Consider the following 140,073-nt stretch of genomic DNA (forward strand, 5'->3'; position numbering starts at 1 on the left):
AAAAGTCCTGCTTTTCATCTGGCCACACAATGCAGATGGAGAAGATAGACCTCAGGAATCATTCCACCTAAGAGACTGAGGGCCCTGAATGGATCTGGATAATTGTCGGTATGTGGGGACAACAGGTGGTTGCTGTTTTTCCTATGACCAAGTCCTGGGTTCTAATTCAATCCCCGCCCCCCATCCCTTTTAAAAATATACCTCATGGAGCACAAGGTAACTGATTACCTTTGTTTGGGGAAAATGCTGTTTGCTAATGAATTTTCTCCAGATACCATGGAACTGTGTGGTTCCTCTCCTGGTCTCATTGCCAGTTTAACATAGAGAAGGGATTATCAGTGTGCCTTTTATTCAAAGTCTTAGATCCCCAGGCTCCTGGCTGACTTGCACTGTTGGAACTAAGCAAAAGAGATTCCAAGAAAAGCCCACAAGGATCTTGTGTTAGTCCATTTTGTGCTGCTAGTACAGAATACCTAAGGGGGGTAATTTACATTGAAGAGAAACTTACTGTATCATGGTTCTAGAGTCTGCAAATTCCAAGATTGAGAGGTTGGCATCTGGCAAAGGCCTTCCCAATGTGTCATCCCATGGCAGAAGGGCAATGAGGGTTAGAAGGAGCAAGAGGTCAAATTCGCTCTCCCAGGCCCTTTTTATAGTGGCATTAATCCACTCATGAGGATGGAACCCTTGGAACCTAAACATGTCCCAACACTGTTGCATTGAGGATTGAGTTTCCAACACGTGAACTTTGGGGGACACATTCAAACCATAGCAGATCCTCTCCATTCATCCTACCTCACCTGGCACGTAATTCACTTGCAGGCTAGGTGGGGAGACAAGAGTATCCACAGCCAAGAAGCTCACAGCTTCGGGGACCTGTGGACAGAGGTGGACCAGATAGGGGATGGCAAGGAGGAGGTCAGCACAAAATGTCTGCAGGGTGAGGTAGCTTCATTCTCTGCAGTGGGGACATGAGGTAGGGATCGGGGTTCAGGCACAGGGTCTGACTGTTTTATACCAAAGCAGGACAGATAGAAGTCAGAGGTGGACAAAGACTTTTCCTGTCAGCTGTGACTCGGTCACAGAAGTGCCCAGATTGTCTTCTGGTCTGAGGACAGCAGAAGCTCAGGATACCTTGGTAGCAGGTAGACACAGGGAATGGTGTGGGATGAGGCAGAGGTTTGCTTCAGGTTCTCATCGAATTCCCCAGATCTGAAGCCAGCCCCTCTCAGGCCTGAACAGAAGCACTTCACCTGCTTATTTCTTGAAAAGCCACCCTATGCTGCTTCTTCCCACTTTTAGTTCTCAGAGGTGGCTTTCCTACTGTCCAGAAGACATAAACTTCTGTTTTCCCTGGAGTCACCTTAGCTTAAACCCCTATAATCTTGTTGAATCATCCCTATGTTTGGCTAAACCAGGCTCCTCAGACCCACGTTCCAGGGTCACACAGGTAACTTGGCTTGCTGCTTCTGGGGGTTCTGAATCCCACAATGCCCATCCACGACCTCTTCCCTGCTGCCACTAGTCTCCTGGGGTCTAGCCTCAACAGCTTCCACCAAGGACACACTGCATTGCTTAAGAGTGTATTTAAGGTGCAGCATTTGCGATGCTAGGGAGGAGCCTTCCTGACTTAATCACACAGGGGGAGTGGGGAAAGAAGTGGGTATTTGGAAGGAGGGTGAGGTGGGCTGGGAATGCCAAGAAATGGTAGTACTGTGTGGTGAATCGAAGTGGTCTTGGAATCTTCCTAGCTTTTCTTTTCTTTTTTTCTTTCTGACTTTTTATCTTATGTTGTCACCATGTTTTGTTTTCCTCATCTGCAAAATGGATTGTTGTAAGCTTGAACAGGAATCATGCATAAAGTGCTGAGCACAGTGCCTGGTACCTTGAAATCACTCAACGGAAGTTTCTTATTATTCGCCCTACACCCAAGGAGTAGTTGGGGCCCTGAAGGAAGACACCCCAATTTGCCATCCTCCCAGCCTCCAAGCTTGATAGTGCATTAGGGAGGCTGATGGGAAAATACCGTGCAGAAGGCTGAGGAGTGGGGATTCTGGGGCGGGACTCTTTGAGGTCCTAGGTGACCTCTCCGCCCAGGCACCCGCCCTTCCCGGGCCTGGGCTGCAGAGCTGCAGGAGGGGGCGGTGGCCCCGAGCTGCACCCGGCCTGCGCGTAGGCGGGCGGGCGGGGCTGCGCGTCCGGGCTCCCGGGGCGGGTAATATAGCGGCTCGCCGAGGCGCTGGTGCTCGGGGGCAGCGCGCAGCAGGCCGGCGGGCAGGCGGGCGGGCTGGCTGGCAGGCAGGACTGGGATCGAGGCCCAGAAACCGGAGCAGCAGGCACCAGGGAGGCCTGGAACGGGGCGAGCGCCATGAGCAACAAATGCGACGTGGTCGTGGTGGGGGGCGGCATCTCAGGTTAGTCGCGGCTGTGCGCGCTCCTTCCTCTTTACGCGCTCGGACAGGTGGCTGCCTGGGGGAGACGCGGGGGGCGGCCGTGGGGCAGGGGCTGACTCTGGAGTCCCCAGACTGTCCATGCACGGGCAGGGCTCTAGTGGGTCCGGAGCGCCGTGCACTGAACCCTCCTTTGGGGGCAATTTTGGTTGCGTTCCCAGACGCAGAGGCCAGAGGCTGGAAGCCTGTTGCAGCTCTGGGGCCAGACTTTGAACTTCTCCCCCAGAAGGCTGCTAGGCCTTCGCTTGCTGGAATTTTCGAAGCCAGGGAAAAGGGGTGGGGAGGTGGCACAAAGGTCAGTCATTTGCTCCAACTTGACCTGGACACTCCACACCCTCGCTTGGAGCAAGCATGCACCACATAGTATTGTTGTCCTGGCATCAGGAAAACGACCTTGACCAGAAGAGGTTGGAGCCTGGCCAATCGATTGCCAAAGACTTTCCAGGCCCTCCTGATTCTTTGAGGTTCTGTGATTGTCATGGATCTAACCTGAGGCTGCAGTGTCTTTTTGGCAAATGCCTGTTTTCCTCCTATCCCTCTCCCACCCCCACTCCACCCCACCCCACTCCTAGCGCAGGGTGGCCAAGCTGCAGCTTTGCTCTCTGGCCTAGCCCATATTTGGCAAGGATGGGGACAGACACTGCCCCCTCAGCCACAGGGGGCTGTGTACATACAAAAGGCACCGAAAAATAGAAGCCAGAAGAAGGGATGGGGGTAGTGGGGGAACTTACCCTCTGTGGAGGATCAGGCAGATCCTATGGGATAGGGTCAATGGGAATCAACGATGCTCTCAGCACAGCCTGTTTGATGGCCCCCTGGGCGTGCTTTGGCCCACCTCCTAACGCTGCCTAGTACTTGAGCGGTAATTAGGACACCTCCAGACCCGTGGATCTGGAGGTTGTCTAAGACTTGCCTTAAGGAGTTCTCAAGTGGCCTTTGGGAAGTAGGGGTTGGCCTTGCTCCCTGCCAGGAGGGCAGGGCAGAGTTGTTCTGACTCTCCTGTGGCTGGAGAAAAAAACCAAGGCATTGGATGCTTGGTGCTGACCATGGTCCCGTCCTCCTGCATCTGCTCCAGCCTTCCTCCCCTTTGGGTGGGATCTCAGGCTACCATATCTGTCTAGCAGGCTCTGGTGAGCTCGCCCATGCCAGGCCCTGTGCCTGGTGTTGCAGGTACATAGATGCATAATCACAACATGCTGAGGTTGGCCAAAGCTGTGTATAAATTCAGTTTTCTTTCAGTATTTTTGACATCTTCTCTCCTAGAGGAACTTGGACTTAAAAGCATACTTGCTTAGGTGTTTTAGAAAATATTACTAAGTGCCTCTTGATGCTGCCTTGCATAGCACCCCGTCTTACGGAAGCTGAAGTTTCTCTTTTCAGGCCCCCAAAGTCATTTTCTTACTAAAGTATGCCCAATGGGTTCAGATTTTTCTATTTTCCTTTCATGATTTGTCCCTTTCTGATTCATACTCCAAACCTCCAGGTTCAATCCCATTACTCATGTTAGACTCATCTGGAAAAGGTAGATAAGGGTTTAACTATTTTTGCAAGCAGTTTGGTGAAACCTCTGCATTCATCCTCCCAAACTCTGATCAAAACAAGGTACTGATGAGTAGATCTGACTTTTCTCAAGAACATTCCACGGAATAGCCATTGTTCTAAGAACCAAGAAAGCAGCCTTCCAAGGCCCAGTCTTACTCAATTGCTTCATCTGCTACATGGGGATAACACCAGTTAGTCACTGCTGGATTACAGGGCAAGTGAAACAATGTGAGTAAAATAGCTTTGCAGAGTCTGAAATATGGCACAAGCCCCTCAAGAGTTTTACCCATTTATTCAGACAATAGGAATTGAGGGAGGCTGTGTAGGGTATTCAAAAATGGATCATGTTGTTCTTGCCCCGGAAGACTTGTCAATTCAAGAAGGGAGATGGGATACTCAGACAATACAAGATAGAAGGTGGTGCGTGCCATGGGAGGGGTCCATTCATTGATTCATTATTCATTCATTCAATGAACATTTACTTCCTGTTCCACATTTTGTCCCCAAAGGAATAAAAGATGATTTATACAGGGCCATTTTTCCTGGGGCCCTCACAAACTGATGCGGAAGACAGTCAAGAATAATTACTACTCTGTGGCCTATGATAGGTGCTTTAATAGTGCATATAAAAAGTTCTAGGGAAGGTGATTGGAGAGAACATCAAACTCTGTCTGAGAAAATCTGAGAAGAACTCACAGAGTTGATGACATCTGAACTATGTCTTAAGCGATGAATACGAATTCACCAGGGGACTAGATGAAGAAAGCATTTTTAAACTAAAGAGCAGCTTGTATAAAACCACAAATATGTGAAAGAACATGGTAACGTGTAAGATAACTTAAGAACTTCATTGTGGAGAGTTGCCAGAGGGGTCTGGTGGGAGAGAAAGCTAGAAAAGTCAGTTGGGATGAATTATGGGGAGCCTTGTATATCAGAAACTTTTAGCTCTTTCTGTGATCAATGAATAGCGCTGATGATTTTTTATTCAGAGTGCCATGCATCAAATGGCGTGTGTCACATCTGGTGGTGATATTAGCAAAAAGAGGGATATGAAGAAGAAGGAGAGAACGTTTCGGGAAAAGATAGGACATCTAGAGTTGGAGGTTCTGGGAGGACACCCAGGGAGAGAAATCTAGCAGTTGGAACGAAATTGGGGTTACAAATGTGTACGATAGAGGTTTTAGTAGATGAAATGGCCAAAATCAAGAGTATAGTGTGTAGAATTTTCGAATTAGTAGGTGACCTATGCAACGATTTATGTTTAAAAGTCTCTGGATTTGACTCTGCATTCTAAACTTTGTTAATTATTAAACATGGGACATTCTGGCAATTCCCTGATAATTTTTAAAGCTGTCAGCAAATTTTAATCACTCCCTTTGGGATAAACAGAGGCGTACTGGGAGGATAGCTGGCTAATACATAACTTTCTTTTTTGATGTTTTAAAAGTTCCAAGGTAGTTGTAGACTAACTTTTTAGAAATGTGTATGGTGTATAAATGAGTATTCACTGAAATCTCTTTTACCCAAGGGGCAGATCATCTCCAGAGACTTGGCAGAGCAATGACATCTCCCACATGGAACTGGACAGCAATACGTTGCATCTGTCCCGCGTCTCTCAGTTTTAGTGTTTGGGTGGGTGGAACCATGGAAACTATCTTTTGCAATTCTGGAATAGCTCTTGTTCAATCCCCAAAATAAAAACTAAAAAAGGCAACTTGAAGCAGAAACAAGAAAGTTTTGGCCAGGCTTAGGAGAGGAGATTTGGTCATTTGAGGGTGGCACGCACTTGTTTGAGATCCCTGGAAGTGTTGGAACCAGACTTCCAAATTGTAACCAACACCTGGCAGGTGATCTGTGTGGCAGGGAGAGCAAGCCTGGCTGCAGGCTAGTGGTACTGGCTTTGGTGGGGAATCTCAGAGATGGCTCACAAGGGGTCGTGAGTTGAGGTGTGTGGTGGGCAGATGTGGCCCATGTGTTAATGGCAAAGCCTCTTTCTCACCTTTGGTGAAGAAAAATGGAGAACTTCCCTGGGCTCCTGTAACCCACTTGAATGTCCTAAAAAATAATAATTATGTAGATATGCCTGAAAATTTGTATATCCTAGTCAAGGAAAGAATACACAGAGGTAATACAGCAATATTAAAAGAACATAGGATTTAACTTGTAAGGTTGAGACGGGAGGATTGCTTGAGCCCAGGAGTTCGAGACCAGCCCTGGCAACATAATGAGACACGGTCTCTACACACACACACACACACACACACACACACACACACACACACACAAGGCTGGGTATAGAGGAGTGCACCTGTAGTCCCAGCTACTCTGGAGGCTGAAGTGGGAGGATGGCTTGAGTCCAGGAGTTCGAGGCTGCAGTGAGCTATGATCATGCCATTATACTCCAACGTGGGCCACAGACAAAGACTGCCTATAAAAAAAGACCGGGAGGGGGAGAATAGGCTTAGTGTCAAACACACTAGTTATGAATCTCATTTCCTATGCTTACCTATGTGGAACCTTAAAAGGTACATAACCTCCCTGTATTTCAGCTGCCTCATCTTTAAAATGAGACTCATAATGCCTTCCTGGCCGGCTTGTTTCAAAGATTGGAAAGAATGCATGTGTAGGACCATAAACAGTGATCACTTTGGCTTTGGCTTATAGGTGCCTTACTCTACCTTTTTGGAAATATATCCTTGTTTGTCTTGTAGAGTTTTTCAATCTAAGGGAGCAAAAACAGGCATTTCTATGTAATCACTTCTTTTCACCAACCAATAATTTTTCTGGATGTGCAGCATAGATAAGGTGGCAACAGGACGCCACGTATACATGTGGGCATCAGGAGAGACTTGCCTGGCTTCAGCCTCATCCTGGCTCAGCCCATTCCTTTATCCCCCTGCAAGGGGCCTGAGGAACTCAAGCTTACTTTGGGCTCTGAGACCCACTGGGCTCCGCATCAGGAGAAATTCCAGAAGTCTTAGATCTGTACTTCAGCCTCACCTCAACCTGGCTATTATTCCAATTCTGATCCGGTCTTCATTTCAGCCACTTGATTCCTGTCTTAACTACAATAGAAGATAAATGCATTAATAACAAATGATATTATTTATTTAATAATATTATTTAATAATAAATGATAAGGTAGCATATCAAGCATTGTCTACATGCTGTGCAAGGTGGTAGGAGCTTGACTAGAATGACAAAAGCTCTGTGAAGGTTAAGAATGACAAAGCCTTGTTCTTTCTGCTTGATTCTAACACCCCTGGGACACAGTGATGGGGCCAGTTGGTGGGCTTTGTGAGTAGAGCCAGTTGCCACTAGAGTCACAATTTCTAGGCCCCCATGTGTCCTCAGAAGTCACCAGGGCAGGCTTAAGGCTTGGCTTGGCCATTGACAATGGCCACAGTTTCCTTCTCCTCTGACTGGGTATTGAGGTCTAGGCTCCCTGCCATACATACAAGGGCAGTGGTGGAGCATAGGGTTTAAGAGCATGGCGTCTACCCTGGTTCCACCACTAACTAGCTGTGCCACCTTGGGCAAAATAGTTAGTTAACCTTCCCACGCCTTACTTTTCTCATTTGGAAATGGGGATAATAATGGTATCTATTTCATAAAGTGGCTGAGAGGATTAAAGGAGAAAATACATGTAGAGAGCTTGGAATGTGGCTTGGCATTTGGCAGGCACACAATAGATATTGATGATTATTGTTCGTCAGGCTGACAAAATGTCTGCTAGCAACTAGTGGTCTGAAGTGCCAGTGTGCCAGCTTCCTCACTGTCAAACTTTGGGTTGAGGAAGTGGTTTGTGGCTGTGCATGTGAATGCACTGACACACACACACACGTGTGCATGCACACTCGGGGAACATTAGCCTGTGACAGGGATTCTGCTTCCAAGCCCTGTTTTCTTGGCTTGTATATGATTTACTAACACAGATGATGTGAGAAAGTCAGCAGCTTAATTTAAACAAAAGGCTTTAACTCTAATTATTTTAATATGCATTTTAAGAGATAAATATGTCAGAAACTATAAATGCAAAACACTCCTATATGAAGAGGAAGGAAGATAACACAGCTGTTAAACAGAAGGGCATTGGAGGCCTGGGACTTGGATTCACATCCCATCTGTTCCCCTAAATGTGGAGCTTGGGCAATAGGGGTGGCAATAGTAACAGGGGTTAGTTTTTTTGTGGAGTTCAATTATGGATGATTTTCATTTTTTTCCATTTTCTGTAATTTACAGATTTTCACAACAAATATGTATTATTTCTGCAACTCATGTTTCCAGAAACACCATGCTCTCCCTCTCTAAAAAAAATTCCTCAAATTATAAATCACCATGATGGAATGTGACTGCATCTTTCATTTATATCAGTGGCTTTTCTTCTTAAAAATATTTGTGGGAATTTTTGTTATTAATAAATGTGGTTATTGGCCAGGTGTGGTGGCTCACACCTATAATCCCAGCACTTTGGGAGGCCAAGCTGGGTGGATCGCTTGAGGTCAGGAGTTTAAGACCAGCCTGAACAACATGGTGAAACACCGTCTCTACTAAAAACACAAAAATTAGCTGGGTGTGGTGGCGCACGCCTCCAGTCTCAAGCTACTTGGGAGGCTGAGGCAGGAGAATCACTTGAACCTGGGAGGTGGAGGTTACAGTGAGCTGAGATTGTGCCACTGCACTCCAGCCTGGGCGACAGAGTAAGACTCTGTCTCAAAAAATAAATAAATAAATAATAAATAAGTGTGGTTATTAATTCTTCAATTTATCCTTCTGCAGAAGATGCCCTGCTAGATATCAAAAGCTCTTTCAAAGAGCTTGTCTCTTCAATTTGTCTTGGTACTTCTTCAGCCAAGTTTCTTCAATTTTTCTTGGTACTTCAAAAGTGGGGGAGTGTTCCTGGGCTAACTCCTAGAATTCTTAATAAATGTTAACTTTGTTATTTGTACAAGTCACTGGGCAGTACTTAGTTGAGGGCACCCTGGAGTCATGCGAGATCGAATACCCTTGTAGGGTGCAAAAGTGAGCCAAATTGAGGGGCCACGTTCAGGCGTAATATGTGTGTGAAGAACTAGTGTTTTCAGCCCCACAAGAGAATGCTTTGGAAATTTGCTCAGGTTAAATGTGTACCATTATGCTTTTGCAAGAATCTCATTTGCTGGGCTTAACTTATTAGTAATGAGTCTGCATAAAAGTTTTATTTCCCCTAAGAGGAGGCCATAATGGTATAAAATTCCCTCCTGATTTTGAATATTCAAGGAACAAACTTAGAAGACCAAGCTAAAAATACTTTGCTTTAATAGAATCATTGGTGACTGAAGATGGAAGCATCTTTAGAGTTTTACCTACTAGTTAAGATTGCCTGGTTTTACATCCAAGAAAAAGCACATTTAGAGAGTGCAAAGGGCTGGCTCCAGACCTCACAGCCCCTTCTTTTGAATAAAATTACTGTCCTGGAAGAGGAGCCCTCAGTCTTAGGAGAAAATGCAAACAGAAGGGCATACTGATCAAATGGTGCTGGGTGAGAGATTAGAATCACTAGGACTTTGAATGCACTATTTCTACTTTCTGTTTTCATGCTCACAAAATGGATCCGTCTTCGGCCTCCTCCATTAACTCAGTAAATAAAGATACAGAAAGCCAAGTCCCTGTTAGCAATGTTTCCTAAGTCAGCATACATTTATTTACTGAAGGAAGGTATAGAAAAAGAGTAAGACTAAGTTCCCAGCTTCAGGAAACTTAAAATGCAGATGGAGACCCAAGACTAGCACATACATGCAATAAGGAACAATTAAAATAATGTGTAATTGAATTCTGAACTGTTGGACCCAAGGACTAAGTTAGAAGAATCATTAAAGACCCCAGGAGTTGGAGAAGGTCTCATTAAGGGAGTAGAATTTAACAGGTTCTGAAGAACAGTCCAGGTTTGGGAGGGTAGAGAAGAGAGAGGCTTTAAAGATGGGAAGAATCATTTAAATCATAGGGCCAGAGACTTCAGTTAGCAGTTGATCTTTATATTTACAGGACAGTAGAAAGTCCAGCTTGTCTAGAATAAACGGATGGGGAGACATGGGAAGGAAAGTTAGTAGGAGGGGGGCAGGATCCAAAAATGAGCGATTGAAAAACAAAGTGAAAAGTTAGGTTTTCCTGCGGTAAGAAATAGGGAGCCATTGACAGTTTATACTATAAAGATAGGGTGGATGGTCGTGTGCCTGATAACCAGGGAAGCCAAAACATGGATAGAAATTCAGGAAAAGATTGAGAGGTGATCAGCTGATTATAATGTACTGGGTTATTCTGAATGCCCAAGGGAGGTTTCAAGAGAAATGGGGATAGAAAGAAGGGGAGGATGAGTAGAAGGAGGTCTCCAAAGATGCACTTTGCTTTCTTCACTGTCTTGCAGGCAGCCTATCCAGAAAAGAAGTATCACAAACAATAATTAGTTGTAATTTAATGAAGTTGTAGGCACTCCATAAAACATTTACCACTGTTACTATTGTCACCTATATTTTATTTTTGCAAACTTCCCTCCAAAGTTTTATCATTGGGATTGAAGGACTTGACTGTTTTTACATTTTTTTCTTCTTTATAAAACTAAAAACAGAGATTTTCTTCCCAAGGGCTGTGACCCAGTTTACTAAATGATAAAACGTGTATCTCTGGCAATCTCAAACACAAAGTGAATAGTTCATCTTATTTGTTATATAAAAACTGTCGGCTGGATGAGGTGGCTTACACCTGTAATCCCAGCACTTTGGGAGGCCTAGGCTGGCGGATCGCAAGGTCAGGAGATCGAGACCATCCTGGCCAACGTGAAGAAACCCCGTCTCTACTAAAAATACAAAAATTAGCTGGGCGTGGTGGTGGGCGCCTGTAGTCCCAGCTACTCGGTAGGCTGAGGCAGGAGAATCGTTTGAATCCGGGAGGCGGAGGTTACAGTGAACCGAGATGGCACCACTGCATTCCAGCCTGGTGACAGAGAGAGACTCCGTCTCAAAAACAAACAAACAAAAACAAACAAACAAAAATGTCATTTAAACCTTTTGTTTTGTGAGAGAGGGGCACCATCAGAAAACATCTTCAGGTAGGTCTGACCTTTCAAATGTTAGTCATCTTACCAGAGTCTCCATGTAATGGCATCTTAAATGTCATATACTATCTAATTTCCACTTCATATCTGAAATTTGAGCTCTTGATCTTATGTTAGCCATCTCTTAGCTAGGCCATTTTTAATTCTATTCTCCTCTTCAACAAAATTTATCAGAATTACACAATGATGAAGATGTCCTACTAGATCCTTAGTTTTATTTGCTCTCCTTCTAGCCTAAATAATCGTCTCTTTTGCTTAACCTCTCCAACATTTTTAATGATTCTTTTAATTGAATTTGGAATCCTTACTTCGTATTTTGAAGTTGGGCTACTTTTTATTCCTGTGATCCCTGTTGTGTGTGTGTATTAAATTGTGTATTGATAATTATGTCTTTAGTTATATCTCACTTCTTTGGGTTATTTTCCAGTTTTCTACATTAAAGAAACAAGCTCATTGGAAGAGCTTTTGTCACCCAGCAAAGCATCTTTTTTCAGAAGGATAAAGTTAAGAATTAATAACCAAATTAGTTAATAACCAAAATTACTTCAAACATTTGGTAAGAAGAAAGGCCACTGATAGAAATGAAAGATGCAATCACATTCCATCTTGATGATCTACAGTTTGAGGACATTTTTTAGAGAGGTGTGAGTATCTTTTTTAATAACATGAATGCAGAAATAATATTTATTGTGAAAATCTGTAAATTATAGAAAATGGCAAAAAGAAAATGAAAATCATCCATAATTGAACTCCATAAAATATTTACCACTGTTACTATTGCCACCTATATTTTCTTTATGCAAACTTTATGTTGTATTTACTGTACTTATTTGTGTCCCCTTTAAAAATAAATACTAACATATTATGAATGTTTACCTATGTCTTAAATGTTTTTTCATGATTTTATAACATTAGTTCATATGATTGTATCACAACTTGTTGAATCAATCTCCTATTGCTGAGCATTTGTGTTTTTTTCAAACTTTCTGCTATTTTCAACAAAGCTGTTATGAACCTAAATTGTTGTACATAATTCTGATTGTTTCTTTAGGAAATTTCCAGAGATAAATGTTAGAAATCCTTTTATGGCATTTAATAATTATAACAAAATTGTCGCCCCAAGAAAATTTTACCAATTTACCTTATGATGGAATTGTAATAATGGACTTCTTAGCCATTTCAATAGGAAACCAACATTTCCTCCCCACCCAACCATTCCCCAGACAGTACAGAGATAATCAAGATTTTTCGCCAGTTTGTAGTTGTAATCTAATGAAGTTGTAGGCACTAGAAATTAAAAATATCTTCAGTTTTGTAACATTTTAGTGGTGGCAAGTAAATTTTGCTCTCTGTAACATGCAGGAAAGCTGTTTTTTGCAATTACTACCTTATGCCTACCAGTATCTACTGGGAACATATACTTTTATAGTACTTTTAAATTTATTGGGTACCATCTAGCCTGTGCTTCCAGAAGTTTGCCATCATTAATTAGATAACTGTTGTGTTTCCGGGCAGAAAAGAAAAGAAAAGAAAATAGCCCTGTAACAAACCATTTTCTATGATTAATTATTTTTACCCATCTAGATAAAACATGAGTATAGCCTTTGTCCACAGCCTATTGTAACAGCTGATCAAACAGCTGTTTCATGTTTTACATTTTAATTTCCTCTGTATTTTGCATTCAAATCCTGTGATAGAGTTTAGTTTATTTAGGAGACCCATAAGATATAGTTGACTATTTCATAATAGCCCTTTTATGCTGTGCCAGTTAGTCGAAATCAAACAGCCCTTGTTAAGCACTGATGATAAATACACATAAAGGCGTGTACTAAAAGAGTTGTCCTCGTTTCATCAAATGTATTTCCCTATGTCATTGTTTCTGCAGGGGAGAAAAAGAAATTTGTTCATTCGTTGATTCATTCAGTCATTCAATAAACCCTTATCGAGTGCCCTATTTACCAAACATTGGGCTAGGTGTGGGAATACACAGATGGGTAATACATGTGCCCATCTTTCAGGGGTACACCAAGCAGAAGGAGGCAGACATGTACAGGTGAATGTTCTGAGGGGTGGTGGGTGCTGAGAAAGACATGCTTATCTGGATCAGATGAGACAGAGAAGAGGAGGATAGCAGCTTCACCTCAAGGGCCTCAGAGGCCTTGAAGGAGGATTTGGCAATGGAATTTACTGGAGAGATAACCAGCAAATTCAAATGTTCTTCCTTGAAATATAGCTTTAAGTAGTTGGAACTTAAATCTATATTCTAATGTACATAGAGTGTTGAAATTTCACTTTCACTCTTTGTACAGTGGATGTTACAGTAGGCTGTCCCACTACCTTCAGGACCCGCTGAGAGTGTTGGCTGCTGTTGGTTCACAGCCAAGTCCCTCTCTGAAAGTCACCCTTGACTGAAGGGAGCTGACTCACCCAGGCCTTCGTACCCTCTTTCTTTGATCCAGGACAACTCTGAAGGGCCACATTAGCCTGAGAGCTCACTGTAGGACTGAATGATTTCTCTGTTGTGATTGCATCTCTCAGTTCAACTCCTTCCTTTGCCCTATCCTGCTTCCTTTCTTCATATGTGTTGAACCCTGATAAAGCTTCTATATGCAAACGCATCTCAGAGGCTGCTTACCAGGGGACCCTAAGCTAGACAGAGGATGACTGAACAGCATTTTTGCTCAGCATGTCACAAGATGTTCTAATCATGAAGCTTTAGTCAGTTGGAGGGAGAAGCAATTAAAGGGCATGACCTTTCCCATGTTCCTTTCTTTTCTTTTTCTTTGTCTCTCCTTTTTTGTTTTTTTTGAGATAAGAGTCTCACTCTGTTGCCCAGGTTGGAGTGCAATGGCGAGATCTTGGCTCACTGCAAGCTCCGCCTCCCGGGTTCATGCCATTCTCCTGCCTCAGCCTCTCCAAGTAGCTGGGACTACAGGTACCCGCCACCATGCCTGGCTAATTTTTTGTATTTTTAGTAGAGACAGGGTTTCACCATGTTAGCCAGGATGGTCTTGATCTCCTGACCTGGTGATCCGCCGCCTCAGCCTCCCAAAGTGCTGGGATTACAGGCGTGAGCCACTGCCCATGTTCTTTAATGGCCTCTACCAAGGATGCAAGAGGCCGGTAGGGCCTGGGGACGGTGCTTAGCCTCATCAGTTCTGGATAATCACTCTTTGGTGCCCTGAGAGCCCCCAAAGTAAGGGTGAAAGGTAGAGGTTGATCACTATGCTGGCCCAAACACTCTCTGGGGAATCCCATTCTCTTACCACTCTGTGTGCTGATTCAGAGCTGAAATTTAGAGCCTCCGATCTGGAAGTGCTCGAAATATGGATTCCTTCTTTTACTGGAGGAATCCGTGGCAGTACAGCCAAGAGAGAAATTATGAAACAGCCCTAATCTGTGAAGACTGGATACAGAAGCTTGGACGCTGTCCATCTATTCCAAGCCACCATTTTGGATCCAGCTCAGATTCTGGGTTCTTGGAAAAATAGTGCTGTTGGCACATGCCTCTATTCTTTCCCTTATCCTGTGACCATTTTATGCAGCTTCCTGTAGGATTTCTCACAGGGTGTTGAAAATGCTGAAAGTGATTATTAAAAAAATGGACAATGGAGTTCTTGATGGATAAGGGAGAAAGGGAAGTTGTGAGGGAGCAAGCTGGTTCATAGATTCAAATGGAGATGTTAATAGATTGGAGGTCTTTGTGTCATTAAAGAACATTTATATTAGAGCAATTTGAGCAGGTGAACTAGAAAGATAGGAAATCATGATTGCGAGGGGGTGTTCTGTAGGGTTTTGATGATCAACCGTTTGATATGTGCTACTTGGAAATAACCATTGTTTAAATGAGTTGCAACATTTTGAATCAGCATGTCCAGAGATTTAATCTTCTATGTGATTCAAAAATGATGTAAGAGTCAGAAAAATGATTTTCTTTCATCGTATTTTATATTTACTAATCTGCTATTGGTTTTACAACAGGGCAGAAGAGACGACTATCCATTTAATCTAAGTTTAGAGATTGACAGAAAAGTCCCTCTGTTTTATTGAGAAAGGCAGGAATCATACACTTTGGGGTCCTAAAGATTCTAAGCAGGTCTCTGTTAAAATTGCATGCAGGTCACTGGGGAAGCTGACCCCTCAACTGCTGATTTGCTATATGAGTGATGTATAGCAGGCTGGGGAAGGGAACCAAAGCAAGGTGCTCAAATTACAGCAATGCAAAGCATTTGGGAGACATAGGCAGGCTTTATCTCCCAGCTCATTTTCTTGAAGATGATTAGAAAAGCATAGAAAAAAGTCAGAGGGTGTACAAAATTCAGCGTTATTTAAAGTCCAGTGGGAACAGCACTTTGTTCTATTCCAAAGCAAATTATAATAGAGAGAGAGAGAGAGAGATCTTGTCCTTCCCATACCCCATCAAACTACACTTTATGCAGCTAGACCATTAGTGTTATGATACCATTAGCACTTTGAGAATTCTGTTCTCTGATTGAAAAAGAAAAAGCACATTGTTTATGGAAGGGTCTGTAAAAGGAAATTGCGGGCTAGTTTTCAACCCTGTGATTCAGCCCCATATATTTACTATCTACCCGAAATCTTTGCTGGCAACATGCCATTCTATCCCTGTCTGTCTGCTATGAAGCTATCATTTAGAAAACATTAACTGAATGCCTCGTGTGTGCTAAGTGCTAGGAATGAATAATCAGGTTCCAGTTCAACACATTTACACACACACACACACACACACACAAGAATTGATGTGAAATTACATTTTCTGTGCTTATTTATTTTTGTTGCATGCACAAAAATGTACTTTTTAAATGAAAGAAGCCTCTCGGTGCCGTGAAAGAGCTTTACCTTTGGACAAAGTTAGAATGGATGCTAAGATCACTTTGGCTTTGCTTTCCAAGTTTCCGTCCTCTGCTAGCTTTTTTAGTTTTATTCATAGGTGGTATGATATTCCTGGCCTTATAAGGGGTATAAGTAGAATATCATACGTGCCTTTTATGTTATCAGAAATTGGGCTGCACACAGGAACGGCCAGTGTCTGAAAGGAAATCACATGGTCCTAGTTGATAAAAGGCAGAACATCCAAAATATACCACCCGTGTCCTGCTTCTCTCCCCTTGTTCCTTTCTCTCTGATTTCATAGAGAATGTGTCCAAGGGGGAAATGAGTTTTCTGTAGATAAATCAGTCGGCCAGTCCACAGTATTGAGCTTCCAGTGGACAGGTCTGAGAAATGGGGAAAAATACAAAGAGGTTGAGATGACAGTAAGTAGGAAAGGTAAAAGCATTTTGCATGTAGAAGAAAAATCATTTGGGGTGTGCACTTGCTTTATTTCTGGGTTTTAGTTTGTGATCAGAAACCTAGAAGAAGCTGATGAAAATAGGAAAGCATTTCTTTTCTCCTATTGTGTTCTTTTAAAAATATATTTCGCCAAACAGATATTTTATAAAATCTGGCTTCCTTCCCCATAGATAAATTCCTTTGAAAGGTTTAAAGGTTGCTTCAGAATACATTTAAAATTAATCTTTAAAATTAAAGGCATTAGTGAATTTTAAAATTCCATTGAATATATGTTTATGTGTAAAGATGTTTGAATACTTTTTCTTAGGAAAAAAAAGGATTTTAAAAAAGAAATATTAGCACTTAGTACTTAAACCAGCTTTTAAATGATACGTCCTATACATAAGTTTTAGCATCATTTTTCAATATTTTTAAAATGCAATGAAGACCTCAATGACAGGTGAAAAATGATATCTGCAAGTGATTTTTTAAATGGGAGCTTATTCAATTTTGTAATTATAGCCGTATGTGAAGAACAAACAAAATACATGTGCAAAATATAATAACAGCAATATCTGCCTGGTATTTCTAAAGGACTTTGGTTACATATAATTCTTGTACGCATGATAAGAAAAGGAATGTTAATTTTTTCCTCAACAAATACAGCCTTCCTATAAGGTGGTCTGTACTGTATATTGGTTTGTATAATTCATACATTAAGTGAAAGGAAAGAAAGAGATGAGGAGTGGAAACACTTATCTCATACTGTTGTCTAGTTGAATATTGTTTTTTCCGTCTTTGGCATTTGAGTTTTGTAGTACAGTGCAGCATGGGGTGTTTAGAGCCTATAAACTGTTATTTAACTAATACTGTTTTCTAAAATACTTTCCATGATCTAAGAAAAGAATTTCTAGTTTCTTGTGCTATGCATTAACTGGGCATTCTAAAACGTCACTTCTCATCATTCCCATGATAGCACAATTTCCTGCTTCCCTCCTAAATCACTAGTGCTCCACCAGTCTCCTTTGCCAGCTCCCTTCCCTTGCCTGCTCCTTCTTCTCTGGCCACTAATGTTTCCGGTTTCAGGAAGTGGAACCATATTCTGGCCAGGTTTCCAGCCAAGAGTCTTGACATTTGTAGCAGACATTCCAGGGATCCCACCAAATCTCCTTGGCACTTATTTTCATACACATGAACTTAAGGCCTCTGTCTGATGCAAGTTTTTGCCTGCCGGATTTCTCTGGACACTGGAGCTCCTCTTGGCTCAAACCCAGGCAGGTGAGCAGTGGGGGTGGGACTAATGCCCCCCGAAAAGCAGCCATGAGTCTATGACTAACATGATTTGATGGATAAGTAACCCATCTTCCCCATCTCTTAGGATAGCTAAAGTGTGTTCCACACTGTCTCCCAGATTTCCCCACAGTTGCCCACAGTGGTAACTGTCTCCATGCCCCTTCTGGATCTGGTGTTCCTCACGTGGACCACTGTAGTTCCCAGAGTCTGCTCATTTGTGTCCCATCATTCGGTCTAGCCCTTCTCCAGTCCATTCTGTTTTTCTATTATGGTAAAATATACCTAACGTACAATTTACCGTATTAACTGTTTTAGGTGTACAGTTTAGTGGCATTAAGTACATTCACATGGTTGTACAACTATCACCACCATCCATCTCCAGAACTGTTGCATCTTCTCAAACAGAAACTCTGTATGCATTAAGCAATAACTCCCCATTCTCTTCTTCCCCAGCCCCTGGCAACCATCATTCTACTTTCTGTATGCATTTGACTGCTCTCAGTTCTTATATGAGTGGAATCATACAGAATGTGTCCTTTTGTGTCCGGCTTATTTCACTTAGCATAATATCCTCAAGGTTCATCCTTCTAGTTCATTCTTACAGTAAAGGAAGTACAACTTGTGAATGGGAAAAAAGCAGATTGGATATTTTTTAGTCACAAAACATATTTATTGTCAGAAGTGAAGCAAACAAAGTTGTTCAAAGACAAAGCTAAATATTTGTCGACCTTCACCTCATTCCTGCCCTCCTGAGGTGACCTGTGTTAACAGCCTGGTGTATTTCCTTTCACATGTTTCTCCTGGAAGGGCAATTTTTCTAAAATGTAAATCTCATGAGGTTTACTCTTCTGCTTCAGATCTTTCCATGGCCCTCCAATACCCCCAGGATAAAGTCTGAAATGATGGTTATGGCCCAGAAACACTGCAGACCTGAACTTGGCCTACTTCGGATGCCTTGTTTCCCGTGACTCTTCCTAGGGCTCTGTAGCTACACTGATCCACTTTGAAGTTCTCGAATAATCTGCAACCTCTGGCCTTTGTACCTGCTTCTGTCACGTGTAGTCTTCCTAGTTCTCCTCCCTCCCACCCCAGACCTAGGCAACTTTTGATCATTCTTCCAAATATATTTTAAAATTCACTTTTAAGGGTCCTTCCTCTTGTCTGAGAGACCTGTGTGAACTACCTTAGTGCCTGCAGCCAGAAAAAAAAAAAAAGCTTTTGGGCAAAGAGTCAGTCATTGTAGTTCAAGTGAACAATGGTTGTTCGTAGAAGTGAATGAGGAGGGACAATACCTGCTACAACATTTTTCATGAAAACCTCTGAATCACTTGAAAAAGCAATGATAATAATCAATCTTATTGAGTTCTAAAATTTTATCTTTATAAGATTTTTAAATAATAGCTTTGTTGAGATATTATTCACATACAATTCACCCATTTCAAATGTACAATTCAGTGGGTTTTCATAGGATCACAGGGTCTTATGATCATCACTCCAATGTAATTTTTGAACATTTTTGCCCCCCTAAAAGAAAACTCCACATCCCTTAGCAGTCATTCCTCATTCCCCATCACCACCGTCAGTCCCTCAGCTCCTTACAACCATTAATCTACTTTCCACCTCTAGATATTTGCCAATTATGAACATTTTATACAAATGGAATCAAACACTGTGTGACCTTCTGTGTCTGGCTTCTTTCATTTAGCATCATGTCTTCAAGGTTCATCCATGTTGTAGCATGTATCAATATTTCATTCCTTTTTAAGGCCAAATAATATTCTATGATATGGATATACCATAATTTGTGTATCTCTTAATTAGTTGATGGACATTTGGGTTGTTTCCACTTTTTGGTTATTATGAATAGTGCTGCTATGAACATTCTTGTACAAGTTTTTGTGTGAAGATATTTTTATATCTCTTTGGTATATACCTGGGAGCGAAACTGCTAGATCATATGGTAACTCTTTGTTTAACCTTTTGAGGATCACCCTCTTCAGATTTTAAAGTACGATCTGCAGTGATTTACTGAATGTCACATAGTGCAGGTACACCTACAAAGTCATCATTTTGTGCTGCCTCCTGGATAGAGGGTAGAGATGCCTGGATTACTGGGTTGCCTGTGTCTCTCATATGCTTTTCTGAGATGGTTGGTGCTGGGAGAGATCCTTTGGGAAAAACTCTTAGCCTGTTCAGCTTCTTTAGGTAAGATGCTGTCCTGAGGCTGACCCAGTTCTGGCTAGTTCTGACCCAGTTCCAAACGTTAAGTAGAGCATCCATGTACCATGCCAAACCATACCATTCCTTTAAAAGCTGACTCTGGGCCATCCTGAGTGTTGAAATCAAACCTAAACCTCCTCTATGAAGTTAATCCCAAAGCCCAAATAAGATATCATATTGGCAGGAATAAATCCATTCATCAAAGTTTATCCATCTATTGCTTGAGGTGATTGTTTCCTGGATTGTAGGTGTTCCTGGAAAATAATGTGAAACAAGGTAAGCTTCCAGGAATGAAATGCAAACTAAATGGAAATTAAGACACATTCATAAATGGCACAAGACCAATGAAGCTAAAACATTTATCACTAAGAAAATGATTATCCTAAACAATTATCCTAAACACTAAGCATTTGGTAAGTAATATCATATATACGTGTACAGATAATGTATGTACGTATTGTATATATATTTATATGTTTATAAAATAAACAAAATGCTTCACATGAAAACTCCAACTGAAGAAAATACATATATATTTAATGTATGTATATATGAAATGTGTTTACTTACATGAATATATTTATATATACATATATTTCGACATTATGTTTAACACGTAGTAAGTATTTTCCTTAGCCTAGAGTTACAGATAGTGCTGCCAAGTTCAGTTCCTTAACTGATGAACAATAATTACGTTGTATTCATCAGTTTAAAAAGCATAATATAAACAATGTTATTAAATTCCAAGATTTACACTGTAATCTAATAGAGATGTATTGGTGGTGTTAAAACAGCAATTAAAAGAAATAGCTCCCTAGCCTTGAAAAAATAATATGCATCTTTCTCTCCATCTCCCAATCTGATCATTAGCTTGTAATTGAAGTAAATTTCATAAAATACCAAGTAGTTGACCTTTGGGACAACATTTCTATCAATTTACTTGTATCCGTTATTTTTCTGAAATAGAGAAGGTTAGTAGCAATATCAAGGAAGGTGGACCGTGATTTATAGCGAAGTTTGCAATTATGTAACTAAGTGCTTAATTTAGGGATCTCAAAAGCACAAATTTATAAAGAAAGTTGATCAGTTGTAAAGATAATTCAGGAAATAGTCCAGTAAATGAAATTGCCCATGTGGTATCATGACTAAATAGGGGTTTTTTGACTAATTCTGGGTGAATTATAATTATTTTTATAAGTTTATTTTAAAGACCTACCAACCACTCTTAACTTTGGGTATATATTTTTTCCAACCTCTTAAAAATATATTCATTTATTTTGGCTATGTGTGTGTGTGCACACGTGTACCACACATTTATATTTGCAGTCATAGTATAGACATGATTTTGTATCTTTTCACCGGGTTTTCTAACAAGCATTTTCCTTATTATTACAGTCTTTATGAACATAATTTAAGTAACATCAAATAAGGCATACCAAAACTTACTTAACTAATACCAGACTATTGGACGTTATGTATTATGTGTGTGTGTTGTTATTATAAATGACAGTGCACTAAAGATATTCAGAAATAACTACTTTTTCCCATATTTGGTATTTTTCCTTAGGATTGACTCATAAGGTAATAATTCCTGATTTTAAAATATGGACAGTTTAATGTTTTTGACAGATACTGCCAAATTGTTTTTCTCAAGTACTTTACCAATTACTCTTCCAGCCAGGTTTGTTTTATCACACTGTTGGGATCGCTTAATAGCATCCTTTGCTTTATCAATCTTTTTGAAATTGAGAGTGAATGTGGTATTCTAACTTGGGAGGTGAAAAATGGTTATTTTTCATTTTTAATTGCTGGCAAAGTCAAATATTTTTCTTGTGTCTCTTATTCAATTATATTTTCTGGGGAGGTTATTTTTATTTCATTTTTTTGACTTGTGGTTAGAATATGGGGTGGAATCCATTCTTCTTTCTGAATAAACCAGTATTTGTTTCTGTTTCTGTTTCTGAACTGGGTAGGTAACTCATAAAAGAAATGTTTTAGCCAAGCTGTTGAGTTGCGTTCTCTGCCTTTGAGAGCCTTTATGCCCTTCCGGTGCATGTATTCAGTGAGTGTCCCAACTACTTCCAGTGTACAGATTTCACACCCAGGTGTATGGCCAATAGCCACAGGGTGAGTCCTGATACTGCAATTAAAGTGGCCTAATCCAATAAGTAGACTTCCTTGAACATATTTTCTGTGTGGTATTAGTGTATGTAAAATTTGTGATGTGATTCTACTGCTTTCACAAACCTTTAGTGAAGCTCAGTGGATTCAAAACTCACTTTTCCTAAGATGATTCCTAAATCTCTATATTTTCAGCTGAGTTAACAAATGTGAAAATAAATGTTTATTGGCTTTGAATTTGGGTCAGTTACGAGAGACAAGGAATTGGGGAAGCATGAGATAACAGATGGACATAGTAAGACATAGCACTAAGAATATACATGGAGAACCCCACAAAAATACAATACAGGGTAAAGGAAATAAAGACTCATAGAATCAGACACAAATCCAGAGGGACAAAGAAGCACAGAAGAACGTAACATCATTGCATAATTTTCTGGGTTTAGAATTTTGTCACTAAAGACATATAAAATGTTGTAATTTTGCAACTGTGGGTGTAAGGGGTGACATTGCCATTTTGAGTTGGCAAAGGATTTACTTCTTCGTTCAGGAGGAATTTGTAAAGGAGCACAGATTTCTCAGGTCTGGATTATACCTCCCTTCAACATGATGGAATTGGCCCTTCCTGTTACAGGAGGCTTTACCTTTCAACTTGGGTTGCTGACTCATTTGACAATTTTGGACTATGCCCAAAGCTTGAGAGTACAGAGAGTTTGTTCAAAGTACTAAAAAATAGACACACACACACACACGTTTCAGCTGGAGCATAATGCTAAAATACATTTAAAATGTAAGAAATTTCTGCAAGTAGCTAGTACAGCATTGAATAGGTATCTTTCTTTTCAATAATCTAACAGTGCAGGCCTAGAATTTAAATATCCCAGAGGAATTAATAATTAACAAAGCCCTTAAAATAACTCTTTAAAATTTCAGGTGCTTACATGACATTCAGCAGGGGAAGCATTTTAGTTTTCTGACAAGTGCCCAAAATGGTGTTACTGATGAAAGGAGACTGTAGACTTTAGACATGTGGCAGGTAAGTTATGGAGCTGACATTATGCTATTGATATTTGGGGGTCTGTTTTGAATCCTTGTCCAGGTGGAAAACTACCCTTCTGCACTGGTACTTTAAATTTTTTTCTTGACAAAATTTTGTATTAAATTTGTAGTTAAAGAAACATTTGGAACAGAAAATTTGGGACTAAAAATTTTAGAGGATACCTGTGATCAAACGGTCACCTTGACATTAAAATACGTTTTTGATACCTCAGATTTTGAGTAGGAGTGCATTCTGATGGACCCACTAGAGTTAGTTCTTTGCAAAATGAGTTGCTCTTTATCCTCCTGAGGTGAATTAATTGACTTGTCTGAATTCTTTCCTGCCAGCAACAAATATTTGTTGAGGATGGCTACATGCCAGATATTCTCCCGGGTGCTAGGGATAAAGCAGGAAATAACACATGCAAGATCTCTGCTTTCACAGAGCTTATTGTCTAGTTGGTGGGGGGGCAGTCACATAAAAAATTACCAAATGGACCAACAAAATAAATACTTAGCTACCTACAAAGTACTGCTAGTGATAAGTTAATTGATGAAAAGTAAAATAGGATGCAGTAATGAAGCAGAGTCAGGAAATGCCTCTTCCTTAGAGAGAACATTCAAACTGAGATCTGCGATCCTGAACATGTAACTATCAGGGAGGTGAGCATTACAGAATGTGGGAACAGTTACTGTAAATCCCCTAAGGTGGGAACAACCCTTGCATTTTCAAGGAACAGAAAGAAAAACAATGTGGCTGTAGTAGAATGAGCAAGGGGTCGTAGGAAAGACAACTAAGCAAGAGTGAGGTCATATGGGGCCCTGTAAGGTAAGTTACAGGGTAGGACTCCTGTTTGCGATGGAAGTCATTAGAAGATTTGAAATACAGAAGTGTCATGAGTTGGATTTTGTTTTGAAAGATACCCTGAGATGTGTAATTTGAAATCTTAGAAAGGCAAGAATTGAAGGAGTTGCAGACTTTTGCAGTAGTCCCAAGAAAAGGCGATATTGTCTTAGACCAAGATGGTATTAGTAAGAGTGCTGAGAAATGGTTGTATTCGGGTGACGTTGACTTGCTGATGTATTGATTGGAGGCCAGAGTGGTCAGGAAGAAAAAGAAGCAAGGACAATTCCTGGATTTTGGCCTGAACAACTGGGTGAATTGTGGTAACATTATTGAGATCGAAATGACTAGAAAGGAACTGATTTGGGAGAGGAAACTTAAAAGCTCTGTTTGGGACATGTTATGATTATTACATAGAGGAAGGCACAATTAAGTAGGCAGTTTACATATCAAGTCTGAAGTTTCAAGGCTATGGAATTGGTTGAGATCACCTGTGAATAACTGAAAAAAGAAGAGGCTCAAAAATGGAGTCCTGGGACTCTCCAACATTTAGAGGTGGGGAACAGAAGAATCCAGCAAAGGCATTTAAGAAGGAGCAATGAGTTAGAGAAGAAACCCATGAAAGCCTGTGGCTCAGAAACAAGTGAAGACAGTGAGTCAAGAGGGAAGGCATGACCAAATACTGCTAAGAGAACAAGTCATTTAAGGACAAAGGTGTGCCCACCAGATTTGGCAATATGAAAATCACTGACATCTTTGACAAGAGCAGTCTCAGTGAAATAGTAGAGATGAAAGTCTGACTGGAGTGAGTTGGGGAAATAGAGATGGGGAAATAGAGATGGGGAAATAGACGCAGTGTGTATAGATTATTATTTGAAGAAGTGCCAAGAAGGGATTCAAAGGGAAAGGGAGGTATTTGACCACAAATTTTCTGAAGATGGAAGATACCAGAACATGCTCATGTGTTCATGGTAATGATCCAGGACAGAAGAAGAAATTGATGATGCAGGAGAGAAAATATATGATTAGAACCTAATGCTAAATGACGAGTTAATGGGTGCAGGAAATCAACATGGCACATGGATACATATGTAACAAACCTGCACATTGTGCACATGTACCCTAAAACCCTAAAGTATAATAAAAAAAAAAAAAAAAGAAGATCAAAGCCCTGATAGGGATGGAATCTAAAAACTGTGTGGAGGATTGGCTTCCTTAAAGAAATAACACTTCATTTAAGTCATAGGAGATAAAACTTCACATACAGGCACAGGTGAAGGTGTGTGTATAGGTGGGTTGATTATGGAAAGATGAACAAGTTCTTTTATTTTCTCCATAAAAATGAGGCATGATCATCAGCTGAAGAGGGATGGAGGTGGGATGGTGTCATGTAGGAAGTTTAAGAAGAAAAGATACGAAGCAGCCATTTGGTACAGTGGAAAATTAAAAACTATTGCTCAAAAATATGATTCATTTAATTGTAGGATGGCATCTGTCAAATACAGTGGCCTTAATTTCAGAAAAGAGATGTTAAAGTATTCTTTCTGATGATGATTAAGCAAAAGATACTGCTCAGGTTGCTCCAGGTTTATGATAAAAATGTTATCGACAGAAAAAAAACACCTGGATTTGTTTTTGATTTGGGGCGACTGAGCAGATGTCCTAAAGTGAATGGGGAAACTAGATCTCAGCCACAGGCACCCCTGTAATAATTTGCCCAACCAGCAATAGATATTTTGTTTTTCTCTAAATCTTTGCACTAGTGGTAATTTTTGTATGCCAGTTCTTCTTCTGATACTTACTTGACCCTGACAACTGCATTCAGGGCGTCTCACTGAGATCTATCTAGAATGATTCTTTTTTAAAGTATAAATTATCTCGAAGGGATTGAACCTAATAAAGGTATAAGTAATTTCATCTGAGTTCCATTTAAGGCCTTGTCTTCACAAACATTGCCAGCTTGTTTTGGCTTTTGTTAAATCGTTTTATCAAACCACGAGCTGGGTTTTGGCCAGACATGGAAAGGTTTCAACCTATCTCCAATCTGTTGGTATGAAATAACAGGAAAAGCCTCTTTCCAAAAATAATTTGAGTGAAAAGTTAAAAATTTTGGAGCTCCCCAAAGATTCTTGTGCATTTAGATGCAAACTCTGCCTCAGTCCGCCTTCTCCTAGCCTGCCATGGTATCCTCCTTCTTATGGGTGATCCAGTAAGGGATAAAGCATTTACTGCTGTGGAAAATCCACACTAGGGAGTCCTAACACACACCCTGGGGCCTGGTTAGGGCAAATTCTCTAGAGGAGGTGACACTTGAACTGATTTTGGGGGGATGAGGTGGAATTACATGAAATCTCAGCAGAACGAAGTCGTGGAAACACTGAACAGTGCAAAGTGTGAGAAGAACCACAATGAGGGGAAAGGAGTTCAGTGTTGCCAGAGTATAGGATATGGAGCAGAAGGAAAAGAGGCTAGAGAGATTGGCAGAGGGCAGGTCTTGCTAGATATTGCAGGGTATTATGGGTAAGATGGGATACGGAACCTGAAAGACTGAAGCATGAAGCCCAGGATTTAGGTTTGAGCTCCTAGCCCAATGACTGGGCCCAAGTGATAAGGCAGAAGGAAATCTGGGAAAATGAGTAGGATTTGATCATATATTGGTTCAGGTTTGTCAATGAGCACTACAGTGTAAATATGCTTCACATACAGGAAGGAGGAATTTCCTCAGTGGGTTGACAGAAAGCCCTGTTGGGGAATAGGAAGAGCCTCCATCTTTGGAGCCATGCAGGCAGCTGACTTGAATCTGTGAGGGCTCAGGAAAATGGTGTCTGTCCTTTGCTGAAGCCACATTCCTATTAATGGAATGAGGCCTAGATGGTAGCTTAGATCAGAGGTTCTAAATTGGTAGCCCATGGACCAAATCTCTCACAAGTTGGGGCTGGCTCGCCAGTGTTTTAAAATTTGATTTTAGTGTTTTTATTCAGCTCTCCAAAGCCCTTGCTCTTGGCTATTGTTTTACACTTGCCCATCTCACACTTTACCTACTGCTCTACTCAGCTCCCTGGGACTTTTGGGTTTCCAAGTCCTAACTTAGAATGAAAAATGAAGACGAAATCTTGCCAGAACCTCAATATCTCTGACTCTGAGACAAGTCCAGGCAACGTAACTTCCAAAGGCTAGCACTCGGGAGGTGGGAGGTAGAAGCTGTTTACAGAGCAGCAAGAAATTGGGGAGGAAATTCTTTGCAGCCATATTGGCAGGGTCTTTCCTTTCTCATGTAGGCAGAGGCCAGGGTAGGATGGACCACAGGACTCCAGGAAAGTGCTTTGGGGATGTTAGCCTTGCTGCAAGATTTAATTTTGTGTGGAGATGATCACAGAATAGGTAGTTTGTGGCCAGGAGCAGTAGCTCATGCCTGTCATCCCAGCACTTTGGGAGGTTGAGATGGGCAGATCACCTGAGGTCGGGAGTTCAAGACCAGCCTGACCAGCATGAAGAAACCCCGTTTCTACTAAAAATACAAAATTAGCCGGGTGTGGTGGTGCATGCCTGTAATTCCAGCTACTTGGGAGGCTGAGACAGGAGAATGGCTTGATCCGGGAGGTAGAGGTTGCGGTGAGCTGAGATTGCACCATTGCACTCCAGCCTGGGCAACAAGAGCGAAACTCCATCTCTCTCTCTCTCTCTCTCTGTATATATATATATACATACATATATATATACATACATATATATACACATACATATATATATACACACATACACATATATATAATATGTATATATACACACATACATATATATATATATAATATATATATATATTTAAAGAATAGGTAGTTTGTGTTGAGGGGCTGAAGGAGGCTTTCTAGTCAATGGTGTTTGTGATAGGATGCTAGCGGTGTAGAAAGGCCCTAGATCCAATGCTTTTACCTTAAATGAAAAAAAAAAATCTAAATTGTAGTTAAATGGAACAAGAGAAAATAATGTGAAAGTACAGTTGACCCTTGAACAATACAGGCTTGAACTGCTTGGGTCCACTTATATGTGGATTTTCTCTGTCTCTGTCACACTTGGGGCAGCAAGACCAGCTCCTCCTCCTCTTCCTCCTCCTCAATCTACTCAACATGAAGACAACAATGATGAAGTCTTTTTGATGATCCACTTCCACTTAATGAGTGGTAAATATATTTTCTCTTCCCTATGGTTTTCTTAGTAACATTTTCTTTTCTCTAGCTTACTTTATTGCAAGAATGCAGTATATAATACATATATCATACAAAGTATGTGTTAATGGACTATCTATGTTATCAGTAAGGCTAACAGTAGGCTATCAGTAATTGAGTTTTGGGAGAGTCAAAAGTTATACATGGATTTTTGACTGTACAGGTGGTTGGTGTCCTTAACCCTTGTGTTGTTCAAGCGTCAACTATAGATATAAGCAGAAGGTAAAATCTACTATAATTGAATTTTTAAAACACTAGGATTTCAGCAGGGTCTTTTATCAGAATTAAAATAATTGAGGGGCCAGGTGTGGTGGCTCACACCTGTAATCCCAGCACTTTGGGAGGCTAAGGCAGGCAGATTGCCAGAGGTCAGGAGTTCAAGATCAGCCTGGCCAATGTGGCGAAACCCTGTCTCTACTAAAAATACAAAAATTAGCCGGTCATGGTGGCGTGTCCCTGTAATCCCAGCTACTCAGGAGGCTGAGGCAGGAGAATCCCTTAAACCCAGGAGACGCAGATTGCAGTGAGCTGAGATGGTGTCACTGCACTCCAGCCTGGGAGACAGAGCAAGACTCCATCTCCAAAGAAAAAAAAAGTTGAACGCTGCTTAAAATATCATGTAGAGTTTTGGGGTTTGTTTTGTTTTATGTTTATTTTTTATTTTTGCTTTTTCAAGGGCAAATTCCTGAATGCTGGGGGGAGCTGCTGTTTCTCCATGGTGATGGAAGACATGTTTTGTCTCCAGATTTTGGCTGCTGCCAGAGACACTGACTGTAGACTAAAGCAGGGAGAATTAGCTCCAAAGCACTGGGACAGAGGCCATCTGCTTGTGAAAGCAGCTTCTAAGAAAACACACCTGTTCCCCTATCCCTTCCTGCTCCTTCCCACAGGTCACTTGCCTTAATGGTGCTTGCCAAGAGAGCCATACCCTTTGCCTTTTTTCATTGCATTTCTTTATCTGTTTCAAATTCTGTATGCAAGGCCCATTCTAATTGAGTCAATAAAATAAAATTCTCTAGGATTCTGGTTGTTGTGTTATGACTTCCAAGAATCCTTGTTTTTGTTCTCTAACTACAGTTATGTATTGTAATACCTTTATGTTATTTCTCTATTTTAGCAGGAAGGGTGCCACTCAATCCCCAGTGACAGATGAAGAAGCAGTTGTAGCTTGTGCATTGCTGTTTCAATGATACCTTTAGCCCTGGATAATGCCCCTGGTTATGTACGTTGCTCACAGTTTCAGTGCACATACACGCATACACACACACACACACTTATATGCTAGACATTGAGTGTGAGTCTGTGCCCTCCTATGTGGGTCAAAGTCTATACACTGTTAGGATGGGACTATACAGTTTTAATATGAGTCTTTCGGGTTAGGCTTTAAGAAAACAAGAAGAATCTGCTTGGCTTGTGATTATTGAAGCCAATGTTTTTAATGCCAGAACTGATTCTTCTACCACTTTTGACTTCTGTTTGAAAATTTCTATTAAGGTCTTAAGGAAAGGATTTTCCCACACACATGTTTCTGAATAACCTATTCTGGTCAAGTTCACAGTCTTGACCTGCCACCATCTTTCATCCTACTTGGTCTGGGTGCCCAGAGACCTGGAGCATCTGAGCTGGCAGGATGGAACTTCTTGTGCCTGGGCGTGCCAAAACTTTTCCTTGACACTGAGAAAGGCAATAAGGCTCTGAAGCCAGAAAATGTCTCGGTGAGTTGAATAGTTACGTAAATGTCTTTGACGATCATTGAATTTTGAAGTAGAGTTTAATGAGACTTAAACATGGTACTCTTTAAAAATGCTACAGAATTTGTATGAAGCATAGGATTTGTATAATCTTGGCAATGGCTAATTTTTTGATGCAAAGTTCAGCAAGCTTTATTTCTCACTGAAGTTCTAGATTATTCGCATCCCCTCATTATTATTTACTGCTCTGTGTTGAATGGAGAAAGGCCTCTCCTTTATTGTGTTGCTTACAGCTCCAAAGCTGGAACTCAGATTTTATTTTATTTTACTCTAAGTTCTGGGATGCATGTGCAGAACATGCAGGTTTGTTACATAGGTATACATATGCCATGGTGGCTTGCTGCACCTATCAACCCGTCATCTAGGTTTTAAGCCTTGCATGCATTAGGTATTTGTCCTGAAGCTCTCCCTTCCATTTCCCCCACCCCCTTACAGGCCCTGGTGTGTGATGTTTCCCTCCCTGTGTCCATGTGTTCTCATTGTTCAACTTCCACTTATGAATGAGAACACGTGGTGTTTGTTTTTCTGTTCCTGTGTTAGTTTGCTGAGAATGATGGCTTCCAGCTTCATCGATGTTCCTGCAAAGGATATTAACTCATTGTTTTTATGGCTGCATAGTATTCCATGGTGTATATGTGCCATATGTTCTTTATCCAATCTATCATTGATGGGCATTTGGGTTAGAACTCAGATTATTAAGCTTTGTCACTATGAGGCTCACCCAACTGCTTACTTAACATCTGTTTGGGCTAATGCCCCATTCCCCAGTTCCAACAGGTCACTCGAAATAGTGCTGCTTCTAGGAACTCCCTTTCTGCTCTCTTACCCTCTCCTAACTTCTCAGCACTACTGACAACATAAGAAAACCCAGTCTGGAGTGGCTACCCAGGGTTTTCATCACCATGTTATCCCCAAATAAGTTGAATTAACAATGAAGGTAGTTAAGTTAGCACAGAAGATAACATTTCCCACGTATATTAGTTGGCTAGGGCTGCTGTGACAAAATTCCACACCCTGGGTGGCTTATGACAACAGAAATGTATTGTCATATGGTTCTGGAGGCTGGAAGCCCAAGATCAAAGTGTTTGCAGAGTTGGTTCCTTCTAGGGGCTGTGAGGGAGAATCTGTGCCATGCCTCTCCCTCAGTGTCTGGTGGTTTGCTGGCGATCTTTAGTGCCCCTTGGCTTATAGAGGCATCACTCTATCTCTGCCTTCATCTTTTCATGGAGTTCTCCCTATGTGCATGTCTCTGTTTCCAAAGTTCCTCCTTTTACAAGGACACCAGTGAGATTGGTTTAGGGCCCACAGTACTGACCTCATTTTAACTTGATTACCTCTGTAAATACTATATCCATATGAGGTCACATTCTGAGGTTCTAGGGGGTTGGAACTTCAACATATGAATTTTGAGGCATACTCAATTCAATTCACAACACCATGCTACCCAAATTTACTCGTCTGTCCATCCTCCAGCTCCTCAGAGGTGGAAGCACACTTTCCCTTCCTCCTTGCTCTAGATGAGGGCATTGCTCCCAGGCCTATCTTTGGTGTACCTTTGCCTGGGTGATCCTGCCAGAATGCATGGCGAGGAAAAAAAAGGGGAACTTTCCCTGTCCTTTTCCTTCTCATTTCATCATTTTCCTCTTTTTTTTTTTTTTTTTTTTAAGACGGAGTCTCGCTCTGTCGCCCAGGCTGGAGTGCGGTGGCACGATCTCGGCTCACTGCAACCTCCGCCTCCCGGGTTCATGCCATTCTCCTGCCTCAGCCTCCCGAGCAGCTGGGACCACAGGCACTTGCCACCACACCCAGCTAATTTTTTGTATTTTTAGCAGAGATGGGATTTCACATCGTGATCTGCCCGCCTCGGCCTCCCAAAGTGCTGGGATTACAGGCGTGAGCTGCCTCGACTGGCCCATCATTTTCTGCTTTTCTGTAACTTGGCTGTACCAAATGCACTTCTGACCTCCCCAGGAAGCTCCCTTTCCAAATACCTGTAGTTACCCTCTTCCTTGCCTTCATGGTGCCTCTTCTGTTAGGCTTTGTTATTTTCTAGAGGCACATCATGTTTTGGATATCAGTCTAAGGAACCCACCACCAGGTTTAGCCACATTAACCAAATTGACCAGTTGCTTTAGGTATGTTTTTGAAAAAATATAAGGAGAACTTTCTGCCCTCAAGATAGTCACTTTTGTCCCCTGTTGCCCAATAAGTTATTAAAGACTAAGAAATTATATAAATGGTATATAGTATCTTTATGGAATTATGTGATACATTAACTTGGGGCTCTGAACAAATCCAGTGGAATAGAAACCAGTTTAACTTTTTTCCAGAATTTTCTTATTATGAAATTTTTCAAAGAATTGTACAGTCAACACTCATATACCAACCAACTAGACTCCACAATTAATATTTTTGCTATATTTGCTTTATTCCAGTATATCCAACTGTTTATCCCTCTCTCCATCTATCAATCTCTCTTGATTTTTGATGCATTTCAAACTAAGTTACAGACATCATGACATTTCATCCCTAATTATCTTAGCACATCTATCCCTAAACAGCTTTGTTTAAATCAGCATTTCCTTATCGTATATGAACACAAAAAATCACATATTTTTATTCACATCTATTGATGACACCCAAATTTTAAGCTCCACAGGGCAGACTTTGGGCTAGATGCTTTGGGGTCATAAAGATACTACCTCTGTAATGAAATCTCAGTTAATGTGACATTGCCACCCTGTGTCATTTAGATTGGTCACAGACTGGAAGGGGCCTAATTTAATCACCTTATTTTATAGATGGGGAAAGTGAGTCCCAGAAAGGTGAGGACTCTTGCCTGAGGTTATGCAGCCAGGAGGTGGCCTTTTGGGCATAAAGCTTTTTCTACTGAAGGGCAAAGTCCCGCCTTCTTCTTGACCAGGTGGTGTTTTTGTTCGGTTCTGGTTCTTGCACACTGCTGACTACCTTGGTCTTTGTTTCACAGGTTCTTGTTGGGGCAGACTCACTAGGCTCCTAGAACATGGAAGCAGGGCCAGGCTTTGGCATCACTGAATGACTCCTTTGTAATTTTATTTCTTCCAATAACACTCAGATTTCTTTTCCTTGGCAACTCCCACATTTTGTCCTCTTTTTCTAGATTTCCTAATCTGTCTTCTCCTTTGTGGTGAAAGGGGATGTTTTCCTGGAGAGGTAGTCAGCGTACTCTATAGCAGACCTTTAACCCTCTTCATGACATTTGTAACACCCATCACAAAATGGGATCTAGGGAGGGGGTGACCGAAAGCAGAAATGGTAGCTCTTCAGTTTTATATTCTTCCTTAAAGATGTTTGTGATTCTAAAAATTGTGTTGGTAAACTGTAGGAGGGCTACTATCATAGTAGTGAAATATTTCATCCTCAGATCCCCATCAAAGAAATGATCATGGCATTTTAGAATAACTGAGGGAGTACAATTGCTTAAGGAAATGGATACCCCATTTACCTCGATGTGATTATTACACATTGTATGCCTGTGTCAGAATATTTCATGTGCCCCATAAATATATCCAACTACTATGTACCCATAAAAATTAAAAATAAAAAAGGAAATGATCATGGCATCATATAATTATCTTCTATACTTAAAAAAATTTTCTGGAAAAAGTGTATGTTTATTTATTCATACACACTTCCTCTAATTCCCAGAAGGATTTGAGGCAGGTAAATTAAAAGTTTAGTTTTATTTAACAGTTTTTATAATGAATAATATAGCACACAAACCCGAGAAAGACAAAGCTGTAATTTCTGGGTTTGATTCCTTTATTCATGGGAGGCTATGTTGAGATAAAGCAAAAACAAATTTTGTCTTCCACGATTACAATACATAAAAGAGAGTCAACTCCTTTCAAACAACAAAGGGTAGAGACAAAAGCTTGTTTATTAAACAGGACTCAATATGATTGCTGACATTTTAGAAAATGCAATCATTTGCATATAAACTGTGATGAAGAGACAATTTTTATGGTTTTAGACATATTCTGAAAGACCTTGGAAGGCAATCTCATTCTAGTATCTCAAAGCGGCTGCATCTGGAGAAAGGTTTCTATGGCAACTTATGAAAGCTTGATGTTTTTTATCTTTTTCAAGAGCATAAATCATCCCACGGCCTGAGGCTTCAGCAAAGGTCTCCATTATTTTACAAGCTATTGCCATTTGTTTTTATGTTATATATTTTGATTGTCTTAGAGGAAAGAGAGCAAAGGTTACCATGTTTCCTAGAAGGCTTGGAGTCTATTTTTTTTTTTTCATTTTGTGGGACAAGACGTGAATAACATCATTCTAAACATTGCTTCTCAATGATCAAAATGATGGTACACATTGCAATATTTGGTTTATGTCATGTGTTGTTTAGATTTTCCCCAAAATTGTGACTGGTGCATTCTCAGGAAGACAAGCCAGTTTGAACTTAAGGAGAAGGAACTGTTTGGCCAAAACACCTCCTAATATGTAGTTCAGTGGAGCTGCCCTGGAGAATGCTGCATTGTTCCACATGCCTGCAAATATTCCTCTAATGATACAGTCCCAAGGCTTTGGACATTGATAGACTCCAGGTGACTTTTATCAACATATTTTTTCCAAGAAAGTTAATTTAAAAATTCTGATTTCAGAACTCTGCATGTTTCAAGAATTTTGTTTTAGCAACATGGGTCTCTGTATGTTATAGGAGGCAATAAGGCTGAGGCAACACACATTAAGACAAAGAAACAGAACCAGGTTTCAGACGTACCTCTGCCATTGCTAGGTGTATGACTGTGAGCAAGCCCTTGAATCTCTTTGAACCTCCTTTTACTAATCCGAAAAATAGGAGTAACGATGCCAGATTCACGGCATTATTGTTAAGGATTGAATGCGTGTGAGTGCTGGGAACTGTGCAATGCTGTACAAATGTAAGGTGGTTATTATTGTTGGCTGGCTGTCTTTCTTTCCCTTTGAAAAAGTCAAAAGTTTATGTTACCATTTCTGGATGACCAGAGGAAATCAGTTTCAGTATGTCTTAAGTATTTTAGTTTCTTATACTGTATTTAAAATACTTATACAGACACTGATCACTACAGCCATTTATTTATTTATTGACTCAGTAATCAAATGTCATCCCTGTAGAAGGGTATTAAATAAATTCATTCAACAAACATTTAAGTGCCAACTGTGTACTAGCATTGAGGAGACAAAGAATAGACAATTAAATTCTTATTGTTCAGGAAATAAAAGTTTTCTGAGCTTCAAGGCCACAGCATAAGCTGTTCAGGTGGTGCCCTGCCCAAGGGCATTCGGCTGATGAAGTAGAAGGGGGGTGTAATGCAGTCCCCCACTCTGCCAGCCAAGCCATTTGCATGCACGTTGTGAGCTGCATTCACCTGAAGGAAGGGCATGTTTTGGAAATTTACTAGCCAGGAGTGTGTGCCTTCTTGCAATTTACACAAAGGCATGCATGAATGTGCTAGCAGTGGCCCTGATGCTTGTATGATCCGTGATGTTAAAGGGAAGATTTGCAATGTTTCACTGTGAAGTATGACGAAGGCTGCTGGCATGCTTGTTATCTGGAGTCAGATTGCCTGAATTTGAATACTGGCTCTGCTACTTGCTAGCTGTGTGACCCTTGTGCACATTACTTGGCCTCTCTATGCTTCATTTTCTACATATGCCTGCATCATAGTTATTGGGAGGATAAATAAGTTCTTAAAACACATAGAATAGCAGCTGGCACACAGTCAATGCTCAAAATGTTCGCTGTTTTCAATGATGGCTTTACTGTTCAGGGTCTCCTTGCTACTCTGTGTTGAAAAGTTCAACAATTAACATCTAAATTCTACCTACAAAAACCACTTTTCTTTTATGAATTTGATGTCAAGTTGGTGATATTTATCTCCTTACCTCAGATCTTTTTGGTGTGTGTTTGTGTTAAATAACTAGAAAGCATTCTCTTCAGAGAAATCAAAGAATTCCAGTTATTTGATGAGAAGGTGACTTGGTAGTTTTTAGAACTTTCTCATAAAACCATTGCTTTGTCAGAGTGATAGAGGTGATGAGGGATGTTTGTATATTCTTGGTTTTTATAATCCCAGCACTTTGGGAGGCCGAGGCAGGCCGGATCACCTGAGGTCAGGTGTTCGAGACCAGGCTGGCCAACATGATGGAACCCCATCTCTACAAAAAGTACAAAACTTAGCCGGGTGTGGTGGTGCTTGCGTGTAATCCCAGCTACGTGGGGAGGCTGAGGCAGGAGAATCACTTGAACTCAGGAGGCAGAGGTTGCAGTGAGCCGAGATTGCGCCACTGCACTCCAGCCTGGGTGACAGAGTGAGACTTCGTCTCAACAAAACAAAACAAAACAAAAACAAACAAAAATGACAACAACAACATTAAAAAAAAAAAGTCCCAAGAGAATGCCTATATAGTTTACCAGGATTACAATAGGGATTCTTTGAGGTATAGGGAATTTCACTGTCAATTTTGGTTAACATGATTCCCTCTGTCTCTTTTCATAACTTTAAACTGGGAAAGAGTCCTTATGTAGTATTTTCAAGACTATTAACTTTGCATTTTAATTTTTTTAAAAAGTTTTGTTAAATATCAAATTTTGATATGAAGAGTGTGAAACAGATTGACAAAGCCAAGCATGAGGCAGGTGGTGATTTTGATTTTACCCTTCCCTTTGTATTCTGGCTCCTCTAACTGCCCTTAAGACACTGTAAAGAGAGCACTTCTGTGTTACTGCCACTGTGTATTTCCCAGTCTCCTACAGCATCTAACTTGGGCCATTTTCTTGGCAAAAAACTAAAAGTGCAGAACGCTAATCATGTTGTACATCACTGATTTCTAAGTATTTAAAATAATTTGGGTGTCTACTCTTAATTGAGATTGTCATCACTTTTACGAAACCTTTTCCAAGTAAACTTCTCAGAAGAGAGATGCAATATTTTTATAATTTCATAACATTAAATATTAGTCTACCATTATTTGTGTGTGCTGTGCTATGATTATTCATCCAAGGGCCTGTCATGGGGACATAGGGACTGCTTCTGAAAGTGCCAAATTACCATTTGTTTGTGAGATTATAATTGATACTGCATGTTAAATTCAAGTGTCATTAGCTTTTTAAAAAGATGAAGTGATGATAAGCTTGCTCCGAAATTGTTTGAAAGGGTTAAATATCTAAGAGAAAAGCTGGTATTTAAGATTCTTATACTTAGTAAGATAGTAGAATGTTTTAAGACACTTTATATCAATCAGTGTATATGTAGAGTTACTGTGTTTTTAATTTTTTTTTTTTTTGTCCAAGGGTAGCAGCTAAGAGTTCAGGTTTTGGGTTGAACTCTGACTCTGCCACTTACTAATTGTGTAACCTACAGTTAAGTCACTGACTGTCTCTAAACTGCCATTTTTTCTTTTGAAAATTAGGATAATAATATTCCTCAGCATTGTGGTAAGGATCAGTTGAGCTTTTTGTGTAAAGCGCTTCACCCAGACCAAAGTGATTCATGCGTTATGATGGTGGCTGTTATTACTCTGGGTAATTTATTTTATTTTATTTTATTTTTTTAAGACAGAGTCTCACTCTGTCACCCAGGCTGGAGTGCAGTGGCATGGTCTTGGCTCACTGCAACCTCCGCCTCCCAGATTCAAGTAATTCTCCCTGCCTCAGCCTACCGAGCAGTTGGGATTACAGGTGCCCGCCACCACACCTGGGTAATTTTCGTATTTTTAGTAGAGACGGGGTTTCCCCATGTTAGCCAGACTGGTCTTGAACTCCTGACCTCAGGTGATCTGCCCGCCTCGGCCTCCCAAAGTGCTGGGATTACAGGCGTGAGCCACCGTGCCTGGCCGGTATTTTCATTTTTAACAAACAAATTGTTAATTGCATTATATCAGGAGATTATTGCACAAGTGTTTAAACAGTGGCGATTACATTGTCTAACGTTTTTAGGGCAAATGTATTTCTGCTACTGTATGACTTTTTTTTGCAATAGATTGCACTCGAAAAGTTTCATACTTCCCAGAGGATATACCATCTCTCATATTTTTGTTTCTATGGCAAAATGTATTAAAAGTTCCAAACAACCAACATAGAAAAGAACTCTTGGGAAATAACTGTCTTTAAGTGAGGGATGCTCTGTAGAGTTCATTGTTTGCTTAGTCCTTGAGCAGTCAAACCATTAGTCCTTTTATCAGTCATCATTGACGGAGGCTTTTGAGCTGCCTCTTCTAGACAATCTTAATCACCTCTTGACCAGACTCCAACTCAGTTTCCTATGCACCCTAAAATTCCCTCCTTCTAAATTGCGGTGACTTCCCTAAGCCACTGATATTTGGACCAATTTTTTTTTTCAGATCAATTTCTGTCAATTGATTTCCAACAAGCCTCCTGACTATCCCCTATGAACATTAGTGAGCTAAATTGTAAGTTACTTCCAGCAACATATTTTTGTGTTGCTCTTTTTAAAGATATTTTTGTAATTTTCTCTTTATAATTGTTTAAGGTACATGAGCATAGAGAACTCTGTTCAATGATTTGCTAAGTCCTTTGTTTGTTTTAATAATTGTTTATATTTAACATCAGATATTATTGGGTAAATGCATTTACTAAAAGACAGTACCTTTTGTGGAATATAAAATGCTAGTGTATACAAGTAACGTTGTATTTCCTTCTGAACCCTTTTCTTTAAGCCTCAGCATGCTCAAGCGGTTTATCTAAATTCAGTGATAACAGCTGTTACTATGGCTGCATGTTATTTCATTTGTTGAATTCATGCTTGATAAGAAAAATGTCACTGAATTGTTTGCAATTTTGAATTTAAATAGAAGTGTTTTTTTTTTCCTTATGGAGGTAAAATTAGGAAACTGGGGTTATAAATCCTGTGCCCTGTATTCCTAAATCAGGGTTGTGCAATGCTTGTGTGCACTGCATGGGGTTCATGGACTTTGAAACTGTTATCCCATCAGCAACTGGAAGCATTGGCTCTGCCCCCAGTGACAGGGATGGGAAGATGGATTAACTCAAATAATGAAATGTCAAATCAGCCAGCCTCTCTAAAAAATGGGAATTCCTCCTTTAAGATCACTGATAGACGGTGACTAAAGCCTTGGCTTTTCATTATGGTTTTTAATGTGGGCTCATATTTTATGTTATATGGATCTTATAAACCACAACATATAAGTGTGTCTTAAAAACAAGTTGATCCAAAAAAGTGAGAAATATCTTTTGAAGTGTAATTTCTCTCTGTAGCAAAAATTGGAAGATGCAGTCAATGAAGAGGATGGCCATGGGGGTCCGGGGAAGACAGTGTTGTATAATGGCTGTGCATACAGATGCTGCAGTTAAACTGGCTTTGTCACCTACTCCTTATGCGACCTTGGACATCTCTCTGGGCTTCGATTTTCCCGGCCATAAAATGGGAATGTCAACAATACTTGTCTCATGGGGTTGTAGAAGTTCATTGAATTAATTTATTAAAACACTTGGAACCCAATATAATATGAGTATTAGCTATTTTATAGGAATCTTTTTAATTTTGCAGTAGTGGGGTCTAAAAGTCACAGAAGTATTATTTTTGAAAGACAAGATAGAAGCGGTTTTATTTACGTTGTAAGGCATGAGAGCATCTTGGCATGGCCTTAATATTTGGTCTCATAAAGGAAATGAGTAAGGTAATTGGAACTGAGCACATTCAGCCCACTCATCACGGGAAGAGCACCAAGTTTCTGTTCTCTGAGAAAACTTGCTAAATTCTGTAAGAGTGCTTTTAAAAAAATACAGTATTTTAAGATCTTTGAGATCAAAAACTATATCCAGGATGGATTAGTACCCCAAACTTTATACATGTACTCCACACTATGCTTTGTCCTTTGTCAAAACGTACTGAACTCTGCATTAATGGATGTATCAGTCAGGGTTCTCCAGAAAGACAGAACCAATAGGATGCATGGAAGAATACATTTACTGGGGGAATTGGCTCCCACCATCACACAGGTAGAGGAGCCCTGTGATAGGCTGACTGCGAGCTGGAGCATTGGAGAAGCTGGTTTAGTCTGGAAGCCTCAGAACCAGGGAAGCTAATGGTGCAGCTCCCAGTCTGAGGCCAAAAGCCCGAGAACCCACTGGAGGTCACTGGTGCAAGTCCCAGAGTCCAAAACCTGGAGTCTGATGTCCAAAAGCAGGAAGAGAACAAGCATCCGGCTCCGGAAGGGAGAGTGAAGGCAGAGACAGAGAGAGTCCCCTCTTCTTTCACCTGTCTGTCCCTGCAGGGCCCCAGCCGATTGGATTGGATGATGCCCACCCACATTGAGAGCAGGTTTTCCTCTCCCAGTCTGCCGACTTCCATGCCAGTTTCTTCTGGAAACACCCTCACAGGGACACCCAGAAACAATGCTTCACCTGCCATCTAGGTATCCCACAATCCAGTCAAGTTGACACCTAAAATTAACCATCACAGTAGGTAAAGTTTATTGCATGTACATTTACCTCAGTCAAGCTGTGGGTTTTTTTAAGAGCTAAATTCATGGTGGTGAGAATGTAATAGGCATTTACTAAGTATTTTTGACTAAATTAATAGTTAAATTAGTCACGAATGGAATTATTTCATTCTTCAGTGATGGGTCATATCAGGAAATCCAGATGCATAAGGGGTCAAATTTTATGTCCTTGATTTTGAAACTACGTCAACTTCTAAAAGTCCAACTTTAATAGTAAATCCCAGTTCCTGGCACATGCTTTGAAGACCCACTGTCCCTCAGTTTGCCGGCTTTTCATATTTACCCTGAGAGTGAAATCAGTTACTGGACTTGATCCTGTATCTGTGACTCATATATTTCTCTTGAGCATGGCCTTGTGTTCTCATTTATGTTATCAGATATGCAATTTAGTCATTAAAATAGACATTTTGACATAGTGGCAGAGGATGTGTTTAAGATTTGAAAAATTTACCAAAAAATGAAATCCCTTTTGTTGTTTCCAGAAACATCAGACTCTGGGCCTCTGTTGACAAACTGTATCCACTTGTAAGTTGAATGTAACAATAGGCTGTGCACGTGAGCCAGCATGGACTTTTCTCATTGGCTGTTAGCATGAGGAGCTTGTCTGGCATCCTTGTATTTGATCCTGATGTCTTACTGTCTTTTCTCCCAGGTATGGCAGCAGCCAAACTTCTGCATGACTCTGGACTGAATGTGGTTGTTCTGGAAGCCCGGGACCGTGTGGGAGGCAGGACTTACACTCTTAGGGTAAGGCATTAAGAATCCGGTGAACAAATATGGGACTGAAGCTGAGTTTGGGGTTTCATTTTTGTTTTTTTCCCCAAAAGTCTTCAATTTCATTTGACTCTAAGAGGGTGAAAATAACTCTGAAACATTCTTGACAGCCTCTCTCCCAGTTTGCCTTCCTTTCAATTTTTCTGTTCCTTTTTGTCTTTTCATCTCATGATATTTGGCCTCATAGAGTTAGGATTGAGTAAGAGGGAAATGGGCAGATATGTGTGTGCCTCTGCGTGTGTGTGTGTGTGTGTGTGAGAGAGAGAGAGAGAGAGAGAGAGACAGAGAGACAGAGAGAGAAATAGGAAGAAAAATAACATAATTATTTGTACTTTCCACTCCTAACTTTGAGGCTTCCTTTACACCAACACAATCATTCTAATCATACAAACTATAACTTTTTTGGAGAGAATTTCTCCCATTTTTAAATTTATTTTTTAAATTTTATTTTAACAAATCATAATTGTATTACATTTATGGAGTACAATGTGATGTTTTCACCATATGTATACAATGTGGAGTGATAAAATCAAGCTAATTAACATATTCAGCACCTCACTTTCTTGACAGTTTTTGTGGTGATACATTTGAAATTTACTCTGTTTGTTATTTTGAAATACACAATACATTATTATTACTACAGTTACTGTGCAACGGATTTCAAAACTTATTCTTCCTGTCTAGCTAAAATTTTGTACCCTTGGACCAGCAACTCCTCATTCCCTCAGTTCTCACCCCCCAGCCCCTGATAATGTTCATTTTGCTCTCTACTTCCATGAATTCAGTGTGTTTTAGATTCCACTTATAAGTCTTTCTGTGCCTGGCTTATTTCACTTAGCATAATGTCCTCCAAATTCATCTATGTTGTCCCAAATGACATTTCTACATTTCTTTATTTTTAAAGGCTGAATAGTATTCCATTGTGTGTATATACCACGTCTTCCTCATCCATTTATCCACTGATGGACACTTAGGTTGATTTCATACCATGGCTACTGTAGATAATGCTGCAATGAACATGGGTGTGCAGATATCTCTTTGACATATTGACTTCAATTCTTTTGGATATATTCTCAAAAATGGGATTGCTGAATTATGCAGTAGTTCTATTTTTAGTTTTCCATTTTTAGTTTTCTGAGGAACCTCCATACTGTTTTCTGTAATAGCTGTACTGATTTACATTCCCACCAACAGTGTACAAGGGTTCCCTTTTCTCTTCATCCTTGACAACACTGGTTATTTTTCATCTTTTTGATAAAAGCTATTTTAACAGGTGTGAGGTGATATCTCATTTTGGTTTTAATTTGGATTTTCCTAATGATTAGTGGTGCTGAACTTTTTCCATGAACCTGTTGGCCATTTGCATGTCTTCTTTTGAGAAGTGTCTGTTCAGTTCCTTTGCCCATTTTTTAAAAAATCTGATTATTTGTCTCTTGCTATTGAGTTGTTTGAGTTTCTTATATAATTTGGATATTAACCTCTTATCAGATGTATGGCTTGCAAATATGTAAAGAAAACTATCATTTTATTAATTGTTCTTTTGCCGTGCAGGAGCTTTGTAGTTTGATGCAATTCCATTTGTCTGTTTTTGCTTTTTTTCCTGATCTTTCAGGGCCATATCCAAAAAATCATTTCCCTGACTAGTGTCATGGAGCTTTCCCCTTGTTTTCTTCAAGTAATTTTGCAGTTCCTGGTCTTATGTTTAAGTCTTTAATCTATTTAGAGTTGATTATTTGTATATGGTGTTTGCATATGGTATAAGATAAGGGACTACTTTTATTCTTCTGCATGTGGATAGCCAGTTTTTCCTGCACCATTTATTGAATAGACTGTCCTTTTCCCCATTGTGTGTTCTTGGAATCTTCATCAAAACTCAATTGATTGTAAATGTGTGCGGTTATTTTTGAGCTTTCTATCCTGTTCTATTGGTTGGTGGTCTGTTTTTATGTCAGTACCATACTGTTTTGATTAAAATTGCTTCATAATATATTTTGAAGTTGGGTAGTATAATGCCTTCACTTTTGTTCTTTATGTTCAAGATTGTTTTGGCTAGTTGTAGTCTTTCATAGTTCCATATGAATTTAAGGATTGTTTTTTCTGTTTCTGTGAAAAATAACATGGGTATTTTGATGGGGATTGCACTGAATCTATGGATCACTTTGGGTAGTATGGACATTTTACATTATTAATTCTCCCAATCCATGAACATGGATGTGTTTTTATTTATTCACATAAACTAAACTTTTACCTGCCTAATTTTGCTTCTTTTTGCTTCAGCTTTTATTTTTTTAAAGAATTATTTACCAATTTATAAATACCCTTATTTTAATTGCTAGTTAATTGTTTCAATTCTGACACTGTTGCCTAAAATTAATGATTTTCTATTTAAACACAGAGTCAAGCAAAGCAAGTTTCTCTGCAAGGAAATGCCCTACTTCCATACATTCAAGATCTCAATAATAGATATAGAAGCTACAGAGTATTTTCATTTCCAGAGAGATAATACATATAAAATTCTGACTCACAGCTCTTCTTTTGGAAGGATTCATCAATGATATATATCTGACATTTTGTACTCATTCTTTTTTTAAAATTATACTTTAAGTTCTGGGATACATGTGCAGGGGTGGGATCTGCTGAGCTAGATCACTTGGCTCCCTGGCTTCAGCCTGCTTTCCAGGGGAGTGAACGGTTCTGTCCCACTGGTGTTCCAGGAACCACTTGGATATGAAAAAAAAAAACAAAACTCCTGCAGCCAGCTCGGTGTCTGCCCAAATGGCCACCCAGTTTTGTGCTAGAAACCCAGGGCTCTGGTGGCATAGGACCGAGGGAATCTCCTGGTCTGTGGGTTGCGAAGACCATGAGAAAAGCGTAGTATCTGGGCCAGAATGCACTGTTCCTCATGGCACAGTCCCTCACAGCTTCCCTTGGCTAGAGGAGGGAGTTCCCTAACCCCTTGCACTTCCCAGGTGAGGCGACACCCCACCCTGCTTAGGCTCACCCTCCATGGGCTGCACTCACTGTCTAACCAGTCCGAATGAGATGAGCCAGGTACCTCAGTTGGAAATGCAGAAATCACCTGCCTTCTGTGTTGATCTCACTGGGAGCTGCAGACCGGAGCTGTTCCTATTTGACCATCTTGCCAGCCCTCTGTACTCATTCTTTACTTTGAGTCATCTCCTTTATAATTGAATTTGTCCTCAATAAATATCTACTGAGTACCTGCTATGAATCAGTCACAGTAATCCCCCCAAAATGGCCTTGCTCCACAGACTTTACAGTCTCCCAGAGGGACACTGACTGTTGTAATTGCCTAATTGTAGCTTATCAAGGAAAATGCTACAATGAGGGTGGGTGACAGCTTGGAGTTGTGCCATAGGAGGCATAAGAGGGCACCTTACCAGTCTTGAGAGCCAGAGGCTCAGATAAGCCTGAAAGTCTTATCTGTTATTGACCATAACATACACCCCCTAACCTAGTTATTTGTGATTTCACACAAGCCTTCAAACTTGGTCTAACCCTTCTTGTCTACTGGCCATTGTTTTTGCCATTATGTGTTCCTCAAATATCTCTTTTTACCTTCATCGTATGGCAAAATCTTCACATACTTCCAGGATCTCATCCTTTCCTACTCCAATCAAAAGCTACTTGCCTTTCTTCTGTGTTAATACCACTTACCCGTTCCACACAAGGACAATTATTATATGTTGCTTTACAGAGTTTTTCCTGTGTACATCTTATCTCCCCCAGTTCTTGAAATCTTCATATTCCTTGAAAAATACAGCATATAAGAGTGCCTTTTACATAAAGGAGCTGGTTTAGTACAATTAGGTGCTGAATTTTTAAAAACATCATTCTTTGAGAAAATTTATTGGACAACTGCTATAGGCGTTTGGAATACTTTAGTGAGTAAAACAAAGATGTCTTGTGAAAATTGCATTTTTGAGGGGTAAGTGAGTGGAAAGCTAGACAAAAAATAAGCAAATAAACAAAAACAGAAGAGAAGGACCATTTCTAGTGTTTCTAATTAGTAGCAACCTGGTTTTTCTTAGACATACTCAGAAATAGGAAACTTTTCTACTAATTTTTTGTTCAGAGGTCACCCCTCAGTTATTGGAAATGAAACCAATTCAAAACTACGTAAATATATTGTTACACATAAAAGCAATTTCAAAGTCCAAATTATGACCAAATATTTCCTAGTGCTATTTTCAAATGTCTGGATTAACAAATCACATAAAAAGTGATCGTTTTCTTTCTTGCTTTTTCTCTAGCATTAGGCCCCTCAGCATCCACCTGAAGTACTGAGTAAAGAGATTCGTCTTTAACAATTCACAGCTCACAAATTCAAAGCACTAAAAACCAAGCCACGTTATGGTATATTGTAAATGATGAGGTTTAGAAGCTCTTGCCTATTCAGCGTTCAATCAATTTTGCTTTAAATTAAAGATTGATTTAATAACTAAGTCATGTGAATGAAGTAGAGTTGATAACAAAATCTAGTTTTTCATGGATATACCCTTAAGTTGTATCTGTAACTTGTGAAATGTTGATTTGCTTATTTCAGGATGTCTTTTGTTATTTTATACATTTTTTACAATTTTTTTTTTATTTTTTCCTATGGGAAAACAGAACCAAAAGGTTAAATATGTGGACCTTGGAGGATCCTATGTTGGACCAACCCAGAATCGTATCTTGAGATTAGCCAAGGAGCTAGGATTGGAGACCTCCAAAGTGAATGAAGTCGAGCGTCTGATCCACCATGTAAAGGTAAGATCAGGCCAGACTTTGAAGGATTTGAAAACTTCTCTATGATATTTCCTTACAAAAATTCCAGATCATTCTCTCAGAGAATCTTCTATATCTCTGGATGATGCAAATGTATTTTATAATGGCATTTTAGCCACTCTGAGATTCATTCATTATTATCAAAGGTGAATTAGGTGGGAATTCTAAACCTATTTAGGAAGGTTATTGATGAAGTGGTATTGTCCATGTGGTAAAATGTTGAACAAAACCCATAGAGAAAAAACATTTGTGCTTTATTTACTAAATATCTATTTAAATACCTGGAAGTCTTTTATGTTATATAAAAACCTGTGCAAAGTTTTTAAAATGCTGCCCTAGACTGCACATTGTAAAGAGTATTTGCAATATGCCTAATGGAATATTCTTACATTTTATCATTGTGGCCTATATATGAGCTAAAGTTATTCTTCTTTGGAGATTGACATCAAAGTGGTTCAAGTCCCAGATCCCGTCTTTTGCAAGGAAGCTTCATTGTTCTCCCCAAGATTTCTGTGAATTTACTGGGTTTTTCATTCCTGTGATCATTTGTGGCTCATGGTTCTGGCTTCCATGATACCTTTGTTCATTCACATCTCATGGCCTGTGACTCTTTTCTTCTCTTTGCTTATGCCAACCTGGGTTCACACTCACCTCTTTGTCCTGATTTTTCTCAGACCACCGTAAGCGTGTGTGAAAAGCAAACGTGACTGAAGTTTGCTTGGGGTTGGGTGGGGGGAGGCTCTTAAATTTGCAGAAATACAAACAGATTATAACTGAATGTTGGACATTCATTCTAATAATCTCTTAGATCAAAGCATCCCCTGAGGATTTCTCACTGGTCACATTTCTCTGCAGATTCCAGTCTCCCACCATGCTGCTGGTCCTCAGACTCTCTTCACATCTCCCTGCTCCTCTATTTTTCCAGCATCCTCATCTTGGTCCACAAAGTCACTCATGTTCTCTGACAATCAAACAGTCACCTAATCTGGGCCCCATCCGGGAGTCCCATGGAAGAACTGGCAGAGGTTTTCAATTTCAGTCTTTCTTCTCTCATCTTCGCTTGCTCCTGTAGGTGGAAGTAAGCAGCATAGGAACTTATTCCTCACTGGTAGAAAACATCCCGTTAGAAGACGGAAGAAACTCGCAACAGTCAATTTTGATTTATATAACAATTTTGACATCCTTATATTATTTGTGAGTGATAATATCGAGACAACTGACCATAAATCATGAAACATTTAATAAAATGGGAACTAAGCAGCTACTTAATTTGGTATAATGTGGGTAAAAGTTTTCCTTAATTTATAAATAAACGTTTTGGTTGACCTTCAAATTTTATTTTATATTGGCCGGGCACAGTGGCTCACGCCTGTAATCCCTGCACTTTGGGAGGCTGAGGCGGGCGGATCACCTGAGGTCAGGAGTTCCAGACCAGCCTGGCCATCATGGCGAAACCCTGTCTCTACTAAAAATACCAAATTTTATTTTATAAGCCTTTCCACCTTCCTTCCCTATGTGTCTAGGAGAAAAACAGACACATGAATTAGAAATGAAAATCTACCATGGTGATAATGTGATTTGTTGAACATCAGTCAACAGTTCTTAACACCCTTTGTTGGGTTCTTTGTTTTTTTAAATGTAGGTTTTCTTGACCGATTTCTTATGTCTTATTCTACCTGTAAGGCTTGCAGAGATTGACTTCTCAGAACACTAGGATCTTTAAATTTCTCCAGACAAAGGAGATGACCAGAGATTATATTCACTTGCCTGTCTTTGTGTGTGCAGAGATTATTGTCAGCTCAGAGCTGTGTCCAGGATGCTTTGTTTTTTCCTGACGTTAAGTCCCTTGTCTGAGAGAAATTGCTGAGTCATCAATTACAGGAATGATGTTACATTTAAATGATATTTCACAGTGATGGCCAAATGTGCTGCTTTTTCACTATTTCCATTACTCTGTGTGCAGTTAGGAAAATACAAGTAGTTAAGCCGTAGTCCTTACTTAATACAGGGTAAATACATATGCCAATAATGCTCTTTATACTTAAAATAAGTCTTACTGCTTTTTAATTATGACAAAAGTAAAGCATGTTTGTAGTAAAAATATGATTAGAAAATATAGATAAACAAGAACAATTAACAAATCCCTTTATAATACTATCTTGAGAAGATCACTCTAAAATACTCTCTTGGTTCGTAGATTTTCATATTCCTGTATTGCTATTTTCTGACCTCTGCTGGAGGAAATGGGAAATATCAGTGCATTTTAAGAAATTGTATGCACAGGCATATGTGTATATGTTTTACATAGTAACTTACTCTCAAATTAATTATCACTAATGAGACAAATTGAAAAAATAATGATGCTGTAAAAAAAAAAGGTTTCTGCAGTCTTGACAAAGGTGCCAATTTGGCCTCCCCGTGATCAGTCACATGCAGTGAAGAGCTACATGATAATACATAATGACGAAGACCTTATAGCTAAGAAGTCCTCCTCAAACTAAGTACTTGTTCTCTACCATCTCCACTTCCATGTCTTTGTATACATCATTTTTCTCATTTTTGACCTGTAAAAAGCATCTTGGATGGCTACATTCATTTCTGGAATTATTAACAAGAACTTTGACATTCTTTCTCCTACCACATACTAGAGAATGCAGTTGAGAAATTTGTCTCCTGTGTCATGGAAAGCAGTGCTTTGGGAATTTGAACATTGCCCTCTATTACCTATTTTAATAACTACTGTCCCCAAGTACAAACTACAGTTCATGTAAATAGATAGTATATTTGGGCCGTGTTTTTTTTTTTTTTATCAGCGAACATGCATGTATTTCTTAATCTGAATCCTGAGAGTATCAAGTATGCTACTTGCCATATTGTCAGATCCTGCTATCAAAGGAATCTGCTTTTAAAATTTTTTATGTGGCTGATAATGGGAAATAGAGTTTTATGTGCAACCTTAGTAACATTAAGCTAAGGAACTTGGATATACTGGTTGATATTGAAATGAATGAAGTGTAGCTACCCAGAAAAGGGGAAGGGTACAGTAGCTCATGGTGGGCTAACTACCCAAATGAAAGAGTGTGTTTCCTCAAGAGAGGATGACTCCCAATACCACCAGTTCTGTGGTAGTTGTCATAGAAATGTTCTTCTGATAGAAGAAGTGTGTTCATGCTGGCTGCATAATAGGCATCTTTAAACGCCTAGTGTGCTGTGATGAACAGGCCTCTGTCTTGATCTGATCTGTCAGACATGTTTGTATCTACTGAGTGGCATTCATTTTTAATGCTGTGTAGATCTGTTATATGTTGTTAAAGTAGAGTTTTCCAAAGACAACTTCATGAATAAAAGATGTGATACCAAACTATATTGGGATTTAATTATCAGTGAGAAAGGGATCGCTTCAGCTCAAATCTATATAATTTAGAAGGTGTTTTCCTTACTTCTAGAGTCAGTGATGCAGCTGTTAGTACTTTACAATTATTGTTAAACATCTACTGAGATTTTTGATCCGTTTTACAAATAGGCATGCTGATTTCCACTGGTATAGTTTAGAAGGCAGCTGTTTAGATGTCTTGGAAGTAACTTGAAAAAATTATTTTCTTTTAAGGAATATTTCATAATTAAAAAGAAAAAGATAGAAACAAAAACTTCTTAAGGAATCCTGCTATATTTTGACTTATGTTTCTTTCTCTTTCACTGTGTGTTTACATGTGCATGCATGTGTGGTTGTTTTTGTTCTTTTGGGCTCTTTGAAGAAGTTGCAGAAAATCCTAAGGTTTGGTACAATGTAGGCAAATAAAATTTTTCTGTCTCAGAAGCTTTCATCAGCCTGAAATTTGAAACTGAAGTCTAGTAAAAGCACCCATGAAACTGCTCTAGGACTGAAGGTTGAACTGTTAAGAGTTTTGCATATATACATACAAAGATGCAGTGTGACTTAAAATTAAGAGCCCAACTTCATACTGATATTCATTTCCAAACTTCAGCTATCTGGAGAAGCTGAGCAAAAGGACATTTTCGTCTTAACCTACTTCCCAGTAGGCAGAAACAAAGCTTATTGTCAAAGTCCTTTTTGCGTTGCATATGGTCAGCCTTCAATGCTAAAGACGCATGCGAATGAGGATTCATCTCTCAAATATATTGTCTGCTTGTTGCTGCCATAGCTGCTATTGCTCAAACAGCCTCACAGAGGAGGAGGCATTTGGCACAACCTCTCAGTCTTGCTGACAACTCTGAAATCCAGCTGAAAGTGTGATACACAAAATGCGCACAAAGGCAGAGAGGGGAAACCATAGCTATCTATCTGCAATGTCATTTCAGTTAATCTGTCTGTCTAAATGGCCTCTCAGCACTAAGAAACAGCAACAGGATTAGAGTAGAAATATTGAGACATAAAAAATGCAAATGATAATTGCATTTAGCAAATGGAAATCATCCTGTTGTGTAAGGTCTTGGCATCTCCTGGAAATCAACAGGCTAGAAGTATCCAGTCTTCTCTAGGTCCTCAATATTCCCTTCTTCACACCCCTGTCCCCGATCCTATTAATCCAGGGGAGCCTGGATCAAAGTCCAGAATACACTTGCTTCTGTCATGAAGATGGAAGTCTCCAGGAACAGGTTAGACCAACTCTTGTTTTTATTCAGGAACAGTTGCCCATTTTACATGAACTTCACACTTACCATGTTGAGCTTACTGGTTCTGTGAGTTTGCCCTTTCTGAAGTGGGCTTAATGAACCTTTTCTACCACTTCTGCCCACACTGCATTTCATTTCTTATTTGTTTGAAACAAATATGTCTTATTATGGAAGATTTTTTCAAGGAAAAAATGTGGAGAATAGTAATTTTCACTCTAGTAAGTGAAACACATTTGTCTAGTGATCATTCTAAAGCTTATGCTATTATTCTGGAAACCAAAGTGCTCATTTGTGTTCTTTAGAGAATACAGGCAGATCTTTGGCATGTAATAATTTGCTGAAAATTATGCCTTTGATTGCTGGATTTGGAGCAACATTTAGGATATGAGATGAATTCATTTTCCGCCTCCGAGGTTTCCATTTGGAACTTAAAATATGGTACAATCAGTAAACATATTTTCTATGCATACACACACATATCTGGATAAACTTAACAGTGACTATGGTTGTGGGTAAGAGAGTTAGTTTTAAATTTTGCTGGGAGTGGAGGGTAGACAATGTATGGAATTCAGTTATGATAGTGAAATTCATTGAGGGAAACAGCGATATAGCTTAAATCTTGTGCAAAATTTTACAGCTTCTATACTATGTGATCATGTGTTATGGCCAAGTAGTCCAAAGGAGCTGCAAAGACAGGGAGCCCAGCTCACTAAAAGATGGTGACTAATAAGGGAACCATGTAACAGATTGAAGAGAGCTTTGGCAACTTGCAGTACCAAGAGTTTGACAGGAAGTACAAGATGGCCTGAAATGTGTTAGCCTGCCTTACCGTGTCCTCAGCAGAGCAGCAGCCTGCAGAAAGGCTTAGGTGTGGTTTCCCAGGCTGTGTATCACATGTCCTGGGCATTTCTCTCGGCCTCTGCGACCACCAAGAAGTAATAACAATGGTAACATTACTCTTATATGGACATCTAGAAACTACCAAGTGTTTTCAATCTCAAATAACTATAAGTTATTTAGTTGTGAATTAGAAGTATTATCCCCATTTAACAGGTGAGGACCTAAAGGTTAAAGAATTAATTGCAAATGACAAGATGCAGTGGGGTCAGAGCATGAGCTGAGGCTTCTGGGTGTCAAGAACACACCGCAAAGAGCTCACTCTCTGCTGGTTGGGGACTACTTTTTGTCATTTCCTTCTAAGCCTCAGCACCCACCTGGCCTGCCTTTCTTCTTGCCAAACTTGTACTCTCACATATTGGAAAAATCAAGTTCAAGATCCTCCTTTCCTTAAGATTTTCCACAGTTGAGTACAGTTATTCCACTGGCTCCCTCCAAAGCCCTGTATCCTCCTCACCTTCCTGATTATTCTTTATGAAAGTCTGTTTTGAAGTAGGATAAACAGTTTTCTGTTACTTGTACATCAAGACTTCATAAACAGTTGACTCTTGGACAATGTGAGGGTTAGGAGTGCTGACCCCCTGTGCAGTCAGAAATTCTTATATAACTTGACTCCCCCAAAACTACTAATAGCTTGCTGTTAATTATGTTGGTAAACACATATTTTGTGTTAAATGTATTATATGCTGTATTCTTACAATAAAGTAAACTAGAGAAAAGAAAATGTTATTAAGAAAATCATAAGGAAGAGACAATGTTTTTACTATTCATTAAGAGGAGGTGGATCATCATAAAGGTCTTCATCCTCATCATCTTCACATTGAGTAGGCAGAAGTAGAGGAGGAAGAGGAAGAGTTGGTCTTCCTGTCTTAGGGGTGGCAGGGGCAGAAAAAAATCCACTTAGAAGTGAACCTATGCAATTCAAACCTGTGTTGTTCAGGGGTCAACGTTTTGTGTATGTGTACAGAAAAGCAAATGTATTACAGGTAAATGCTAACAACCACTAACATTCTTTCTAACAGTTTCTCTTAGAGCTTTAAGGTTGGTAAGTACTTGGTTGGCCTTCCAGATTATCCAGATTATTGTCCTTGATGAACAAGTAAAACTGGCTTTACCAATGCTTTATTATTTTTTCTACCTGTCAGTCTTGTGACACCTGTTTTCTGGCTACATGCAGCCTGTCCAATAAGACAAAGGCACAAAATTGGAAATTTTGTCATAGCAGCATTCTAGTTCAGAATATCACCAAGTGATAAATCAAGAATTCAGGAATGGATCAGCTTTAGTGAAACTGGTGTTGAACATAAAATATATTTAAATAAAGATTTAAACAATTGGAAGAATTACAATCATAGTAATTTATGTAAATGTTATTAAAAATTTTTATATGGTAAAAATTATATAATCAACAAAATCAGAATGTAGAGAAGGTGAGAAAGGAAGACACATAAGAGAGGTAACAGCTGCTTAAATCTTTCATAGCAATGAATCAATCTATACCAAAATTAATAGTTAATAAATAGTAGTTAATAAATTAATTAGTTCCCTCAGGAACTAATATCTCTTAGGGTGTGTGAAACATCTATTTGAAGTTTAGCACTTCCTTCAGTTCATTTCAGTTTATGTTTCTTCCATCAAATTGAAGTATATTTCCATCATTTAAAAAAACAGATATGATTCAATTCTCGTATTTTTTATTTTCTCTTTGTTCTTTTCTCCCTCCTTCCTTTCTTCCTTTCTTGTTTTTTGTTTCCTTCCTCCCTCTCTCGGTCATCCATTTGTTCATTTATCCATCCATAGCAACCATCCATCCATTCATATATTCATTTTCCTATCTTGTACATGCTTATATAAGAGGTCTGGAATGTCATACACCAAATGTTACAGCTTTTCTTTTTTAACTTGATGGTACAACATGGAGTAATTTGTTGCTTTCTTCTTTGTACTTTTTAGTACTGCCAAAACATTTTATAAAGAGCTCCTCTCATTTTTATTTTTAAAAATGTAATTAGACACAGACTTTACTTTGGAAAGCTCATGATCTATGAGAAGAGGTTAGGCCCAGTGTTTCTAGCAGATCTCTGTGCCTCTCACCTGCCTAGGCAGCAGTCTCCTGGGTTACGTATCCATTAACAATCACCAGACTGCTTCCAGCCAGGCTTAGTGACTGAGCTTAGATCCTTTGAGTTCAGACAGTCTAGATCCCAAAGCAGCTGTTCTAATGCAGAACCTCAAAGGCCCTTATCCTGGTATTATTGCGCTGCAGAATTTTCTGAGTGTCTGACACACACGCACACACACACACACACACACACACTTCATCATTGACCTTTTGTGTGTCCTTGGCCACGTTATCTATGCTTTTGTGTTTTGATATCTCTGTTGAAAAGAAGGATGTTTGTACCTGTCCCACTTAGTATTTTGAGGTTTAAAGAAACAAGATGTTAACAAGACACTGATTAACATCATTGTCACGAGGCTGCTGTGATACATTGAAGATCCTAAGAACATTTTAATAGGAAGGATAGTTTGTTTACTTTCCTTTTGGAAACAAACTTTTCTAATAGGTTCTGGGGATTCTTAGTAGCAAGTAAGAATGTAAATGATGAGACACCAGGTAGGATGAAGCTTTACAAATTCTTTCCAAAAGAGGACCAGGCCAATAAACTTACCTGAAAATATTTTCACAGGCTTCTTATACACTGAACTGTGAACTCTCCCCCCTTAAAATCCAGTATTCTTTTTCTTCTATGTTATTAGTAGGCTAGGAGAGAAGCATTTGGCTGCAACTAAACTCACATGCCCAAACAGGCTAAATAGATCATAAATAGATAAATAAAGTGATCTTTTCTGGCTGTATTACCTTCTAAGTTTCCTTCAGTTCCAGTCAGATTTTTTATACCCTAGAATAGGGGACAATGGCTATTACTGGGCTCAGTTGAGATCCCTTCCTCTGGGTCCCTAACTGGCCATGCTGGCACTCTTTGTAGAGTCAGGAATGTCTCCTCCTGTCAGGAGACAGGAGGCATCTCAGGATTTACCAGTCTCTAAGAAAACCTAAGTTTAGAGAAGTAAAATACGTTACTTTAAAAATCTCTTTTGATATATGCATGAAATCTAAAAATATTAAAATAGCTTACAACAGCACTGTCCAATCAAAATTTAATATGTACATTGATAATTTTACATTTTTCTAGTAGCCATATTAAAAAGTGAAAAAGATGAAACTAATTTTAATAATACATTTTATTTAACCCAGTATATCCAAAATATTATTTAAACTTGTAATCTATATAAAACATTATTAATGAGAAATTTTACGTTCTTCTTTTGTACTAAGCTTTTAAAATCTGATGTGTGGTTTCCACTCACAGCATATCTCAATTGGGACCAGGCACACAATGCTCAGTAGCCTGGTGAGTGGCTACTGTATTGGATAGCACAGGCATAAAAGGTTAGTAGATCCCGTGTATTTTTGCAACATTGCTAATCCATCTTAAATTTGTTAAAAAATAAAACCCGTACAAAACATATGTCTAAATCTCACAACAGAGACCCTACAGTACATCGCAAATTAACTTCCTTTATTCTGGTAACTTCAAATATCTGTCATCACAAAGAATCCAGAAGTAAACAATGAGTGAAGTTCCTTATGAGCCTGTTACTTCCTAAGGGCAGGGAAACTTTGAATCACTTTGAGAAAACTATCCTAGGTACACAGGGAGATGCTGTGTCCTATGATTTTAATGCATTAGAAAGTGAGCAAGCTGGAAGTAATTGAGGTTGATGTGGTCAGAGAGACTACCCTAAGAGAATGCTTTGAAAACTTCCAAAAAGCTTAAAAGACACTGCACAATAAATTCAAGGGAATAAATTTATGGAGAGCATAAAGACTTTTTATATAGTGTCATTATTTTAATACATTTGCTCATTTGTCCCTGTCTATGACTAATTCAGGAGAAACAATAGAACTGGCCCAAAGTGCCATAAATGGTGATTATCTTAAAATACAGTCAGAGAAAAGTCCAACAAGTAAAGAGTTGTAGAGAAGATAAGCCTATAGTTCAATGGAAGTTTATTTACTCTTTTCATCTTTTAACACACATGCTTCATGCAAAATTCTGAGCAAAAGAACTGCAGAGCGACCTGGAGCGTTTTATTGCTGACATTTACTATTTCCCCTTTTTTAAAGTTGGCAAATGTTAAGGGCAGTTGCTACAGACAGCTTCTACTCATGTGCAAACCGTGAGAAAAATCACAATTCATAGTTACCTATAATTTAGGCTCTCAAGGGAAACCAAATTCATATGTACATGGTGGCTCCTGGAAATTCTGTTCCAAACTCAATTTAATAATAACAATAACCAACATCTTTTGAGATTTTGATAGATACAAAGCACTATTCTAAGCAGTTCATATGCATTATCTCACTTAATACTCAGAAAAGCCTGATGATTTTTATTATTTCTCCTTTACAAAGGAGAGCATTGAAGTAAGTACAAGGCATTTACACAACTTGCTCAAGATGCCCCAGTTGGTAAGTGATGGAGTGGGGGCTTTAACCCTGATCCATCTCACTCCACCATCCAGGGATTTGGCAGCTCAGCTTAGGTGCAGGCCAACACAGAGATTATACTTAAGAGCAGGTGAAGTCTCAAAAAATACAAGGAAAAGGATAAGGGTGCTGAGGACTGAATTATGGGGCAGGCCTTCAACCCTTCTCCCCTTTCCGTTCAGGTTCTTGCTTCCTAATGCTGATTTTTTTTTTCGTCTTATGCCTCATCACTGATTTTTCTTTTTATCTCCATTTGACCACCTGTGACCTACTTGATCTTCAAGTGGAGGACACTGACATGAATCATCTATTTGGTTAAATCAAGGACTATTGAGAGACATTGAATCCTCTCATCTCATTCTTAATCCAGGAATTTAAAAAAAAGTATTAAAGCTGCCCATTCGAGTGAGAATGCTGGAACTCTGTGTCACACAAGATAAACGTAAGAATAGACAGCCATACATGTTTCTTGGGTTTATTTCATATTTCCATTGCAAAGTATAAACATAGTAGGGTTAGAAGAAGCATTGCTTTCCGTATAACTTCATGCTTAGGCAGAAAGGAAAATATAAAATTACATATTTAAGGGTGACCTATGTGGAGTAGATGTTTTGGCAATTGAAAGGATGTCATTATGATATCTAATAACATTGATCCTTTGGATTAGAAAGGATGAGAGTCCATCTAAAAACAACAGGTTGTTTTTAAGCTGCTACTTTTCTTGATGAGGCCAGGATAGCTGTGCTGCTGCTATTTTAGGGACCTCATATTTCTCCCTGATTGGTTCCAGGCATTTCTCCCAGATATCTGTTGACATCTTGTCTATGTATCCAGGCTGGAGCTAAGGTTTCTTGACTGTAGAATCCTGGGAGAAAAAGCAGTAAAAATAAATAAGTTAGAAAGATAGTGAATACAATTAAATCTTCATCATGACCTCTAAGTACTTAAATAATATGCCCCACCAATCTCCTGGCCCAGCTCACCCTGGTCCAGCCACTCTGGCTTCTAGTGTGCCAAGTTTATTCCTGCCCCTGGGCTGTTGTGCTTCGAAGCAGATTAAAGATGGGTGGCTACACATTCTTTGATAGTCTTCCCATGGAAAGGGAGAGTTGGGGTCCATGCCTCCTCTCTATGAATCTGTCACGGCTTTGACCAGGAGAATATGACTGAAGTTATGCTACTTCAGTCTGACAGCCTAGGCCTTAAGAAACTGGTGGGTTCCACTTTTGAAACCTTGAGTTACACCATGTAAGAAGTCCAAATACCCTGAGACTGCCATGCTGGAGAAGCCACATGTAGGCACTCCGGTCCCCTGTACCAGCCAAACCTAACCTTCCAACCCTCCTTACAAAGGTACTAGACTTGGAAGTGAAGCTGTGTCAGACATCCAACGCAGTTGAGCCTTTGAATGACTCCAGCCCCAGCCGCCATCTGACGCAGCCACATAAGTAAACTCAAGCAAGAAACTGCCCAGCTGAGTTCAGTCAATCCACACAACTGTGAGAGAAAATAATAGAGTGATGCATTAAGCCATTAAAATGTGGGGTTATTTTTTTATGCAGCCATTGATAACCAAAACACACTTGTTATTCCCTCCACTTGAAATGCCCGTTCTTGGGCCTCAACTGAAATATCACCTCCTCAGAGTCGCCAGAGTAGCCTCTCCCACTCCCACTGGTATTCTCTATTCTTAATTTAGGCCTTCTCTGCTCTATTATTTTTTATAGCACTTATAAATTATATCATGTATGTCATATTATATATGTATTTGTTTTTGACTACTTTCTCCTGGTAGAAGGCAAGTTCCATGAGGGCAGATACTTTGGTAGGAAAAGTCCCCAAAGTTCACATGTTGGCCACTTAATCCCCAGTGCAACAGTTTTGAGTTGTGGGACTTTTAAGAGGTGATTAGGTAATAAGGGCTCTGTTCTCATTAATTGTTGCTGTTATTGCAGGAGTGGGTTAGTTAATTGTGGGGTCCACAGTTGAGTTACAGATAAACTGGAGATACAGACGCAAACAAAACATACAAAAATCCCTGCTCTTGTGGAGCTTATGTGTTATCTGGGGAGGCTATAAACAAACAAGTAAAATATACAGAAAAATATTGGCATGCTTAAAATAAAATTAGTCATGTTTGATTTTATAATTGCTTTTCACTTGCAGTAATAGGCACAATCAAGAAATATGGCTAAGTGCAGAATAAAAAAGGCTATAAAACATAGATCTTCTTACATGAAGTTAATTCAGATGTAACAAAAATTCATATATTATGTTCCTTGAAACTTAAAAAAATGCGACTTTAAATTTAACACTCTCAATTCTAATGGGGATATGAGTTGATTTTCAAGTATATTTTAGAGCTTATTTTGGTTAACCAATAACTTGCTGAATTATGCAAAAAGCTTTGGCTTTCAAAATCTTATTACTTTTCCCCTGTCAAGATTTAATAATTTTTAGTAAGGGTTTGAACTTTTTAATCAGATATGCTAAATCTCCCAAATGCATGTATAAGATGTTATTATGTTAATAGCAATGTATAATACAATATCTGCACACATTGGAAAATATATATGTGTGTTGTATTAGAAAGTGATGAGTGCTATGGAGAATGGGAGCGTGGGGTTATGTGAGAGGGTGGGATCCAATTTCAAGCAGGGTAGTCAGGGAGGGCCTCACTGAGGAGGTAACATTTCAACAGAAAACCTAAAGGAGGCGAGAGAGCAAAAAAATGGCTGGGTAAGAGTGTTCCAGCCAGAAGAATGTCAGGTTCAGAAGCCCTGAAGCTGTTTTGTCAAGCTTACGTTTACGGCACTGCAAGGAACCCCCTGTGGCTGGAGTGACATAGACAAAAGAAAGCTGGGGGAGGGAAACAATGGTTCTCAAAAAGCAAACAAACAAACAAACAACAAAACTCTCACCTGTAGAATTTGCACGGTGTAAATACTTAATGTCTGATGTCAAGCTACCAACTTACTGTCACTGAAGGCAGAGTTGGGAAGAGGTGGACACAGATGGTTCTCATGACACAGTACCCACAGACTCCAACACAATATGAGAAAGTTAGAGAGAGAACAGGGCTAGATGGCATAGGGCCTAGAGGGTAATTCTAAGAACATTGACATTTACTCTGGGTGATGTGGGAAGCCACTGGAAGGTTTGAAGTAGAGAAGTAACACGATGTGACTTTCCTTTGTAAAGTACAATTCTGCAGAAGCTCCTTCATGAGCAAATAGATGTGTGTGTGCATGTGTGCGTGTGTGTGCAAGTGTGTGTGCATGTGCACATGGCCACACATATGTCTGTGTCTGTTTCTTCTTCATGGACGGCAATTCATCCCAGCTGTTACTCTGCTTTCTTTTGGGGCAGATACAAAAGAAGAATACAAATCTTTTCTTTTTTCTTTCTTCTTTTTTTTTTTTTTTTTTTGAGACGAAGTCTCACTCTGTTGCCCAGGCTGGAGTGCAATGGTGTGATCTCGGCTCACTGCAACCTCTACCTCCCAGATTCAAGCAATTCTCCTGCCTCAGCCTCCTGAGTAGCTGGGACTACAGGTGCCTGCCACCATGCCCAGCTAATTTTTCTATTTTTAGTAGAGACAGGTTTTGCCATGTTGGCCAGACTGGTCTTGAACTCCTGACCTCAGGTGATCAACCCGCCTCGGCTTCCCAAAGTGCTAGAATTACAGGCGTGAGCCACTGCGCCCGGCCACAAATCTTTTCCTATGAAGGGCCAATCCTCTTTCTTCATTTAGGCATTTAACTCAGAACTCACTGAAATAAAAATGACAATATTAATCATGATTTTTAAGACTATATGGCTCACTCAACCATAGAGCTTCTCATACAAGTGAAATGCAGCCCGTGTGTGAAGCCTTAATATATCATCACAATCCGTTCTATTACTTCATCTCATCAATTGGTAATGGAAGTATTCTTAGGATCCTGCTATGTTCTCTAGCTTTGAAACTCACAGCATCCTATTCAAACTCATGTACATATGTGTGAGAAATGGGAGGGCTGTCAGCAGTCATTCAATAATTTTGAAGAGGAGCACTTCGAAACTGCACTTAGACCAACCCACAGTTTTCATTATCGCGGTCATTGCTGAAACCTACTTTAGGTCAGCATAAGTTAACTAGCACCTTGCGGCCTGCTTTGGAATTTAAAGCCATCGTATGAGACAATATCTCTGAACAGAATTTTAAAATTGAAGCTATACATAAGAATGGTATGGGAAGTAGGGACCTTCCCAATTAAAAGTTTAATTTTGGGTGGGTCCAAATGGTACAGATCAAAGAAAGAGAAAATACTAGCACAGTGACCGACTTCCTGAGCATAAATACACAGGCTTGAAGATGGAAAAGGTGAAATAGCTGAATATAATGTCAAGAAAAAGAAAGAGGCAGATGCTTATAAATGTAACAGAAGCCATGAATTATTATATAATGTATCCTAAAGAATTTCTCTCCTACCTATGAAAGAAACAGACTTTGCCTCAGCGGTCTTTTGCTCATATCTTCTAGCAGTCCCAAGATATGTAGACATTGTTATATCAAAGCTCCTCAGAGCCTTGAACAATATATGTGACTGTGTATTTTCTTGGGAAAGTTGAAAGATATAACAATAAATGCATCTGTAGGCCTGGCGTGGTGGCTCACACCTGTAATCCCAGCACTTTGGGAGGCCCAGGCGGGAGGATCACCTGAGGTCAGGAGTTTGAGATCAGCCTGGCCAACATGGTGAAACCCCGTTTCTACTAAAAATACAAAAATTAGCCGGGTGTGGTGGCACACACCTGTAATCCCAACTACTTGGGAGGCTGAGGAAGGAAAATCGCTTGAACCCGAGAGATGGATGTTGCAGTGAGCCAAGATCGTGCCACTGCACTCCAGCCTGGGTGACAGAGTGAGACTCAGTCTCAAAAAAAATAAAAAAATGCATCTGTTATAATATAGATACTGAGATCATAGGCTTAGAATCCAGAGGGACCTGGATTTGAATTCTGAACTCGCTATTTACTGGCTGTGTGATTTGAGGCAAGTTTCTTAACCTCTCTGTGCCTCTGTTTCTTAATCTAAAAAATGAAAATAGTAATACCTTGCTTATAGGGTTGTTGAGGGAGATAAATAAAAATAAACGTATAAAGTCTTTAAAAGGATTTTAGTATGTAGCAAATGTGAAAAAAGTGTTAACCATGATAATGATGATGATGGTGATGGTGGTAATGATCATGATGATACTGGTGGTGGTGGTGGTGATGATGGTGATGGTGATGATGGTAATTATGATACTTGCCTATCACAATCCTTATTTCTCATACCCACTTTCTTTGTGCTCATGACTTCTCCTTTGAAATGGCTTTTCAAAAAGCATATGGGTGTCAATTCAAAGTACCCATTAAGTGAATTTCTTTGAAAACTTTTTCTTCCTGAAAATAATTGTTTCAAATAAACAGATGCCTCTTTGATATTCTTTTTATCTCAGTCCAGTTAGTAAAGTTGGAATGCCCTTTAAGTATCTCCAGGGTGTCTTCCATGTAAAATTCACAAGTAGCTTTTTGGCCAAACTTGCCTCTTCCTTCATCTGAATCTCACTCCAGGTTTCTCCTGCTGTGTCATCTCTCGACTAGTCTCCAGAATATTCTTCTAATCAGAATCTTCCCAGCATCCTTCTTATTCCTTCAACAAGTGGATCTCCTTTAAATCAACACAATTTCTACACTAGGGATTAATGTTCATAGCAACAGAGCTCCTTTTGGGACCAAGAAAACCTTTCTATTTGTGCATAAAATCTCCTTTGATTTATTTTAAAGTGGAGTTCTTATTTCAAAGCATTGACTTTCTTTGGAGAAGTATTCTGACTCATCTAAGTGAATCATCATTTTGGCTTGTATCACTAAAGAAAGTGAGCACTTCTCCCAAACAATTTATGGAGTGAAAAGTTGGTACCTGCACCAGCATTAATCAGAGGCGGACTTTGGTACTGGATGAGTTATTCAATGGAGAAGAGAAAACATGTTGTGCTTGGATAAATTCGAGGGTATGAATTTCTGTCTCATAAGGCTCTCTCTGTAGAGAAAGGCATGCTAATTCTGGAGTCACAGACTTCTGTTACACTCCTGGGGCTTCAATAACTTTACCATGGACCTTGGGCATGTAATTTAATGCTTCATAGAAGCTTCAATTCCTAGTTTGTAAAGTGGGATTATTAATTTCTAACCTCCAAGTGTTCCCTTGAAAATTAAATGTGATAATATACGAAATGACTTCATAAATATCAGGTACCTTCATCATTTTAAAAATCTTATATGGTAGAGAACCTCTTTAGGAAGGAATTTTTTGACAATTTATTTTTTAGAAACAATTTTTCTCAATTGAGATAATCACATGTCCTCAGATTTTAAAAGGATAACCTAATAATCTGAAGATAATAATTGACATTTAAGGAAGAACTTGCTTTGAGAAAAATCATTTATTTTAGAAGTCAGTTTCTCCCTCCCTCTCTATCCCCATCCGTCCTTGTATATTGTACTAAGGCATGTACCCAGGTTACCAAGAACTTTTCCATCTTCTCATTACTCTATACATTTCAGAGGCATCAAAAGCATTCGGATAATATCTTTGAAAGACAAGGGGCACACCTGTCATCCGGCACCTGTGAGCCCAGCGAGGCTACAGCCGGGATAGGAGAGTGGTGCAGTTGTTTTGGATTAGCTGATCTGCTCTCTGGGGCTGGAGTTCAGGGTCCAGTCCTGGAGGTTCAGAGAGGGCTTGCTAGAAAATGCAATTAAATGAGTACCTTCCATGACAAGGAGGTGCTGGGGTAAGCATTTGGGGGTGGATTTTCGTGCTGGCAAATCCCAGCATGCTCAGTGATGCTGTAAAGGCGAGAAGCTCAGAGCTTTCTTCTACAAAGTCATCTGCTAGTTCGTACGGTAGAATTATCCCAGAGGGAGGCAATTGCCCTATGGGAGGCTCAAGGTGTTTGTAGAAAGAGGCTTTGTGGTATTTATTAAAATCATAATAACAACAACAACTAATATCCTTCTAAGAACTTTGCATATATGATCTCATTTAATCCTTGCCACAACCCTGGAGGTAGGTATTAGTACTTAGATTTTACAGATGATGAAAGTGTCAGAGATGTAACTTACCTAAGGTCATAGAATTAGAATTAGTCATTTCTTGAGCCAATGCTTTCATCATCTACATGAAAGTTGGCAATACTTTTTTGTGGAAAGAACAGTGTAGGGATAGTAAGGATGATATTAGTCAATATCTAAGCATTTACTATGTGCGAGTCACTATGTTGAGATGTGTATGCATTATATCACTGATGACCCATAATACTATCATGACATTGGTTCTATTCTATTTACATTCACATTATATACAGAAGCCCAGTTTGTTGCATGCCTGAGTTCATGGTTACCTACTGGGATGTTGAACATCACAAGCTGTGCTCTCATCTCTAGCATCTAACATCATGTATGTGTACGCAAAAACGGACCTTTTTCAAGTGGTTTCTGGTGTTTGAATATTACAAAATAAGGGTTTGCGATGATTATGGTGAAGCTGAGTGTTCCCTTTTTTGTAAATGCTATTGTATTTGGTTTTATTTCTTTGCTGCTCTACAATGAAATCACCATAAAAATCACTTTATGTCTGTAGTGAAATTTTCCAAACCATAACATATCTTTATGAACCTGAAATTTTACAACTCTTTAATAACAGCTATTTAAACAAGCAGTTTTGTTATATTTTTGTCTATGAAAAACCACATTAGATTTATTAATTAAATTAGAATATTAGAGCTGGGAAACTACCTTCTATGTAAATTATTTGTGGGAGTTTATGAAAGTCTTGTAGTAAGACTAAAAGTGGAGTGATCTTTTCTCTAAGAATTGTACTTAAACTAATGCAGCTGATAGAGCATGTTAAAAATGCATGGAAGACAAAATTTCAATATTTAGACTTAAGATTTATTGGAATTTGGAGATCAAGTGGACTTTAGCTCCAAGGTCCTTTCCTAAATAACTCAAAATGTATAATAGGAGTTGTTGTTTAGGTTGGAGACCTTTTTAAAACAGGAAATTCACTTTTGTTCATGGCACAAACCTTTATAAGGACATTAATGGTGTTTTAAAATTACGATCTATGATGTAAAAATAAGCTTTGTCTTGTGGGCCTCAATTAGATTTGACTACAGACTTTCTTCTCTCAGTTTGGTCTGTTCACCTATTTGAGTATGTTTGTAGCAGCTATTGCTGTATTTCTCATTTCCTTTAGCAAGGCTCTGATAAGAATGATGGAAACAATTGGGACCTTGCCACCAATCTCCGCCCCAAAAGAAAACACCTCAATTCTCAAATGAGGTCCCATTAGGCCTGTGTCAGAAGTGTCTCATGAGGTCTGGGCCACCCCAGAGCCCTGGGATTGAGATTTTTTAGACATTGCTACAGGCTGCTGTGCCCATTCCTAAGGGATGGCTGTGGCAGTTGGGTTCCTCAAGACACAGACTTGGAGATGAAGAATAGCGTGTTGGTGGTTTGTTAGTGGGTACTGTGGGGATCAACAGCCATTGATTGTTGGAAGGCAAGAAGGCAGGGGTGGCCAGAGGAATAAGTCAAACTGTGATGTAGTCGCAGTGGAACCCTCAGCTGACCTGACAAGGGATTCTGAAGATGAGATGGCCCTTGGGAGCTGTCCTGAGTGGGGCAAGAGGGCCAGGCCTTTCTATCCTCATGTAGATCAGTCATTGGAAGTGAGGTGCCCAGAGAAGGTGACATGACCTTAGGCAAAGTGGATTTTCTGCAGCTGGGATAATCTCTGAAGGGGGTTGAAAATCAAGGGCTGCCTGCCAATAGCACTCCAAGTAACTGAAGTAATGAGTTCCTAATTTCTGAAGGGCAATCTGTGCAAGCTCATCACAGCATCTGCCACATTGACCACTTGGGAACTCCACTCTTCTCTTTAGTAGTTCCAGGCCAAACTTTATTTACTGGGGCTTTTGCAGACCTTGCCACCTGGATGACCCAATGGCTCTGGACAGAGAAGCATAAGAGTGTCTGGTGAGATCAATAGAGTTAGGAATCCTGCTGACTACCCTTTCCATGAAACAACTTCCTTTATCCAAAGACTAGGGTTGCCATCAAGGGGCTGTTCCGTACACAGCCACACAGCCAGGCGAAGCCATGAAGCCAGCCATATGCCATGTTATAATTATGATGCCGTAAATCTCTGTTTTCATGGACCTGCCTCTCCAGGACTTTGGAGCTTCTGGAGCCTGGAACTATGTCTTATTTAATTTCTGTTTCTTCAGTGTATTGCTTAGTGCCTGTTTCATAGCTTGTGCTTACTCCATTTTGTTTAAGTGTTCGTAGCACTTAAAAGTATGATATCTAGATTTCTCCTGGGTCTGTCCGAGCCTGTCAGTAGTTTTGATTGTCTTCATCAGTTACCCAAATACAGTGTTAGTTCTAATTTGGTAATTATCCTTCGCGTTGTCTCTCTGCCTAATACTCTTAAAGTCACAATTATATTTAAGTAGAGTAGAATGGTGATGAGGTGGGCAATGTTGGTGCCTGCTGTTGCCTGTGTGCAAGGATCCATCCAGGACTTGGATCTCCTGCTGCATGAGAGGAAGCAGGAGCTGGGAAACTAGCTTGACGTTAAGCACACCTGAATTTGAACTCTGCTCATCAGCTGTGTAATCCTGGCGAAGATGTTTATCCTAAGACTCATTCTCCTCATCTGTAATATGAGTTACTACACAAATATTTAAAAAGCAACATTATTCATAATAGCCAAAAAGTGGAAACAACCCAACTGTGTATCAACAGATGAATGGATAAACAAAAGATAGTATATCCATATATAGGAGTATTATTCAGCCCTAAAAAGGAATGAAATTCTGACACATGCTACAACATGGATGAACATTGAAGATATGTTAAGTGAAATAAATCAGACACAAAAGGACAGATATTGTATGACCTTGTTTATATAAGCATTGTTACTATTTGCTCTGAATCTCTTCTGGCCACTAAACATGGTTTCAAATGAACACACTATCAGATATTTATTTATTCTTCAAAGATTTACCGAATGAGTACTCTTCCAGGTACTGGGAATACACCAGTGAAAAAGACAAGATTTCTACCTTTGTGGGGATTACATTCCAGCGTGGAGAGGCACTCAATATATGTATATGTATATGTATATGTATATGTGTATGTATATGTGTATGTATATGAATAAATGTACCACATGGTCTCAGTTGCTATGAAGAATAATAAAGGTTGACAGGAAAAGCATCTCTGAGGAAGTGACATTTAAATAGTGCCTTGTGAATATCTGGCAGATGAATATTCTTGAAAGAGGGAGTGACAGGTGCAAAGGCCCTCAGGCAGGGATAAGTTTGTGTGTCTAAAGAACAGCAGGGAGGCAAGTGAACAAAGGGAGAGAGTGGTAGACGGGGAAAGAGAAGTACAAAAGCCGTGTTGCCAGTGAAAAGGACTTTGGAGTTTGTGTAAGCATGATAAAAAGTCATTAGAAGGATTTTCTCAAGGGAGTGACATGTTCTGAATTATATCTTACAAAACTCACTCTGACTGCTAGGAGATTGTGGGGGCCAAAGGTGGAAGCAGAGAGAGAATTCACGAAGTTAATGCAGTAATAAAGGTTAGAGCTGATAGTGGCTTGGAGCAGGGAGGTAACAGTCAAGGAGATGAGAAGTGATTGGATTCTAGATATATTTTGAATTTAGAACTGGTTGTTTTGATGGCTGATTATGTATGGGATAGGAGAAAAAAAAAGAAGTCAAGCAACTGATTTCGGGCAATCTGCTTTACAGATGAATGGATTATTATTGTCTAGCAGTAAAAGTAATGGGGGATGAGGAATACAGAAAACAATAGAATGAGTCAGTGAAATTCACCAGACTCCCCAAAGAATCATTTTGGTCAGTAGTTAAAACAGAGAGCTATAGCAGAGAGAGAGAGAGAGAGAAAAGAAGAAGAAGAAGACAAAGACGAAGATGAAGAAGAAGAAAAGAAAAAAAGAGAGAGAGAGAGAGAAAAGAAGGAGGAGGAGGAGGAGGAGAGGAAGAAATAACTTCTGGGAGGAAGAAATGCTACACTAGAAGACCTCAGGCTCTCGTTGATAGTCATTGGAGATGGCATTGGAAGCTTCTGAAGCTCATCTACTAAAGAAAAAAGTGTCTTTTGCTGGGAGGCATCAAACATAGAAATGTGGATCTCTTTCCTCTCGGTAGCCTAGCAACCACCAGCCTGGCACAGCACATCAGCAATGCCTATGTCACCTATTACAGAGACCACTCAAAATCCAATGCCACTGGAATCCAAAAAGGAACTTGATTTTTAAACCCTTTCCTCTTATTTATCTCTCAGAGGAAGTCAGTCACCTACAGCAAGTGTGGACATTGAACATCCCTTTCCAGGGAAGTTGCCTTGTCTAGTGATATGGATGTCTTTATAGTGCATCAGGTTGGTTAGGAAGCTTTTCTCCATAACAATAGAGCGATGCTGGCTGCAGAAAGTTGAAAGTTGAAGTCTCTTTCTACTCAAGTAGTCAATGAATCTACTGTATATTTCTGTATATTACAACATTCCAGGGCTCCTTTGCTGGCTGCTAACCCTCCTCACCCTGAACTCAGAAGTTACATCAACCATTCATTTACTTACAGTTTCATTGAGATCTAATTCACATACCATGCAGTTCACCACTTTAAGTGTACAATTCAATGGATTTTTAGTCTATTCTGAGTATGTAAATTTTTGTTGATGTATAACATACATACAGAAAACAGGACAAAACATAAATGAACAGCTGATGAATTTTCAAAATGAACATATTCATAAAGCCAGCTTTCATCCTGCTACAGCCCCCAGAGGCCTCCTCATGTTCCCTTACTGGCATTACCCATCCCCAAGGAGAGCCAGTATCCTGACTTCTATCACCATAGATTAACTTTCTCTGTTTTAAAACTTTATAACAATGAAATCTTATAGTATGTAGTCTTTGTGTCCAGCTGCTTTTGTAAATTTTTGCTGTGAAATTCAATCATGCTATTAGGAGTATTTGTAGGATGATTTATTCCCCTTGATGTATGGCATACCATTAAGGAACTAACGTTCTTTTTTTTTGTCCATATTGCTACTGATGGATAGCTGCATGGTGTACCATTAAGGAACTATAATTCATTTTTTGTCCATATTGCTATTGATGGATATTTAACATTTTCATGTATGTGTTTGGAAAACATTTTCTGGGGCATATACCTAGAAGTGGGTCATAGTAATGTGTATATGCAGCTTTAGTAGATACTGCCAGTTTTCCAAAGGGGAATATACTATATTACACTACCATTAGCAAGATAAGAGAGTTCTGGTGGCTTCTTTACTTCACCAACACTTGGTGTTGTCATCAAGCTTTCTCAACCTCATCTTCCCGGACTCTGGCAAGAGGGCCCCTAAGTAAGCTTCAGGTACCTTCTCCTGGTGTTATATTATCTATATGTATGCACTCTGCTGGAGAGACTTCATGGTTTGCAACAAATTTTCAGAGGAGCCCTTGTCCCAGAGAAGGGCAAAAACGATGGCTTCCAGTTTTCAGCTTTCTTATAATCTCTAATATTGTGGTGAAACAGCCTTTTATTTGAGCCAAGATTTCTCCTGGAAAAGCTGACACTGGTAGGTAGTTGTCTCTATTTTTGAAAAGCACGTTATTCAAGGCCAGAACACTCTGGAGTTTTGCTAGTGCTGGTGTGCATGTTGAGCAATATGTTGGGGATATCCAAAAATTACATGCTCTAAATAAAGGGATGATATTTATTGAGATACTTTAGATGCCTGTGCTATTTGATCAAATAAACACTTCTGTGTTTACAAATTGAAAGAGTGAGAAAGTTGGCACAGAAAAACTGATTTTAGTCATGGGCATTATTCTGCTTTGGAAACAACCTCTTGGCATGATGGCATGTCCTGATGGTTAGAAATGTGATACAGTTGGAAATGGCTGATACAGCTGGAAATGGCTGATACAAGCAGCAAAGAATTAGGGTCACAAAACCCTGCATCCTTCTGAACACACCCTTATTCTTTGAGGTCAATGCACGGACTAATTTTGGAGAATCTTCTGTGGAACTCAAACCTGTCTCCACTGACAGGTGCATTTATACCAGATTGTGAGGGTAAATAGGACAGACAGGTCTTTGAGGGAGGAATTACAATTTTCAGCTTCTTGAACACTTTACTTTTTTCAGAATAAATTAATTTTGATTGTGTTTAGAAAGCAGTCAGACTTCTGACTCAGACTCTGAAGAATTCTTCTTCTGATTTTAGTACTGTTTATCCAGTCATCTATCTATCCATTCATTCATCCATCCATTTCCATCCTTACATCTGTCCATCCAAGCATCCATTCATCCATCCAACCATCCCATGCATGTCAAACACCAATTGCATATATAACCTTCTTAAGCATTATGGGATGATACAGATAATTGGTTCGTTTCCTGATATAGCTGGAGAGGGAAGACATACCCACACGGAATACCTAGAGAATACAGTACTATCAAGATAACATGGGCAAGTACAAGTTAAGATGGTAGGGACTCAAATGGAGAGAACTTTGTGTGCAGAGCACTGATGCGTGGTGAGATGAAGCTTGGAAGGCTTCTTGAAGGAGTCAGTCTTGAGCTGTGCAAAGAAAGTTGTTTATGCTTTGCGCTGATGGATATTAGAAAATAAAAAGCCTTTGAGGAAAGATGCAGTGATGATACACTGGTGAGGAGAGGATAGCCTGCTGACATCAGGGAAACTGCTTGACCAGAGCACAAAGGCAGTCACCTTCTTCTTGGAAGGCATCTTCTTCCTGGCAGCCACCTTCTTTTGGCAACCTTGAGAACCAGGCACAGGAGCTTGAATTTGTTCCAGTGAACAAGGGGACAGTCCAGTTGGAAAAGAGATAGGACAAGGCTGCCCCCTTCTGGTTTCTTGTGCAGTCCATTCATGCTCCCATCTGAAGACACTAGGGCCTCTGCCTGCCTGGAACATTCTCCCCTCCAGATATTCACATGATTTCCCCCCTCACCTCTTTCATCTCTTCATTCAACTGTCACCTTCTCCTTGAGGCCTTCCTTGACATCACTTTAACTAAAATTGCAACCAACCTCAAACCACCAACACTTCCTCTTTGCCTTCCCTGCTACTTTGTCTTCATAGCACTTTTCACCTTCTAATCTACTACATGATTTTCTTATCTATTTTGTGTAGTGTCTGTTTTGTCAGTTTTTCCTTGTTTATACCTACTAGAATATAAGCTCCCAGGAGAGCAGACTTTTATCTGTTGTTCCTCCAGTGCCCAGTACAGTGCCAGGCACACACGAGGCACTCAAGAAATATTTGTTGAATGAATGAATGAATGAATGAATGAACTGATGTGACAGCCATTTGAGGATGGACTGGACTAGGCCTTGTATGGGAACAGGAAGGACAGCCACAAAAATGATCTGGCTGGTCATTGAGTCCATCATTAGCTTCTAACTAGTTTGTAAGAATCTCAAGTGGTTACTTGATCTAAATGCCTTCCAGAGGGACTATCTTTGGATCAAATGAGAAGCGGCACATAGAACAGAGACCTGACAAGAGCTTGAACTCTATTACTCATGTGCAATTTATTGTATGTCACTTATTCTGCAATAAAGCTGTTTAAGAAGAAAGAACGTGAGCTCTACATACACAAATCTGAGGTTAAATTCAGTTTCTGCAGTATGCAAACTGTGTGACCTTGGACAAGTTACTCAACCCTCTGTGCTATGAAACTCAACTGTGAGATGAAACTTTCAGCAGCTTAGTCACTGGATCGTTGTGAGGATTAAATGAATTAACTGAAACCTATTAGCCCAGTGTCTGACAAATGGTGTTCAATCATTATAATTAAAAAGAAAGGCTGGGAAGCTTCATGATCGAGAGCATTGGTCTTTGAATGTCTGAATTTAAATCCTGCTGCCACATACTAGTTGTGAGATCTTAGGCAAAATGTAATTATTTATCTCTGTATGCCTCAGTTTCTTCATCTGAAAAGGACATGATGTCTATCTCATAGGGTCACTGTGAAGATTGAGTCAATACATATGAAGTGCACAGAACAGGGCCTGAATAGAGTAAGCGCTCAATACTACTTGTTGTCATTATTGCTTCGTATTATTATTCCTGCAGGGCTTTGCCTGGTTTCTCAGCCACTACGACTCCCATCCTCCCCATTTCTTTCTATGTAGACAATCCCAGGCCTTTCACATGCTGTGGTGCTGCTGGAAGATTCCAAAAATGCAGCATTGCCATTGTCTGCACCTCACTCCAGTTTCACCCATGTGATGGTGCAATCAGAAGACAGTGTCAGTGCCAATTCTGGGTGCTTAGAAATGTTAGCAAGCAATTCTATAAGAAAAATATCTAATTATCTGATCAAAAAATGGACAAAACATTTTAATAGACATTTCTCAAAAGAAGACATCCAAATGGCAAATAGACATATGAAAAGCTGCTCAACCTCATTGCAAATCCAAACTACAGTAAGATAGCATCTCACCCCAGTTAAAAAAGGCTTATATCCAAAAGACAGATAGTAGCAAATGCTGACAAGGATGTAGAGAAAAGGGAATATTTGCACATTGTTGGTGGAAATGTAAAGTAGTACAACCACTATGGAGAACAATTTGGAAGTTCCTCAAAAAACTAAAGATGGAGCTAACATATGATCCACTAATCCCACTGCTGAGTATATACCCCAAAGAAAGGAAGTCAGCATATCAAAGAGGTATCTGCACTCCCATGTTTGTTGCAGCTCTATTCACAATATCCAACATTTGGAAGCAACCTAAGTGTCCACCAACAGATGAATGGATAAAGGAAATGTGGTACATATACACAATGAAGTACTATACAGCCATAAAAAGAATGAGATCCTGTCATTTGCAATAACATGGATGGAACTGGAGATCATTATGTTAAGTGAAGTAAACCAGGCACAGAAAGACAAACATCACATGTTCTCACTTATTTGTGGGATCTAAAAATCAAAACAATTGAACTCATGGACATAGAGAGTAGAGGATGCTTACCAGAGGCTGGGAAGGATAGTAGAATGGTGGTGGGAGGAAGGTAAGGATGGTTAATGGGTACAAAAAAAATAGTTAAAGAATGAATAAGACCTACTGTTTGATGGCACAACAGGGTGACTCTAGTCAATAATAATTTAATTGTACATTTAAAAACAACTAAGAGGGTATAATTGGATTGTTTGTGACACAAAGGATAAATGCTTGAGAGGATGGATACCCCATTCTCCATGATGTGATTATTACACATTGCATGCCTGTATCATCAAAACATCTCATGTACCCCATAAGCATATACACCTACTATGTACCCAGAAAACTTTTTAAAAATTTAAAAAATTGGAAATGTGAACAAAGGTCATGAAATAGGCACACGAACAGAAGAAGACAACCATTTGCCCAACTACAATTTGCAGGACTTCTCCCCTCCTCCCCGATGGGAAAGACTAATTTTCTTTTCTCTCAAACTGCAAGTATAGGTCAAAAGGAAAGCTTGGTCCTTCAAATTAGTCTATGGCCCAAGAACAACCCTTGTTCATAACTGTAAAAATGATTGAGTTATAGAGGGGAGGGTGGCTTACCTTGGCTCCCAACGGTTAGAAGGGCAAGGTTCCCATGAACATCAGAGGAGACATTCTGAGAGGAAAAAGTCACTCCTCAGGAACTGAATCTGAGAAGGACCAGGCTACCTGTTTCTACTGACAGGGACTGGGTCCAGCATCAGGAATATGATGGCAAAAGGGCTTCCCAAATGTGACAGAAATTGGGGTGTCGGGTCTTTGCCTCCAGAACAGAGGTCAGGAGGGGAGAAGGACATGTAGAACACTGATGTTGATAATAGCAATGGACGTGTCACCCAGCCAGCCTGTTTCTGAGAGCCACTCACTCACTCACTGGGTGACAATTCTAGGAAGTGGAGTTCAAATGTTTTAACTGAACATACAGGCTCCAAAATGAGGCCGTGTGAGAATCAGTTTGGTTACTGTTTTTCAGAAAGTCTGCTTTAAAATGTCAAAGACAAATTTTCATGGCAGGAATTCTGATGCTAGGAATTCATCCAGAGGAGATTCATCAAAAGTGTGGTCATGGATTTATGGGTAAGAAGTGGTTGTATAAATGATGGTACACTCGTAATGATCACAAAACCATCAGCAATATCCATTTAGTGCATGCATCCTGTGTACCTTGTGTAATCTCCATTATTCCTACAGTAAACCCAAGATAGGTATCATGATTCTGATTTTAATGATAAGAGAACTGAAGCTTACAAATGTTGAGCAATTTGCCTGTATTCATACAGCTATTACTTTGAAGAGCCAGTTCAAGTCAGTTCTGTTGGTCTCTTAAAAATCATCTTGTAATCCTTCTCATGAGATTCTAGTCCAGAGCCTCTAACTTTTTTACATTCTTTTTTTCTTTTTTTATTATTATTATACTTTAAGTTTTAGAGTCTTAAAAATTATTAAGAACTCCAAGTAGCTTTTGTTTTTGTGGCTCTATCTTTCTATACTTGCCATCTTAGAAATTGAAATTGAGAATCTTAAAAATATTTATTGACATGACTTAATTACTTAAAATGACAATAATAACCCTACTATAAGTAAACATAATATATTTTTATTAAAAAAACTGTTTTCTAAAACAAACAAAATGAGTGAGTTACATTAATTTACATTTTGCATAACTTGTTCACATCTGGCTTGATAGAAGACAGTGACCATGGCAGCTACTGCAAATCAAATTGAACTTCCAATAGCTTTCACTCATGAGCTATGAGATCGCAATCTAGTCATTTAAACTTAACTGAGCTTTATTTCCTTTACCTGTAAAAGGAAGAAATAACTTTTGCTGGACCTACTTAACAGGGCTGCTGTAATGATCAAAGAAAAATGCTATATGTAATTAGACCTTTTAACTTAGGCACATCCTAGGACAAGGACTTATTCTAATGTCTTCTCATGATTTCTTCAGAAGAACCAGCCTCCCTGGACAATGTTCAAAACAGTAATAATCAGTGGACTGTTTCTATCATGGCCAAATCTGAGGCACAAAACTCTTGCCTCAGATTGTGTAATCTTACAAACTTAGACATTTCCTCCTTACCCAACCTACTCCCTGAAGCTTGAAGACTTGCAGTTTTTTATAAGTCTAACAATAGCTCTTTCCTGTGTTTATCAGAAGTTTTCCCTAATCTTATAAAAGAAGATTTGTTTTTATGAATTTAGCTAAACTAAGCTGTTGCCTGCTTAGACATAAGACACCAAGGAGGTTAAAGGGTAAAGTGTTTTATTCTGCTTCATGATAGTTTCCTTTACATATTGTTTGGTTTCCATTTACTCACACATTTACTCTGTTTTTGGTTTTAGAGTTTTGAGCAAACCTCCTTTCTAGGACCATTCCTGAGTTAGGAGGGCTTTAACAGCTGGTCTTTGACACCATTGCATTGCTGGGATTATTGCTATTTGGGCAACCGTCAATGTTTTCGGGACTCCATTGAATGGGAATCCGTATAATTCAGCTAAGGTGACATTTCAACTGGGTTATTCAGATGGGATCTGTCAAATAGAGTCTTGGAAGGGGCCCCTTCTCACCCTCATCATAGCGCTTCCATATGACATGTACTGTACAAATAATTTATCTCTGGGGAAAGGAAGGAAGGATGATGGAGAGGTGCCCATCTTATGTGTTCTGGTGGGAGGTTAATATAGAAAGATGTGGCCGGGTGCGGTGACTCACACCTGTAATTCCAGCACTTTGGGAGGATTACTTGAGGTCAGGAGTTCAAGACCAGCCTGGCCAACATGGTGAAACCACGTCTCTACTAAAAATACAAAAATTAGCCAGGCATGGTGTTGTGCACCTGTAACCGCAGCTACTCAGGAGGCTGAGGCAGGAGAATCGCTTGAATCAAGGAGGCAGAGGTTGCAGTGAGCCAAGATTGTGCCACTGCACTCCAGCCTGGGCAACAGAGCAAGACTCTCTGTGTATGTGTGTGTGTATATATATATATATACATATGGATGTGCAGGATGCTTTTGTTGGGCAGAGCTCCACATGAAGGTCATGGTTAGTTAGTTAACTCTGCCTTGTTCCAAAAGCTGTCCTTCACCTTTTCCAAGGCCAAGTCCCATGTGTCAGACTGAGCTCTCGCTTTCTGAATCAATTGTCTTTATGTTTCCAGGAGCTGCCATGGTTGCTGGTGCAGGCCCTGGCAGTGACAGACAGACATTAATTAACCACATCTGCTGGGCTCACACTCTTCTTCAAGTCATCTGGTGGTGATTTCTGGCTGAACCAATGCGTTTGTGAAAACAAGCAAACAAAAAACCTAAATAATTTGATTGCTTGGCTGAATACTGATTTCTTCCTATCTTTTTATTAATGGATTTTCAAGCAAAACTATGCTGTTCTTCCCACTTATGGTGTGGCTATTCAACTGCTTGTGGTTTTATCTCTTTGTGATTCCCTTTACTCGTGGGCACAATGCCACACTGATAGTCCAGAAGGATGACTTTGTACACCAGTCATAGATGCACATTGCTCTCATTGTGCAGCTTGATTTGGTTCTTTGCTATTTAAGTTCCATCCTACACCCCCTTTGTACAAGTGCATTGTGTTGAGGGGGCAGGGTTGGGCACCACTCTGCTGGTAGGGATCTGCAGAGACCATAGTGGGTCTGGGTTCAAGGGGAGACTTAAAACAAGTAGGATAGATAATTATAACATAAGGAACCAAAGTACAAAAGATCAGTTTATAAATCGGGGCATTGTGTGTCAAATAAATGACAAGTTCAAGGTCACACAGCTGAGATTATATCAAGCATGTATTGTGAACCTACTGTGTGCCAGCAGTCTCTGCCAGCATGTCCTAGGCATACAAAGATTATAATTACAATAGTAGCAGCCGTGGTAATAATATTGAGAACTTAAAAAATGCCAGCCACTGTTCAAAGTGATTTACATGTATCAACACACTTCATCTTTCTAACATGCCTCCAAGACAGTTACTATGATCACATTTCACTACTGAGTTAACTGAAGCACAGAGAAGTTAAGCAACTTAACACAGCTAGTGAGTGGCAGACCATGACTCAACCCAGGGAGACTGGCTCCAGAGCCCATGCTCTTGCAGCATAGGGCCCAATGAATGAGATAGAATAGTAAATGCATGAAACTGGTGCAGTGGAGTTAGTGGCAGATGAAAGAGAAACAGAGAGCTCTGGGACACTGAGAAGACCACCTAACCCAACTGTTTATGGTAATCAATAGATGTTGAATTACAAAGACTGATATCTGGGGCCTGGAAGATTAAGCAACTGTTTTACTCTGTGTCAGTCATCTTAGGAGAGGCAGAGCTAGAATGGGGATTGACTTCTTCTTCGTGGAGAATGGTCCCTGGATCAATCCACAGTTTTCTGCTGAGCAAGTTTTATGGGTTGAACTCTGATGGAGGAGGGATAAGTGGAGGTTTTCAGGTCAGCATGCAAGCTGTATGGAATATGAATTATTTCTCAATAAAGCTGATTATAAAACAAAATCAGCATGCACTCCGCAGCCAGAAGTTGCTTCTAAATACCACTGTCTTGATAAAAAGAAAGGCTTCTTGGACAAATGACAGATCCTAGGGCTTGGGCAGAGAAAATAGAAGATGAGTCTGGAGAATCTTCTAGTGCCAAAAATGAAAATAAATGCTCAACAGACAAAAGGATGGGGGCATGTCAAAGGGACACAGGAGCCGACCTGAAGGAGTGCTCAGAAGTAGAATAATTTGAGCAACAAATAAATAATATAGTATTAGATTATAACACAAGGTATAAAACACATATATATGTCCACTGTTATAAATAAATGATTGAATAAGCAAGTAAAAGCGGAAAAGAGGAAAATCTTCCTTAGAAAAGAATTCGGAAAATTTGTGGGGATTCTCCATCTCCAGAAAGTGGAGGTTAGCTCCCACCATCCCCTCTTGAGGATGATCTGAACTTAATGACTCTCTTCCAAAGAACAGAGCATGGAAGAGGGGTGAATAGCAACTCTACAGTGGAGAGACCTGACAGATACCACCCTAAGCAAGGAATCAAGGTTAACATCATCCGTGATAAGTCATATTGATATCACGTGCTCTCTGAGGTGACATGATGACAAGAGCACTGGATCTTTGTGGTAGTCTTCCCCAAAATTCATAGTCCTAATCTAAAAATGAAAAAAGTAACTTCAGACAGATCCAAATTAAGGGATATTCTACCAGATAACTGACCAGTATTCTTCAAACTTCGAAGGTTATGAAAAATGAGGGACTACTGAGAAACTATCACAGACCATAGGAGACTAAGAAAACAGGACAACTAAATGAAATGTGGTATCCTGGATGGGATCCTGCAGCAGAAAAAGGATGTTTAGTGGATAAATGGGTGAAATCCAAATAAAATCTGAAGTTTAGTATATAGTGATCTACCAGTGTTAATATCCTGGTCTTTGTCAATGTACCATGTAATGTAAGATGCTAACATTAGAGAAAACTAGGTGAAAGGTATATGGGAACTTTCTGTACTATCTTTGCAACTTTTTTGCAAAACAAATATTACTTTGTAAAACAAAGTTACTTTGTAAAAATTTGTAAAACAAATTACTTTGTAAAAATGTGTAAAACAAATAGAAACTATATTTAAAGCATAAAGCATAAAAGAAAAGTCAGCAAGTGTCAGTATGCTGATCAACCAGAACTTCCATGCATTGCTGTTGGTAATGTAAAGCAGTGCAACAACTTTGGAACACTATTAAACTTAAAAAGTTAAACATACAGCCACCATGTGACTCAGCCATTCCACTACTAGGCATTGACCCAAGAGAAGAAAAAAACATATGTATACAAAAAGACCTGTACAAGAATGTTTATAGCAGTTTTGTTCACAGCAGATCAAAACTAGAAATAGTTATCCATAGGTGAAACAAACCGTGGTGCATCCATACAATGGACTACTACTTAGCAATAAAAAGGAACAAACGGAAACTTGGACAAACCTCAGAAATGTCATGCTGAGCAAAAGACGCCAGATACAAAGGTGTACTTCTTGTATGAGTCCATTAAAAAATGTGAAAACAGGCAAAAACAATCTGCAAGTGACAGAAAACTGAACAGTGGTTGCCCAGGGCCAGAAAGGGGACAGGGATTGTCTAGGAAGGGGAAAGAGGGAACTTTCTGGAGTGATGGGAATGTTTTATATCTTGATTGGAGTGGTAGTTACATAGGTGTATACATGTGTCATAACTCCCCAGATTGCATGCTAAATTATTTAATGTGGGTACATTTTTGAGGAGATATTGGTCAAAGGATACAAAATTTTAGTTAGGAGAAATAAGTTCAAGGGATCTATTGTACAACATAGTAACTATAGTGAAAAACAATGTATTGCAGTCTTGAAAATTGCTAAGAGAATAGATTTTATGTGTTCTCACTTCCCAAAATGATAGGCATGTAAGGTAATGCATATGTTAATTAGTTCAATTTAGCCATTCCACAGGGTATACATATTTCAAAATATTATGTTGTGTATTATAAATATATACAGTTTTAATGGCAGGTTAAAATTTTTAAAATTACTTTTAACTATGAAAAACAAAATATGGAAACTAAAATAAAATGAGTACATTGTATGTAAAGTACAGCTCAATAGTGTTTATTAAGAAGGGTGACAGTTAATTTTATATGTCAACTTGTCTAGATATTTGGACAAACATTATTCTAATGTTTCTGTCAAGCTATTTTTAAGATAAGGTTAACATTTAAATCAGTAGACTTTGAGCAAAGCAGATTAACTTCCATAATGTGAATGGACTTCATCCAGTCAGTTGAAGTCCTTAAGAGAAAAAGATTGATGTCTCCCAGGAAAAGAGGGAATTCTGCCAGCAGACTGCCTTTGAAGTCAAACCGCAACTCTTCCCTGGTCCGTGACCTACCCTACAGATTTTGGACTTGCCGTCCCTCTCAATCAACATGAGCTAATTCCTTAAAATAAATCTGAATCCTTCTCTCTGTCTCTGTTTCTCTCTCTGTCTCTGTCTCTCTCTCCATCTATATCAATATCTTCTATCTATATCTATGTATCTATGTATCTATATATCTATGTATCTCTCTCTCTCTCCTGTTTGTTCTGTTTCTCTAAGGAATCCTGGCTGAGAAGAAACATAAAGCTGTATCTAAGCCCTTCCCTGAGAATCTTACGGCCTTGTTGGAGAGAGAAGACCAACATGGCCACAGAATTAATACAAGAACAAATATGAAATCTCTTATTCCACAATTCTAGTTTATCTGCCTACAACATCAACAGAAGGTGCATCTTTGTTGAATGACTCAGAGTTTTGGGGAAGTTTCTGTTGACTGAGAACCTTAAGTTATTTTGATTCGGTTGAAAAATGCTATCAGAATGCACAGCCTGGCTTCTGACTCGGGTTTTCAGATTGATCCAAAGTGGTTTTTGTGCATGTCTCTTAAGTGCCATCAACAGGTTAATCCTCCCAGATATTATTTATTTTAAATCCTTGGAACAATGTGTTCCCTTTATTTCTGTGTCGAGGTTTCCCTGTGGGAAGAACCAGGTGGTATAACATGTCTAGAAGAGAAGCTTGAAGTTGTCTAATCTTTCTGCTTTGACTTTGCTGATCTCTGGGAACTCCTGTGTTTACCTAGCACATCTGAGTCCTTGGGAAAGCTTTCTGGGCCTTGTTTTGTGGTTCTTCTAACAGAAGGTTGCATTCTTGTGATTGATTTTTGATCCCCTTCTAAGTTGTATAATGCTTATAGTTATAATTTGCTGACTCTCCAGGCACACACAGGCTCCTGACTCTGAGATATTTGCAAGTACCATTGGCAAATAAGATTTCCTTAGGTTAACTCCACTTATGTACTGTTATTTAAATTTTATATGGTAAGGGCTCCAGCTTCAGAGAGAAACCTCTTTACCATGCTTGGTGTGGCAGTGAACTTAATTAACAGAGAATTTTGCTGGCAATCTCTATGCTAAAAAGTTAAGTGGGGTTCTGACGACACAAGGAGCTAAAAAGTTGAGTGTATGTCACATATTGATAACTCACATAATTTTGCTTGCAGACATTTACCAATTTGACAGATTACCTACTTTTACATTGTAGTAAATATTTCCTTTTAAAAATATCTTGTATCTCACAGGGCAAATCATACCCCTTCAGGGGGCCGTTCCCACCTGTATGGAATCCTGTTACCTACTTAGATCATAACAACTTTTGGAGGACAATGGATGACATGGGGCGAGAGGTAAAGCTTCTTTGACTATATTTGTATGCTTTTTTGTAACAAGTTTAGTCCTTCAAAGAAAGTACAGTATATCTCCAACACCTAGCACGTTGTGAGCACGTGGTAACTAAAGATTTGTGAAATGAATGAATGAACTTGTTTCTAACCTCTGCAATAATAATACGTCAAACAGATTGATATTTGTATACTAATGATGAGTGGGCAGGAGATTGGGTGTCAGCCTTCTTGGAATGATGTTCCAATTTTGGAAATCTTCAGTACATAGCAAAATTAGACTTCTGGGTCTTTGATTCACCACCATGCCCAAACAAGTCATAAGTAATCATACATAAAGCGTTTTTTTTTTTCTTTTACTTTAAGCTCTGGGATACATATGCAGAATGTGCAGGTTTGTTACATAGGTATACATGTGCCATGGTGGTTTTCTGCATCTATCGACCCGTCATCTAGGTTTTAAGCCCCACATGCATTAGGTATTTGTCCTAATGCTCTCCCTCCCCTTGCCCCCCAACCCCCGACAGGCCCTAGTGTGTGATGTTCCTCTCCCTGCGTCCATATGTTCTCATTGTTCAACTCCCACTTATGAGTGAGAACATGTGGTGTTTGGTTTTCTGTTCCTGAACACACATAAAGCTTAACTGAAAACTCCATAGACATGATTTGCTGCAGCTCTGTGATCCTTGTTAAAGAGTTAAATTTATGAATGTTCTCTAGAAGTTAGTAACTTAGGAATCCATATCTAGAAATAGCCCAGTTACAACATGCCTCTATTTATTGTGCAGGAAGTTTTATCACAAATTAAATATGGCTTGAGTGGTACAGATTTATAATAGGAAAGCTACATAGACAGCATTGATTATGCAGTAAAAGCAATATTGGATGAATTTGGAAAACTTAACATTTTTCCCCTTTAAGGTAGAGTTTTTAATACTATTTGAATAGTTATTTAAAATGGAAAATTACAAAAATGAATAAAATAAAATAGAAAATTACATTTGTCTTTCTCCTTCGAATCCTCGTCTGAATGTAGATTCCGAGTGATGCCCCATGGAAGGCTCCCCTTGCAGAAGAGTGGGACAACATGACAATGAAGGAGCTACTGGACAAGCTCTGCTGGACTGAGTAAGTCTTGCCATTAGGCACAGGCATTTACTGTGACCACCTTTCAGCTTTATTTAGCAATACCATTCAACAAGTATGGGACAAGTAGCTGCTTTGTGTCTAAAACCACACCACCAGCCAAGTGGAATGCTGAAAACCATTGGAATTGGCTCCTACCCTGAAGATACCTGTACATACAACTTACTTCTTTGGAGTAGTTTTGTATCACAAAGGTGGTATTACCCTGTGAAGTCCTCAGAACAGACCAAAAGGTACCACTTTCTTTATCTAAAACAGCTTAAAGACCATCAGCTTAAAGATCTCATTTATCAAGTTGTTGATATAGGACAATTTTTGTATTCTTCACTGGTGGTCATATGTGGAGATGGTTAGCATGTGCGTTTGCCACACCTTGTGTGAAGTAGTGCAGCTCTTCAAGGACTTAAAGAGGAACCTCTAAAGCCTTTGTGTAGATAGGTCACAACTACAGGGGAAACATGTGTGACTGGACTGGCTGTTCCCCTTTAGTGAAAAAACAAGTACCCATGAGTTAAGCATTAAATTCTTGTTGGCAGAACTGGGAACTGTAGAGAAATTGTGAAGGCTTGTATAGACAGACCACATGGAGAGGCCATGCTGCTCTTGGACAGCAGAGAAAATGGAAAGGATTATGAGGGTTCTAATTCAAGCACATGGTAAATTTGTGGTAAACAAAATAAGAGAAATGGAAGCCAAATTCAAGGAGACTGCCCTGTCTTGCTAAAGAGCATTAGTTGAGAATATGTTTGGCTCCGGGGTTAATGTCTTCATTTTTAGGTATTCATTCACTGCCAACTAAAAGTAAAAACAAGCTTTTAGAATATCTGAATCTTAAAAATGGAAATAATCAAAAGACATAAAATTCATATACTTTTGATATAAAAATTCAGCTTCTAATAATTTAGCTTTAAGAAAGTGAGACAAAAGAAGAGAGAGGCATACAGGGAGAGAAGGAGGGAGGGAGAAACAGTGAAAGAGGCAGATTCAAAGCATTATTTTTAAAAGGGAGGATCTGAAAGCCCAATAGTAGAAGATCGGCAGAATCAAGTATGAAACATCTAAAAAATTGAATACTTGAGGGTTTTAAAAAATCGTGTTGTAGAGGAATATTTAATGACTGGAAAAAATAGTAATATTAAACACATAGAAATGCAGGCTGTTGTGGTATGGTATATGATCTCATTTCTAAAAACAACTATTTATATATGCACTGCAAAAGCAACGGACGTCCATTGAAGTATTTTTAACGTTTAATATTACCATGCAAACATTTATTTTTAAAATGTTTAAAAACTTTACATCATTAAAAATTATTCTTTAAACATCATATTTCATGGTACCAGAATATTCCATGGGAAATGAATACGTAATGTATTTGTCCATTATCATCCTGTTGAACACACTGGTTATTATCATTATACAATACTCTATAATAAACATCTTTATGCCTCTCCTATGTCTTCAACCTTTGAAAGCAACCAATTCTGGAATAGTAAAATCCTTTTATGTCATGAAATCAATGCCTGTCATTAATTATATTCTTTTAAACATTTACCTAATGCTAACACTTCTATGAGAATGTAGTTTGCAATATAATTTATTTTAATAGTAATAAAATTGTAGTATTTAGTTTTAAATTATATACTTTAGATTTTCAAAGTATAATAAGTATATAATTATCTGCATTTGTTTTATAACTCCTGTTCTGAAAAGCTTTTAATAAATTCAGTTAGGTCTTTTCTCCTTAGAGAACTTTTAAGTTTCTTGGTGATAAAATCAATCTTATGTTTTTGGGATCACAGGGACCCGACATTTTCTATCATAGCCCTTGGCTTAGTCCTCCACTTAGTGAATATTCTAAGTTGTCATTTGACAAAATAAAGCATTCTGAGATACTAGGAGTATAAGAACACAAGACAATAAAGCATTCTGAGATACTAGGAGTATAAGAACTCAAGACTAACTCTTCCCAAGCAAGATACACACAGTATTATTTCCTGGATTTAAATGAAGTAATCCCCAGAATATCCAACCTATTGTTATTCAAACTAAAGCACAATCATACATTCCAAGACTAATGTTGATTATTCTTTCAGTTATTATCATTTACAAAGTGCACTTCACAAACATGAACTGTATTTTCAATGTGATCACAGCTATGTAAAAACATTTTTTAAAAGACCTATACTTAGAAAAAAATGCATCAAAACGAGACTAGTAATTATCTTCTGGAGGGGCAGAAATATGGAAGATACTCATTCTCTCATCTTTTTATCTTATAAATTTTCCAAATTTCATATAATGCGTATGTATTTTTCATGTAGAAAAATATTATAACATTTATCTTTTAAAAAGTCAACAGGACAAAAAATACAGAAATATTGCACTAACTTCCTTGACCTTCCATCCTTCAAATATTGTTCTTATTTCTTTTCTTACTGAAGCTCCTAGAGTAAATTCAAATAAAGGATTAGGAATGGACTGGCCCTTCAGAATTACTTGTAAATCTCCCTTTATTTCAAACCAGAATTATTTATTTCCCACCAAATTGGCAACAATAACAACTAGAATTTCAGCAATATTTTTGTTAAATATTGGCTCTCCAGCTGGGCCAATGTTAGGTTTCAGTTATTTATTACTCCCTTTACTGTATGCCCCTCAATCCACCTAAAAAATAAGGAACAAAAGAAATAGGATTTTAGGAAGCAGCAAATAAAATACTACTTTTATTTTAAATTGAAGTCTGGATATTTGTTTTAGTTAGATATTACAAATTGCCTCTGCAAGGAAGGCATGAGCTAGCAATTTCCATCCCTTCAATTATCCTGAGAAATCTTACAAAACTAACTGTAAGTCACTTTAATGTATATATGACACCATTTCACAGGCTGTAATGATGGGGACTGTCATAGACAGGCTGTCAGGTTGTTACGGCTGCAAATAATGTCAATAACTCGTGTATGTGTTAGGCATGATTCTACAAACTTCTAGGGTCAAGATACAGTAAAGTAGAGAGATGCCCCTTGGTGAGTATTTGCACTTCCAAGGCTGTCAGCTGACTAATTAGAAAACATTTTGAGGTATCAAAAGCATGAGTTTTGCGTCAAGTATGATCTGACTTGAAGTTGCGTCATTATGTATTCCTAAACTGTCTGAGACTCCGTTTTCTAGTATGTGAACTGTGGAAAAATAATAGATATTTGATACGGTTGTTTCAACAATTTAACAAGATAATGATTTTAAAGACAATGGAGTGTGGAAAGAGTTCAATAAATGGAAGACAATATCATTTATTCCACCCATTGTCAGCATTACCAGGTGGAAAATTCTGCCTCAGATATAACAAGATTAACAATATGCAAACTTCATGTCAAAGTCAAAAGGGGGATTGGACCTTATTAAAGATATCCCAGAGTGCACATTGCTACTGGTGAATTTTATGGTGTGCTAGATATAATGGAGTCCTTGAAATTGCATGAGATGGTTTGCTTTCTGGTGTGCTTCCTGATAGGTGATAACCTCTCACCATTTACCTGCCAATGTCAAGCAAAAGCTTACCCGTTTATGCTCTATTAATTGCTTGCCCCCTCATCCATTATTTGAGCTTGTCTTCTGTTAGGCAGTAAAATAACTGAATAGATAACTGTGACTAATTTTGTGTTTGGTACAGCACCTAGCATATCCTTTGCATGTTATGGATGTTTAAAAAATATTGCTTATCTGATATTTCTCATCAATCATTCATTCGTTCAATCATGCAACAAGTAATTATTGAGTGCTTACAATGTTCCAGGCACTATTTTGTTAAAGGGGACACTATGATGAGTGAGAAACACAAGATCCTTGTTCTCATAGGTTGATATTCTAGTGGGGGGAGACAGCAAATTAAAAAGAATTAACCAATAATCAAGACAATTTCAGACAGTGAAAAGAGTTATAAAGATACTATACAGAGCAAAATGATAGAGAATGTCAGGGTGCTGGGAATATGGAAGCCCGTGGTTGTTTTCATAGACAAATGTGAATATATCTTTCTAAGGAAACATTAGAGTAAAAAGAAGAGGGTACAAGATGAGACAGAAAAGGTAGGGATGGGCTAGATCACATAGGGCTCTGGAAGCCATGGTGTAAGATCTGAATCTTATTCTGGTTTTAATAGGATACCACTGGAGATTTTTTAAGCAAGAAAATGACATGATTTGATTTACATTTCAGAGAGTGCATCATGGTAGGGAGGGAGCAATCACAAAGATTGCTTTGAACTCAACTTTGCTTTGAGTGTGGTGAACAGATACCAGGTGAGGATGAATGGAGGCAGAGAGGCCAGTCTGAAGGAAGTAATTGCAGTACTCCTGGAAAGAGATGGATGCTAAATCTGTGGTGAAGGTGGAATGATGTGGTGAGAGATAATGGGACTTCCCAATGAATTGGATGGGGGAAGATTGATGGAAAGAGAGAAACAATATTTGATTTCTAGAGTGTTGGCTTTTACCATTGAGCAAATGGTGGTGCTTTTTACTGAGATGGGGATCACTGGAAGAGCAGCAGGAATGTAAGGAGAAATCATGAAAGCACAGAATCTGGAATAGAAGCTGATTCTGAGTAAGGTGTTTTGTTTACAGGGAAAATAATCTGATATTTCAAAAACCTCTGATGTCATGTTTTGTAATATTAGATTCTAGTGACAATTTTTTGACCTTACCACATTGTGTTAAACTTAACCAAGAAAATGTGTTACTCAAATAATTTTTAAAGAATTAAGAAGCTGCTCTCCTGCATTTGCCAATTTTGCTCTTGTTTCTTCCTGTGCAGATCTGCAAAGCAGCTTGCCACTCTCTTTGTGAACCTGTGTGTCACTGCAGAGACCCATGAGGTCTCTGCTCTCTGGTTCCTGTGGTATGTGAAGCAGTGTGGAGGCACAACCAGAATCATCTCGACAACGAATGGAGGACAGGTACCCATCCCTTCTCCCACCATCCCAATGGAAAACACTGCTACTGAAATGAAAGTTCATCATCCTTCAATCATGAACTGCTGAAGTGGGAAGCAGGCTTGTGGCTTTTAGAGCATTACCATGGCAGCTCAAAGTGTTTCTTGTAAGGCACAGTCTGTTGTCAGGTACCCACTGTGAGAACCCAGTGTCCAATGTAATTTTAAAGCTAGGCTTGTCTCCTTTATGCACTGTGGCCATTTTCCATACGCTCAATTATTATTTGGTAAGTTTGTAGGAGACCATCTGAAGTAAGCTTAGCTTGAGCACTTCTTGGAAAGCTTATAAAGGAAATTCAGTAATGCATTTTCAATTTAAAACACACACTATGCATGGAATTCATTTATCTATTCATTCATTTAATGCCCATTTCTTGAGCCCCGGCACTGTATAAGGCACTGTGCTAGACACAGTAAGAACAGATTGGACTTCTTAAATAATCTGCTTGGTTGTCATGTTTCATTCTTCTCTCTCCCCCTCCTCCTCTTCTTTCTCTCTCTTCTCCTCCTCCCCCTCCTCTTTCTCCTCCTCCTTTTCTCTTTCTCCCTCTCCTTCTCCTTCTCTGACCTTAACTGAAAATTGAGGAGGAGGCAGTCAGGTCAACTGTGTGCATAGCCAGGTAGAACATTTGGAAGTTTTAGCAAGGCTCAGGGCAGGTGGGTACAGTGAGGTGAAATGAGTTCGGTGGCTACAGAAGCAGCAGGCATCTGACCCAGGATAAGATGGGCAGCCTGCAACAGGGAGTAGGCTGACCTGGGGGAAGGGGACATGGTGGGAGGCAGGGAAGTTCTGCACTTGAGCCACAAAGCAAGGGGAGGCAGGTTTAGGTCTGCTCAGGCAAACTAGGGAAGAGCTTTAGGTATAGCTTCACCAGTTCCAGCTCCCAGCAAAAGACTGCAGATAGGACAGACAGCAGGGATGGTGACCAGAAAGGTGGGACATCGGGGTCATTCTGAAGATGTCCAGCTAAGGTTGGAGCCTGGGAATCTACAAGAGCATAGCTTGTAAAGTCAGTTAGAAATCCTGTAACTTTGTCCAAAGACAGCAATTCCTAGTTAGAAAACCATGGTGAAAGCCATTATTCACTGCAGCAAAATGAAATGCTAGACATCTCAGAGTAGACATATGTGAGGACAACTAGGAATTTAGCAATTTATGCCCATTCCTGCATTTCTCTTTCACCTCCTTTTCTCTTTCCAGGAAAGGAAATTTGTGGGCGGATCTGGTCAAGTGAGCGAGCGGATAATGGCCCTCCTTGGAGACCGAGTGAAGCTGGAGAGGCCTGTGATCTACATTGACCAGACAAGAGAAAATGTCCTTGTGGAGACCCTAAACCATGAGTTGTATGAGGTAACTGTGATATTGTGAACTATATATTTGATCTTCATCCCAGTTTCCTGGCATACAACTTTAAAAATTCTTAGAATCTCCAGAGTGATGTCCTTTGATGCCAATGATTGATGGCTGGCAGCCCCTAGGTAGCTTCAGGATGGGGCTGGTCACAGGAAAGACCATGGAGGGACTAGAGGGTTGGGACTTTCAGCCCCACCCCCAGCCTCCAGGGAGGAAATGAGGCAAGGGGCTGAAGGTTGAATTGATCACCAGAGGCCAATGATTTAATCAATTGTGCCTACATAATGAAGCCTCCATAAAAACCCAAAACGACCGAGTTCTGGGAGCTTCTGGATATCTGCACAACTGGAGGTTCCTTGAGAATGGCATGCCTGGGGAGGGCATGAAAGCTTCAGGCCCCTTCTCACATCTCTTGCCCTATGCACCTCTTCCTCTGTACCCTTTGTAATATCCTTTATAATAAAACAGTAAACATGTTTCCCTGAGTTCTGTGAGCCACTGTAGCAAATCAATCAAACTTGAAGGGGTTGTAGGAATGTCAACTGGAAGCAGATTGGTCAGAAGTTCTGGAAGCTGGACTTGTGACTGACATCTGAAGGTGGGGGACAGTCTTGGAGACTGAGCCCTCAACCTGTAGGATCAGAAGCTATCTCCAGGTAGATACTGTCAGAATTGAGTTGAATTCAGAGGACACATGGTTGATGTCTGCTATAGAATTGCTTGCTTGCTTCATATGTGGGGAAAACCCACTCCACATTTGGTCACAGAAGTCTTCTGTGGTGATGGTTGTTGAGTGAGAGAATGGAAAAAAGCACTTTTTTCCATTCTCTCACTCAACATTTGCTTTGAACTCAACTTTGCTTTGAAATTTTTCCACTCAGAGTTACCAAGACACTTAAACAAGTGGGAAGAGGCCACAGTCTCATAGATAATCAAAGTTGAAGTCAACAATATCACACACTTTATAGACAGTCTTTTTGCCAACAGTGAAAAAGCTATCTCTAACTGAAAAAAAGGAAAAAAGAACCAGAATATTTGGGGTGGGGGAGGATTTATAAAAACATATAAAGGTATTATCAACCCTCTGTATTTTGCTTTTATGTAATTAGAAAAACACACAAAATATTTATTTGATAAATATCAAGCACCTCCTATGTGCCTGACATTATTCTACGAGTTAAGAACAGAGTCATGAACAAAACAGATACAATTCTCTGCCCACATACAATTCTCCTTCTAGTGAAGGAGAAAGACCATAATGAAACATATAGTTAAAATATAAAGTATGTCAGATAGTGATAATTAGTGTGGAAAAAATCAAGCAGGAAGGTGGGGAGAGGGCATACCAGAAAGTGGGATGGGAGAATTGGTTATGCAAGTTTAAATAAGGTCATCAGGGAAGGCCTCACTGAGAAGGTGATATCTGATAGAGAATTGGAGGAGACGAGGGAGTGAGCCATGTGGTTCCCTGAGAGAAGAAGATGGAACAGCCAGTGCCAAGGCGCTGAGGTGGGAGCAAGCCTGGTGTGACCAAGGAACAGCAAGGTGATCAAAATGGCAGGGCTGGGTGTGGTGGCTAACGCCTGTAATCCCAGCACTTTGGGAGGCTGAGGTGGGCAGATCACAAGGTCAAAAGATCGAGACAACCCTGGCCAACATGGTGAAACCTTGTCTTTACTAAAAATACAAAAATTAGCTGGGTGTGGTGGTGCACACCTGTAGTCCCAGCTACTCCAGAGGCTGAGGCAGGAGAATCGCTTGAACCCGGGACGCAGAGGTTGCAGTGAGCCAAGATCGCACCACTGCACTCCAGCCTGGCAACAGAGTGAGACTGGGTCTCAAAAAGAAAACAAAAATAGCAGAAGTAAGATTAGTGAGGGCAAAAGTAACAGGAGGTGAGATCAGTGATGTAACGGGCCCATTTCATGTGTGGCCTTGGCGATGATGGTGAGAAATTTGGCTTTAAGTGCAATGGGAAGTCATTGGAGGTTTTGAACTAAGGAACAATAAAGGCTACTTTAGGTTTCAACAAAATCCTTGTCACTTCTTTAAGAGACTGAAAAGAATATAACGGTAGAATGAGAGAGAATCATTGGGAAAAAAACAAAAGCAACACGGCAACAATGTTTAACCATGTTGCTTTTCTTTCAGGCTAAATATGTGATTAGTGCTATTCCTCCTACTCTGGGCATGAAGATTCACTTCAATCCCCCTCTGCCAATGATGAGAAACCAGATGATTACTCGTGTGCCTTTGGGTTCAGTCATCAAGTGTATAGTTTATTATAAAGAGCCTTTCTGGAGGAAAAAGGGTGAGTACTTTCCTTATATAAAAACCTTTAGAAGAAGGTCCAAGAAACTTGTTGCTAAGGCATGCATTTTTAAAAAATGTCAACTTTTATTTTAGATTCAGGGGTACATGTGCAGATTTGTTACATGGATATGTTGCATGATGCTGAGGTTTGGGGTATGAATGATCCTGTCACCCAGGTAGTGAACATAGTACCCAATAGGTAGGTTTTCAACTCTTGCTGTACTCCTTACCTCCCCCTTTAGTAGTCCTCAGTGTCTATTATTTTCATCTTTATATCCATATGTACCCCATGCTTAGCTCTCACTTATAAATGGGAACATGTGGTATTTGGTTTTCTGTTTCTGCATTGATTCACTTAGGATAATAGTCTCCAGCACATTGCTGCAAAGAACATGATTTCTTTCTTTTTTATGGCTGCATAGTATTCCATGGTATATACATACCACATTTTCTTTATCTAATCCACCTTTGATGGGCACCTACGTTGATTCCACATGTTTGCTATTGTGAGTAGCGCTGCGATGAACATATGAGTGCATGTGCCTTTTTGGTAGAACAATTTAGATTCCTTTGGGTATATACCTAATAATGAGATTGCTGGGTCACATGATAGTTCCATTTTTACTTCTTTGAGAAAACTCCAGATTTCTTTCACAGTGGCTGAACTAATTTACATTCCCACCAACAGTGCATAAGTGCTCCTTTTTCTCCAACATCTCTTATTTTTTGACTTTTTAATAATAGCCATTCTGACTGGTGTGAGATGGTATCTCATTGTGGTTTTGATTGGCATGTATCTGATGATTAGTGACGTAGAGCCCTTTTTAATATGGTTTTTGGCCGCTTGTATGTCTTCTTTTGAGAAGTGTCTGTTCATGCATTTTGCCTACTTTTTAATGGGGTTATTTGGTTTTTGCTTGTTGAATTAAGTTCCTTGTAGATTCTGGATATTAGACCTTTGTCAGAGGTATAGTTTGCAAACATTTTCTCCCATTTTGTAGGCTGTGTTTACTTTCTTGATAGTTTCTTTTGCTGTGTAGAAGCTCTTTAGTTTAATTAGGTCCCACTTGGCAATTTTTGTTTTTGTTTCAATTGCTTTTGAAAACTTAAAGACGTGTGTTTGCACGTAACTGTTTTGTTAGAATGCTGGACATAAAATGTTAATCCAGGTTCTAAGCACAGTTCATTCAAATAAAATATATTGGCACAAACTCATGGAATTAACTTTCCTTAGAATATAACCAACTCTTTGTAAATCAATAAAAAGTTTATTTACTCCTTCCCCAAAATCTTGTGAAAAGAGATGACTAATCTTTTCTAATTCAGTATTTTAAAGTATGGATTTATAAAGCCAATCACCAAGGTTGAGATTCTGAAAATGTCTTGGCTCTCTCTCTAGTGTCGATTCTACCATATTAAATTAAATTCATTTATTCATTTGCACATATTCAACAAGCGTACTCCTCAATTGGGTAGAACATTACAGGGATGCTCACTAAAGTGCTGGATTCTACAATGATGGGAATGTTCTAGAGCTGCTTTAATACACTAGTCACTAGCCACATGTGGGTACTGAACACTTGAAATATAGCTAGTGAGACTTGGGAATCAGATTTTATTTTATTTTTTATTTATTTTTTTTTTTTGAGACGGAGTCTCGCTCTATCGCCCAGGCTGGAGTGCAATGGCGCAATCTCGGCTCACTGCAAGCTCCGCCTCCCGGGTTCACGCCATTCTCCTGCCTCAGCCTCTCCGAGTAGCTGGGACTACAGGCACCCGCCACCACGCCCGGCTAATTTTTTGTATTTTTAGTAGAGACGGGGTTTCACTGTGGTCTCGATCTCCTGACCTTGTGATCCGCCCGCCTCGGCCTCCCAAAGTGCTGGGATTACAAGCGTGAGCCACCGCGCCCGGCCGGGAATCAGATTTTAAAATTCTATTTAATTTAATTTTGTTTTGCTTTGTTTTGAGATGGAGTCTCGCTCTGTTGCCCAGGCTGGAGTGCAGTGGTGCGATCTTGGCTCACTGCAACCCCTGCCTCCCGGGTTCAAGCGATTCTCTTGCCTCAGCCTCCCAAGTAGCTGGGATTACAGGTGCGTGCCACCATGCCTGCCTAGTTTTTTGCATTTTTAGTAGAGATGGGGTTTCACCGTGTTAGCCAGGATGGTCTTAATCTCCTGAACTCGTGATCCACCTGCCTCGGCCTCCCAAAGTGCTGGGATTACAGGCATAAGAATTCTATTTATTTTTTCTTTTCTTTTTCTTTTTATTATTATTATTATACTTTAAGTTTTAGGGTACATGTGCACAATGGGCAGGTTTGTTACATATGTATCCATGTGCCATGTTGGTTTGCTGCACCCATTAACTCGTCATTTAGCATTAGGTATATCTCCTAATGCTGTCCCTTCCCCCTCCCCCCACCCCACAACAGTCCCCGGAGTGTGGTGTTCCCCTTCCTGTGTCCATGTGTTCTCATTGTTCAATTCCCACCTATGAGTGAGAACATGTGGTGTTTGGTTTTTTGTCCTTGCGATAGTTTACTGAGAATGATGTATTAATTATTCCAGTTTCATCCATGTCCCTACAAAGGACATGAACTCATCATTTTTTATGACTGCATAGTATTCTATGGTGTATATGTGCCACATTTTCTTAATCCAGTCTGTCGTTGATGGACATTTGGATTGGTTCCAAGTCTTTGCTATTGTGAATAGTGCTGCAGTAAACATACGTGTGCATGTGTCTTTATAGCAGCATGATTTATAATCCTTTGGGTATATACCCAGTAATGGGATGGCTGGGTCAAATGGTGTTTCTAGTTCTAGATCCCTGAGGAATCACCACACTGACTTCCACAATGGTTGAACTAGTTTACAGTCCCACCAACAGTGTAAAAGTGTTCCTATTTCTCCACATCCTCTCCAGCACCTGTTGTTTCCTGACTTTTTAATGATGGCCATTCTAACTGGTGTGAGATGGTACTCATTGTGGTTTTGATTTGCATTTCTCTGATGGCCAGTGATGATGAGCATTTTTTCATGTGTTTTTTGGCTGCATAAGTGTCTTCTTTTGAGAAGTGTCTGTTCATGTCCTTCGCCCACTTTTTGATGGGGTTGTTTGTTTTTTTCTTGTAAATTTGTTTGAGTTCATTGTAGATTCTGGATATTAGCCCTTTGTCAGATGAGTAGGTTGCGAAAATTTTCTCCCATTTTGTAGGTTGCCTGTTCACTCTGATGGTAGTTTCTTTTGCAGTGCAGAAGCTCTTTAGTTTAATTAGATCCCATTTGTCAATTTTGGCTTTTGTTGCCATTGCTTTTAGTGTTTCAGACATGAAGTCCTTCCCCATGCCTATGTCCTGAATGGTATTGCCTAGGTTTTCTTCTAGGGTTTTTATGGTTTTAGGTCTAACATGTAAGTCTTTAATCCATCTTGAATTAATTTTTGTATAAGGTGTAAGGAAGGGATCCAGTTTCAGCTTTCTACATATGGCTAGCCAGTTTTCCCAGCACCGTTTATTAAATAGGGAATCCTTTTCCCATTGCTTGTTTTTGTCAGGTTTGTCAAAGATCAGATAGTTGTCGATACGCGGCATCATTTCTGAGGGCTCTGTTCTGATCCATTGATCTATGTCTCTGTTGTGGTACCAGTACCATGCTGTTTTGGTTACTGTAGCCTTGTAGTATAGTTTGAAGTCAGGTAGCGTGATGCCTCCAGCTTTGTTCTTTTGGCTTAGGATTGACTTGGCGATGTGGGCTCTTTTTTGGTTCCATATGAACTTTAAAGTAGTTTTTTTCCAGTTCTGTGAAGAAAGTCATTGGTAGCTTGATGGGGATGGCATTGAATCTATAAATTACCTTGGGCAGTATGGCCATTTTCATGATATTGATTCTTCCAACCCATGAGCATGGAATGTTCTTCCATTTGTTTGTATCCTCTTTTATTTCATTGAGCAGTGGTTTGTAGTTCTCCTTGAAGAGGTCCTTCACATCCCTTGTAAGTTGGATTCCTAGGTATTTTATTCTCCTTGAAGCAATTGTGAATGGGAGTTCACTCATGATTTGGCTCTCTGTTTGTCTGTGATTGGTGTACAAGAATGCTTGTGATTTTTGCACATTGATTTTGTATCCTGAGACTTTGCTGAAGTTGCTTATCAGCTTAAGGAGGTTTTGGGCTGAGACAATGGGGTTTTCTAGATATACAATCATGTCATCTGCAAGCAGGGACAATTTGACTTCCTCTTTTCCTAATTGAATACCCTTTATTTCCTTCTCCTGCCTGATTTTCCTGGCCAGAACTTCCAGCACTATGTTGAATAGGAGTGGTGAGAGAGGGCATCCCTGTCTTGTGCCAGTTTTCAAAGGAATGCTTCCAGTTTTTGCCCATTCAGTATGATATTGGCTGTGGGTTTGTCATAGATAGCTCTTAGGATTTTGAGATATGTCCCGTCAATACCTAATTTATTGAGAGTTTTTAGCATGAAGGGCTGTTGAATTTTGTCAAAGGCCTTTTCTGCATCTATTGAGACAATCATGTGGTTTTTGTCTTTGGTTCTGTTTATATGCTGGATTACATTTATTGATTTGCATATGTTGAACCAGCCTTGCATCCCAGGGATGAAGCCCACTTGATCATGGTGGATAAGCTTTTTGATGTGCTGCTGGATTCAGTTTGCCAGTATTTTATTGAGGATTTTTGCATCAATGTTCATCAAGGATATTGGTCTGAAATTCTCTTTTTTGGTTGTGTCTCTGCTGGGCTTTGGTATCAGGATGATGCTGGCCTCATAAAATGTGTTAGGGAGGATTCCCTCTTTTTCTATCGATTGGAATAGTTTCAGAAGGAATGGTACCAGTTCCTCCTTGTACCTCTGGTAGAATTCAGCTGTGAATCCATCAAGTCCTGGACTCTTTTTGGTTGGTAAGCTATTGATTATTGCCACAATTTCAGAGCCTGTTATTGGTCTATTCAGAGATTCAACTTCTTCCTGGTTTAGTCTTGGGAGGGTGTATTTGTCGAGGAATTTATCCATTTCTTCTTGATTTTCTAGTTTATTTGCTTAGAGGTGTTTGTAGTATTCTCTGATGGTAGATTGTATTTCTGTGGGATCGGTGGTGATATCCCCTTTATCAATTTTTTATTGCATCTATTTGATTCTTCTCCCTTTTCTTCTTTATTAGTCTTGCTAGCGGTCTATTTAATGTTAATTGCTTTAAATATAAATTCAAGTAGCCACATGCAGACAGCACAATGCTAGAATCTTGTCATATTTGCTCTTATAGAACCCACTTTTCTTCCAAGTGGAGGCCATGTAAGAAGAGTCAGCATCTAGAACTGAGGGTGAAGGGCGGGATGTACCCCAAGGAGGAGCAAGACTGCGGAAAGAAGGTTGGAGGCAAATGGGGAAAGTGCCACAATTTTGCCTCAGGGTGCTTCTTCCTGTATAACTACTCTTTTTCCGCTGCATCACAGGCTCTCCACGTTGCAGATAATCACGTTTAGGACTGCTATTGGATTGGTGCATCAGTTGAGCAAGTAATCTACTGTTTGCAAAGTCAGTGCAGTGACCCACCACAAAGAGCCCTGTCATTTTAGTCTTTGAATCTAACGGCTGTAACACACTGGTGCTGAATTTCTTCCTCTTGTGACCTAGGTCACCCATTTTAAATGACTGGCTGGTGGCAAGTAGATAAGGTTTAGGACCAGGAATACAGTCTTCTCTGAATGAGCATGAGTGCCTTTATTTATGGAGAGAAACTAACTTTCCATTCATGCCTGCAAATCTTTATCTTAGGCCTGCTATGTGCCAGGCAAGTTGTTAGGCACTAGTATCAGAAAGAAAACCCAAGACCTCCACCCCTCAGAATCCGACTCGGTCCTTGTTGGTAATGAGCCTTGCATAAGTCTTTTAAAAAATGATTGTGGGCAAGGCATAGTGGTGCACACCTGTAGTAACAGCCTCTTGGGAGGCTGAGACTGGAGGATTGCTTGAGCCCAGGAGGTGGAAGATACAGTGAATGAGCTATAATTGAACTTCAGCCTGGGCAACAGAGTGAGACTCCATCTCTATCTCAAAAAAAAAAAAAAGTTTGTTGACATGAGATAGCCTCACCAAAGCATTTGAGATTTCTTTTGAGTTACAACTTTAATGTATTTCTTCAACTGGGCACCTGTTGTATGCCAGACACAGTGCTAGGCACTGAGAATTCAAAGGCACTTTTCCTTGCCCAGAAAATCCAGACTCAGGAGGAAGACACTCATGCAAACTGGTAATTGCACAACAATGTATTGAGTTCTAGGCTATTATAAAAACACCAAGTAAGGCTCCAGACTCACATCCGATATGATTCCTGTTACATTGATAAGTGTATTCAATGACACTTATTTGAAAGTTTCTGTAATGAAATCTGGAGAAGTTCACTCTTATAACAAGATCTTTGCTTTGCACCAGACTATCAACATCACTGCCAAAGACACTGTAATTACTAGTAACATACAAGCTCAGTCAATATGAAGTAACAAGATAGAAGGGTATGAATTATGCAGCCCCAACAATCCAGCACAGTGATTAGCACATATCAGGCACACAGTCAGTAATCACCAGAGTTTTGGTTTTATGTTGCTTTGTTTTGTTTCACAAGTTCGGTGTGGCTTGGGTTATTAAAGAGAAGGTAACATTTTGTATTTTGATACAGACAGAGGTAGCCAACTCTTGAGTGCTTCTCCCCTCCACACCCCCCACCCAATCCCAGCATCATGCTAAACACTGCTTTTATTTTATTTTTAATTGTAGATATTTAAGGTGTACCTCATAATGTTTTGATACACATGTACGTAGTGAAATGATTTGTGGTCAAGCAAATTAACATACCCATTTCCTCACATGGTCATCTCCTGTGTGTGGTAAGAGCACCTGATTGCTTCTAGATTGATTATCCCAGGAAATGCTTCCCAGTCTCTTAGTGTGTAACATCTTTGTGAATTTGCAAGGACAGGCTTCCTATTTTTTGCTGGCCTTCCACTGAGGCATTCTAAGTCTAGCCGCCCTCACCTTCAGCACCCCACCCTACACGGGATGCATCAGCCCTTCATTCTAGCCCACTTCTGTGGAAAGGGTAGGCTGTTAGCAATGCATTGAATTCTTGTGGTCTCCTTGCTTTTGTTCATCTATGAACCATTTCTACTTTCCCTTGAATATTTACATCTAATTTATCTCAATTTATGTTTTCAATGGCAGAAGCTGTACCTGTTTTTCTAAATTACAGAAATAAATATAATGACCATAAAACTTTCAAAAACTAAAAGTGTGTGAAAAATGTTTCTCTTCTATTGTTCCTCCCCCTAGAGGGCCACTGTTAAAAATTTAGATTGTTTATCCTTAAAGATTTACTGTAGGCATAGGGAATACAAGTTGAACATCCCTAATCTGAAAACTCAAAATTCAAAATGCTCCAAATTCTGAAACATTTGAAGCATCGACATGATGTCTCAAGTAGAAAATTCCATAGCTGACCTCATGTAATAGGTCACAGTCAAAACTTTGTTTCATGTACAAAATTATTAAAATATGTATAAAATTACCTCCAGACTATGTGTATAAGATGTATTTGAAACATAAATGAATCTGGTATTTGGGCTTGGGTCTCACCCTCAAATCTCATTATGTATGTGCAAGAATTCCAAAATCTGAAAAGAGCCAAAGTTTGAAACACTTCTTGTCTCAAACATTTCATATAAGGGATAGGGATACTCAACCTGTACTTTAAATATATGTGTGTGAGCATCCCTATATATATGTAGAGAGAATTATATATACTGGAAATACATGTTAAATAATATAACAAATATTTTATACAAATATAACTTTAACTTTAAATAAATATGTTAATATATTTTTCCAAAAACATGTTTTTTAAAAAAATCATACATCATACATATCATACCGAAATTTGCTTTTTCCTGTTAACAATATGCCATGGATATCTCTCCATAGCAGTACATTTAAATCTACCCCCTTTCGACAGCTGAATAAACAGTATCTCATTGTGTGCCTTATCAGAATTTACCTAAGACATCAGCTGTTGATAGTCATTTTTCTTGTTTCCATGTTTTTGCTATTATACACCATGCTGCAATAAACAGCATCCTCCATATAGCTCTACATGTTTGTATAGGAGCATTTCTTTTTGATAAATGCTGTAGGATGGAATTATCAAGTCAATTGATTTGGGTAGACTTGTGAAATTTTTGTTAGGATCTGTCCTCTCACATCCTTGCCAGTTGATATAAGTTCCATATTTGTCTTCTCCAAATCTCATGTTGAAATTTGATCCCCATTGTTGGAGGTGGGGCCTAAAAGCAAATGTTTGGGTCATGTGGGCAGATCCCTCCTGAACATCTTGGTGCCGCCCTCCTCCCTGAGGTAATAAATGAGTTTTTGCTCTGTCAGTTCCCATGAGAGCTGGTTGTTAAAAAGAGCCTGGCACTTCCCTCCCCTCTCTCTTGCCTCCCGTCTCACCAAGTGATCGGCACACGCCAGCTCCTCTTCACCTTCAGCCATGAGTGGAAGCTTCCTGAGGCCCTCATGAGAAGCAGATGCTGGCGCCATGTTTCTTGTACAGCCTGTAGAACCATGAGCCAAATAAATATCGTCTTTCCTTCATATATTACCCAGCCTCAGGTATCCCTTTATAGCAACACCAGCAGTCTAAGACACCAGCCAATAATATTTAAAATTTAAAATTTTTTTGTCAATCAGGTAGGAGAAATTACCTCATTTATCTATAATTTGCAATTTTTATCATTAACAAGGTATCATTTTGTAAATTACCTTTGCTCATTAAAGTTTTCTTCTGTTTATATTGCAAATATTTTCTCCCAGTGAATCAGTTTTTAACTATTTGTCGTATGATGGTTCCCCCTACTAAATTCTCAGATACACATTGATTCTTTCTGTTCCACTGATCTTTGTCACTGCATTCTAAACATTTTTGCAGCTCTACTTATTAAAAAATGTAGACATAAACTATCATTATAGGTATTCCTAAATTATACACAAGTACCTCTGAAAAATTGTATCATTGTAACTATAAAACATTTGAAAAGTAGACTTTTTAAAAAGCTTAAATCGAAAAGCCAGAATCTCTAGTATTTTCTTCCACTATCTAGATGTGCAATCTAGGTGTACACCCCCACTTTGGAAAGCACACGTTTATATTATCTAATCCTATGACAGCATTGTACTGTTTTAATATCTGTAGCTTTATAATATGTTTATAATATGTTATATACTACGTCAGGTAGGACATTCCCTTATTGTTATTTTTCCTTTAATTTTGTCCTTGGTAAACTTCTTCAGTTATTCATCCAGATGAATGTTATTATCATCTCATCAAAGCTCCTGCCTCCATGCCCCTACATTACAAAAGCTTCTATTGAATTATTTTATTCTGAACATGCCTCTTTGTTACCTCCCAGAGCTACAATGGCTTCTTTTGTTTCTGAGAAAGTTAGCACTTTGGGGGAAATTTCTTCTACTACCTGAATTATTGGGTCCCTTCCCCTACCCACCCCCCCCATAGTTTTTCTGGTTCATTTGTTAGTTGTGAATTTGTTTCTTCTTTTGTCTTTGCATTTATTCTTTAAGAACTTCTTTAAGTGTTTGGATGTCCTTGAATATCATCTCTCTTTTTCTAAGAGTAAGGCCCTACAAAGCTGATGAGATGTTTTGTGTGCATGGATGGGGCTCTTGAGCTTTCTATCTGCAAGTGATAGAAATCCCTTCCATGCTGCATAGCTTGTCCTGGCATGAATATGACTTTCTTCGCTGCCCCTTTTTCCTTCACCTCCACTAAGTGCACCCACTTGACTCAGAGGCCAGATTCACTCTGAGAAGGAAGTGTCCAAGGAGCCCCTACATCGAGAAAGCAGTACTTCCACCTTGGCCAGCCTGGTGTCCTATGCTGGTCCTGTCCAGCCGATCCCCACATGATCAGTATGCACATGTTCTTTGATCAGATCTTGTCCTATTTGTCTCCTCTCTCTTGCCTTCTTATAATAGGGGATTCCTAAGATGGTTCTCTTGTATTTTCAAATCTTGAGCTCTTAGACTTTAAACATTTCTTCTTCACATACTTCAGTCTTTCTCAACATCTTTTCCTGCCCCAGCACGCCTGAAGGGCATTCAAACACCCCTCAAGCCAGTGGCAGATTGGGACATTGATTCTAACAGGTGCACAGTGGGGAGGGGTGCAGGAGACAAGAAAGAGGCAAGTTCCCTTTAAAAGGCTTCCTGGTTTGTCTGCTTACACACATGTATGCACACATGTTGAGGAGGTCCTTTCTCTGTTCTTTCTTCCTTATTTTGAAATCTTCTTGTTGGGTTTTCTATACAACATTTGCCGCTGAATCTTCCACAATAATTTTGTTCAAACAACCTCAATTTTGCAAGTAAATGATGGAGCAGGAGGAGTTGGACACTGCAGTAGTATATTGTTATAACATTTCAGACTCTGCCCTGACATTTTCACCAGTGCCCTGTCACAGTCTTTTGAAATTGCATACACAGGCACACCTCTTTTTATTGAACTTCACTTTATTGCACTTTACAGATAATTGCACTTTTTACAAACTGAAGGTTTATGGCAACCCTGCATTGAGCAGGTTTATTGGCATCATTTTTCCAACAGCGTGTACTCACTTCGTGTCTCTGTGTCACATTTTGGTAATTCTCACAATATTTCAAACTTTCATTATTATTATGTTTGTCATGGTGATCTGTGATCAGTGGCCCTTGATGTTACTATTGTAATTGTTTAGGAGTTCCATAAACAGCACCCATATAAGATGGCAAACTTAATCAATAAATGCTGTATGTATTCTGACTGCTCAATCAACCAACTGTTCCCCCAGATCTCCCCATCTTCTTGGGTATCTCTATTCCCTGGGGCACAACAGTAATGAAATAAGGCCAATGAATGACCCTACAGTGGTCTCTCCAGTGTTCAAGTGAAAGAAAGTGCTGCACATCTCTTGCTTTAAATCAAAAACTAGAAATGATTAAGCTTAGTGAGGAAGGCATATTGAAAGCTGAGATAGGCTGAAAGCTAGGCCTCTTGTGTTAAATACCCAAGTTGTAAATGCAAAATAAAAATTCTTGAAGGAAATTAAAAGTACACTCCAGTGAACATATGAATGATAAGAAAGTAAAACAGCCCTTTTGCTGATACAGAGAACTGAATGGTCTGAATAGAAGATCAAACCAGCCACAATATTCCTTTAAGCCAAAGCCTAGATCCAGAGCAAGGCCCCCAACTCTCTTCAACTGAAGTTGAAGCTGCAGAAGAAAAGTGTGAAGCTAGCAGAGGTTGGTTCATGAAGTTTAAGGAAAGAAGCCTTCTCCCCATAACATAAAAGTGCAAGGTGAAGCAGCAAGGGCTGATGAAGAAGCTGCAGCAAGTTATCCAGAAGTTCTACCTAAGAACATTGACAAAGGTGGCTACATTAAACAACAGATTGTCTTGTTTTGTTTTGTTTTGAGATGGAGTCTCGCTCTTTCACCGAGGCTGGAGTGCGGTGGCGCGATCTCGGCTCACTGCAACCTCCGCCTCCCGGGTTCAAGTGATTCTCCTGCCTCAGCCTCCCATGTAGCTGGGGTTACAGTCTCACGCCACCATGCCCATCTAATATTTGTATTTTTAGTAGAGACAGGGTTTCACCATGTTGGCCAGGCTGGTCTTGAACTCCTGACCTCAAGTGATCCGCCCACCTTGGCCTCCCAAAGTGCTAGGATTACAGGCAAGAGCCACCACACCCGACCAGAAACAACAGGTTTTTAATGTAGACCAAACAGCATTATATTGGAAGAAAATGCCATCTAGGACTTTCATAGCTAGAGAAAGGAAGTCAGCACCTGGCTTCAAAGCTTCAAAGGACAGGCTGTCTCTATTGTTAGGAGTTAATGCAGCTGGTGACTTTAAGTTGAAGTCAATGTCCATTTACCATTCAGGAAATCCTAAGACCCTTAGGAATTATGCTAAGTCTACTCTGCCTGTACTCTATAAATGCTATCAAACAGCAACAAAGTCTGAATGACAGCCTATCTATTTATAGCATGGTTTACTGAATATTTTAAGCCCATTCTTGAGACCTTCTGCTCAGAAGAAAAAAGATTCCTCAAAATGTTACTGTTCATGGACAATGCACCTGGTCACCCAAGGGCTCTGATGGAGATGTGCAAGGAGATTATTGTTGTTTTCATGCCTGCTAACACAATGTCCATTCTGCAGCCCATAGATCAAGGAGTAATTTCAACTTTCAAGTCTTATTATTTAAGAAATACATTTTGTAAGGCTATACCTGCCTTACAGTCCTCTTGCTTGTCTGATGGATCTGGGCAAAGTAAATTGAAAACCTTCTGGAAAGAGTTCACTATTGTCAATGCCGTGAAAAACATTCGCGATTCATGGAAGGAAGTCAATATATCGACATTAACAGGAGTTTGGAAGAAGTTGATTCCAATCCTCATGAGCGACTTTGAGGGGTTCAAGACTTCAGTGGAGGAAGTAAGTGCAGATATGGTGGAAATAGCAAGAGAATTAGAATCATAAGTGGAACCTGAAGATGTGAGTGAATTGCTGCCATCTCATGATAAAACTTAAATAGATGGGGAGTTGCTTCTTATGGATGTGCAAAGAACGTGGTTTCTTGAGATGGAAACTCCTCCTGGTGAAGATGCTGTGAACGTTGTTGAAATGACAAGAAGGGATTTCGAATATTACATAAACTTAGTTGATAAAGCAGTGACAGGGTTGGAGAGGATTGACTCCAATTTTGAAAGAAGTTCTACCGTGGGTAAAATGCTATCAAACAGCATCGCAGGCTTCAGAGAAATTTTTCATGAAAAAAGGAGTCAATTGATGTGGCAAACTTCATGGTTGTCTCCTTTTTTAAAATTGCCACAGCCACACCAGCCTGCAGCAGCCACCACCCTGATCAGTCAGCAGCCATCAACATTGAAGAAAGCCCCTCCACCAGCAACAAGATTTTTAGTAATGAAGTATGTTTAAATTATGTACATATTTTAGATATAATTCTATTGCACACTTAATAGACTACAGTGTAGTGTAGATATAACTTTTATATGCACTGGGAAACCAAGCAATTTGTGTGACACAATTTGCTTTATTACAATATTCACTTTATTTCCATTATCTGAAATGAAACCCACATTATCTTTGAGGTGTGCCTGTATTTTGTTCAGGAGGGAACTGAGGAAGACACTGTTATCCAGGATGAGCTGAAATTGTTTCTCAAGTTGTTCTTAAGGGGGAAAGAGTCTTTGGAGGTCATGTTTGAAATGAGGGTTTGGGACTCTATGAATTTCAATTATGCATGTCCTCTCTGCTCTGCCTCCAGATAATAAATATACGATCATGTCATCTGCAAACAGAGACAATTTGACTTCCTCTCTTCCTATTTGAATATCCTTTATTTCTTTCTCTTGCCTGATTGCCCTGGCCAGAACTTCCAACACTATGTTGAATAGGAGTGGTGAGAGAGGGTATCCTTGTCTTGTGCCGATTTTCAAAGGGAATGCTTCCAGGTTTTGCTCATTCAGTATGATATTGGCTGTGGGTTTGTCATAAACAGCTCTTATTATTTTGAGATACGTTCCATTAATACCTAGTTTATTGAGAGTTTTTAGTATGAAGGGCTGTTGAATTTTATCGAAGGCCTTTTCTGCATCTATTGAGGTAATCGTGTGGTTTTTGTCATTGGTTCTGTTTACGTGATGGATTACGTTTATTGATTTGCATATGTTGAACCAGCCTTCCATCCCAGGGAGGAAGCTGACTTGATCGTAGTGGATAAGCTTTTTGAGGTGCTGCTGGATTCAGTTTGCTAGTATTTTATTGAGGATTTTTGCATCGATGTTCATCAGGGATATTGGTCTAAAATTGCCTTTTTTTGTTGTGTCTCTGCCAGGCTTTGGTATCAGGATTATGCTGGCCTCATAAAATGAGTTAGGGAGGAGTCCCTCTTTTTCTATTGTTTGGAAGAGTTTCAGAAGGAATGGTACCAGCTCCTCTTTGTACCTCTGGTAGAATTTGGCTGTGAATCCATCTGGTCTTGGGCTTTTCTTGGTTGGTAGGCTATTAATTACTGCCTCAATTTCAGAACTTGTTATTGTTCTATTCAGGGATTCGATTTCTTCCTAGGTTTAGTCTTGGGAGGGTGTATGTGTCCAGGATTTATCCATTTCTTCTAGATTTTCTAGTTTATTTGCATAGAGGTGTTTATATTATGATACTCTCTGTTGGTAGTTTGTATTTCTGTGGGATTGATGGTAATATCCCCTTTATCATTTTTTATTGCATCTATTTGATTCTTCTCTCTTTTCTTCTTTATTAGTGTGGCTAGCAGTCTATTTTGTTTATCTTTTCAAAAAACCAGCTCCTGGATTCATTGATTTTTTGAAGGGCTTTTTGTGTCTCTATCTCCTTCAGTTCTGCTCTGATCTTAGTTATTTCTTGTCTTCTGCTAGCTTTTGAATTTGTTTGCTCTTGCTTCTCTAGTTCATTTAATTGTGATGTTAGGGTGTTGATTTTAGATCTTCCCTGCTTTCTCTTGTGGGCATTTAGTGCTATAAATTTCCCTCTAAACACTGCCTCCAGATAATAAAGAACTACTTAGAATAAGTGACTTCTCGTAAAATGTCAGTGTTCAGTCTCTTCTTTTTTACGGTAATGAACTGGTATTTCCTTTACACATCTTTGGATTTATTCTGATTTCTTATGAAAGAGAAAACAGGGAGCCCAAGTATTAACTGCAAGGAGAACCAGATTTCATTAAACAGTGACCTGGACGAATTCCTAATATCATATGCTTTATTCTTTGCAGAGAAGGGCTTATGGTTTGATTTTCTCAAAAAATGTTGGCTACTTATCCCTCCTTTGACATCAGTTTGGTTTGCCTTCATATGTTTGGAGTATAACATGCTGTATTTGGCCTTTGGGCTTCTCAAGTTTAAAAACATGCACTTCATTATATCTGCAATGGATAGTTTGATAGAGTGATGAATATGCTCTTCCATTTTGCTGTTCTCTAAGATTACTGTGGAACCATGATTATTGATGGAGAGGAAGCTCCAGTTGCCTACACATTGGATGATACCAAACCTGAAGGCAACTATGCTGCCATAATGGGGTAAGGCACAATTATGGTGTTGTGGCTGCTATTCAGTGTTGACAAGGTAATCACATACTATTAACAAATGTGCCCCAAACTTTGTTAAGTGATTTTTTTTTTTACCCAGTGGCACTATTTTTCAAATTCGGCAGTATAAAAATTATTACTGGTTCTTTTCTAAATAACGTCTTCCAATGAATAAATATCTAGGTAGGAAGCAGAATACCAATAACATTTTAAAATTTTTATGTTAATTTTCTATTAGTATTTAGTGTTAGGGGTAGAAATATTTTGGTGACCCATCTTTTCCTGACTTGGGGTGTTTTACTAAGAGACTTCTTGTGGAGGCTGTGTGGGCATCCATGTTACTTAAGTGAGATGCTGAGATTTCTGAGTCCCAGTAGAGAACAGCCAAGACCAGCCCAGTCTTCAGCTTTCCAGGGACGACCAGCACATGGAAAGGGAAGACCAGGATGTCCTGGCCCAGAGAGGTGGTGACCTGGAGTATCCAAAATTAAGATGGGCCTTAGGACATGTATGAGTTTATCTCAGAGACAGCCAACAGTCAGAACAGGGAGATCAAAGCTAATTGTAAGTTGAAAGCAATCATGGGGCTAGAAATGGAGATGGAATCTAGAAGGTTGGGTGCTAGGGAGACACCATGGTGGAGACAAAACCAAAGAGCAAGGACTGGATGAAATTGGAAAGGCTCAGACATAGCCTTAAGTGGGCATTTGAGGCCCAAGTGTTATTCTTACTGACCACCAGCTGGGTGAGGGGAAGTGAGTCAGCCATAGTGTTATCCAAGGCAAAAATTATGGCCAGTCATCTACTTTTAGTCGCTTGACTCCTTGAAGTTAGAAAGTGCTCTTCAGTGTCAGAAATTTGATAGGTAAATCATAAAACTTTGAACGTAAGAAAAGCTAGTGTATAGTTTGTTTCTTTTGGTTGTCTTAACTATGTAAACTGGGCACATGTGTAGCTACAAAAATGAGGCTAGGATGAAAGCAACCATTAATTTCTCCCCTTTTGCTTGTTTATATGCTTTAGATTTATCCTGGCCCACAAAGCCAGAAAACTGGCACGTCTTACCAAAGAGGAAAGGTAACAAAAGAAATGCTGCTCTTTCGTTTCTTCCTTCCTTTCCCTCCACTCTGTCCTTCCCTCCTTTTTCTCCTTCTTTCCTTCTTTTCTACCTACTTGCCTGCCTTTCATTTTTACTTAACTTTTTAACTTACAGACTGCCTAATTATATGTGTATTGCCAATGCTATGTGTTTGCTATGTTAATTATAAGGGTCTTGTTGTAAAAAACATAGTGCTGATAACTTAAGAAACAAAGTATTCAAATTAATATTTATTGAGTTTATTGTACATAAGACACCATGCTAGGGGCTATGGAGAATATGAAAATGGATATAACCCAGGGGCTGAAAATTTGCTTGTGAAGGAGATAAGCCAGGGAGAAAAATTACTGTGCTGTGGGGAAGTCTGCTGTACACATACTACATGAATGATGCATAACAATTACAGATTATAGGTACAGAGGGACTAATTCCTCTGGAGGTGGCAATTTCTTCTTGCAATTAGTGTTCACCACTGCCAATTATTTATTCCCACACCACTGCTAATAACCTATTTACCAGGAAAGAGCTCCTGAATTATATTATGATGCATGCTTTCCGATTCCATCAGGGTTCTCCTCAGTGACCAATGTTACCTCTGCACATGGCCAGGGCTGTAGCGGTCTGCCTGGGCCTCTTCCCTAAAAATGTCCCCACTAGAATATAAGATCATGAAGGTAGGATGTTTTGTCTGATTGGCTCACTGCTGGGTTTCCAATGTCTGGAACAAATCTTTTCCCACTTTGCCTTTTGATCTTGTTTATGGCTTATTCATTTTATACTATAATAAAATTTTATCTTTTTATGTAATCAAGTGTATCCATTTTAAAACCATGGTTTCTGAATATCTGTCATACATAGAAAAGACTTTCTCATTCCAAAATAATTTTTTAGAAATCACCCATTCTTCCATTCATTTTATGGTCTGACGTATTATATGTAAATCTTTGATTCTTCTGAAACATATTTTGGTGTAAGAAAATAATGTAAGCATCCAACTTTATTTCTTTCATGAGCAGCTATTTGTCCCAGTGCCATTTTATTGAAAACTGTCTCTTCCCTGTGGGTTTAAAATGTCCACCTTTATGAATTCTAAATTTCCTTATATATTTGGTTCTACTTCTGTACTTATCTTCTTTGCTCTTTCTAGCCATTCCTCTGCTTTTGGCAAGTTACTTCATTTGTATAAAAACAAAGAAAAAGACAGAAAGAGAGAGAAGGAAGAGAGGGAGAGAGAAGAACTTAGGCATTTTCATAAACATTTGTTTCATAAACATTTTGTTCATAAACAAAAGGGCTCCTGGATTTAAAATAATAAAATAATACCATAATTCAGGCAACGCGTCACTTTACTTTCTTAAAGACTTACCAGCAATCCTGTGTGATTAATATTTGTGACTTCAAAGATTTAAGACATCCGAAATGGAACAAAATGCCTTGTTTTAAAAAATTAAAATGCAATGTTGGAGTGGAATCAATGGCTCATGGAATCTTTTTTATGAGGGGATAAATGCCTCTTTTCCACTTTTTCTTTCCTTCCCTTCTTTCCTTTATTTTCACTTTTGTCTCTTTTCATTCACAGGTTGAAGAAACTTTGTGAACTCTATGCCAAGGTTCTGGGTTCTCCAGAAGCTCTGGAGGTAAGGCTGCTTCCCAACCCTATACTAAGGGTGAGAGACCTTTCTTTGTCCCCAAGTGGCTAGCAGGGATAGGTTGATGCAAGTTGGGTCCTGAAGTTCATGTTTTTCCCAATATATTTGCAGAGGCATCTACACAGGACTGGTCAATTTACAAGTGGTTCCAGAGAGTGTGGGCCTTGGCTGTGCTGGTGGCAGGTCAGGGACCTTGCAATATGCTGTGGTTTAGGTGGTGCTACATTGTCCCTGAATTCAGAGTTTCTTCCTGGAAGAGGGCATTGGGTCACTCTGCTTCCAGTTCTGTTAGGGGGGTAAAAGAGGGGAGCTTCTGCTACCCATAGGAAGATCCTAGATCCTGGCAGCCAGGATGGGGATGAAAAGGACTTTTTCCCCTCTCTGGTGATCTTGGAAAAAGGGCAGAGTCTGACTCATGTACATAAACCTATACCTACCCCATCCCCCACTGTCTCACAGTTAAAAAATAAGATTACCTGCCCCCACTCCTGCATGGCCTCTTTTCTGTCTTGTTTTACCCTTGAACATGAGAGATGTAAAGAAGACAGGCTGTCTGTCTGTATGCCAGTTGAGTTTTCTAGACACCTTTGGAAGTAGCCTGAGAAAACAGTGATCCTCAAATGAATCAAGTAGAACTCTAAGGTGGTTAAAGGTGGGATAGGGGCAGGGTAGGGGGCATTTGGTGACAATCAGAGGGCCCAAAGTACTCATAACAAGTACCCATAATCACCTCCTTCGTCAATATTTAAAATGATGAATTGGTGTTCTCATGACATTCATCAGACTGCTAAGTTTTTAATGTTTTGACATAGACTATGTCACCTTTTGAAAGTGATTATTAAATCCAATTATCTGTGAAGCATTTGAAGACAATGGAGACCAATGTACAGATGAGCAGTTAATGCGTGAGAAAAGTCTAATGAGGAGGCTGAGAATGTTTAACTTGTTAAGCCTCTTAAATCCAAGTCTCTGTAGTATATACCATAATCTAGTTGAGCAGCTACATGACTTAGTCCTATTACTGTAACACTTACTTTGCTCAGCTTTGGAATGACTTGCTTCCTCCTGGTTAAGTTGTTGTGTCTTTCAAATTTGTCATTTTTGTTCACTATTTTAAAGCAAAATTCTCTCCCTCCCTCCTCGCCCCGCCATTGCAGATCTTCTGTACTTGATACAGGTGAAATACATGCTCTTGATGTTTCTTGGAATTCTTTCTCAGCAAATAAAGTAGAACAATTAGAGAAACAATATTAATGAGGAATATGCTTTGATTTTTTTGTTTGTTTTCATATACCACTGAGCAAGTTTAAACATAGGCATAGCCTCCAGGCTCAAGGATATTGAGTAAAGTATCAAAACAAAAAATACAGTATATACTCACTAAAAACAGCAGTTAACATCTGTTAAAAATTATTAGTTTTTCTGTTTAAAAATGCCATTCAGCATGATTTATAATCCTTTGGGTGTATACCCAGTAATGGGATTGCTGGGTCAAATGGTATTTCTAGTTCTAGATCCCTGAGGAATCACCACACTGACTTCCACAGTGGTTGAACTAGTTTACAGTCCCACCAACAGTGTAAAAGACACTTGCACATGTATGTTTATTGCGGCACTATTCACAATAGCAAAGACTTGGAACCAACCCAAATGTCCAACAATGATAGACTGGATTAAGAAAATGTGGCACATATACACCATGGAATACTATGCAGTCATAAAAAATGATGAGTTCATGTCCTTTGTAGGGACATGGATGAAGCTGGAAACCATCATTCTGAGCAAACTATCACAAGGACAAAAAAACAAACACTGCATGTTCTCACTCATAGGTGGGAATCGAACAATGAGAACACATGGACACAGGAAGGGGAACATCACACACTGGGGACTGTTGTGGGATGGGGGGAGGGGGGAGGAATAGCATTTGGAGATATACCTAATGTTAAATGACGAGTTACTGGGTGCAGTGCACCAACATGGCACATGGATACATATGTAACTAACCTGCGTGTTGTGCACATGTACCCTAAAACTTAAAGTATAATAAAAAAATGTCATTCAATGCTAGAGGTCTGGAGAATAAAGAGTGTGGAGTTGATTTAAAAAAAAAAGCCATTCAAGATATTTCACCCTGGTAGATATTCAAGCTTTGTGAAGTTACATTCTGAGGCACTCCCAGGCTAAAGCAGTTTGTTAATTGAAGTTCCTGCAACGACTCGTGAGATGGTTGTTTGGGGAACTTCAGTTGAAGAGGGAAGCATTTGTCCTCATATTTTGAAAAAGGCTGATCATTTTTCATTTGAGAAAGTCTCTTTTCCTAATAAGGGTGTGCATGATTAATTCCTGATGATAAAAATAAGTTGGTCCTGTCCTTGTTTGCTCTTGGCATAGAGAGGGCCACTTGTTTTATTTTTGCTTTGGTGTCTATTTTGTGGAAGGAAGAAATTCCTGGGAACAAGACACGTTGAAAGATAAAGTCCAACCTTTCTTCTGATTGGCTGGAGACAGCCAGAGAAGCTTGCTTAGGAGGTGGATGTAGCCGTCAGGTTCTGGGGCGTGTAGCGTGGTGATACCACAGAAGACCTGGAGCCACTAAACCCATCAGGCAGAACTTCATAATCATACTTTGTAAATAGGATGCCTTACAAATGACTGTCCAAAGTCAGCTGTGTGATTGCAATTCTTTTAAATAAAATGTTTTTCAAAATCTCTCTTTAAAACAAACATTGTTTTCTTAAAACTTGCTACGTTGATTTTATCTTTTCGAAGTAATGCTTAATGATAAAGCTTCTGTTTGGTTACTTTAAAAAAGCATTTGAGCTTTACAAAATCTCTGCCAGTTTTGCCTGTTCGTGGCAAAAAACATATTTTTCAGACCAATAGTTGTTTACAAATACCACCATCAACAGAAGTGCTTGCCTGCCACAAAAACATAAGTTTGTCTGTTCAGCTTCCCTCAAGAAAGCTCACCTCCACCAAAACATGAACCTGATAATCTTTTTTCTTCAACAGACATATTTTTCTGCCTTTTTTCCTATCCAGCCACTCCAGTAAACATAAATCCTTTTAAAAACTTTTCTTGAAACCATCAGGCACTAAAACTTTTTAATAGGTAAAACCAAGGTAAAAATGGAATTAGACTATCGCAATTTATGAACAGTACTTAAGATACAAAGAAACCAAATGAAAAAAACATTCTAAGATCTGAATTTCTTAGAAGCTTATTACCAAGGACATTTACCTGCCCAAAGACATATCTTTAAAAACATCAGGATAATGCAACTCTATTTCCGAAATACGTTGGTTTGACAATACAAAGCCTACTAAACTGTTCGATTTATTCTAGGCTAAATAGCTTTCTTTGAGTCTCCTTCAAGTTTTTGTCGCTCTGTCTTGCAGCCAGTGCATTACGAAGAAAAGAACTGGTGTGAGGAGCAGTACTCCGGGGGCTGCTACACAACTTACTTCCCCCCTGGGATCCTGACTCAATATGGAAGGTAGAGTAAAAGCCTGCTAAGCTGTGACCGAAATCCCCTGCACCTGAATCCAAACCCTAAATAGGTTCAGGTAGCTCTTCTCCCTTGTTTCTTATAAATACAAAAAAAAAAAATCCCCCAATTTCCTTTGTATCTTATGAATGAATTCGTGTATCTTATGAATGAAATCGTGTATCTTATGAATTAAATCATTATAATTATACATACACAATGGTGCTGCTTTTCTCTGGAAGAGCAATTCCAATCAATATAACCATAGAAGGTTTCAGCATAAAAATAGCATTTTACCCCATTCTTCATGATGTGATTATTACGCATTGCATGCCTGTATCAAAACACATCATGTACCCATAGATATATACACCTACTCTGTACCCATAAAAACTAAAAATCAAAAAAGAGTAGCATTTTAGGTAGTCCAAGGGTTCACCCACAGTGTCAGAAGAAGTGTCCTTATACTGAGTTAGGACTCAGTAAAACTTCCTCAGACGCCACTGTACAACTGCCAACACGGGGACAAAATTATAAAAACAAAATGAGTTCTAGACTGGGAATGAAGACACTTGGGTCCCAGCTCTGATTCTACCAATGACAAACTTTGTCATGCCAAACAGGTCACTTCTCCTTTCTGAACCTCACTTTCTTAGCAAGTGGATGGGAAAGCACGAAATGATGCAAAGTGAGCAATAATCAGTATGTTCAAGAAAGTATGAGTTTTTTTTAAATTTTTTGATCCTAATCCTTAGATGCTTGGAAGTATGAGTTATTTTTTAACATCCTTATTGAGACATAATTCACATACCATACAATTCACCTATTCAAAAGGGTGCACAGTTCAATGGCGTTTAGCATTCACAGCATTATACATCCAAGTATGTTGTTGTTTAGTTAATTTATTTGATGACAATAAATGAACTAATAATATAGCAGTGATTTTTATGACTATTATAGTATTACTAAACCAAGCAATAATTTAATGCCAAAAGCTTAATCTAAACAGAATGAGAAATGTAGACTAGTGAGTCAAAGACTGTTGAAAGTATACAGCAAATAGAGGGGGTAAGTGGAAATGGCTAATCAATCTGTCCATGAAAACTGGTCAAATAAGGAGTAAAACCTGCTTATCAGAAGATATGTAATAACTTTGGTTAGCACTTTCTTTACCTGCTTAGAGATGGCAAAATATTATCCAAGAGAACACTCTGGGGCCAAGGGGCAGCACCTGATAAGCTAGGGTCATTAAGTTAATTTTTAGATATGCTGACTCTATTAGTCTGTTTTCACACTGCTGATAAAGACATACCTGCGACTGGGCAACTTACAAAAGAAAGAGGTTTATTGGACTTACAGTTCCACATGGCTGTGGAGGCTTCACAATCATGGCAAAAGGCAAGGAGGAGCAAGTCACATCTTACATCGATGGCAGCAGGCAAAGAGAGAGCTTGTGCAAAGAAACTCCCATTTTTGAAACCATCAGATCTTGTGAGATCCATTCATTATCACGAGAGCAGCACAGGAAAGACCCCCCCGCCCATGATTCACTCATCTCCCACCGGGTCCCTCCCACAACATGTGAGAATTATGGGAACTACAATATGAGATTTGAGTGGGGACACAGAGCCAAACCGTATCACTCAGTGTAGAATATGTCAGTGGTGTTTGTTTCATTCTGTGTTTATTGGCTAAATGCCAACCATTTGCCAAGCACTGTGCTGAAAACTTCAATACCAAGGACAGCCTCCCTGCTGAGAAGGAGCTGACAGTGTTGAGGGCTAAGGTGGGGATGGGGAGAGGACATGACATCAAAAATTGACTCTAAAGTACTGACATATATCCCTGGGAGGGAATAAGGATAAACAAGGGCACTACTGTATCACCACTCAGAATGTTACCACTGAGGTGAATGCTCTAATACAGGGGCATAGAGATACCACTGGGACATATAGAGGCACAGGCTAGCCTTACTTAGAGAAACCTGGGAAGGCTTCATAATGCACATACCACCTGAGGGTTGTAGGAGGCAGAGAAAGGCTATTGGGGATGCAGTCTATGCAGACGGAATGGTATGAGGAAAACGCTAGGATCCCACAGGTTTCTGGAAGGTCTGGGGAAGAACTTTGCATGGATGGTGTATTAGGCCATTCTTGCATTGCTTAAAATAAATACCTGAGTCTGGGGAACTTATAAAGAAAAAAGGTTTAATTGGCTCACAGTTCTGCAGGCTATACAAGCATGGTGCTGGCATCTGCTCAGCTTCTGGTGAAGCCTCAGGGAGCTCACAGTCATGGCAGAAGGCAAAGTGAGAACAGGCAAGTCACATGGCGAAAGCAGGAACAAGCAAGTGTGGTGGGGAGAGGTGCCATACACTCTTACCTGAACAGATCTTGTGAGAGCTCACTATCATGAAGAAGGCACCAAGCCATGAGGGATCCGCCCCCATGATCCAAACACCTCCCACCAGGCCCCACCTCAAGCATTGGGAATTACAATTCTACATGAGATTTGGGCAGGGACAAATATCAAAATATTATATCAGATGGGCTATGGGTGATATTAAGGACAGAATGGAGAATCAGACCAAAGGGAGAGGGAGAACACTTTGCCCTGTATGACACATTCAGGAATACAAAACTTGATATTTCAACAGAGAACAGCTATCACTGCATTACTTTTGTTTTTGGCTTTGTTTTAAATCAGAAGTGTGATATGATTGGATTTCTGACCACAGAGTGGTGGGTTTTATGCTCAATTTCATAAAGAGTGTCAGGAAAATACCTTTTGGTTTGGGGAACAAAGAAGACACTTACCTGAACTGGCCTGATCCTGCTCACGTAAGAGAAGCAAGATAAATCCCATCGTATCTGGCATTGATGGTGATACAGTAATGCCTACTTTTATCTTTATTCCTTCCCAGGGATATATGTCAGGCTTCCTATAACTACCTTCAATTTGTAGGGTAGAAACTAAGGCACAGCATAGCTTAACATAATTCCCAGCTTGAACAGAGACTACCTGCCCAGACGACTTCCCTTGACCCTTCAGGGCCATGGCATTTAAGATATTGCAATAAGTTTTATATCCAGAGCCCTGGAAGTTCACAGTACATGTTCTGAAGGAAGAGAGAAGACAGAATTACCAGTACAACTTGGTAAAGAACTAAATATACATTTCTTAAGAAATGTTTCTTCTGGATAGGGTGAAAAAAATGATTGTCATGATTATGCAGAAAAACTCATAAGCCACAAGAAATATATGTGGAGTTCTCCTTTATGATGTCCTATATCTTTTGTAAATATATACTGTCTGTTCACCCACCTGCAAAAGAAGGGGCAGGTATTTTTCTTACCTGGTTGTTGGACTCTTTTTTTCCCCTAAAGGAACATAATTTCCAAATGACAAGTAGAGGGAAACTATCTCTTTGTTTAAAATTAATTCTTGGCTTTCACATATTCTGATTGATAGTATGATTAGTTCTCTAAGCCTTTGTTCTTTCTTCTAATATTTTATTCTTGGGGTCTAGCCAGGCCTCCTAGAGGTCTCCAACTGGGATTAGTTTTCTCCATTGAAAAAAAAAGTAAACATGCAGTGAAAAACGGCATTGTTTAATCAACATGGGGAAAGTCAATCCACCTTCTCTTGTAGGAAGGGTTCCTTCCTGAGTACCCTTAGGCTCTCTATATATTTCATGTGTTGTCATCAATATACTAATACAGATGTTCCTCAAAATATGATGGGGTTATATCCCAATAAACCCACCATAAATTGAAAATATTATAAGTGGAAAATGCGCTTAATACACCTAACGTACCGAATATCATAGTTTAGCTTAGCTACCTTAAACGTACTCAGAACACTTATATTAGCCTATGGCTGGGCATAATCATCTAACAGAAAGCGTATTTTATAATAGAGGGTTGAATATTTCATGTCAAGTTTTAAATACGGTATTGAAAGTGAAAGACAGAATGGTTGTATGGGTACTTGAAGTACGGTTTCTACTGAATGTGTATTGCTTTAGCACCATCATAAAGTTAACAGTTAAATGTTGGAGACCATCTGTATTCTATATAATATCTCTCCTTGTATTTTCTTCTCCTTTCTTTGATGACTGCAATCAGAGCAGGTGAAAGAAAACCCACCAATACAAGCCAGCTCATTTGGTTTTCTAATAAAAGGCCCAGTGGTGTACAGTGTTGACTAAGATGGAGCATGGATGTTAGTTCTTGACATCGCTTATCAGATATAAGAGAACCCTGAGACAGGATGAATAATGGCATGTTGACGGTGCTTTCCTTATGATATTTTTGTCAGAGCAACAATGAACTGCCTCTCTTACAGGCCAAGTGCTGTGACATTTCAGTCCCTTGTATAGCATGTGGGCAGTCTACTAACTATTAAATATTATAGGGTGATGATACACCAGGCAAAGAATAGAAGGTAAAAATAGAGGCTTTGACATCTGTTAGACATGGTTCAAATCCTGGCTTTGCTATTTTCTAGGAGTGTGGCTCTTGGCATATCACTGAACATTTCTCCAAGCCTCAGTCTCCTCATGTGTAAAATGAGATAATGATAATAGTAGCTATGCCACAGAGTTCTTTAAAAGATTGAAGAAATAATGCAGTAGAGAGAGGAAGTATAACTAAGTGGTTAAACTGTAGGTTCCAGAGTCAGATTGCCTGTGTTCAAATACCAACTCTGCCACTTACTAGCTGTGACCGAGAGCAAATTACTTTGTCTTTGTTGCTGGTTAGGTTCCAGGAAGCAGACCCTGAAACAACGATTAGTAGACAGGAGATATATTAAGGCATGCCCTTTGGATTGGCACCTGTGGAAGGAAGAAGGAAGCAGGAGTGGGCATAGGGAGAATGTGGCCTGCAGTGCAGTTCCAGTGAAGGCCTCAGATAACCCCAGAGGAAGTTCCAGAACTAGAATGGCCCTTTAGAGTGGGAGGTCTCAAGTTGGAGCTTGGGAATTTGGTATTTACAGCCCGTGGTGATCAGTCACTGGATGCAACTGCTATTGGAAGGAGGCATGACCTAGTAGGTGACATGGTTTTTTTTTAGCAGAGGCAATCTCCAAAGAGGGCTGACATCAGTAGGCCCTCTTCTGGCAGCATTCCCAGCAGCTGGGGATAAGTCTTTCATGCTTGAATGGCGCCTGCGTGGTTCATCACAATGTCCACCACAGTCTACCTCCATATTCTCATCTGCAAAATGGTGATAATAATAGTACCGACCTCACCAGTACAGGCAAGTGTTCAAGGAATAGGAGTTATGGAGCTGTAGTCAGACTCTCAGATTTGTTCAATGTTACTGATGGAAAGGGTCTTAGAAATCAGTGGACCATTCCCTTTAAGAGGCAAGGAAGCCAGAGCATAGTGAGAGTAAGTGATTTGCCAAGTTCACTAGTGGAATAACCAGTGGGGAATTGGGGGCATGTATCACCTTGCCACAGAGCCAGTGAGCCATAAAGGGAGCCATGTGACTGGGCTTATACAGTCCCTCACTTCATGTTGATGAAGCAAATACATAATTTACATCCATTAATGTCAGCTCCTTCACCTGCAACTCTTGGTGCAACAGTGAACTTTGGCTTTTATTCTATTTTGTTTGTGACAAGGATCATGCGAGAGCTGGAGGAACCACATAAACATTATTCCAAAATTGCCAATGTCCTTCTTGATTGTTTAGAATCTGAGGAAGCTGACCAGCATTGGTCTTTATGGGAAAACTTTTCTCTGACTCTCTGAGACTGACCACTTTTGCCTCTTTGCTTTTGTTCTAAGGGTTCTACGCCAGCCAGTGGACAGGATTTACTTTGCAGGCACTGAGACTGCCACACACTGGAGCGGCTACATGGAGGGGGCTGTAGAGGCCGGGGAGAGAGCAGCCCGAGAGGTAGGGTCTGGGGTCATAGATTATGGGGAAGGAGGCAACTCATGGTCCTGACATGTAGGTCAATGATATCTGAGAGCCTGGAGACCAACTCTCCAGTAAGCCCCATCTTAAGACCCATAAAATACTATTTTAACTATTGTCTCAGGTGAAGTGAACACCTTAGCCCAAAGTAATAATGAAAATACCTAACATGTCACCCAAAGTAAAAAGAGCCCATGGGGCAAATGATCAACCTGACTACACTTGAAAGATAACCTAGGTCTGATATTCTAGAACCAAACATGCTTCTATTAGGACTCAAAATTCAATTCATTTCACAGGAAATATTTTCTGACAGTTCCTCTGATGTCATCCCTATTTGAGGTGTGTTCATAACTATTAAAATTTATGGTAAGCCTAATGATTGGAACCTCTTATACCACAGGAGAAATACCTTTTGGCACCTCTTAAAGGTTGAATGGAGTGTTCTGGCCTTTACCTTGGTGTTTTTGATGGATATCTCAAGAGACAGTTACTTAGTCCTTTAGGGAGCAGATTAGAAGAAAGATGGTGTCACTTTTGCTATTTGCCAATGTGTTCTTTCATTTCAGATCCTGCATGCCATGGGGAAGATTCCAGAGGATGAAATCTGGCAGTCAGAACCAGAGTCTGTGGTAGGCTATGTTTTATTTCATGAAATTAGATATCTTTTCTCTAAACCCATTATTTGCAAGAAGAGCACACTTGTATATATTCACATACCTTTTCCTAAGTGATTCAACTAAGTGATTCACCTAAGTGATTTAAACATGAATGTTTAAATAAGTAACATGGGTTAGGGTAGAGGTGAGAGATTTAGACGAGCTTTGATAAATTTGTAGTTGCCACATTCATTACAGATTATTAGGAAAAAATATTTTTTGATGAGGAGGGAGTCATTTCTCAGAGACTTCTAAAAATAATAACTCAATAAATGCCTGTCAAATAAATATCTAGCCTGGTGATTCTCCACAAGAGGTAGGAAAAGAAAGGAAAGTGTGTTAGCATCTCCTGTCCAGGGTCAAACAGATGGAATGAAATGGAGAATATTTAGATTAAAATTTTATTTTTAATATACTGATCATTTTTGTAATAAAATCCTAGGAAGTTTTCCTGGCTGGAAGGAGGGATGCATAGAGGTTAGAGTGAAAACACACTTTCGAGGACAAAGTCACAAAGGTCAGAATTATTGCTCTATCCTTTTAAGTGTGAAGTCAAAGAGAATAGGCCTGCCACTCCACAGTCATTCTCTTAGTGCTTCTGCCAGGGATGGGATTGTGGGCTGTGGAGAACATTGATTCATTTACCAACTAGTATTTATGGCACACGTGTTCTGCATCAGCCATTGTGGCAAAGGCACAGCAGCATTTTTGTGGAGCTCAACATTTGGTGGAGAATGCAGATGATAACCAAAAAGTACAGAACGGTGAAGAAGACATGCTAAGAAAAAATGCAAAAGGAGAATGTCATCCTAGGCTGGGGGCTCAGGAAAGAAAGCCTCCCTGAGGAAGTGAAGGGTCCGGTGAGGAAGACAGGGTAAACAGTATAAGCAGAGGGAACATCGTGTTTACGGGTCTAGAGGTTGGCAAGAATGGGTCATGTTCAGAGAACTGGAGAAAGTACAGACTTTCTGGAATAAAGTGCACAAGCCCTGTACTAATACCCAATGTTTTCTGAACCCAGGATGTCCCTGCACAGCCCATCACCATGACCTTCTTGGAGAGACATTTGCCCTCCGTGCCAGGCCTGCTCAGGCTGATTGGATTGACCACCATCTTTTCAGCAATGGCTCTTGGCTTCCTGGCCCACAAAAGGGGGCTACTTGTGCGAGTGTAAACAGAGAGGGTGTCTGTAATCACACTCTCTTCTTACTGTATTTGGGGTATGGGTTTGGGGAAAGAGTTACAGTAAAGTTCCATGAAGACAAATAATGTGGAGTGAGGCAGGGAGCGTGAAGATAAATCCAACTCTGACTGTAAAATGCATGGTATCTCTTTCTCCATTGTGCCCCCTGTTTAGTGTCCCTTACCTGGCTTAGCGTTCTGTTTCACCAGTTTCCAAGTTTATTGCTCTCAGAATCTTTAGAATAGTTAAATTGGCTTGTTTAAGGTTCTCGCTACCCCACAACACACCCTGCCCATGCACAAGCAATGAATTTTTTCCTACCACTGTGGCTTTGTGCTTGTTCTTCCTCTTACCTGTAATAGCCTCACTTTCCCAAGTTCTTTGCATTCGTCCTTAGAATACCGTATTGTTACAGCTGAAAGACATTAAAGACCATTTAGTCCTCACCTTCTGTTTTAGAGTTGAGCAAACTGAAGCCCACAGGGGTGGAACTTAACTACCTAAGAGCCACAATAAGCCACTGGTATCTGGGGGACTAGAACACAAATCCAACGCTTTTCCCACCTCCTTGGATGTATTCCCCAATTATCCTTCTTCACTCCCTGTCGTAGTCACTGATGGTGTCCCTTTGTGTGGGTTTACTCTGTGCTAAGTTGTCTTACACTTCTCAAATGCTACTCAGTATATAGCCTTAAGTCTTACTGTTTTGTGCAGTGTGTCTCCAGCTGATTTTAACTTTTTTGATGGTAGAAATTTTATCTCTTCTTCCTTTTGTATCCTCCATTGTATCTTCAGACAAAGGACAGTACACACTTGGGTAATTAAAAATAAAAGTTGATTGACCATATCTGCTGTCCTTTCTTTTTTGGTAACGACTTTCAGGTTTTGGACACATCAAATCAAGATCCAGTATTAGGTATATAATTGTGACTTGAAAGCATTTAGTCAAAATTTCCTTGAAGCCTGGATGATGCATGCATTTGATTGCGTTATCCATCATGGGTGGCATATGTGTGAGCATGTTGAAAATGATTTATAATGATATGGTAAGAATATTAAAAGATACAGTTCCTTGCCTTCACTACCCCAAAAAATACCTGTCAAAATAAATGACATATTAATAAGCAAGACGCTTAAACTATTAAGCTAATTATAATATTTCAGTTGACATTTCATATTCCTTCTTGGTGCAAAGCTTTTTACTAGGTACACTCATTAATTTGAAACTGCAGTTTCACAGTCCATTTAATTCTATTTGGACTATTTTTTAAACAGCATCATCATTTCAAAGGACTCATACCTCTCGACTCCCACCATCAGTTTTCATCAGGATGTCTTTTAAATCCATAAATGGCCATTCTTATATTGTCGTTTAAAAAATGAAGCTTATTCTTAGCATAAGTGAAATTGAAGAAATCTCCCAAGATTAATTAATAATAGTATAGAGTTTCTGATTTTACAGTGGCATGAATATGTATGAGTTTATGGAAAATTTAAGGACTGTCTTACTCTATTTTGTGTTGTTATAACGAAATATCACAGACAGAGTAATTTATAGTGAACAGAAATTTATTGACTCATGATTGTGGAGGCTGGGAAGTCCAAGATCAAGGAACTGGCATCCTGTGAGGGCCCTTTTGCTGTGTGTCAGAAGGCATCACATGGGTGAGAGAGTGCAAGAGCGGGCTAAACTCATCCTTTTATAAGGAATCCACTCCCGTGATAACAAATCCACTGCCATGATAATAGTATTAACCCACTTATGAAAGCAGTGCCTTCATGACCCAAACATCTTTCATCATTAGGTCTCACCTTCCAACACCACTGCACTGGGGATCAAAGTTCCAACACATGAACTTTGGGGGATACATTCAATCCATAGCAGAGACTAAATGGGAAACCCACCAAGATTTTCTTTGTAACCATTTTTTTTATTCTCTCTAAAAATGTACATCGCATGGAGTGTCTTCTTGAGCATCTTCTCCAAAAAAGTCTCCCTAAAAGTTGATCTCATTGCTAACTCTAATGCATCTGCTAAGAAAGAGTCAAGGGCTGGCCACAGTGGCTCACACCTATAATCGCAGCACTTTGTGAGGTTGAGGCAGGCAGATCGCTTGAGATCGGGAGACCAGCCTAGGCAACATGGTGAAATCCCATCTCTATAAAAAATGCAAAAATTAGCTGGGCATGGTGGTGCATGCCTGTAGTCCCAGCTACTGGGGAGGCTGAGGCAGGAAATTGATTGAACCTGGGAGGCGGGGGTTGCAGTGAACCAAGATCACACTCCAGCCTGGGTGACAGAGTGAGAATTTGTCTCAAAAAAAAAAAAAAAAAAAGGAATCACCTTCTCTAAAAATGTCCTGGATCACTCATTCTCCAGCTGAGTGAGGTGCCCCTTTTCTTTGTTTCCCCAATGTCATATACATTGACCTCTTGTTCTGTGCTGACCACATGATATTGCAATTGTGTCGTGTTAAGTTACATGATTTGACTGAGGTGCCAAGTTACATTAAATATCAGCTACCAAGGTGAGTCCTGAGATAGACAAAAATAGAAAACTTCAAAGGAAAGATATAAAAAACATTTTTTTTTCTGTTGTAACCCCTCACCAATTTTGAGAATATAAAAGGAGTGGAGAGGGTTTTCAAAGGGGCAGATTTGTAAAGAGATCTCTTTAGAGAGAGAGCTGCCATTCTCTGGGTCCAGCACAGCACAAAAGGGAGGGATGGGGGAGCTGCCTTCTCATTCCAAGTCTAGTGAGAGAAGCATCAAGAAACCCCCTTTGAGAGCTTCACATACCTCTGAAGAATCAAAGCCCTCGATTCTGCTCGAGATAGTATATATATATATTTATTATACTTTAAGTTCTAGGGTACATGTGCACAACGTGCAGGTTTGTTACATATATATACATGTGCCATGTTGGTGTGCTGCACCCATTAACTCATAATTTACATTAGGTATATCTCCTAATGCTATCCCTCCCTCCTCCCCCCACCCCACAACAGGCCCCGGTGTGTGATGTTCCCCTTCCTGTGTCCAAGTGTTCTCATTATTCAATTCCCACCTATGAGTGAGAACATGGGGTGTTTGGTTTTTTGTCCTTGCGATAGTTTGCTGAGATAGTTTTGACCAGAGAGTTAGGGGCTGCCACAGCGACTGCCAGAAAACAGAAGCTAAGTAGGGATTAAAATTGGCTACCCAAAGGAGAGGCACTGCCTGTTTTGTGGCAGTCAAGGTTAGAGCCAGAGGGAGAGTCTTTGAAAAAAACACCCAAAAGTGTCCTCACAAGAAAGAGTTAGTTCTCATAACAGCCAGGCTTGGATCATTTAAAACTTTCTTATAAGAGGACCAGTCAAGTAGGAGTGTTCAGTAAACCACTTTCCCTCATTCCCTTCCACACTCAACCCATAAAGTCCCGGAATCCATGGTTGGCAAGCTAAAGAAAGAAGGAGTACAGAAGGAAAGGAAAAGCTTACCACATGCCGCTTGCAAGATGGCACAGCTGCCCCTGAAGCTGGTCTTAACTGGAAGAGGGGAGAAGACTGAGCTTTAAATCAAGTTCAGAGACTTGATTATTCCACAGTATTGGACATCAAAATTACTGAATTGAGACTGTGGTTTGTGGCTTAAGGAAGTCATAGGATTGTCTGTTATTTAAGAGCAATTGATGACAGAGTCATAGACCTGCCAGGGTTTTCAAATACAAGAAATGGAGAAACTTCCCTCACTGAGCAGGTTTAAATGAACAGTGGAAGAACAAAAAATAAAGTGATTTATTTACATCCAGTTCAATACACTGGTATTATTATCATCTATTCTTGAGAGCAGAGACAGTTTTCTATTCATCTTTTCATCCTCCATACCTCCTGTGGTGCCTAAGCCATCATAATGTCTAAAAAATAATAAATGAATGGATTCTTGTAATTTTTATTTTAATTCTGAGTTGACAATCCTGTTATTCTTACTCAGCAAACAGAATGCCCCTATGCTGTTTTGCAGAGAGCCAACTTAAATTTTTTGTCATACTCATTTTGAAAGTGTCAGTTGTCTTCTTTACTATATTTTAGTTGAGATAGCATTAACTGGTTGGATACAGTTTCCTTCCTGGGTAGACTGATGGATATAAAGCTATGATTCTCAACTGTGAGTGCATAACAAAATGACTGGGGGACTTTGGAAAGACCCCTTATACCTAAATACATGAGGAATTGAATATAGCAGGGTGGTAGGTGGTGAGTGTCTTCACAGACCTTCTCTGTGAAGGTCATAACCAAGGGCTAAGAATTACTGGTTCAAAGATGCAGTAAAGCTTGGAGATCTGGCATTGAGCTTTTCTCACAAGACTGCTGCTCAGCCTCCATCCTCTTTCACCTGCCCAGCTATATTGGAGTGAAGAAAAGATGCTAATAACGTACTTAGAATAAAAGCAAACAGTGTTGCTCCTAAAAGTTAAGCATCTGGGCCGGGTGCAGTGGCTCATGCCTGTAATCCTAGCACTTTGGGAGGCTGAGGCGAGCAGACCACTTGAGGTCAGGAGTTCAAGACTAGCCTGGGCAATGTGATGAAACCCCGTCTATGCTAAAAATACAAAAATTAGCCAGGTGTGGTGGTGCATGTCTGTAGTCCCAGCTACTTGGGAAGTTGAGGCAAGAGAATTGCTTGAACCTGGGAGGTGGAGGTTGCAGTTAGCTGAGATCGTGCCACTGCAATCCAGTCTGGGCAACAGAGCTAAACTCTGTCTCAAAAAAATTAAATTAAATTAAATTAAATTAAAATAAAAGTTAAGCATCAATTTAACAAGTTAAAGAGTGATACATGTTTCCTGGATCATAGGAACTACTTGATTAAAGAAAGACTATCTTGATTGGAAGGCATGGTTGTCTTGAACTGGGTACCCCCCACAAGTAGAGCCTCAAACAAGGGCTTTTATGGAGAACCATTCACTCTGGTAAGTGATCCCAGGGAGCAGAACTGTGAAACAAGGAAGGTGGGAGAGCCAATCCAAGGATGTATTATTGAGCTGGTCACTGCTGTGGGATACAAGGGCTCAGTCTTCTGGGGACCCTTTGAGGAGTCTTGCACAATGTACCCTAGAATAGTTAAAGTGTTCCCTGGAATGTTAACTCCCTTGAACTTCCAGGCTTGCCCATGAATTGGAATAGCCACTGGGGAAGGTGCTGATGTCAGTTTGCACATCTGGTTGCCGCATCTATGGCTAGAGTAAAAAGATGGGCTGAGAGGATACAGTGGTGCCTAAGAGGTGTAATGTATAGGAACCAAAACACAACTTAAAAGAATTCTATTCAAAGAAGCACAATATTTCATTTATTTATTTTTTTAAAAATTTTTTCTTTGTCCAAGGGAGAGACATGTTGAATCTTAGAAAAACAACCTGTTTATGTGACAGTCTCATGGATATTTTAGTTATAAAGAGAACATCTCAATTTGGGATCTTCAAGGCTGCACAAGTGGGATAAATCCCATCTATCGGTAAGGTCTTATGCCAGAAAGATGTCTATGAAACACTGAGTGCTTGCCATGCCTGTGGTTCCCTTTTTAAAAGGTGGTCAGAAATGAATCTTTGCAGAAACGTCACCTGGTTTTTTGATCCTACTAACTGGCCACAACTGATTGGACTAGGATTGATTCCTGAGTCAAAGCACTCTATAGGTGGCCAGTGGTCCATGAGTTGGCCTGGCTAAAAGTCTTTCTATGACAGTGGTGAAGATGAAGTTGACACAAGGAGAGAGCAGCCTAAGTCACAAGGAATGGGAGAATGAAGCCCAAATCTGAGTGGCTGCTGTGCCATGTGACCTACTGAGGCATCTCAATACCAATGACCAATGCTCCAGGCCATAATGAGATTTGTGAGATTTGAATGAACCACAGTGGAGCTGATCTCCTCTACCTCCTCACTGCCCCTAGTTTTCCTATGGAAACAGAGTGTACCTAACAGAGACATCTTTTCTCTGCCAACATTCACCTGCCCTCCTATCTGCTTCCTTTCAAACGTTAACTCTGCTTGTCCCCAGTTACCAGTCCTCTGTCATTGCATACCCTTTAGGATCTTGTCTCCTGGCCAATATGTTAGGATCCCTTTACTTCCTTCTTAGCCTTGGCCTCAAACTAAGAAGGACAGGTCCTATTTGAAAGCAATGGTAGTTTTCTCACCCACTCCTCATTTCAATAATGGAGTCAATCTTGCAACCAAATAGAATAATCTAGAATGTTCTGGACTCTAGGGGAATGTGTAGACAACTTGGTGAAATGTGTTGGTGGGTTTTTTGTTGTTGTTTGTTTCCCGTTAATTTGTTTAAGTGCTCATGAGGAATCATCTGACTTGAAAATCCTCCTGGCGAGTGATCTTAATGACATTTCAGCCTGTGGACACTAGAAGCCAAGCTCCGGTATTAGAAATAACTGATCTAATCAGATCCTGCAGTTACCCTGGACTGCTACTTTCTGATGTAATTGCTCTTGTCATTTCTGCTAAGACCACGTGACAAGTTACTAACAAGTCATATACCACTCCAGCAGACTGACATCTCAGCCCCTGGCCTCCAACCCTGATCACTTTGGACTCTTCTTTTACCTTTCTTTACATCTCTAATCCCCAACCATTTCTTCCTTAACCATTCTGGTTCACTTTATTCTCCTTGAAAATCCATTTCCCTGCCAGGCAAAATGCTGAGTGGCACTGAGCTTTTGCTCTTGAATTTGCATATCTCTCTTACCTCCAGGCCATTTCATTGCATTGTATTTTCTTCCCCCTAGCCTGCTGTCAAAATGTTTTCAGTACCAGAATATTCCCTGGGTTATAGCAAATTATGGAGAAAGTCCTGGAGTTATGTGGGAGCAGTGGGAAGAAGACCTCCAGCTGTTTCAGAAGAGAGTGAGGGCTGTCTTGGGCCATAAATTCCTCATCCCCACAACTCGTCCATCTTCTCTGGCCTTGTTTTGTGCTCTACCTGTTCTTTTACTCTTCTATCTCCAGTGCTGCCAAATGCTCAGGTCTTTGGTCTACTGGTCAAGGCTTACTTTGGGTAAATATAATTCCTTTTGGAGCCCAAAGTTCGATGGGGCTGGTGGCCCTTTGGGCTATGCATCCTGATGTTTTGGAAGCACTCTAAGGGCAGGATTGTCTTCAAAATGACATCTTCTAAAAGCTGCCTGCTAAATGTGAAAAACAGTACATAAAGTATATGTCCTTAAATAATATAAGAGCCTCCCTGCCAATTCCCTGCATGCCCTCTCCATGCAAGCTGAGCCCCCTTTCTTTTAGGTGCCCAATGCCACAGGCATTGCTTTAAGCAAAGGACAATGTAGGCAGTTAAACCTACCACAGAAGGGAGCAGTATAGGAGTAGGGTTCACAGAGGAAGAGGTAAGTATTATAGACTATTCCCATTGGCAATGGCCATCTCTTTTTGAGCCAAAAGTTAGGATAGAATGTTGGGTACTAGACTTACTCAATACCCATTCTTCCACCTCCTTCAACATAGAACCTTGATTTTGTTCAGCTATTTACACACTACTGTACTTCAGAAAAGGTGAGCTGGCCACATGGCCAGTCCAAAGACGTGGGTACTGGTTAGCCTTAGGCAATCATGGTGGTCCTATTTTATTTTGTCAATGGTTGACAAAAAAAAAAAAAAAAGAAAAAAGAAAAAATAAACATACCCAGGCTTACTGGTGTATGTTATGCAATTCTGGCCAATGACCATAAGGAGAAGTCTTCTTAGGGGGCCAGCTGGAGCTTGTGGAAAAGAGTTCCTCACTCTTAAAAATAGACACATAAGAAAACAGACACATTCTATCTTCTTTGGTATGTTACAAGTATCTGGATGTGACATTTATAATTGCTGCAGCCATCTAACTTCCAGGCCAAGGATGAGGTCCATACACAGAGAAGGTTGAGGCCAAAAAAGTTACAAAGAAATCAGACATCAGCCCTGCTATATACCCTTCTCCCAGCCTACCAAATTTTAGGAAGTCTGGTCATATGAGAAATAAATTCAACCATTTCGAATACAGGCTTTCTGTTACAGTCCAAAACATCCTAAAAGATCCACCTCACTTGACACAATTTTAAGACCTTCTTATAAGACTGCCTTTGGATAACAATAATGCTTATCATTAATTATATTATTATAAAAACAGCTACTTTTATTAAATATTAATTACAAGATGCTGTACATCATCTTATTTTATCCTGATTCCACTCCCATCACTTCCATTTTACACATAAGGAGTCTGAGTCTCATAGACAAGGCAAAGGTCCCATAACCAGTAAGAGGTATAGATGGGCTTCAAACCCAGGTGAGAGTTGCTTTAAACCTGTGAGTGTTCTCTTCACTGTCTCTACTCCCTGGGTCAGCCTTATAAGATTACTTATCCAGAATACCTAGCACCTGATCTTTCTAAATTATTGCTATCTCCAAAACAGGTATTTTCTTTCCAAAAATATTTTTATTTGCTTCTACCACTCGATATGGCCCCAATATCTTCTGGATACAATCTTTTGCCTGTTCCATTATAAGGATTAAAGAATGATAACCATTCAACAATAACTCAACAAATATATATTGAATACCCTTTCTATTTCAGGTATTTTTGTAGGTGTTGGGAGTATAGTTGTGAACAAAACTGAGAAACTCCCTTCCCTCATGGAACTTAAATTCTAATGGAGAGATGATAAATAAATAAATAAATAATAAATAAATAAATGGTGTAACCTATACTTTCAGGTGATGAAAACCATCATCAAGAAAAAGTAAGCAAGGAAAGGGGATAAAGAATGATGTGGTGGCAGGGGATGGCTATAGCAGATTGAGTGGTCAGGTTAGGCCTTACTGAGAAAGTGACTTTTAATAAACTGAGACCTAAATGAAGTAAGAAAAGAGCCATGATGCTACTTGCAGGGGAAATAGCAATTGCAAGTCCCAGAGGTGAGAGTACGATTGGAGTATTAAAGGAATAGCAAAAGAGCCAGTATGGCAGGAGCAACAGTAACAAAAAATTAATGCTAGAAAATGAGATTGGAGAGATAGACAGGGGCCAGATCATGTAGGAAGTCTTAGGCCACAGGAAAGGGTTTGGCTTTTATTCTAAGTGTGAAGACAATTCACTGGAGTGTTTCTAGTAAGGTAGTAGACAGTCTGGTAAATTTTTACAAGAATTAGTCTGTCGTGGATACTGAAGTGTGCTACTCAAATCTTCCTTTGGAAATGATGCACTCATTCACGTAGCTGCTCGAAGTTGGGAGGCTGACAGCTCATAACTGTGTCCCTTTCAGTGGGCTGAAGGAAACCCCCTGCCCCAAAGCCTGCCCCTTCCTAGGAGTAGTCAAAATCCAATGAGTGGGTACAAAGAACTATTTTAGTTCCAGACCTCCCCGTGGGATCAGCTAAAACCTTTATTGCAATTGCTTCAGAGTTCTGCTTCATCCTCTGCCCAATTTGCTTCCCTCACTCCTTTGCAGGTATTGATCCCAAGGGCACATTCCAATAAGCTTCTTGCATGCAAATCTCCATCACAGAGTCTGCTTCCTGGAAATTCCACCCTGTGAGACACTTAGTGATGTGGAAAGCAGGCTTCTGTGTGGTAAGAGTGAAAGCAGTAGACTAGGAGGCCTGGAAAGTTAGTTGTCCAGGCCAGAGACTCTGGTGGCTTGGTCTAGAGTAATAAAGATACGGATCCATGGAGATCCATGAAGATCGAGTGGAGGTGTTGAGTAGGCTTTTGACTATGTACATTAGAGTTCCAGGGAGAAGTTGGGGTTGGGAAGCTGTGGGATTGAGTGTAAACAGAGCAATATTTGAAAATGAGCCTCGAGACATCCAACCATTAAATGTGAAATGTTCAATATCTATTTACTCAATTACAAACAGCAGTGATCCCCAAAAGAAATATATATCTAAGAGCTATGACAAATTATGTACTCAGATTACAGTGATTTCGCTGTAATCATTCATTATAATCTCCATTATTGCAGCTTTTCAGTGATTATAGCAAGCTGATGTAAAAAAGTGAGTAATAATTGTTTTAAAATCTTTTTAAAACATTTAGGTTTCATATTTCTGGTGTTTGGACACCTGGTTAAACAATCTGCCGCTGTATTTATGTATTTGCTTATCGTCTGCTACTTCCCAGAGAATTTGAGACAACATCCAGCAACACATTTAAACACCAAGTTAACAAAACAAAACAAAAGGAGATGGTGTGTGAGCAGTAAATGGATGAGGAGAAGGTGGACAAGCAGGTGGGCACAGGGAAGGCCAACTGCTGTCTAGGTAGGGAATCTGAGGGACTCCAGCAAAGACCCATTGACCAAGGCCTGAAAATGTTTTTGTTTCATTTTATCGCACTGTCTGAAATGTTACATCAGAAATCCTCTTAGACTGGGGTCTATCAAATTGCACCTTTGGCCCACCAAATGGATTCCTGGCACGTCTCACTTTAGTGTAAATAAGCTTTATCAAATTGTGGTCAACTCAGGGAAAAAGCCTACTCCAAAGATGAAATTCTGGGCAACACCAGCACAAGGTGACTTCAGGATGTTGGGAGACTCAATGATTGTTCCTTCCCCATCACCCTCTGAGTTCTTCTTTCTGCCAGCCTCCTTAATGTCAGTTCTTCCTCATGTTTCTCCTTGATTTCCTCTGGAGTGCTTTCAGTGGGTGACTGCCTCCTTTTTCAAGATCCTGCTGATGGTAAGAAGAGGACTCCAAATATGTCCAGTGCTTCCCAGGGGTCAGCAGGCATGCCAAAATGACGCTTTTCATAGCTTGACCTCAGAAGGTTGGGTTCCCTATTTGAAAGGGCTCTATGAAAAAGTAGATGGGTGAAAAAACTAGAATAAAGATAGGAAAGTGGGGAAGGCTGCGATAATTTCTATAGGCCCTTGGTCCACCCAGCAGACTATGGCCCAAGAACCTTCCCCTGGGGCTTGTACCTGCGGGAAGTGCTACTCCCTCTGCCTTAGGTGTCCTACCCTGTTGTCAGCCTGGAGAATTTCTACATTTTGTCTTTAGCCACTCAGCTCCAGAATTTCCTTCTTTGAGAAGCCAAGGAGAGGAGAGTCACCTGGGTCCAGTGAGGCTCTTTCTCCACCCCAACCCATTCAGGCTGGCAGTGCCAAAAACGCCATATGCCCAGCTTAGTAGGGTGACCCAGATAGGCAGGTGGGGAAGAGCAGCAGGGTCCCAGTGTTGCTGGCAGATTATTCAATCAAGGTTCTGCAGAGGCTAATCCAGGTGGATTCAAGGGCCCAGTATTCAGCAGGCTTGCAAAAAGTCATATTTGACCAGGGAGCAAGACATCAGCAGCACCTGGGTGCCAGCCATATCCCTGCCCCAAAGGGATCTGTGATGAAAACTGGGTAGTTAAGGTGCCCAGTGCAGACCACAGGCCTCAGACTAGATCTCAGATCCCATCCTCTCACAGAGATGGGTCTGCCTCAGGGTACAGGACCAAGGCTCCATGCCCAGTAGCCATTAGCAATTCCTTATCCTCTGCTCCTTATGTGTAGGGCTCTCCTGTCTGAGCCTAAAAGTGTGTCTTTCCTAGATTTCCTGCAATTGTCCTCTGCCAACCCATCCCCACCAAGAAACCCTGGATCTGTTTGCCTGAAACCCAGACTGAGGATGGCTAAGTCCTTGTGTGGCAAGCCCATCTTCTCCTCTGTTTCCTGACCACTAAGGCTGTTGTTTCCCTTTGCTCACCCTGGCCACCCCACCATATTGAGTCTGTCCCAGGAGAGGGCATTGTGCCATACATGGGCCCCTTCTCCCTGTCTCAGAGGGACTGCTGTGCAGAACCCTCATTTCCCTCGATGCCGAGACGTGAAGGATGTGATCTGCTGAGTGCTCAAAAGCACCCACCTGATGCCAAACGACGCTTCTATTATCCCAATACTGTCTTCTCTCTTTACCTAACCGGAAATTTTTACCATGGATTCATGTGTGGGGGTGGGGAGAAGGTTAGCCCAACCCTGAGAAGCCAAGAGCACCCTTCCTGGGTACACCCAGTGTCAGTCCTAGCCCTTGGAGTAAGCTGGAGTGAGACTGGGTTTTTTTTTCTTTTCTGTGCTTGTTAATTTTAATTTGTTAATTTTGCACTTCAACCAGATATCCAGCTTCCCCGAGAGGCCAGGCTTGTCATAAATGATCGGATGAAATAAATAATGAATAAATGCTTCTCTCTTGGATTCCAATTTAAATCCAAGGAGCCCTGGTGAGATCTGAGGACTGGTTCTGTCAATTATTTCTTCCAGACTGACCTTCGGTTACTAATTGGCTCATTTAAATTCATTCTTTTGAGGGCATGTTACAATGGAAGTGAAATAATTAAAGAGGAGAAAACTTGAATTTGTAGTTGGATATGTTTGAAGGTATGTCATTACCATTATGATACTGGGCACCATATAAAATTGTGGTCCTGGGAAATGACAGTGGGTTTTACTTTTTCTCATGCAAGTGATGTTTCGTAGTAAAACCTGGATCCTTGATCCCTGCTTGCTTATCTCTCTGTCTGTACCAAAAATACTGGCATAAGGCAGTGCTTGCCAACGTTTTTCACATCACATCACACAGAAAAAAAATTGATTGCATTTGTTTTGGCACACTGGGTAAACGGATACAGCTACTGAATGCATAGAAGCTAGTAGCTTAGGGGCTGTGGCCACCCAACTTCCTGTTCCTCTGACTGGAGAACTGATGGCCTCCAGATCTCTACGTAGATACAACCCATTTGTGATGGGGTCTGTCATTTAGGGAAACATTAAACAAGCATTTCAAAAAATATGTAATTGCGAATCTTTATGGAGGGAAAACAAAAGCAGTGATGAGAGCATTCTTTCATAGGTTTGTTGGCCATTTGCATATCTTCTTTTGTGAAGTAACTCAGGAATGGAAAACCAAACATCATATGTTCTCCCTGATATGTGAGAGTTAAGCTATGAGGACACAAAGGCATAAGAATGATACAATGGACTTTGGGGACTTGGCGGGGAAGAGTGGCAGGGAGGCGAGGGACAAAAGACAACAAATATTGTGCAGCATATACTGCTCGAGTGATGGGTGCATCAGGATCTCACAGATCTCCACTAAAGAACTTACTCATGTAACCAAATACCACCTGTACCCAAATCACTTATGGAAAATAATTTTTTTAAAGCAGTGATAAGAGATTATAATGGAGAATTAATTGTCAGGGAGGGGTTCTCGGGAAATGCATCTCTGAGGAAGTGCTATTTCATCCTTTGGGAAATAACCTAAAGGATTTAGCCAACTGAAGAATGGAGAAAAGAACCTTCCATGGAGAGGGAACCAAGACAGAAAAGAACTGGATATATCTGAGGATTTATGAGAACTAGATGGCTGGAACGTTCTGAGGGAGAGTGGAGTGACCAGAGGCGAGGGTAGGGAAACAGGCAGAAAAAAGAGCACGCAAGGCCTTGGGAGCCACAGTGCGTCATATCCAAAGTGCATTGAGCAGCTATTGAAGGGGCTTGGGTCTGGACTGACAGGGTCAGATCTGCAGTTTTAAAAGATCTACTTGGGCTGCTCGGGTGATGCAGTAAAAGGGAAACCAGGGTATTTTAGCAAGAGATGACTAACCAGAGAGGAGTTACTAGTGGAGAAAAGTAATTCGAGATGTATTTTTGAAGTAGGAATCATAGTAGACCACAAAGGGATCCTTGATTTTTTTAAAGCTATCATTTATTGTTAGTACTGTAACAACTTCACTTATGTGATCCTATTGAACACTCAGAACAACTGAACAGCTAGCTCCATTTAACAGATAAGAAAATGCATGTTCAATACCAAGATTCAAACCCAGGCCTAGCCGGCTCCAGAAACCTGAGCTTTCAACATTTACGCTTTCCTACAAAAGAGGGTGACTTCACAAAGTATCTGTTTCTAAAGACAGTTCTTAGGGCTAAGAAATCAGAATGTGCCTTTAGGAATAATAAGTATTCCTAGTTGTGTGTTAAATGTAGGAAGCTGAAACCAACAGACTTTCCTGTCCCTAAGCTAAACAATACTGAGCCAGTCAAAATAACTTGGCTACTTGTCCCAGGAAATACTTGCTCCTGGAATACAAAGCTTTGAAGTAACAAAAATAGATTATTTATCAAGACTAACAGCTTGCTCATCAAGACTCGCTTTAAGACACCACTTTATTTTGCCTACCAATCCACAACTACTTTATCATAAACTTTTCCAATTCCAACCAGTTTTTTGCCTTGCAAGATCTGCCTTAAAAACAACCCCCAAATGGAAAACCCTGTGAACCCTCCCCCAATTTTTCCACTTTGAGACACTAGTAAGACTGTCAATATGATGTTCTCACTTATGCAATGTGTCTGATAAACTTAGCTTTTCTTGATTGACATGTTTTCTGACGATCTTTTGGGAAGTCAATGGTTGGCAAGTGCCTGGTAGGATACTCTTGCTTTGGGGCTTGGCCATCTAAAGGGATGCCTGAGCAGGTTCATGTGAAAGTCCAGTATTCAGTTGTGTGCAGAGTCTGAAAGAAATTCAGTTATTGGGGTTAAAGAATAGAAATTTCTCTTCTGTCGTTTATTAAAGGTACAAACTAGGAATCTAGTTTTGTGCTTCTGTAAGACAAATACATTTGCTTCTCAGGATCCCAGATGCAAGCCTTTTCAGGCTTTGTAGAAGACAAAGCTGGATAGAAGCTATATTGGGGTGTGTGTGTGATAGGGAAGAGGGTAGGCATTGGTGGAAGCAGGGCAGAGTCCATGTGGTTTTAAATCATTAAAAGTTCTACTTGCTGCTCCAAATGCAGGTGCCTGGAACAGCAGGGATTTGAGGACAGACCAATTGTGGCATTTAACTCTTGGTTTTCAAAAATATTGAGGCCCATGTGGTAGGCTAGATAATAGCCTGGCCGAAGATGTCCACGTCCTAACCCTGGGACAAATGAATATGTTACCTTACATGGCAAAGGGACTTTGCAGATGTGATTAAGGATTATAAAATAGGGAGATAATCCTCGTGGGCCCAATGTACTCACAAGCGTTCTCTTAAGAGGGAGGCAGGAGGCTCAAAGTGAGGAGGAGATAGTGCATCCATGGAAACAAGAGATTGGAGTGATGCAGCCACAAGCCAAGGAATGCCAGCAGCCTTTGGAAGCAGAAAGAGGCAAGGAATGATTTCTCCCTTGGAGCTTCCAGAAGGAACCATTCCTGCTAACACCTTGATTTTAGCCCTGTAAGACTCATTTTGAACTTTTGACTTCCAGAACTGTAAAATAATAAGCTTGTGTTGTTTTAAGCTACTAAGCTTGTGCCATCTTGCTACAGGGGCAATCGGACATTAATACAGCCAACAAAATTAAAATGGCTGATATAGCAAAGGTGGTCAGGCTGCTTGAGAGAGCAGCTGACTTACCCTCACTCCCTTTGGCCTGTCTGAACTGGCCCCATCTCTCAGTGGACTTACCTTTCAGATGTATCCTCCGGCCAGCTCTACACAGTCTAAATATAAGGCCCATCTAATACCAGCTGCCTTGTTGGACCCATCTAGGGGCCTCATACCTGCATCTTCCATGTTTGCTAGTTGATGTGATAGAATAGTCTATAGTAGCCAGATGAATACACGACACCAGGCAAACAGACCTCCTTTGCTCATTTTCTTAATGTAAATCTAATTCACTGCCAGCTGTATTACATATTTAGTGTATGTCTGGCATGAGGTACACAGTTTACCAGCTTAGATGTTGATCTTGCTGAAGACGGATTTGCCAAGGTTTAGTTCCACTGAAATCCCATATAATGAACCCATGGGACACTTAGTACCATTCCAGATGCCAGCCACTATTAGGTGTATGTTTTCTGAATTTGTACAGCCCCAAATAACCTAGGGTGCTCTGAGGACCTCTAAGGTGGTCCCAGCACTATACAGTGCCTAAAAGAAACACAATTTTGACGCCCAAATCTTAAAAGTAATGTAAATATTTACTATACCAGAAAACTCATAGCCAAACTTAGGAAGCTTCCTTCCTTCCTTCTTTCCTTCCTTCCTTCCTTCCTTCCTGCCTTCCTGCCTTCCTTCTTTCCTTCCATCTCCTTAGGTTGTCAAAACAGCTTTTGAAAACCCCTTCTTCTCCCATCATTCTCAGCAAACTAACACATGAACAGAAAACCAAACACTGCATGTTCTCACTCATAAGTGGGAGTTGAACAATGAGAAAACATGGACACAGGGAGGGGAACATCACACACCAGGGCCCGAGGGGGCAAGAGGACGGAGAGCATTAGGACAAATACCTAATGCATGCGGGGCTTAAAACCTAGATGACGGGTTGATAGGTGCAGCAAACCACCATGGCACATGTATACCTATGTAACAAACCTTCATGTTCTGTACATGTATCCCAGAACTTAAAGCAAAATAAAACCAAAAGAGAAAACCCCTTCTTCTCTCCAGCTGCACTCCTCCACCGCCCCAAGTTGCCTTTCTGAAACTTTCTCCTCTCCCCAGCTCCCTTCTCCTGCTTTCCCCAGATTACTTCCCTGCCCTTTCTAAGGTGAAAGCAATTCCACCTGTCTCATCTCCCATCAATGTTCTCTTCACCCATTACCCAGATGCACACAACAGAGGCTGAAAAACCAAGAAGTTCTAACAAAAAAATCTTCCTGAGAGATTAGGGCAGATGAAAGGCTGCAAATATTAGATATCAATATTGATCCATGTCACAACTGAAAACAAAGTAAGAGAGTGCAGGCAAATGTGTTGGAGGAAATTCTGGGTGGAGGTGACGCTTCTTAGTTTCCCCAAGAGCGAGGCTGTCTTGAATACTTCAGGATTTCCACTAGACGGAAACAACACGAATTGGCCAGAAGATGGCACTCTTTTAAAACAAATTGGGGCAGCCCCCTAGCACAGGGGCAGGGAGATAGTCAATCACAGTCGTTAACGAGCTCCAAGTGCAGAAAAGGGCTGGGCAGACAGGGGAAAAGTGAAAGACTGATGGGGTGAACTACGGTCAATGGGACAAATAGGACTTAACAGTCAGCACTTATTAGTTGCAGATGTGGTTTTCTTTACCATTTAGTCATGCCGTTTCTATTTTATTTTTTACTTCCTGTCTCACTATGTGGTGTCCTTAGTCTCTTGCCACAGAGTGATGCTTATGGAGGCCTGAGGATTCTGGTAACTTCCTCTTAAATCGTGCTTCCCCTGCATTCCCAGCATCTCATGCTTTTCTGTAATAGCACTGACCAGAGCCACAATTAATATGTTCCACAGTATCTACAATCAACTCTGTGCTCCATGAAGTGGGCTGTGTCTTGTACACTGCTGAATCACAGCATGGTGCCTACCTACCACATAGTAGGTGCTCAATAAGTAGGTGTTGAATGATTGTAAGAAATTCAAGGTAATAACTGCTCACAAAACTTAAGCAGTGCTTCCTTTCTGCTATTCTGAAAGGTCGATGGAGAAGAGCTGATGCCTACTGAGTGCTTGCTGCGTTAAGCCGTTACCTGCATTATCTCCGTTTTCCCATCAATTCTGTAAGACAGGTACTTCAAGTCACAGTAGTTATCTAGGGGCATGTAAAAAGTAAATGACACAAGGTGCAGGGGTGCCCTATATCAATCCATCAAGATTCTCATTACTGCACTACTCTGTGGACCTTTAAGCACCCCACCCCCACCAATCTTCGTCTCTTTCCCTGCTCCTACCTCCCCATCCCCCAGCACACACCCACACCTCTTTCCTCCACTCTATTTCACCCATAGACCTCAGTGGTTTGTGGAAAATACATGAGGCCCATTAATAGGAAAACCTGGTTCCCACTGAGGTGTTACTGCTTGGAGTGTCAATAAATAGCAGCCTTTGATGGATCACACGTGCATTAAGGGGAGGTCTTACTTGAATGGCTCACAGCCCACCTTGAATGAATGGCAAGTTTCCTCAAGTCAGCTTTTTCACATGAGGCTTCCAAAGCTGCTTTTCAGAAACTTAGCTCCAGGCTGAGACAACCAGTTCACATCAACTGTCACTTTGAGACCTGCTTTTGCCTTCAAACTCTGAAAAGAATGGCCTTGATCAAGGAAGGGAGCTAAGCCCTGGGCTCTGATAGAGGAAAGAAAACTGTTACTATTACCTAGTACCTTCCTTTGTTTTCATCCTCTTCCTCTAATGTCTCAGTCAGCTTCTTAGGCTAAGGGGCATGCCTTGCATGTTTACCACCACCTCAGTGTAAAGCAAGGAGTATAGTTTGAAAAAATTAATACACTCAATGTTGATATCCTGTTTGCTGAAATTATATCATAGCACAGAATAAATGTTAACAGAAGAGCGATGATTTCTATCTCACTGCAAATATGTGGTTTTTCCAATAAAGTCTGACACTGCTCTCGTCAATCGTGACATTCACATAGCAGGAGATAAACATTGCCACGGTACGGTGGGCTGGGGAAGGGTAATTTCTTAAGGGAGATTTCTGGTCTAAGAAGACTTTTTTTCTGTCTTTGTTTTTCTTTTTGCCATTCCAACCCAGGCCTCTCCTACTCACTCCAGGTAGTTTCACAAAATGGTTGCTGGTCTTTGTGCTTATTTCTCAGAAAAATCAAAGACATCCAAAAAGAACTTGTAAGTGATGCAAAATGCATCATTTAAGTAATGCAAAACCAAACCTTGCACTTCTTTATCAAGGACTTGAAGACAACTTGGACATGAGAACCAAGCCTTCAAATGTGTTTTATTTTTATTTTATTTATTTATTTATTTATTTATTTATTTATTTTTGAGACAGAGTCTCACTCTGTCACCAGGGCTGGAGTGCAGTGGCACGATCTTGGCTCACTGCAACCTCTGCCTCCCTAGTTCAACAATTCTCCTGCCTCAGCTTCCTGAATAGCTGGGACTACAGGCACTCGCCACCACGCCCAGCTCATTTTTGTATTTTTAGTAGAGACGGGGGTTTCACCATGTTGGCCAGGATGGTCTCGATCTCTTGACCTCATGATCCGCCTGCCTCGGCCTCCCAAAGTGCTGGGATTACAGGCGTGAGCCACCACACCCAGCCTTTTATTTTATTTTTTGAGACAGAATTTTGCTCTTGTTATCCAGGCTGGAGTGCAATGGCGTGATCTCGGCTCACTGCAACCTCTGCCTCCCAGGTTCAAGTGATTCTCCTGTCTCAGCCTCCCAAGTAGCTGGGATTACAGGCGTGCACCACCATGCTGGGCTAATTTTTGTATTTTTAGTAGAGACGGGATTTCACCATGTTGGTCAGGCTGGTCTTGAACTCCTTACCTCAAGTGATCCACCTGCCTTGGCCTCCCAAAGTGCTGGGATTACAGGTGTGAGCCACCGCACCCACCCCAAATGTGTTTTAATTGGTCAGCAATCTTTTCAAGGAATTTGAATATAAATGCTCTTTAGAAGGGCACATACTTCCTAGGTCAGCCAGTCCTCAGTATTCCCAAATGTCTTATGTCTGCTGCTGTTCGTTTTTAGCTGCCCACCTCCTGAAGACATTGAATTTAGGACTCCTCTTTGGAAATGCTGATTTTTCCCTTTGATCTTTCTGTTAGTTTTCTGTAGATGGGGCTCCTTCATTGAGACAGAGATTGAATCATTTCCAGGGTTCCTTCCAATTCTGATTTTTTTTTTCTTCCATGTAAAGAATAGTGCAGAAATACAACCCTCTAAAAGAAGTTCCCTTACCTAACAGGGATACGTTCACAGAGAGAGCTCCATTCTATCCATAAAGCCGAAGCTCAAGTCCACAATGTCTTTTACATGACAAGGCAACTCTCTATTTTCTATGGGAATAAAGTAGATAACGCAGTGCTCCACCCTGGATCTGCAGGGAATACAGGCTGGTCGAAGTTCCCAGCTACGGTTCCTCACCAGAAATTGTCCTTGAACCTGCCTTATTCAAGGTAACACCCTCTCTCAGGGGGAGGCTGATGAAGGGTCACAGAGTCCAGACCTCCTTGTCTCAATGAGGGATACTTCTGAAGGGTCTTCCTAGCTCCTCATTAGAAGCTGTAGTTGCAACTGCATTGTAGGTCGACTCTCCTGCCCAATCCTGCCTTCCTCACCCTCTTAGGTGTATTTCCTGAGGATTGTCTTCAATAAACTTTTTGCCCTGACTCTGTATCTTAGAGTGTGTTTCCAGGGAACCCAATCTAGGACAAGGAGTAAACCAGGGTACAGAAAGACTGAATTTTTTGCCCCTGGCATACCAATAGGCAAAAATAGTTACAGTGCTGGCAACAAAATGCATAGATCACATTATGCTGCCATGAAAAGATTGCTTAGAAGCCATCTAATGCAACCCAACCTTTTCCAGATGTGGAGACCGAGAGAACCAAAGTGACTTGCTCAAGTTATCATAAGCTAATTAGGTGAGAAAACTTGGACCAGAATCCACATCTGTGGCCCAGTTAGGCAGGCTACAGGATTTCAGCGTTTAATCAGTTCCCAGAAAACCTCAGTAACACGTGAGAGTCAAACTCAACTTTGAGAATTTGCAGTCGGTATTAAACGATTTCCTAAGCCTATCCTCCATGGACAATGCCTCATTGTGACCTCCTGCTATAAG

The 140,073-nt window shown here is 39.9% G+C and overlaps 1 protein-coding gene across 2 annotated transcripts; it reads left to right on the plus strand.

The window, feature by feature from the left end:
- The first annotated feature begins 2,192 nt into the window (after window positions 1-2,192).
- On the plus strand, window positions 2,193-120,326 carry MAOB (monoamine oxidase B). 2 transcript variants are annotated; one of them, XM_030807226.1, is made up of 17 exons: window positions 2,387-2,414; window positions 40,149-40,339; window positions 40,859-40,901; window positions 41,029-41,123; window positions 45,783-45,920; window positions 80,352-80,456; window positions 81,487-81,578; window positions 86,409-86,550; window positions 87,787-87,936; window positions 90,091-90,250; window positions 105,363-105,459; window positions 106,492-106,545; window positions 108,147-108,204; window positions 111,619-111,716; window positions 117,505-117,616; window positions 118,207-118,269; window positions 119,318-120,326. In XM_030807226.1, the coding sequence occupies exons 4-17, from the start codon at window positions 41,031-41,033 to the stop codon at window positions 119,468-119,470; spliced, it is 1,515 nt and encodes a 504-aa protein (XP_030663086.1). In that variant the 5' UTR covers window positions 2,387-2,414; window positions 40,149-40,339; window positions 40,859-40,901; window positions 41,029-41,030; the 3' UTR covers window positions 119,471-120,326. The 2 variants fall into 2 exon arrangements, with proteins under 2 accessions (XP_003271069.1, XP_030663086.1); XM_003271021.1 differs by lacking the exons at window positions 40,149-40,339; window positions 40,859-40,901 and having other exon boundaries at window positions 2,193-2,414.
- The last annotated feature ends 19,747 nt before the right edge of the window (window positions 120,327-140,073 follow it).

The sequence above is a fragment of the Nomascus leucogenys genome, chromosome X (genome assembly GCF_006542625.1).
Source record: "Nomascus leucogenys isolate Asia chromosome X, Asia_NLE_v1, whole genome shotgun sequence".
In the NCBI taxonomy this organism is placed as follows: domain Eukaryota; kingdom Metazoa; phylum Chordata; class Mammalia; order Primates; family Hylobatidae; genus Nomascus; species Nomascus leucogenys.

Bases quoted from the DNA above. Each gene is read 5' to 3' on its own strand.
- MAOB (XM_003271021.1), top strand. From the start codon at position 2,369: ATGAGCAACAAATGCGACGTGGTCGTGGTGGGGGGCGGCATCTCAG. The intron at 111,717-117,504 runs GTAGAGTAAAAG...TTTTGTTCTAAG, and splicing joins ATCCTGACTCAATATGGAAG to GGTTCTACGCCAGCCAGTGG. The intron at 118,270-119,317 runs GTAGGCTATGTT...TTCTGAACCCAG, and splicing joins AGTCAGAACCAGAGTCTGTG to GATGTCCCTGCACAGCCCAT.